The following is a 144,179-nucleotide window of genomic DNA, read 5'->3' as shown; positions in this document are numbered from 1 at the left end:
ATGCATGGTGGGTCATGGAGAGTGGTGGTGAGCACCCTTCAGACTGTGGAAGGGCACTCTCAGCCAATTCACATTCTCAGGGTATGTACTCCGGTGTATCAAGTGTTTACACGAGAACCGTTTTAGTTTTTATTTTCTGGAATGATGTTGTTGTCTTTAAGTCAGTAATAATGGTCAATCTTTTTCTTTTGATTTAAAAACTCAAAACTCACTGCTGGTTAACCATAACAAAATATTTATCTGACCATAAAAAACTGAAATCTAACTAGAGGTGCTTGTCACAAGTTGTTTTATGATGATTCAAAAAGTGATACACATGAAATGTAGACTATAAAAGGGTTAATTGATATGAATGGTTTATTGTGCCCACAACTTAATTTTACATGTAGACATAAAGAGTAAAATGCTTGATTAGAAACTAACACAACATTGGAAATCAATTATACTTCAATAAAAAAGAAAATTTTTAAGAATAAAGTGATTGAAGGACTCCTTAATTTCTTACTACTCCTAAAATATTGGCCTTGTTCAGAGAAAATATAAATACAAAATTCAATTAAAATGTTTGCTTATTCATTTACAGCCATGACTATGAACTACATTGCATAGTTAATTTACACATGTGCACCGAATACATGATGTTTTGTGAAGTCATCTTATACCATCAGCAAGAGTCAGTGTAATGAAATAACATCCTATGATTGAGATGGAGGCTGGGAAAACGAGAAAACCGTCATGTAGAGACACAGTTCTCTTCATAATCTCTTTACTATAATATTGACCAGTATACTATTAATTTTATGTGTAATTTTTCAGCCTCTGTTTCTAATATTATAATAAAGTTGTTGTAGTCATTCAATAACAATTATTGAGGCAATAAATTCACAGACATTATTTTAAAAAGCTGTATAAAAAATAGTCCTAAGCTTGAGTCGATAATGTCCTAAGGAGATATACTGTAACGGAACATGAGGACGGCTATAACAGACACTTGTGCGTCATGTCATGGAAACGTTAGGTCTGCATGGAAAATACTCTCTACAATACTTGTGTTTGGCAGTATTTTACACATAAAGAAAGTTACAGAGACTAAATATTGCCAACACAGTCTATCTATGGTTTATCTATTAGAAATTCCTAAAAATTTGAGTCAAAAAATTTTAATAAAGTGTTACAGTAAACTTGAAGTCTTTCTTGTATTCCCTTATCCCCCTTTCCCTGAAGATAAACCATCTAGAGAAATTGCATTAATTCTTTGCATGTTTTTGAAACTTTGACTACATATGTTTATATCTAGGAAAAACATGTGTCATAGCCTGGCATTTTAAAAAATGTTCACAACTTATTTTATCATTCAACACTATCCTTGAGAGATTAGTCTGCCACAAAGTCTATTCATTTTCACTGTTGAAACACATCTAGTTGTGTGAATATACCACATTTACTAATCAGTTTTCCAGTTGATGAATATTAAGTTGCTTCCAATTTTGTGCTATTATAAACAAGGCCATTATAAACATTCTTGCTTATTTCCTTGTCTATAGTTCTAAGAGTAAACCTATCTCTAGGGTATTGACTGAAGTGTGGAATTGCTGTGTCTTAAGAGATGCAAATTCTCAGTTTTACCAGAAAATGCAAATCAATCTCCAAATTTGTTGTAACAATTTTCACTTCCACCGAGTATGAAACTGTTTTTTCCTACATTTTAACAATATTGAGTATTGTCAGACTTTTAAATCTGTTGGCCATAATGCTGCTTATTTACTAATGAGATTGGGTGATATATTTATTAATCCTGTAGGGTTCTTCTCTTGTAAATTGTCAGTGTATGCTCTTTGCCCATTTTAAAATGTTATGTGGGAATTTTTTTATTTGCAGGGTTGGTTTGCTTTATATGTTTCTTAAGTCTATCTCAATATCAGAATTGAAAAATTGATAGCACATGTGAAGCAAATTGTACTCAAACCATTATCTGTAGAACAAGAGTAGGTTGTCAAAATCCCACCTATACTCGACCATTTAAGGTGAAATTGCACACACGTGCACACACACACACAGACGCTTTTTGGATCACATCTTAGTATGTAGGTGTCTCTATAGAAATAGGAAATTAGTTCATTTATACAAGCTGTAATACATATCAGATCTAAAAAGGAAACAAATACATCTGGATTTTCCATGTGAAAGAAACAGATTAATCATGAACAATAGTTAAGGAGGAGAGACTTTAGGTGATGGTTCTCTAGCATAGGGGTGTACAAACCCAGACAGAAATTTGCAATAATCGCTTTGGCCCTTGCTGCCCATCCATCTCTTTCTCTGCTTCTCTTTAGTTGAAGTCTTCTGGCATCTCATCTTTTCTGCGCTATGATGGTTCAGGTCTCTGGGTTGGGCCTTCGCATCCCACTCCAGTGGGCATTGAGATATATTGCTGTTAGGTGTCAAGAGAATAACAATGTGATTCACACTAGTGTGAGAGTTACTGATTACATTCCAAGATGGTTTATGTATAAGAGGTTGTCAACGACTAACTGGTCAAGTTTAAAAGAAGGACAGAATATGCATTAAAGAAAATGGTGATAAGGACTAAGCTAGTATCGTGTGTTTTAATTTCTAGCTCTTAGAGTACTTGTGAAAGAGATATAAATATACATGCTCTTTCCACAATGTAGGAGCAAATTCAAGACATATGTGGTAGGAGGTTGGCAGTGGGAATCTGTCTTCTGCCCATCAATTACATTACTAGGATGGGCTACACAAAAGTCCTCTTTCTTGCCTGATGCATGTTGGTACCACATGTCTTTCTGGTCCTCAAGCATAGAATCCATCTCACTCTCTCAAGTCACTAAATTTGCTCCTATTGTCTATCAGGATAAGAAGGAACAAAAATTTGATACAAACTTTGGAAATTGTATCGCTCATGCTGTACACCAATGACAAATTTACAAACTAGAAATTACTTAAAAGCAAAAGAATATTTTCAAAATATTAACCGTATCATATATGATCACAGATTGAAATAATAAGTAAATAAAATACACAATTTGAATTGTGTAGTGAGTTATATGTAAGAGTAAAAATGGCCAACTCAAATGTGGACAAAACTAAAGTTACTATTTCCTTGAAGCTCCCTTAAAAATTATTTTTGTGAGTTTACCAATGTCTCCTTTTTTTAATTAATTAATTAATTAATTTTATTGGTTGCATTGGGTCTTTTTTGCTGTGTGTGGGCTTTCTCTAGTTACAGAGAGTGGGGGCTACTCTTCGTTGTGGTGTGCGGGCTTCTCATCTAGGTGGCTTCCTTTGTTGCGGAGTATGGGCTCTAGGCTTGTGGGCTTCAGCAGTTGTGGCTCACGGGCCCTAGAGCTCAGGCTCAGTAGTTGCGGCACCGGGGCTTAATTGCTCTGTGGCATGTGGGATCTTCCTGGACCAGGGATCAAACCCGTGGCCCCTACACTGGGAGGCAGATTCTTAACCACTGCGCCACCAGGGAATTCCCCAATGTCTTCTTAAAGCTACTCAGTTTTATAAAACCTGAGTCAACTTGATTTAACAGAACTTTATTATGCGTTCTGTATGACATCCTGTGTTAGGCATTTTGGAGTAGAAAAAAGAGGGCACGTAGTTGTTCCCTTAAGTTGCTTGCAGCAATGCAGATGGGAAGGTGACATGAAGCAGGTGGTGGTGCAAAATGACATGGAGTACTTGGGACTGTAGTAAATTGGAAGCAGAGGCAACCATCCAACAGGATAAACAGCGAGCTACTCAGCTCCAGCTCGTTACTGCCATGCAAAAACATGGACACACAGTTGCCAGATAGTATTTTTTTCCCAGTAGCATTTTTATGTGAAATATGATTTTTAATCATTGACAACAATTTTTTCAGTTAAATGCTAAAATAATATAGCAAGTTGAGTATGGCATTATACACTGAAAAATTTAAAACTGCAACTGTAAAGTGTATGCCTGGAATATTCAGCTTATTTCAATGAGAATAATTGAACAATCCTCTTCTGAGCACTGCCATTCAGTTGAAAATGATCCATGATATCTAGATTACCAGGTCTGCTATGGATTGAATGTGTCTTCCCAAAATCCATATATTGAAACTCTAATCCTCCATGCTATGGTTTTGGAGGTGGGGTTTGGGGGAAGTAATTAGCTCACGTGGGAAGAGTCCCCATGCATGAAATTTTAGTATCCTTATAAAAGAGACACAAGAGAGATAATCCCTCAGCCATGTAAGGCTGCAGTGAGAACACAACCCTCTGAAAGCCACGAAGAGAGTTTTCACAAGGAACAGCACTGAAATCATGGACTTCTAGGCTCTAGAACTTTGAGAAATAAATTTCTGTTTTATCTGTCACTCAGTCTATAGTATTCTGTTATGGTAGCCCAGGCTGACTAAGACAAGATCCAAAATAAAATAACACAATTTTTTTTTCTATTTCCATCTTACTTTTTACTTACCAGAATTTGCCAAGCATGGCCATTCCTGCCTAGTGGCGCCATATTTTCTCACCTTCCCTCCCAATACATTGGCAACCCCTTCCCAGTCTCCTATGTGGCTCCATTATTCTGAATGATGTTCAGATATGGGTGTTACTTACCTTTGTATCTCCAATCTAGATTGCTCATCTGTGTCTCATGGCCATACCTCCTCTTAGATGTCTAACAGTATCTTATCCAGAATCTACTCTTGACTTTCCCATAATCTTATTTCTTCTTGAGTCACTTTCATTGCTACAAATGGTGTCAGTTACTTAATCTACTCACTTCCTCAAGGTATAAATTTAAGATTCATCCTTGATATTTTCCTCTCAAATATATATATTTCTCTATATATTTACTGTGACCACATGAGCCCTGTCCACCATCATCTTTCACCTTGAAAACCCAAAAAAGCTTCTCAACAAGCTTCCTTGAATGAATCATTGCTTATTCTCATAAAGCAACTGAAGATCTTTGAAAAATGTCTTATTATGTACTTCTCATTTTAAAATCTTTAATGGTTTTCTAGGACTTATGGGGAAAATTCTAAATTCTTACAATGGGCTACCGCCTCCAGGTGGTCTAGACTCTGCTACCTCTAACATCACAGCCTGTCTTGTTCAGTGCACTCTACCCGCATTTATTTCCTCCAGTCAACCAAGCTTCTTCCCATGTCCGAAATATAAACATGTGTACTAAAACATTTAGAAGGACTTTCTCTATCTAGCTGCTATAGGATTTCTATGTATCCCAAGCCTTCACCTAAGATATCCTAATCAATGTCAAGTTCAGGAAGCCCAGTGAAATGTTGGTGGGCCCCTCTATATGTTACCTTTAGCCGTCATCTAGAACATCCCTGAGAAACTAAGTTGTAAGTAGGGTTTTTCATTCATGTGAGTGACCTTTCTGATATCAGTGTTTTCCTATTTCATTTTGATACAAACTTATATTCTATTGTTGCCTTATTTTTTTAAAGAGCACTTGCCAACACAAAATCTACATTAATTCCCTCATTGCATATTCCATTTAGAAGATCACATTATCTCAAAATGGATCTAGGAGGACCAAAGAAAATCTAAATATATTCTATTTTTTCTGCAAATATTTATTGAATTCTTACCATAGGAGAGACGCTGTACTAAGTTACTGGGATATATTAATAAGAAAAAAATAGAAACCTCTCGTGAGCTTATGGACCAATGTGGGAAATAGCTATAAAGCAAATAATCACACATGTAATTGTTATTATTATAACCTGAGATAAGTATTAATGAGAAAAGGGTCAACATGTATTGAAAGAGCATGACAGGAAGTTGGCTTAGTTTAGGCAGTTTAGGAAAGCCTCCCTTGGAAATAATGTCTGAGTCAAGATATGAAAGATGAGTAGGAATTAATCAGATGGAAGGAGTTTAGAGAGATAGGAAGGAGGAGAGCTTTCCAAGGGTGGAAATAGTGTATGCAAAGGCCCTGAACCCAAAGAGTTTGGTGTGTTCAAGAAGCTAAATGAAGACCAGTGTGCCACAACCACCAGAAGTAAATGAAGATTTGGTGGAAGATGCTACTGGAGGAATAGACAGACATAGGAGGAATGGGGGCAGATCACCCGTACGTTGGTCTGGAGTTCAACGGAGAGCTACTTAAAAATTCTAAATATCTTGTGTTACAATTTTTCCTTCATCACATCAAAATTGTATAGAAAGAAAGGAAGGCAGAAATAGAAATATCTATGGGATATGCCCATTAAGTAATTTATGTTAAATCTTATACACATTAAATTTGAAATGTCTAAAGATTGAGTAACACAGATTTTTTAAATGCAGTATTTTGACTGAATTTTTTTTTAATCCTAGTGAGTAGATGTGGGCTGATTCCAAGGTGAATTCTCTAGCCAGCACCAGTCTGAACCAGCTGTCAACTCAGAAGCAAATGCAACCTGTTGTCATTATGTTATGTTTCACCTAGAAATCATTTAAGAAGAGTAAATTTGTTGCCAGACCACACTTAATGCATTCCTAATGTGCAGGGAAACCACGCACCTTCAGCCCTGCTAAGAGTCCTGTTTAGCTCAATCACAAAGGGCTTTTCAAACATAGACAAGTATAAATAATGAGCATGTGGAGGAAAATCAGAAAGTGCGTGAGAACTGATCATTATGAGAGCTATTCAGTCTATTCTTTTAATAATATATAAGAGGCTAAGTGAGCTCCCAGAGCTACAATACTTATATACTGTGTCTGTGCCAAGGGCCTCATCACTGATACAAATTTTGATAAAGCAGCCTGACTTTGGGAATTTAATCTATATCAATTAACAACAACAACAGCAAAATACATTGCTGCTATAAACATTCTTCATGTACACATATATATATACATAGATATATATACACACATGTACATATACATTCATATATAGGGATATAGGTACAAGAATACTTATAGCAACATTGTGAAGATAAAAACTGGCAACAACCTAAATTCCCATCAGGAAAAGAATGATTGCGTGAATTATGATAAAGCTAGACCATCAAATATTTACAATAGTGAAGCAGATCTGTGTGCTTACCTGGAAAGATGTCTGTAAAATAAGATAAATTAAGTGCAAACGAAATTGATGTATATAACACAATCTCAGTTTGGTAAATAAATAAAATATGTATATATACATAAATATTTAGTATAAAGATAAAACATGTTCAAGGATAACTATTTTATTAAATGAATTGGTCTTAATAAGATTCAGTCATGAAATAAAATCTTTCTTGACATTCCCTGTTGAACTCACTATGTTGACACTTTCTTTCCCAAACATGTGCATAATTTCAAGCAGGTCCCATGGCTTTTACAGTCTCTCTAAGATAATTTTTAGGAATCCTCTGACAATGGACTACTCCTATAAGTCAACAGGAAGAAAAGCAAACATGAAAGGCGATTTAAAAAATGGGCAAAATTCTAACTATACACTCTACTAAAGAGAATACCAAAATGGTCAATAAATATATCTAGTAAAGTGGAACATAGCTGTATTCCATGACCTAGCTATTCTCAGGTTTAGACCCATCAGAAATGTGTACATACATTTACCTAAGGACATATACTCAGATGTTCACAGCAGCACTCTATGCATTAGTCAAAAGCTGGAAACTATCCAAATACCCATCAACAGTAGAATAGATTTTTTTTTTAAGTTAGCTGGAACATAGTTTACGAACAGATAACTTTTGTAGGCAAGCCAGAGAGACTTGTCTTCCTCAAGTCAGTATTGCATTTATCTACTTCTCTATTTCCATGAAGTCTTGTCATGCTGTTACTACCTCCTGGATTCCCCACTGTTCCTCCAGCCAGAGGAACATCTACACAAACTTTAAAGCTAACTAAAATGTTATTCAGCCCACTAAATATTTTCTGATGCAGCAAAAGTTTTCTCATTATCTGAATTCCCATTATGTTTTATTTGTTTTACCACCCCCCCCCACACCCCACTGAGAGTATAAGAAAGCAGATACAAGTCATCCCAAAATGCACCATTAAAAATGCCGTGCTAGTAGACAGGACGTCCTTGAAGAGCAGAGATGAACTGCTTCCCTCCAGGCTGAAATGAGAGAAACACTCTTTTTTCTTACTTGAGCCATTGGTAAATGTGGTCAAAAAAATAACCTAGCAGGGACAGTATTCTAATATTAACCAATCCACTGGGATTGAGAGTCAAGAGGGTTTAATCTTCCTTTGTCACTGCTCCAAATGTCCAGCTTTTAAATGTCAGACAGCATTGCCTTCACTTTAAGTCACAAATACTGTCTTGCTTAACTCATTTATCTAGCTCTTTGAGTCTTCCTAAGGAAGACCCCATAATTAGGCTTAAATTGTTTCAGATAGAGTCCCCCTCCACCCCACTCAGCTCTAAAATATTTGTTTTGCAAAGCCTATACTGGAAATGTTTCTTACTTTAATATCTGATATCTATTTTATTGGTACCTCCATCCAAACTAAGGGATGAACAGTTCTGTTCTATCTTAATATTCTGTATTACATCTTCCAAATGTATGAAGACTTTGGTGTGAGTATGTATTTCATTGGCCATTACACAGAGTCCTGGACATGAAGCACATTCTATGTGTCAAGAACTATAGGAGGTAACAAGGATACCAATACCGTTAAAATCAGATTCCTATCCCACTGTTATTTTCAGGATTAAGGCAAAACAAATACCAGGATAATAATCTAACACTGAAGTATTGTTTTAAAAATATTTGACCTTAAAAAAATTAACACTATTTAACAATAACTTCTATCAGGAAAAAGCAGCAAAGAAGCACTAGCATAATTTTATTTGTTTGTTTTTCTTCTTCATTTGATACCTGCATTCATGCCCTGATCCTCATTTTCTTGGGTTAATGACCCAAGAAAATAAACTTCCTTTATAAACCCTCTATTTATAAAACTTTCTTTTTACTTTCTCTGAAGTTAGACTCAGCATTGTTTTAAGTACTTGAAAAAATTGGTTGGCATTTTTTTTTTCTTTTTAAGAACTTTTATTGAGATACAGTTAACAGACAATAAACAGCATATATTTAGAGTGTACAGCTTGGTATGCCAATCTCCCAGTTGATCCCCCCCAACCCTCCCTGCTTTCCCCACTTGGTGTCCATGTGTTTGTTCTCTACATCTGTGTCTCTATTTCTGCCTTGCATTTCCTCTTTCATAGTTGTTAGCATTTGCCTTATGTATTGAGATGCTCTTATATTGGGTGCATATATATTTATAATTGTTATCTCTTCGTCTTGGATTGACCCCTCGATCTTTATGTAGTGTCCTTTCTTGTCTCTTGTAACATTTTTTATTTTAAAGTCTATTTTATCTGATATGACTATTGCTACTCCAGCTTTCTTTTGATTTTCATTTGCATGGAATATCTTTTTCCACCCCCTCACGTTCCTTCTGTATGTGTCCCTAGGTCTGAAGTGGGTCTCTTGTAGACAGCATGTATATGGGTCTTGGTTTTGAATACATTCAGCCAGTCTATGTCTTTTGCTTGGTGCATTTAGTCCATTTACATTCAAGGTAATTATCAATATGTATGTTCCTATTACCATTTTCTTAATTGTTTTGTTTTTGTTTCTGTAGGTCCTTTTCTTCTCTTATGTTTCCCACTTAGAGAAGTTCCTTTAGCATTTGTAGTAGGGCTGGTTTGGTGGTGCGGAATTCTCTTAGCTGTTGCTTGTCTGTTAAGCTTTTGATTTCTCCATCAAATCTGAATGAGATCCTTGCTGGCTAGAGTATTCTTGGTTGTAGATTCTTCCCTGTCATCACTTGAAATATATCATGCCACTCCCTTTTGGCTTGCAGAGTTTCTGCTGAGAAATCAGCTGTTACCCTTACGCGAGTTCCCTTGTATGTTATTTGTCGTTTTTCCCTTATTGCTTTTAATAACAATTCTCTGTCTTTAATTTTTGTCAGTTTGACTACTATGTGTCTTGGCATGTTTCTCCTTGGATTTATCCTGCCTGGGACTCTCTGCACTTCCTGGACTTGGGTGGCTATTTCCTTTCCCATGTTAGGGAAGTTTTCAACTATAATCTCTTCCAATATTTTCTCAGGTCCTTTCTCTCTCTCATCTCCTTCTGGGACCCCTATAATGCGAATGTTGGCGCATTTAACATTGTCCCAGAGGTATCTTAGGCTGTCTTTAGTTCTTTTCATTCTTTTTTCCTTATTCTTTTCTGCATCAGTGATTTTCACCATTCTGTCTTCCAGCTCACTTATTTGCCCTTCTGCCCCAGTTAATCTGCTGTTGGTTCCTTCTAGTGTATTTTTCATTTCAGTTATTGTGTTGCATATCTCTGTTTGTTTGCTCTTTAATTCTTCTAGGTCTTTGGTAAACTTTTTGATCTTTGCATCCAGTCTTTTTTCAAAGTCTTGGATCATCTTCACCATCATTATTCTGAATTCTTTTTCTGGAAGGGTGCCTACCTCCTCTTCATTTAGTTGTTTTTCTGGGGTTTTATCCTGTCCCTTCATCTGGTACAAAGTCCTCTGCTTTTTCATTTTCTCTATCTTTCTGTGGCTGTGGTTTTCAGTTCCATAAGATGAAATACTGCTGATAAGGCTTGTCTGCTGTCTGCCATCTTGTGGAGGAAGCTATCTAGGAGGCTTGGGGGTGCTTCCTGATGGGAGGGACTGATGGTGGGTAGGGCTGGGTGGGCAGAGCTCAGTAAGACTTTAATCCAATTTGGTGGGCAGAGCTCAGTAAAACTTTAAACTGCTTGTCTGCTAATGGGTGGGGCTGTGTTCCCACCTTGTTGGTTGTTTGGCCTGAGGCTACTTAGCACTGGAGCTTACAGGCTCTTTGCTGGGTCTAATGGTGGACTCTGGGAGGGCTCACGCCAATGAGCACTTCCCAGAACCCCTGCTGCCAGTGCCCCTGTCTCCTTGGTGAGCCACAGCTGCCCCCACCTCTGCAGGCAACTCCCCAGCACCAGCAGGTAGATCTGTTTCAGTCTCCTATGGGGTCACTGCTCCTTCCCCTGGGTCCTGGTGAGCACACTATTTTTTGTGTGCCCTCCAAGAGTGGAGTCTCTGTTTCCCCCAGTCCTGTGGCGGAACTGCAATCAAACCCCACTGGCTTTCAAAGTCTGATTCTCTGGGGATTCCTCCTCCCGTGGCTGGCCTCCCAGGTTGGGAAGCCTGATGTGGGGCTCAGAACCCTCACTTTAGTGGGTGGACTTCTGCAGTATAGCTGTTCTCCTGTTTATGAGACACCCACCCAGCATTTATGGGGTTTGATTTTAACGCGATTGCTCCCCTCCTACCATCTCATTGTGGCTTCTCCTTTGTCTCTGGATGTGGATGTCTTTTTTGGTGAGTTCCAGTGTCTTTCTGTTGATGATTGTTCAGCAGTTAGTTGTAATTCTGGTGCTCTTGCAAGAGGGAGTGAGCTCACGTCCTCCTACTCCGCCATCTTAATCCTATCTCTGGTTGGCATTTTTAAACATGCTTCAGAGGTTTGAAAAGATCTAGTTTAATGAGGCATTATCAGAAGCCTGAAGGATTTTCTGACCCACAACATACTTCTGGAAGACAGTGTAGAGTCATGTAAAAAGAATTAGGGATATTCGGGTTACAGCAAAATTGACTAATTCTTTTAGTTCTGATACTTTGGCTAGTTTACTAAACTTCCAGAATTACAGCTTGCTCATCCTTAAAAAGATGATAATGCAACCTACTTTATGAAGTTGCTTGGTGGATTCAGAGATAAAATATACACACTTCTCAGCATCAAATACTGTTAGTTTTCTTTCTTATCTGCTTATCTGATAGTGTTACTGTTAAGACTCATTCTTTTATAAATATTTAAAATTTCTCTAGTTTAAAAACATTTTGAGTCTTAAAAATTACTTCAGTATTGTAATTATACTTTAAAATATTAAATAAAACAGTCCATGGATACCTAAATGTTTTATAAGCACTGGAATAGTAAGGCCTGGTAGACCTGGGCAGCTAGCAGATGGGCACAAAGGAAACAGGCCTTACCTTCCATGTTTGTGAATTTATGTGACTAATTAGAGCCTCGCGTGGGGTTGGTCATTTTACCAAAATCTATACTATATAAGAAGAAATAAATGCATACCTTAGATTGGAAAAAGATTCTCAAATGATTTTAAAAAGCCACCTCTTTTTTTTTTTAATCTTTTTGACAACTTGATTGGGGAAGTGGGGGTAGAAAATGCCCCTACTTAAGAAAGGTAAGCAAAGTATTGGCAGGCAGTGACTTTAAATTGCACATTAAACTAATCCAAGGCTATGCCTTAATAAAGGCTGGGGCTGGGAATTCTTATGGATTTTCTAGCTCATTGCCGGGACAACATCGAAAGGCAATAAATGTTCTATTACTTACACAGCTGCTAGTTTTCAGAAAATTAGTCACCAGTGACCTTTTACCCTTTGTCTTGCTCTCTTTCTCAGTAACTGTACCTGATCTGAATCAAATGCAGACCAGTCCACAGAGAAGTTTCTCAGATATCTGATAACCTGCTACACATCTAAATAACTGGGTTTTGGTATCAGCAATAACATCAATCTATTAGGGAAAAGTAAAGTTCTATACATTTATTTGACCTTGAAACACAAGCTACATTCCCAAGTTATTGTTTTAAGTAGATTAAATCTCATTTCCAACAAATAAATCTCAGGCCGAACAAGTCGACTATGAATATTACATTCAGCTGAAAGTCCTGGATCTGTATACACCTAACCAATAGCAGAGGATTCTTACAATTTTGGGTGAGGATTTGCTTATGTGCATCACTATGAGTATATGAGCCATGCGGGGAAAACCAGGAGGTGGAGGAGGCTGGCGTCTTAAGATTGGTAGTGGAAAGGGACAGAAAAGGAGAGAAGTTATGTGATTTGGGGACACCAGTCCCTATATTGAATTATATTGATTAGTTTTCCAGTTAGCAGGGAGAACTCCTCCTGACCCTATTTTCAGGGTCACTAGATCATAATGCAATCTCACGGAGAGACTAGTATCCCTCCCCATATTGCTTTCAAGGAAAGGATGGACCTGAAAATCGTCCATTTAAAGCTTTCTCTTTTTTCCTCCTTTTGCTGGACTCCACCTAACAAATGCACGTATAAATTACATATACAGTGCAATGGACCCAAGATAAGATATATAAATGGTTCCAACCTTTTGCTGAAAGGCTATTTTAGAAATTGAATCTTGTGAACAGCATTTCATCTGAATCAGGAAAATAAAATGATAATATCTGACAAACAGGTGGGTCTGCTCTAAGATGGACCCCTTATCAGAGAAACCTTAAAAGTGTATTAAAATATGGTTGAAGCATAACATTAAATATGAAAGACTTAGAGGAGAAATTTTTGTTTATTCATGTGTATTTTCATCTTAGACCAAACATGATTAAGGGGCAGACAAAATAATTATGTTTCTATGAATATTTCTGAAGCAAAAAATACTTGTTTTTCTAAAGGTGATGGAATAATTTCAAGACTTTCTAAGTCTCATAAAATTTTATTTATATGAAACAGACTGGAAAGTCTATAGTTTAAAGAGGTATTTACCATAATTCATGAGAAACTGACAGAGACACTTTGACATCATGTGGACAAAACAAATGACATTTTTCACATTTCAATTAATTGTATTGACACTGGACTATCATACCAACAATTGGTATTATGATATCTTTGACATATGATTACAGCTATTCGGTAGGGCCTGTTGATGCTTTGGAATCTGTTTCCTTACCTGCTATGCCTCTATGTCTTATCTGATTTGACTAAAGGAAGCTATCTCATCTTTGCACATTGATTTGTCTATAATGTGGTAATTCAAACTTCTGGCCCTGTGATGAAGGGGTGGGTCACCCTCACCCCACTTCTTCTCCCTTAGTCTTTATATGCATACTTCAGTTGTTAATCTACTTTTCATTTAGAGAGATCCTAGGCTACTAATATCACTCCATGAATCAAAACCTTCGGTTGACTCACTAGACCTTGCCAGTTCATATCACCTGGAAAATGCCATGCATCCAACTTCTTTGTATTAATTCAAGTCATTCTATAATGTACAAACATCAATAAAGTTTAAGAGGTGGAGATGTTGTTGAAAGAGGATACATAATAGAAGTGCTAGAACCACAAAAGTGCAGCATTATCAAATAATTTTCATCAACCAATAAGCAAGATTCAACCAGTTCTACCCACATCCCCAAGAAGTCTCCCAGGGCGAACCAATTCTCCATGTTACTATCTGCTCTCTTTGTCTCAAGCTGTCAGAATGGTCAATGAATGGAGAGACAGAGTGTTTTCCATTATTTAAATCCCCTTCATATCACTGCCCTTGACATTTTTCTCCCCAAAGTGCCCATGTATTTCCATCAATATACTTTTTCCCCATCAAACATGTAATGAGCCCAGACCCCCTGGGTATGAGATGAAAGCAGCTCACTGGCTGTGATTTTGTTAGTGTTAGTTTCTTAAGCACGTCATGCCCAGCAAAGCAAATGTGAGGCCTGACCTGAGGAGCTGGCTTTGCTGCTGCTGTTAGTTATGTGCCCACAGGAAACTATGTTGAAACTAGCCAAGGTGTCAGTTGAGACTTCTGTGGAGAATAAAGGGAGAGTTATGGAGAAAGAAAAAGAGCTTAGCAGTGCTCTTTTTAGCCCCATTTCTCACTGAAGGCCTAGAGTGTCTTGTTTTATTTATATGACTTTGGTTATGAGTAAGTTAGTAAAGAAAAGAGATTGAAGCCCAGATAGTGAATCTACAGGTACAATTTAGATCTTAGTTTGATATTTATATCTTGAGTCATGTATAGAGGTTTCTTTTGGGCAGAAAATTGTATGCCTGTCACTCATCCATGATACCATCGTAATTATAATATGAACTGTGCTGTCCTGTATGCTTCATTTTCTGTTTTTATATTATGTTTTATTTATAATATAATCATAATCAAGAATGAATAGAAATAATCTTGGCTGAGTGTCCTGAATAGTTTATTCGTTACTCAGACTAGTGGTGATTTAATAAAATAAAATTGGTACCTCTTAAACAGTTTTACTTCATGTTGCTAATCAAGAGGACGAGAGAAGACAAAATGTCATCATTTTGGCCAATATTCTGATGAAATTACCTTGTAATCATTATCTAAGGCTTTTAGAACTCAAATCTAGCTTTGTATAAATTCATATGCAAGTGTCTCTACATTTTCAACCTTCTATTGAACCTTCTTTAGTCCTCTTCATGGTTTGGCTGGAATAACTGCCTTTTATACGGCCTAAATTGTTGTTGTTTAGTGTATATATCACAACTTAAGAGAATTAACTAGTCAATTTGTTAAACAGAAAATCAAGAAAATTTAAAGGTAAAAGTCTACTAACTTGAATATGAAAAACCCTAAATAGTCTCAGCTATAATTAACTTATACCAATCAGTATTCTTTTTTTTCTTTTAATTTTATTTATTTATTTATTATTTTTGGGGGGGTACACCACGTTCAATCATCTGTTTTTATACACATATCCCCATATTCCCTCCCTCCCTCGAGTCCCCCCCACCCTCCCCGCCCCAGTCCTCTAAGGCATCTTCCATCCTCGAGTTGGACTCCCTTTGTTATACAGCAACTTCCCACTGGCTATCTATTTTCCAGTTGGTAGTATATATATGTCTGTGCTACTCTCTCGCTTCGTCTCAGCTTCCCCTTCACCCCCCACCCCCCCCCAAACCATACAATTAGAAGTAAAGCTGGGTAAATTGATGAAATTATTTGATTAGTTTACCCAATCAGCAGTCATTTCATAAGTATCTATATAGGTTAGATGCCATATAAAATGGGGGACACCAGAGGTAATGAGATATCAGTCTTTCCCTCGAGGAGCGCATAGTTTGCTTTGTATCTCTGACTTAGAATGTGATATGTTTGGGAACAATCAAAATGTATAAATCAAAATTTCCTACAGAACGGCGACAGATTCATTTAGTTCTTACGTTCATGAAACCATGTTCAACTAAGCATCTGGCCAGTTTCAAAAAATAAACTCTAGCTACTGAAAGTAGACAGGGATTTAGAGTAAGAACATGCTTCTACAATGCTGGAGGAATGGAATTTCCACAAGACCCCCAGGAAAGACTCCCAGAACCCCAGCACCAGGGGACCCTGCCTACAGTCTTCAAGAGGATGGGGCATGGGGCGGCTGTGGGAGAAATGTGCTCAGGAGGGCTCTGCCAGAGCTATTCTCCTGGGTTCGGGAAGTTCCGCCAGCCTAGCTACCAATGCCCCTGGACACCCACTGAGCTAATGACTAGACACTTGAACGCTCAAGCAAGGATACCCAGTCTCTCCCAGATCATGCTTGTTGGCAGCACCCACTGAAGCAGTGGGAATATCGTCCTTTAGTTCAGTCTTTACAATCTCATGCAAGTTCAACCTGGTGGGATCTAATTTTTAGCCTGAGTTCCACCTTTGAAGGACTCTAAATAGATACACTTCCCATCCTTCCCGGCTTTGGAATCTGGGGATATCCACCAGAAGAAGGTAGGGATGGTGTTGGCATGCCAGCACACCACATCTGCCACGAACTGCACCTATACTAAAATTCTCAACATTTTCTTCAAGGTCTGTTAGTTCATTAAAATGCCAAGATTCTCAGTGTCCATGTGTCCATGAGGTACAAGTATTTCTCAAACTTTGTATTCCCTGCACAGTAAATCACCGCCTCTACTGCTCTCTTCTGGGCTGTACACACACTTACTTCTTTCTAGAAAGCCAAACATCCCCCAGACTTTGCTTCCTCCAGGACCCTATGGACATCCCACTAGGGGGCCTGTGCTTACCTAGGTCACAGGACTTTATAGTCTATGAATAAATTGGCTTTTTATTGTGTGTTCCTCTGGCATGACTATAAGCTCATTGAGAGCATGAAATGAGCCTTGTGTTCAGAGTAACTAATTTATTGCCTGCTACGTATTGTACACAAACAAATGAGTGGCTAATTTTAAACATGACAATTTATTTTATTTTATGTAAATATTATTTTTTATTACTAGACCACCTTCATGTATGAATTTATTCTGCAAGCACTGATTAACAATCTGCTATGTGTAATGCATGGCAGATTGTGTGTGGTCTTGGAGATACTCAAACGGTAACTTTATACCTATATCTATCCCTGATTTTTAAATGGTACAAAAGAGTGTTTATTTCCCCGACCTTTTTATATGTTTTAACTTTCCCAGCATGCTGTATAACAAATCCTTTAAAAATAATCTAATTTGTTTGCAACAATTTAGCTTCTATGAAAGAAAAGAACTAGTAAGAGATATGCCAATGAAAAACTGTAAAACAGGAAAACTATAAAACATTGTGGTTCTAGCTCTCTTATTGATTTGCTTTTCAACCTTGAGCAAATCACTTTACATAACCATATCACTATTTCTCCATTTTCAGAGTTAGCCTAATTTAGTCTTTGTTGCTTATCTAATGGAAATCTCAAACTCCTTGAAATCTTAACAGAAAGGATAAAGAGAATAATAGAAATTTTCTCTGAATTCTTTAGAGAAATTTGCTGTGTAAATTCAAGATAGTATTGTGATTACATGGGCACCATGTGGCATAGTGTTTAAGGAGGCTACTTCAGACAGAATTCTACTCAGGATTCTACTCTGTCACAGACGAGCTGGAGACTTGATGGGATGGACTTGACCTCATATTTAAAACTACTAAAATACTAAAAAATAATATCTATCTCTGAGTTATTTCAAGTTTTAAATATATTATTTTGTGCTTTATTTTCATTGACTCCAAAAGTTGCATGAATGTAGATTAAAAGTTGCACAAAACAAGGCATAGGGACAAGCACACTCCCTTAGAAGGAAATATTAACCCACCATAGGCTATAGCATTTGGGTCCATAGAATCCCGTGGTATTTTACAAAATGTCTATTTTAGAAAAAAATGAATTGAAGGAGTCAATTTCCTCATTAGGATATTATTATTATCACAGTACGCTGTTTTTCCTAAGAAAGCAGCATTGGTCTTTTGCCCAGATTCCCTTTAGTTCTATGAAAATATCTCACACCTCACTCCCATAACGGCTTATATTGTTGCAATAAGGCACTCATATGACCCCTTAAAAACAATTGGCATGTACATATAATCCAAATTACAGGTTCATGTTTAGATGCAGAGTCTTAAAATAAAACTAGTGGATTAAATTTTATCGTGTATCATCCTATTAGTTGAAAACAGCCAGGTGTAGTGGAGTCTTATGTAGAAAACTCAAAGTAGCAGATACAAGGTGATTACAAATTTGACATTTGGGGGAGCATAATTACAATCTTTCCTTTATCATATTAGACATACTTAATTGTTTATGAGTTTCATTTTTCATAGTGTTTCTTTGCTCCTTTCATTTTGAGGCTTTTACACATACAGAACTTACATGACAGCTAAGTTTAAGATCTCAAATTGGAATGAGAGATGAAGTCAATAGCCTATTAAGAGTAGTCTTCAGGGTTGAAACTGTTTTATGTTGTGCATATTTGCATATTTAAAAATTTGTGAGGTAAACAAGCCCTGTTTAGTAATAAAAAGCTACCACAGACTTACTTAAGCAAATAACCATATGGATTATCTATTAAATGGTTCAAACAGAAAAGAATAACCATAACTGTTTGCTTTTAGTCTCCAATGAACTAAGTACAAAAATTGAGTAAATGTTTACAAACTTTTATGGCAATTCAACAGAGAAATTGTATGCCAGTTAAATCTAATGATTAAAAAGAAGTGACTTGAATTTTGTACATTTTGAGTTCTCTTTCTTTTTTTAAAAAATATTGAGAATAACTAACTTTCATGAATTGTATTTTACAAAAGTATAGTCTGGGGTGTACCAGAATAAAAACATACATACACATGTGCATATACTCTGCCTGATCCTTCACCTTTAAGCAGTGTGAAAAGTGCTACTCGCATTTATTTTCTTCAGTGGCCCTTTTAGACACGTAGAACAGAAACAATTACTCCTCACTCACATATAGAAAATACTTATCCCTAAGAGATTACATGACATCATTAAGGTCACAGAGCAAGCAAGTGTTAAAATCAAATACCAAGTTTTGTTATTCCACATCTTATGTTCTTACCCTTATAGCATACACCATCAGAGATAGTGATACCGTCTGCTAAAAATTTGCGTACCTAGATAGCCTAACCTTGCTTAGTTATTAACAATGTGGGGAGAAATATAAAGAAGTTACAAGACGGAAATCCAAAAAAGAGGGGATATATGTATAGCAGATTTATTTTGCTGTACAGTAGAAACTAACACAACATTGTAAAGCAATTATACTCCAATAAAAATTAACTTAAAAAGAGAAGTTGCCAGACAGCATCATCTATCTATTTATCATCTATCTATCTACTATCTATTTGAAGACAGATCTCAAAAGGAACATTTAAAAATTGTCTAAGTATAGGAGAGAAGGAAGCAAAGATCAAAGTCAAAATACTTTATGTGAGTATAAGGAAAAAGAAGAGGAGGGGAAATGTACATGTGTGTGGTGTGTGTGTGTGTGTGTGTGTGTGTGTGTGTGCATGTGTGTAAAATAAGTGGATAAAACAGGTATTAAACAAGAAGAAATATGAAATTGATATAATCAAATGTTGAGCCTTTATTTTAGTGACCATCAATTGAAAGTTGGTATGGCAATGAAATCCTGAAGTAAGATGTTAACTCCCCTGAATTGAGCTGCCTTGGTCTGGAGTCAGGGTTTCAATGTTACCATAGTTTCATAAAAAAAAAACTGCCTAGTTTATAACCAACAGTTGCACGGAGTAGCTTTGTTCTTTTCTGTGAGAAGAATTGTAAAGTTTGGGGTCATCTTGGGGTAAAATATTCCTTCTTAGGTGGTGTTCCTCCTTCCGTCTCTCAGGTAACTTAGATGACCCTCCGCTGAAGACTATTGGCACCTATACCACCTGGGGAACTTTGTCGATAGTCTGAAACAGAATTTTTTCCAGAAATTCTAAAAATCTCCAGAATTTTTCTGAGAAAACCCAGAGCCAGTAACTTGGACGTCTTTAATTAATGTTTGCAAGATGCTTTCAGTGCTGATGCTGACTAGGATTGTTAGGTAAGGAAATAAATAAAACTAAATTAGAATTAACTAGAAAAGTATAGTGGAAAGAAAAACCAAAAAAAAAGGTCCAATGCTTGCAAAGGGTTTAGAGGTCTAGCCACACTATTACTTCCTTGAAGCTGTCCTAGTAAAGCAATCTTGTAGATAACCCAGTATTTGAGATTGTCATTCTGAAGGCACTTTAGATTTAATTGTCAATCATTTGAAGAGAAATCTGCATGAGATGTGTTACAGACAGTGATGATGGCTGGTTAAGTCCGTGATAAGCTCCGCATTTGCAAACATGGAAAATAAATCTGAATGTCGTTTTACTTCCCAACATGTCAAATTTCCTGGCTGGAGAAACAGCTCTGGGGACTAATTAAGGCACTGCAACTACCTAGTGGCAGTGACCTCGACTTTGTGACATAGGGGCCCAAGAATTTTAAATGAATTACTAGCTGATGTCTTGTTAATAACCCTGATTTTAGTGACACTAGTGTACAGCATATATCAACTCCAACAGCCATTAACTTTTTTTCTTTTTTGCCACATTGCATAGCTTGCGAGGTCTTAGTTCCCTAAGCAGGGACTGAACCCAGGCCACAGCAGTGAAAGTGCAAAGTCCTAACCACTGACTTGCCAGGGAATTCCCACCATTACATTTTTTTATTTGATGTCATTTGAAAACATGCTACAGTTTTTTACTTAATGAAATAATCTAATTAAAACTTCTCATTTATAAAAACAAATTTTAAAACACTTTCCATTTAAAAAATCAAAAATATCTATGCAGAGTATTCTTTATTATCATTTAAAGTCATGTACTTGTTTTTCAAGAAAGTAGAATTATTTATTTAAAAATTGCCCATTAACTACTAGGTATATGGTTATATCTTTATTTTGCTTACAGTTTCTTAAAACTCAGAGAAGGTAAAATAATTATACTTCTTTCATTAGTAGGATATTTCTGATTTAAAGACTGTACTTAAGAATTGTGTTAATGCTTCTTTCACCCCAGTGACCCAAGCCTTTTAGTAAGTTCTGTCCTGATATTAGTTTTCCTAAGTCAGGAAACATTTTCCATATGTCACGAAGCATTATCCAAAGGGAGTTCATAGTCACAGAGCTCATGCTTTATCTTCGTCATCCTGGCTGAAACGAAAGCCTTCTCAGTGATAGCACCCATCTGAGAAAGCAGACAAAAGCATTTTTGGTACACTATTGTTCTTGGGTTAGCCGCTTCCTTGAACTAGAATCATTTCACAGCTTTATTAAAATTATTACGAAAGAACAGCTGAAAAAATAAACTAAGTTGTCTGAGTGAATCTTATTGTCATCAAAGAAAAATTATCTGTCCTAGAGCAACAGAGTACAATTTAACAGCTGAAATGAACATCTAGAAGTAAGCAGAGGCAGTTGAATTTGCTGAGGACCCCAGAAGTGTGTTACTTTCAGTAAACTTAAAAAGCAGCAGAGAAAGAAAAAAGAATGGAGAAATGTCAAAATTAGAAAATTATTAAAAATTATAAAAGAAAAGCCACTGTAAAAACTATTCTACACTTGATCTTAGCCACAAGACCAAGAAGCGATATAAAAACTATTCTAAAAGCATATTAATGAAGGCAAAAATAAAATAAAATAAATTACCTAAGACTAAAATAATTAGAATAGAAATCAAGATTGTATAATTATTAATGTATTCATATACATTAAAATGTAAGTGTGTTTAAAGACATTGAATCAGTAAATATAAAGGGAAAATCAGCTATTAGTTGCATAAGTTTTGGGTAGGGGCAGATTCTGACGAGCATTTAACTTTATCATTAGCAAAGGGAACAAATTTACATGGATATTATCTTTGAATTGCTATTTGAGAATTCAGTAGACATGAAATTTTGTGCCTGCCAAAAAATACTCAATAATGTCCTTGGTGTTGTTTTAGAATAATCTGAGATCATGACCACATCAATTTTTACATTAGAACTCTAAACAAGATTAGTTAAAATAGATGAATCAGATCTTACATAATTTAATATTTATTTTTCAAATCAGGAAATAAAGCTGTGATTAATAGGAAAATGAACAAATTCGGAAGAAATGCATTTGGCTTCATAATGGCTGAAAACAGAAAACAATAACATTCAAGATTTTTAAGTTGAAACTGTAGGGTAAATAATTTTTACAATGTGTGCATGCCATGAGTAATATTCATCATAGAATGATGATTGCTTAAAGGGGGCCTTTTAAACATAATTGTATATTATAACGCATTAGCAAAAGAGCATTTTCTTTTCTGCTCTTTACTCTTCCTGCTGTAGCTTAATCATGAACAAAATTCAGATAATGGAAATTGTTCTTGCCCATGGGGTTGTAAGCTAAGTAAAATAGAGGGTAAGAAATTTATCCCTTGAGTCCTCTAGATTAGAAGTGCAAATTTGATTAGCAAAACATATACCTGACAATATGTGTGTTAGGCTACTCTGAGTCAAACTAAATATTATCCTCAGGGACTGGCTGAGAGTTGGGCATTGGTTGAGGCTCAAAGAATATAAATTATGAATGGAAAGTCTTGAATGACACAGCCATTATATATATATATAATCTTAACTAGTTGAAGACTTTTAAACAGTCTCGCAGCAGCTGTTCTCAGGATAATAGGACTCTGAATGTTGACCAAAAAAAAGAAATTATTTTATCTTTGCTAATGAATGCCAAGAATTGGAAACAAAAGAACAACTAACAAGAATTGGAAAGTTCATTTACTCTTCATTAAAAACATTTTTTTAAGTTGCAACAAACTTGTAAAAAGACTATCATGTAATTCATGAACTTTCACCTCTCACATATAAAATCTATAAAGAGAACAATATTGTACCTCCCCAAATACATAACTCAAAATTTTTGATGAGTAGCAAAACCAAGATATTTGTAGATATTTTCCAGGTCTTAGTGTAATGGTCCAAAACATTTGACAAATTAAGCCCATGTTCAGAACAACACAAATTGTGTCTCAGACATACGTGAACTGGCAACGCAAAATAAGCCTGTTTCGCATCACATCCAAAACCTTAATTGGCTGCTTGTCTTTCATCAGCAGTAAAGTGTTAGTGTTTCATTTTGCCAATTATCAAGATAATTGGGCACTTTTAAAGACACAAAATGACAGCCTGAGAAGTATCTGAAAAATGTATTCAAAATGAACATCTATGAAGATTAATCTCTTTTTTGCACTCACTTTCTAAATCCAAAGAACAGTGTCTGCTTAAGAAACGTACCTAAATTCCCTGAAAGTCAGTGAAGGAGGTTCATGGCCAAAATCTGCTTTCTCCCAGTAAGAAATTTCTTTGGGAGACTATATGTTTCATTTTTAGAATTTGTAATAATATGTAGATGAAAATATACACATGTACAAAACTGTCTGAACTGAAGCATTTCACGCTAAACCTACACAAAATATTTAATGTCTTCTTCCTAAACAAGTGATTTAGAAGAACAGGCGAATGCCCTTATATTTTATATTGGGTATGCTATATTTTTCTACCTAGACTAGAAAAAACTTAATCAAAAGAAAACATAAAATTGAAGAGAATTAAAACAAATGCCAGATTTATTTTGCTAACAGGAACAACATACAGAGAAGAGAGACAGAGAAAAAAATTCTGCCTCTTTAAACTAATTTGTGATTAATCATATGTGGATTGTCTCACAGACGATAAAGCCAGACCCTTAGGAGAAGTACAGAAGAGCATGGAGGACGTTTTAGCAAGTAAATGACTACTTGTCACTAACCCTGAGTTGAAGACATACATTAGGATGGCCAACACATCCTGCTGGGCAGCACAGAAGCCGCTATATGTTGACCTGTATGGAATTGAGCTCCCTTTCTAAAATATTCTGTTATGTGCTGTGGTATAAATCCTGACAAGGTTTACTAATGTTGGTAACCGCTAATGGATTGGCATCCCTACCGGAAGGGATACAGGAATAATCTCTAAAGACTACAAAGCGATGAGAGGAAATGTGAAGGACTTAGGAGTAATGAATGTTCTAAATCATTTTTTTAATGAAAATGCTGTAACTTTGTTAAGAGAACTGGGGTTAAGTGATGTAAATGAACAATTACTTAATGCTGTAGAGAACTGATTTGCTGTTGGGTCATGCTTCACAATACCAACACAATTACCTTTTGATTGGCAGGTGCAGTGCATCTCATCATGATTGTGATGCATGTGGTTGTTGTGTGGTTTATCAATTTATTGCCTCTCAGGCCCAAATTCACCCTTTTTGATGCTCTGTGACAATACATCTGGGCCCATAAAAATACTTTTTCCATTGTCATCTGGCACTGAAGCTTTGTCAATGCAAGGTGCTGGAGGGTCATTTCAGGAAGTAAAGGTTTTGCTTTCCAGTTCTGGTTTGCTTTCTCTCCAGTCTCCTGCGGCGTGCTTGATTTCTTCAGCACCAGGATCCTGCAGCATTCCCAGCTCTCCAATGTCTGGCTCCAGCTGTGCATGTTAACCAGCAGCCTAGAAGCCAGGAGCTGCCCTTGGCATTCCGTCCTCACCTTGGAGGCTTTCGTAGCAGAATGCCTCAGATGAGACATCTTGCTGTGAATAGCTTTCGCCAGGACCCCAGATAGTGGATTTCTTGCAAGTTCCGCCAGCGTGGCATCACAGTGACTGCCCTGTCATCAGTGGGGATGGCTATGCTCTGTGCAGCATGGCGTGGACTGAAGCCCTGAAGAAGAGTCAGGGCATCTCCCTTGGGTACTCTATCTCAGCCTTGAGGGTAGTGGCTGTTCCTTGTAGCTGCGTATGTCTACAGTCTTTCAAGTTTTCTTCCGTTATTTCATACCAATACCTTGTTGCTCCAATCCCCTGTTATAGTTAAAAATTCTTAATATTAAACTTTCTTATTCTAATTACTGTAGAGTTTCTCTGTTTTGATTGCACCCAAACTGATTCCTGTGCCAACTAGTTGGCTATTAAAAGTCTTCAATATTCACCTGCTATACTGAGCAAACCTTTCACTGAGCATCTACTGTGTAACATATCCGTGTCAACTACAAGGGTGCATCTTGGATACAGACCCGATCCTGGCCCTCAACAAACTTAAACCCTACCTACAGAGACACAATGTAAACAGAATACTACAAGACAATTTGATAAGTTCTGGTGGAACTTAATGTGTATTGAATTGATAAGAAAGAGGACAAGATGATGGAGAATGGAAGGTTATATTCTGAACCATGTGGAAGGACGTACTACCTCTTCTAAATAGGTGTGTTCACTCTAGGTGGAATCAGAGGAGAAAGTTTCAGGGAGGCAAAACAAGAAACTCTTTTGAAATTATCAGAACTGTTGGAAGAAAACATGAGATGTCTGGGGCATGATGAGCTTTCTGGCACTGGAGCTGTTAAGAAGAGACCAGATAGCTATCCCACGGGGTTAACTTTGGGACTTAAATGATTTTCAAGGTGCCCATTAAATTTTTGATTCTATGATTATAAAGCCAAGTCAAAATTACTTAATCACACCATACCTGCTTTTTCTCCCGTGTTCCATAGCTTGCTTAATTGTATTTTATTCTTCGTTGACAATAATTATAAAAATAGTTTATTCTCAATTTCTTCTTAAACTATGTTTTACACATGGAATTATGTATAATTTCCTATTGATGAGATGCCACTCACGTCTATCCTCTAATTTCTTTTTTTTAATATTTATTTATTTACTTTATTTATTTGGTTGCAACAGGTCTTAGTTGCCGCAGGCAGGCTTCTTAGTTGTGGCACGTGAACTCTTGGTTGTGGCATGCATGTGGGATCTAGTTCCCTGACCAAGGATTGAACCCAGACCCCCTACGTTGGGAGTGTGGAGTCTTAACCACTGTGCCACCAGTGAAGTCCCTCCTCTAATTTCTTTATAATTTCTTGTCCAGCATCAGACACTTATTCTTCCACTTCTATGTTAATAATAATTACACAATAATTCCTCCATTTATTTTATGCTAAGAATTTTTTTTCCAATTAGTAACATATTCCATACTTTTCTCGTGTACCTCTGTGTGTTAAGGCTTACTGCGCTCCGTAACAAGCCATCCAAATTTTCAGTGGCTTCTAGTAATCTGTTACTAATAAATTCTTTTAGCCTTGACCCTAGAGATTATACTGTTATACCAACAGAAAAATAAAAAACATTCATTAGTTTTCTGACAAAACAGAAATATTGAAGTCTTAGAAAACTTCAAGTGTTTTCTCCTTTGCATCTTTTACATTTTGTTATGTCTTTTAGTTCTACTTATATTTTAGAATTTATAAACTATTAAAATTATTGTTTTGCTGAGATTATATTTAGTTATATTTACCCACGCTATTTATTTACCCTTTCTGGTGCTTCATTTTCTTTCACATTTCCACATTTCCACCGTGGGACCTGAGCATCCCTGCATGTTCCTGCTTGATAGGCCAAGAATGTAAGAGCCTGACTACGCTTTATCTGGGGCAGTTCCTTGGGTTGTGTTTGCAATGAGCAGTCTTTAGGACTGAGATACCATCTCCCCCTGGACAAAGATCAAAGTTATTTCTGCTTGCTGTCAGATCAGTGTTTGTCTCCTAAAGCACAAGGTGGCATTGCGTGGTTGGGTGTAGGTATCCTTGTGGGCCCCCCTGCATTACTCTGTGTACTTGGTGAGCATCAGGAACTGGTACAAACATGAAGTTCACATAGCGTGTTGGGCTGTGAGTAGTAAAGTTCTTTGTCTCTGACTCAAGGGTCTTCTGTCTTCTGCCAGCATCCATGAAACAGTAACGGGCTAGCTTGTGAGCTTCCAAGTAAGTAAAACCACTCTCCCAACATAGTTCTTCCCATTATAATTCGCTAGGCTTGTGCTCTGCTCTGTCTGATCTGCTTTTAAATTCTTACTTTATACAAATCAAAACCCTGAATTCTAACACTAGATCTTGTAGTTTTCAATTGAATTCTAGTTTATTATTTTTGTTTTCATACACTTTGATTCTCTACTGAAAAGTTTTCATGCTTTTACCTATTTTTTTTCTATATTTACCTCCATTTCTTCTAACCTGAATACCTAGGTCGTGTGAACCAGCTTTTAGTATTTGATTTTCTTCTGATTATTAATCATATTGTCTTCTCTCTTTGCATATTTACTTATTTTTTATGTTAGACTTTTTGTATTAAAGACCTATATAGACTTTGGATAATGTTATTGGCTACAAAGAAAGTTTGTAAGGCAGAGAGGGTAAAGATCTGATCACCATAATACGCAGAAGATATAAAACAAACAGACAAACAAAAACCTAAGGCAATTATAGAACAAATTGATAGAAGCAGAATATGCAGAACAAAATTTAGTAAAATTAGTCCCACTGAACTCTGCTCTGATCAAATCACTTTGAGAATATTCTGCTTAGCTTAGGCATCATGTCATACAAATTCGACCTAAGGTATGAAAACCCTATCATATTTGGTAACCACTTCTCCCACCCTAAACTATAGAGTAGGAAAACACAGTTTGAGGGGTGGTCAAGACACTCACAATTACAGATGCAGCCTCTTTATGGAGTGTCTTTAACTCTTATTTCTGCTGTGTATCAGGTTCTGAACAATCCTGGGTTTCAAGTTAGGAGAGTAGAAATCGCCATGATATTTTTTAGTCTGCAATTAATAAAAGGACAGTCCTCCTTGCCTGGGCTAATTCCAAAAACTCGAAACACCTGAACATATATTAATCATTTGTTATGGGCCTCAGTGAAATATAAAATTCTCTAAGGTTCTAGGTTGTACTAAATCTTTTAGAATATTCTATTTTCACTCCAAGAGGGAAATTAGTAACTAGAAAAAAACATCGCCAACCCATGAGAAGAGAGAATAGCAGATGAATATATACTCTTTTGGGGAACTACCATTGTAGTACGGTCTCCTCATGTATTTACAGTTAAAACCAAGATCCTCCAATAAAGAAAATAGTACACAATACTTTTTGAAAACTCTCTGTATTCACAATGCAGGCTTTCCTGTCACACCTCCACTCAGTAAACCTAGCTTAGGTGAATCCATCGTCCTTAGCCATGGAAAGAATGGATCCATTCAAGATCACCAGATACAATACAACCTCTTGTGATCTGTGTCTTTAAATGTACTCTCCAGGCGCCAATGGCCTGTAATGGTCAGAAATATTAAAAGATATTTCCATTTTAGCCCAAAGCTGGAGTTGCTGGTCATGGTATAAGGGGTTATGGATATAAATATAATGCATATTCCCTGAGTACTAGGAATTGTGCCAGACACTATATATATATACAAAAATACACACACTATATATATATAATTTTATATATATTTATATCTATATTTTATATCTGTATATTTATATATATTTATATATATATAATTTCCAATGAAGTAAGCTCAACACACAGAATAGGTATCACAACCCCGTATTACAGATGAACAGAGACAGAAAGAGGTTACGTGGAAGAACTGAAATCTGAACACAGATCTCCCTTAACTCAGATATCCATGCCCATTCCATACCATTATCGCACCTTTCTGTTTTGATCCATGATTACGGTTGCAGAGATTATTGAAAGATTATGGTGTATGTCTTGGTATCAGCTTAGAGATTTTGCATTGAACTTGTCATTCTTTAAGCATTGAGATATAGCAAATAGAATAGATGTCGTCAGGCATAATGTGCAAAGTAAGTATAATCCCCGCCCCCCAATGGTATGCTTATGTTTGGTGTTGCCCAGTGAAATCACTGACTGTGCCCTCCTCTGAGTCAGGAACACATTCCAAGATGTAAATCTTTTTTTTTTTATTTTTGTAAACCCCTGGTAAGAAAAGTTAGCCAAACTTTCTCTAACTGATAGCAAAATCTGCAGGATATTTTTTTATGAGGTAGATGTGAGTATTTTGCTTCTTATGGGTTATGCCCCCAAGCAATTGTCATTTTTTCCTCAATTTTCCCAATAGTGATTTCCAAAGATATAAAAAATATGAATCTTTAAGGCTGTCATTTGCTCCACATTGCCCTTGGCATAGAAGGCAACAGGGAACGTACATGAAAAAGCACCTAAGTGTGTGTTCAAGTTAGAAACTCTTAATCCTGGCCCATTAAGGAAAACTGAAGTGATTTAGGGGGGCTCAGATCAACACCTAAAGAACACACAACATGAGTGAAAGATTGAGGATTATATCATAAAAAATGGGAGCGGTAAACTAACAGTTTTCAGAAAAGAATCTTGGGGCAAACTTAAGAAATGATCAAAGGGAAGCGCTGCTAATGGCTTTAAAGCTTTTGGTAAATTAATGAGAATGACCTAGGTTAACCCATAAATTAGCTAAGTCAACTATCAATGTTATTTATGGGAGCAACACATTGCCAGAAAACAAAATTTAAGTATTGATGGAGAGGCCCATTTCTGTGTGTTCAAAATGCATTTGAGCTTTAAATATCTTCCTTATATATTTCACATTTCTTCTTCAATACCTATTTCTGCCATGCAAGTTGTAATCATCCATTCTCTCTGAATGCTCTTTATTTTTTAGCACAATATTCTATTTCAGGTATATTCCTATATGAGGCACATTTATTTTTCTTTTAAGCAATACGCACGTTGTGACATGATCTAGATAGATGAATCACAGCAAATATTTCCAGAATGTTATTAGTACTATTTCTAAGTTCAGGATATCGTTCTTAAAAGATAATGCCTACCTATGAGACCCCCCCCCAAAATAATAATGCCTAACCAGCTCCAAACCCAGCAAAATATAACAAAAAATATATATGCAAGTAAACATATAAATACAAATAAATTTATATTTTACTTTCACTTCAGAGTGATATTTCTAAACATCATTATATTATGTAGATTTGTTTAACATCACTGGTCATTTGTGATTACAAATTAGGCTTCTGATAATTTAAGAAAATTAAGCAGTGGTAGTCCTTTTCTATATTTCCAAGCATTTAAATCTCTTCAAAAATTCAAAACTTAAGTAAAGGCAATACATGCATTCATTTGGTGTAAACTAATAGTTTCAATCGAAGAATTAAATTATAAAATTCTTTCTGAGCTTACTGTCATTAATAAGGCATCAAAATACAGTATGCTGCCTCTGTTCAGTCTTATATTGCTGAAATTCATTTAATTATTTTTATCACTTATCCCCATTCAAATTCAGGAAAAAAATTTTTTGTTTATAGTACCACTACATTTAATGAGCAGTAGCTTAATGATATTTATATTTAAAACATCAAATTCCTTTCCTCTTTATTATTTCTTGATCCTTCAGTTCATACAATAGTTAGTTGACTTATTTAAAAAGAAAGATTTGAATATTGGGTATAGAAACAGTCATATTGTAAACACTTCCTGTTATCAACACTCAAGCTAAAGATGAGAAATGGGAGTAGACCTATTTTATTATAATTAGGCTAACCAAACTAATTCAAGTTGATCAATGGATGGAAATGAAGTCCACGTAAGTATTTAAATGAGGTGAAATTTAAATTTTTAATTAAACTTGTAAAAATTAGTTTGCCTTAAAAAGTTCTAAGATTCAGGCATATAGAACTTTGCTTGAAAGTTGGCGGGATCATAGCTATATCTCCTCCAATTATGACACAACTGTTAATAGATTACAAACATGAAATTAACTGTGAAGAGTCTTGGTGAAAATGCTCAACATAAATACATGTCTGGTGAACTAAAAAATATTTTAAATTTATTCACTAAACGTAAATCATCACTTCTTTGGTTGTATATTACACCATAGAAAGAGTGGTCAGAAGCAAAAGAAATGAGACGATCATGGAAAAAGGAATAAGAATCCTTTCAAAAATACTCTAATATAAAGCAGCTATGTATGAAACTAACCTTGGAGTACCAATCATCTTCAGTTGTGTGGCTTCAGGTTTCAGATTCCATTAATTTGAATGAGCATCAATCGGCTGAACAGAGAAGGCATTTACAATGGGGGGAGGTGCTTTTTCAAAATCAGAATATAAACGCTTGTTTGACAATCTGAAGTGTGATTCTCTCAGAGATAACCCATTTCAAACCAACAGTGACTACTCCTTCTAATTAGTTGCAGGCAGTTTTGCAAATTAAATTCCCGCCTCAAAAGTCAAAATTCCAGAAAGAAAATGCTTTCATTTTGCTAACTGCTGAGTGAGTTTTCAGGACAAGAAGCAGCAGGCAGATCTTAAATGGCATGCACCTGTGGTTGTGCAGCGTCTCTTAGTAGGGTTAGAATGTTTGTACTGAACATGCGAGTTTGTGCTGTCTTCCAAATACACAATCCTAGTAGATTCACTTCAAATTAAAGTCCATCTTGTTTCTCTTTTCAGTCATGTGCCTTCATGATTTGGACTTGAATTGGACATATGTGAAGTTATTTAAATTAAAAGTATAATCTAATACCCCAATACGAGATGTGATGCTATGAAGTACAGCATGCTAATCCCTTTTGTGATATTCACTCCCTTAGTGGCCTAAGGCAAAAATCTTTGTCTGGGTTTCAAAGACATATGAAAGTTCATGTAAACGTACAAATCACACACACCCTCACAAGCCCCTCTATCTCAATCAAAGGGAGAGACTTGCTTGAGATTCAGTTCACGTTTGAAAGAAAACTTAAAACTGGTGTCTCTATGCAAATAAAATTCTTGAAGGCTTCTTCCTACCTGAGAGTCTGCGATCCTTAGAAGTGGCTTTAGGCGATTCGGAGGAGGATTTTCAAGGAGAGACTGACCCCTGGAGGCAGACAGAGCTCCCTTTTGGCCAGATTTTGCTTTTGTAATTCTTGGAGTTATTCCGTAAAGGACTGACAGGAAGAGATGACATCCATGGCAAATTCCAGTAGGTATCTCACCTGCCTTTCCAATTTCTCCCTGAACACCCTCTAACTCATTTGTAGGAGAGCAAATAGAAGCATAAATGGTGGAATATAAAGACTTTTTGAAATCATACACCACTGGACCATAAAATCCATGAGGGTAGAAATTTGTTTTATTCCTATTTATATCCTCACCTCTTAGCAAATGGCTGACACATACTTAGCACTAAATAAAAGTTTGTGGAAAGATTAAATGAACAAATGAAGAAATATAGTCTAATTCCTTTATTTTAGAAAGATTAAGTAAATTGCAAGAAGTCCTATACCTAGCAGAAGATACGAATGCTCTCCATAGACGGAGCCCTGTGGAACAGATAGTAGCAAAAGAAAGTTACTTTATGCCAGCCCCCAAACACTGACCTCTATATGCCCATCTTTGGAATGACTTTGATAATTCTTTTCAAAAGGAATCCATAAACTTCACTGGCTTCATATGAACAAAGAAAGGAAAAAGGGGCAGAGAGAATTGCTTACTCTGTGTGACTCATAAGCTTTAGGCCAAAACACAGTAAGGATGAGAAAGCTTTAGTTTCTCCAAAATTACTCCCCTCCTACCCAAAGATGCAAATTAATCTAATTTAAGACACTGAGCATTATTAACTGACATTACTCTTGGTAAGGCCTGGTTGAAACATTTGATCAGTTACTTAAATGTTAAAGCTTATAAATGAATCATGTAAAAGATATTTTGGTGTGGGAAGAAATATGAAACGTGTAGTTTTGATTCTTAGATACTTGTCAAGGCACTGGCAAAGCAAAGGCAGGAATTTTTTTTCTTAATAATTCAATATATGATATTTCCAAAAGAAGGTAGATTGGAAAAATCCAATTCTTGTTGAAATTGCTCACCTTCTATTATATTTTAACACTCTTTTTAATTATACTGTGATTAGGGCTCTATTTTTCTTTGCTGCTTAATGTCTCTCATGGGCTTTTGGCCATTGGGTGCCCAAGTGTATCGGATATAGCATAAGAACAAAAAGCAAAAGGAATTGATGCAATCAGAAGATAGACTTTATAAACTCTATTATTTTATTAAGGTCAATCATGCTTTTCTCTTCATTTAAGTTGTACTCCCAGGAGCAGTGTTTAAATTCAGAAAAACACAGCTGCAAATATAAGCTAAACTTCTCCTCTTTCTTGCCCCGCAAATACATACATCTTTTTATATACTTCTAAATTCTTGCTTAGAACACTTAAGTTCTTCTCAAATTTCCTCAACTCTGTTTCTCTGCTACACAATCTAGAATTAGTCTACATTGGTGGCCACATTTGTTTCTGCTCGTTTTCAAAAATAAAGCTTATCTTTTGATTACAAAAGTAATTTTGTACTCCATGCATAAAACAAAGACAATCACATACAAAAAAACAATTTATAATTTGACTGCCAAATACAACCACCACTAACATTTTAGATGTTTCTTCTTAAGTTTAACAATTGAGTCTATACCATATATTTATTTTCACAGCCTGCTTGCTTTACTAAATAATGCAGCATTCTAATGTCATTAAAATTTTATTTTAATGTTTTCTTGCTTTTTGTTTGTTTTTGACTCCTTTGCTTTTCCATCTTCTTAAATCTTTAGCACTTTCAGAAATATACTTTTAATTTTTAGAAACTCTACTAGTCATTTTATTTTTAAAGAATATTTTTAAAAATTTATTTATTGAAATCAAGAAGGAATTGTATAATTTGAGACAATACTAATTTATCTGTACTCTTCCCATATCTTGTCACCACCTTCCTTCAGTTTCCAAGTTTGGGGGGGGGGGGGGGCGGGTGGCATTAGGAATAGGACTATCATTATTAACATTTTATTTTTCCATTATCCATTCTGTTTTTAGGCTTATATCTAAAAATTTTTAAACACTTTTAAGAATAAATATCTAATGAATATCTTGACTTAATCCCACTACTAATTTAACGCACATCATCATAACTCTTACTATAATATTTGCCACCCCCTCTCTTGATTCCTTAATTTTAACTCATTACCGACAATGTACCTTTCAGTTTTTCTCCTGTCTCATTTCTGGTAAGTCTGTTTGGGATTGAGATTTATTAATTTTGAAATTTTGCCTATTCAGTCTATAAAACTCAATTGTAACAAAAGACAGTTACGTTCAATTATGTATTAAGTCCCTCTTGTTCCAGGTACTTTTGTCTTTTTTTCCTCAACACTCTTCTCTTTAAAAAAATGTTCCCTTGTTATCTTATTGTGGTAAGAACACTTAACATAAGATCTACCTTCTGAAAAAATTAGGTATACAGTACATTGTTGTTGACCGTGGCTACAATGTACCCAGCATATCTCTAGAGCTTATTCATCATGATTAACTGAAACCTTATGCCCTCTGACTAGTAACTCCCCATTTTCCTGTCCCCTCTGCCTATGGCAATCACCATTCCACTCTTTGGTTCTATGAATTTGGTGTTGATTTTTTTTCCCCCAAAAGCAAGTCAGATACAATAATAGAAATCAATTCCCACTTATTTCTCTTTGAGGTCTTTATCCTTCAGGGGAACATATAACCCACTAAGATTGAACTAAGACTCTCAATCAGTAGAAATCTTGGTTTACATACAACAGAGATGTCATCATCCTCTCCTCATACTTGTCAAACTCCTGCTTCAACTTTTCCTTCCGTGATCCATTATTCAGTAGCTCTGAATTGAAAAGAAAAAAAAACAGTATTAGAAAAATCTAATGTCAAAGATTGAGAGGTCAGCCAAAACTTAGAAAAGCAGAAATCCTATTCTTTAATTTTTCTAGTAATACTTTTATATTGCTATTAAATTTTTAGTTTTCGTGTAATCCTACTTAGTTTCAGTAAACTTTTTTACAACATGGTGTTGTTTTTAGTTTTATCCAACTTTTCCTTTTGTTTTTTCTTTCCATATCAAAGAACCATAGATTCTTTTTTGTACATAGAGGATGACAATTTTATAAAATATTCCTACAGTCTGTGGCATTTCATTTTGTGAGGTCTTTTCCTTCTCTTAGTCTTCTAATCGGCCATGCCTTATTTTTATCATGGTGTATTATTTCTTTTTTACTTATTCTAAAACTAGAGGAAATCTCATTAATGAGAACATTAAATTCAAATACACATAAATGTGTTAGTCAATCAAGTATGGAATCTTATCCACATTCATTCTCTGTGCATGTTTAATATTTTTAGATCTAAAGCTGGAAATAAAGCAGAAACACACAACTCCTATTCCAAATTTGACCTTGGTAGGCACGTATCTTGTGAAGTTATGATATCCTGAGATGACAGTTTCTTGTATCCTACTTCCTAGAACTCAGGTTGACAACAAATCTTTGGTATTCCATCTAACTTTCTACCTATAGAACATTTACTCACAGAGAATACACTAACAGGGATGTGTAGGGTTGAAGAATAAGGAAATAGAGGAACAGAGGCAGTATAGAAGATGCCTCTAGAGTTTTCAAGTTAGTTTAGAACCTGTTTTTCAGAAATAGGAAATAGTGGGTGACAAATATTTCCATTCACTTTCAGGTAATAGGGATTGTTTTTATTCTGTGGTGCATCATGACTGGTGTTTTTCAGTTTGTTCTATCAACTCTGCTGCTAGTAGAAACTCTTCCCAGATTCTGGCACTAGAATAATATTCAGTGCTAATTTTCAGTGTCATTTTGAGTTCACTAATTTTGTTGCTTCTTAAGTATTAGAGAGGGAATTAGAAAAGATTATCAAGGGCTACTAATATCCCAGACTAGAATCTATAATTAAGTTTTGTTAGGTGTATCTTCAATCAAATGGATGAGTCTTTTTAATCTGCTGAGTTGTGGCAATGGAAACAATCTCAATTCAATTTAATTCAGTTCAATTCTGTTTATGTAGTAATTATTGTATTTCTATTATTGGAGACAGAATCTAAATTGACATAATTGAAAAAGGAAATATATTCGCTCATATAAAAGTTCATGAGTAGAATTGTCTTCATGTATGGATAATTCACAAGTTCAAACAATATTTTCAGTTCTTAAGCTTTTTCCATTTCCCAGAATCTCAGATCTACTTTACTGTGTTGATTTCACTTCAAGCAAAATTTTCTAAGTGGCATCCAGAAACTCTAAACTTAAGTTCTTCTAGTTTATCAACCATGACAGAAGAAGAATTTTTACCTCTCATATTATTGACCTCTCTGGGTCATGTATCCATCTGTGACACAATCGCTGAGGTCAAGGCAATGTGGAAATTTGATTGACCAGATCTGAGTCAATCAGGCGTCTGAACTGGAAACTAAATATTGAACTGGCCCCACCCCAAAGATATGGAATTTGGGGTATGGAGATAATATTGGAAAGGAAAATCAAAATGGGGTTTCCCAGATAACACAATTTTCCAAATGTTTGTGGACTTTCTCTCTACTTGCATTCATCCAATTGCATAAACTAGTAACTAAGACAGAGATCTTGCAGTATCATAATTCTTGAATCTAGATCCTAGCAGTGTGAGGGTCTCAGTGTCTAAGGTCTGAGCCCTTTCTGCTTGTCCCTAGCCTCAGACCATGTACAACCACAGCATGAAATGTGTTGGTAATTAATTTGCCCCTTTACACGAGGCTGTATTTCAATATATGTCTCTTTACAATAGTGCCAATGGTTTCCTTTGATTGGAAGGGGAAATACATTGTAGGAAAATGTGGGGGGGGCTTTCTCCAAGTCCCAGTATAATTTCACACTTTTATTCCCATCTTCCCAACTTTGTTGAAACTAACTAAAGCCTGGGACTCATTTTTTAATTTTTTGATCATCCAAGCATCAATATTACCAGGCTCTAAGCCATAAAGATATATTTATTTACAGAGAGAAGGGGCCTCGGAATTTTTTCTACCAGTTCCCTAAATTCTAACCTTAGTTGTCTTACTATCTGTGTTCCATGGTAAAGACATTACCATTTGACCACATGACCAAAATAGTGACCATCACTGCCTTCCCCTGTGTACGTTAAGTCAATGAATTCCACATTATATGCCTCCTTGTTTTATCATCCCATGAACTGAGAGTAGGGGGGAGTTCATTCCCCAAAGCAAAAAACCTGAAATACTGTTACTTAAAGAAGATGGCTGTACTTGCAATGAACAAAAATGATGGATTTCTAGTTGTTTCAAAAGTAGGCTTAGCAGAGGAAACAAAGCGAAGATTACCAGGAAATGAGAGAGTTCCCTGTTCCATATCTACTAATGAGACATCTCTCATCACTTCTGTGGACTGAGAATCAGAACCAGTTACGAAGTCCAAGGAACAAAAGGCAAAAGCTGTGGCAAAAGGATAAGAAAACATGTCATCCCAGGCACTTAAATTGGCAGATGCCCAATATGGACTTGTCTATGCATATATGCGTGACTTGAGAGCTCAGTCATATACAGGAAATAAGTAGGTTAAGTTTGGTTAAAACATGGAATATCAAGTGGTAGAAGAATTAGAAATGCAGCTGGAAAAGTAGGTAGTCGTCATACTGTGAAGGATTTTTGATTCCCAGGTGAGATTTTTTTTCCCCTAATTTGGTGGAAAATAGAAGACCTTTGAAAGTTTGTGAGTAAGGGACTTAATATGATCAGAATTGCATTTAGAAAAGTGACTCTAGCAGTGTGTGTGAAATAGACTGAAGCTAGAGGAAACAGAGAGTGAAAGAATTCATAAGTATACCATTACAACAGTTCAAGTGATAAACAGGAAACATAAGGAGATGGGAAAGAAGAGAGAAGAAAAGATGAAGGATAAAGTTTATGAACTCTCCCTGCTGTCCAGCATAAGACACTGGGTTCTTCTCTACCTCCCACCCTTTCTTCTCTCCTTTTTTTTCTCCCTTCCTTCCTTCTTCTTGTCTCCCTTTCTCTTCTCTTTATCCTAATTTTTTGACATAATTGAACTGATTAAAATTTCACTTTTATCTGTGTAAATGAGGATGTTGGGATTTGTTCAGACAGCCTACTCTTGTCTGAAACTATACAGCCAACAGGGTCCCCACATTCCCACAAACATAATTAAAGAATTCTCTAGGCCCACACTGACTATTTAATGTTGAACAAGCTATTTTACTTCTTTCTATTTTGTCATTAAAAAAAAAAGCTGACATATGAGATCATCTTTCAACATTTACAACTTGGGAACTCTATTCATCTGAATAGCTTTTGGTATTAAATAACACTCTAGATCACTGGTCAGACACATCAAATTTATGTCCACTGTTAAAGGTGTATCCTTCAATTTTTACTTTGAATAATAATAATTTTTACATGTTCTATAAGCTGTTCTAAATACTTTAATATTTTACCACAGAGAATTTAAAATGTATACAATAGTAGAAAAATAATAAAAAGGAACCCCTATATACCCATCACTTAGCTTTATAATATCACAGCAAATATGTTCTTTTAAGTAGAATTCCTACCTTTTTCTACCACCCCTAATTTTGAAAAAAATCAGTTATACTTTTGCTTTTGCATTAGCGACAATAAGTAAAAAGGCATGTAACTTTCTCCCATATATTACATTTGAAGACTTTCTCATAGAGGGTGCATTAAATGTCATGTTTATTTTACTTATTGCTGAAAACAAACTCAATTTTTTCAAAATATTCATATATTTTTAATAGTTTCACTAGGCTAAAAGCAGTCTGGAATTTTTCCTTTGATTATTCACCTGCAATGATCCAAATTATTATAGTTTTGGGGTAAATCTGAGAGTTTTGTCCTTTTAGAGAGCGATAATTGTGTCATGAGCAAAATAGTTGGACAACTGCAAAATGGCAATTACCCGGTAAATTATAATCAATAAGTGCTTATTTAATAAAGTATTTTTCCAAAGAGTAGAGCCCCATGTGAACCAACAGTCAAGAATTCTATGTGACCTCCCTTTGTGCTGTGACTTGCTTTGTGAATTGGAAAAATCAGTTAACCTCTTGGTGCTTCAGTTCAGTCGTCTATGAACTGAGAAGAGTAACATTTGCCACCTAACTCAGCAGTACCTTATGAAGATTAATGAGCTTCAGAGTTCATAAAATGTCTTTTCTTCTTGGATTGAAGGTCTCTCGAAGAGTGCTAAATATCACTGCTATATTTTTTCTTACAGATCTAGTACATTATCCTTTGAAAGACCCATGATATTACAAAATATGTGATAAGATACTTCTAGTAGCTATCCCTCATTTATCATGTTATCTGAGGGGTAAGAAGAGTTTCAACATCACTGCCATTGAACTGTATTCGTATAACTCCTTTTACTTGTGTCTGAAAAATTTATGACCCAGTAACACACGCATGTTAGAGTTTTTCCGCCTTCAACTTAAAATATCTTAGTTCTAATTAGTTTGTCAAACTTCTATCATCTCTTTACATAGTTTTATGAGTTGAATATTAAAAAGAAAACAGTTTCTCCACTGAATAAATGCTACTGTTCTTTATTGCCACATTGAAGGAATAACGCTTAGGTCTTGACGGAAACCACAAAAGTAACATGATTTGAAAGAAGGAGAAAATTCATCCTGTCACTCTGCATTTTCTGAAACAGTTTTGCCAAAGGTTTGCTTGAGATAAAGAACATTTTTAATAGCACAAATTTGGTAGGATTCTGAATTTTAGATGCAATGCTACAAATCCTGTGTTTTATGGATTTCATTAATTTTATACTATTTTATATATTATTTTAAAATTTGAGTGAGGAAAAAAATCAGGTAATTTTAATGCTGTTAAAGTTTATTTTGGAATTTTAGAAAGAAAGGTGTCAACGTATAAGCTATGGAATCAACATTTCTTAAATTATAGTTCATCATTTTAAGTACTAAACTCCTATTACACTTTACATTAGGACAGTAAGTGTAAAAACACATCTCACACATTTATCCTATTTTATTTCAGAAGTATAATAAAAGAAAAACTAAAATGGAAAAATACAAAATACATACATCTTACTCTTTTTATTTCTCCCCTAACAGGAGAAAGAAACTCTATAAAAAGAAAAGTATATTCATGTTTTTTCCTGACTATGGCAACCAGAGAAATTATCTATTGTATTTTTAGTCTAAAATAAATACAAGTTTTAGTTCACATCATCTTAAAAATTAAAAGAAAAAAATGCAAAATAATTTTAGAAGTTTTGGGGCATCACTCATCCAAGGACTGTCACTAGTGGGGGATTCATTTTTGGGGGCTCCCAAAATCAAAGTAAATATATGAAGGTAAAGCTGAGAGATTTTGAAGATTATCTACTATAGTCAACATGTTCTTCTTTGCTCTTTCCTAAAAATACAAACCATTTTTCCAGGGGGCAGCCAGCCTACGTCCCAAGTCTGAATAGACACATCTAGAACAGCCATGTACATTTTCTTGCTCCTTCAAGGAAAGAAAGTGTGAGAAGTTTGTCTGTTCAAATAATCCAAGTATTATAACTGTGAATGGATGGCCAGCTAGCCAAAGAGTTAAAGCAGGCATCCTTAATTCAGAACAAGTCTTTTCTAAAGTGTAGAATTTATGTTTCATTTTCTTTCTCCCCTTAAGGAAATGAGATGCTGTGGCTCCCAGGTACCAGTTCTTAGACCAGGGATGGCTTTGAGCAAGTCTTCATAAGTTGAGGACAAAATGAGGAAAATAAGACAAGATTCTTATGTATATTGTGGTAAAGTTGTCGACTATTCTGTCTTGTGAAAAACCTTTTAGTCCAAGAATCTGCTTTCCTAATTTTTTGCTGTAATAAAGTGACTCTTTTCTAAAACAGTAGTGATATGGGACACATTTTTTAAAAAATAATGTCCTTAACCTTGGCAAAATAAGTTAGCAACTACATTGTTCCTGGTTCTTTCCCAGTCCCACTTTTTAAAATGAGAAAGTTCTGACCTCTAAAATCTGAAAGTCTAAGACTCTTTGGTTTTAAATATCTTTATAATACTTTTACACAACAGAAGAAATCAAGGTTCATGATATCATCATATATATAAAACAGAGAAGTTTTACTGCTATCTAGAATTTATTAACATGAAAAATAATAAATGGTATTTAATTGTAATATTGCTAAAGAGGATTTTTTTTCCACTTTTTTTTTATTGGAATATAATTCTTTACACTCTTGTACCAGTTTTTGAGGTACACCAAAGTCAATCATCTGTATTTATACACATATCCCCATATTCCCTCCCTCCCGTGACTCCCCCCCACCCTCCACTTCCCAGCCCTCTAAGGCATCACCCATCATTGAGTTGATCTCCCTTTGTTATACAGCAACTTCCCACTGGCTATTTTACAGTTGGTAGTATATATATGTCTATGCTACTCTCTCACTTCGTCCCAGCTTCCCCTTCACCCCCTGCCCCCCCCAACCTCATGTCCTCCAGTCCATTCTCTGCATCTGCATCCTTATTCTTGTCTTGTCACTGGGTTCATCAGTACCATTTTTTTTTAGATTCCGTGTATATGAGTTAGCATACAATAAAGAGGATTTTTAAATGAGCAAAATTGGCAGGTGATACCTAAATTTGGTGACTCTTTTTTTCTAAATGAATTATGATTGCTTTTAATCATATATAACTTGTGACTGATATGACAACTTTCTTTAAAAACACGTGATGAACCTAGACTATGTCATACAGAGTGAAGTAAATCAGAAAGAGAAAAACAAATACCATACGCTAATGCATATATATGGAATCTAGACAAATGGTACTGATGAACCTAGTGGCAGGGCAGGAATAGAGATGCAGACAGAGAGAATGGATTTGAGGACACCAGGGAGGGAGGAGGGCGGGGAAGCTGGGACGTAGTGAGAGGTAGCAGACATATACACATTACCAAATGTAAAGTAGATAGCTAGTGGGAAGATGCTACAGAGCACAGGGAGATCAGCTTGATGCTTTGTGAAGACCTAAAGGCGTGGGATAGGGAGGTTGGGAGGGAGGCTCTAGAGGGAGGGGATATGGAAATATATGTATACATACAGTTGATTCATTCTGTTGTACAGCAGAAACTAACACGATACTGTAAAGCAATTATACTCCAATAAAGATAGAAAGAATACATGAGGTAAAAAAGATTGTTTTGGGGCAATATATAAATGCTATGTTGTAAATTAATCAGATATTACTCCCAACAAGGCAAACCAACCCAGACAGTCCATCAACGTCATCTGACTACTGTCATTCAAGGAGCCCAAACCAAAGACTCTTCAATAGCCGACTAGAATATTCGCCAAACATTGAGATGCTCTCTTTGGAACGCGACATTTCAAAATGAAGTTTACTGGGTTTTACGACAATTCTGTGTTTGGTAAAGGAGGAGAAATTTCTGTGGCTTATAGAAAAATTTTGGAATATCTTCTAAGTACTTAATAAATACCTATTGGAATGTGGGCAAGTCTCTAATTTTGTTGTACCTCCTGATTTCAAGGTTTTTTCTGATTTCTTTCACGTCTTAGTAAGTCACCATGCATCAGATAAAACCTCATGAAGTATCAATATTTTCATAGGAAAAAGAACCCAGTGCAAGTGGTCACAGTTTTCTGGCTAATTACTATGTTGACCATTGTCTGCCCAGAGGAGCTGTTAATATCCACCACTAAGCAGATAAAGCAGAGCCCTTACTGATCTCTGAATGACAGTTTTATGAGGCCACATTTTTTGAAATCTGAATTAAATCTATGAGCTTGATTTTCCCTGTGTATGTAAAGAAAGCTTGGTTACATTGTGGAATCTTTGCTGGGACTAACTTTATCTGCATATTTTTGGTCTCTGCAGACCAAAAATGTTAGTGCTGGAAAATTCCTGGACAGTGGTTTTAGAGGTACATGGCTGTAAAAGAGAAGTATTTCCTTCTTTTTACTGCTTGACTTAGCAAAATAAACTCATTTTAGTTTTATAAAATGCAGGCAAGAATTCAATTGTAAAGGACCCATATTTTTACTTTAAACAATTTAATCTTTTGCCTGTACATAACCTTTTAGTATTATCTTTTAATAAAGAGAATAGGCTACATAATGGTACTCTTGGCATTGCAAAGGGGCTTTGAAAGTATCATTTTAAACCCAATATATATTGCATGCTAAGTATATGGACAGGAAGTTTGGTTTGAAGGGTAATTATATCAGACTACCAATCAGAGGACTGAAAGTGCTGTCCTTCTTCTTTCGCTGATGTCATTGTTTTTCCAAGTTTATTGTGCTATCCCAAGACGTCTCACCTGTGACAGAGGGCTACTTAGAAATAAAGTGGGGGTGGGGTGGGGAGGGGAAGGGGAAAGAGGGAAGGAAGGAAGGAAGAGAGGGAGGGAGGGGGGAGAGAGAGAGAGAGAGGCTTTAGAATATTTCTTACATAGCAACAGATTTCACATTTTCCCCAGTGTTTAATAATGTACAAATTCATTGGGAGGTCTGATCTCAAAATAATAACCAAATATGAGGGAAATGGGCCTATTAAATAAATCTGTGCTTATGTAGTGTTCCTACAGTAAGACTGAAAAAATATTAACCTATAAGAATATTCCTTTCATCTAGGGAGTCCACTGTATATTTTCCTTTTTTGGTCAGTCAGTTTAATTTCAAATTGTGTATTTAGTGTTGGAGGAAAAATATTTTTTGGTGAGCAATAAATCGATTCCATCAAGGCACTGGCATCAGGTACTTAACAGTCAAAGGGGCTCGTTTTCCGACACAAACACAAGGTCATTGTGCTATCTTGTCTTCTAAAGTAATTCTGACTCAGATGGCCCAGTTTCCTTGTAGAGGGTACTAATGGGGCTATGTCTTTCCCATGCAGGCTTTCTGACTAATTTGACTCAGTTAGTTTTGCCACTGCATTTTGGTGAGAATTTTGGTTCCATTTTGATAAAGCAGCTAAGAAAGAGCTATATTTCCAATGTCAAGTCTCAAGGAAGAAATTTTTGCTCTCTCTTCCTCGAAGGACACTCGTAGAATACTGCCCAAGGATATGTAAAGTCTTGTTCCGCACAAGACCTAGAATGTTGTGTAATTTCTGACCCTCTATGTCACACTCTCAAGCAGGACTGGGACTACATCATCGCCCCAGACATATGTTCAGGGAAAGATGCAATTCACAGCAGACTTGAAGATCCTCAGATGACTTTATTCTTTTGTCTTTTTATCATAAATCAAAGGATAAAAAGTAAAAGTAAAGGTTTGATAATGTATACTGGTCCATGATTACTGGGGGTATTGGTTTGCTAAAACTGCCATAACAAGTACTACAAACTGGATGGCTTAAACAACCAAACTTTATTGTCTCATAATACTGAGGGTAGAAGTTTGAGACCAAGGTGTTGGCAGGGTTGGTTCTTTCTGAGGGAGGGGGAATCTGTTTCATGCTTCTCCCCTAGCCTTTGGTGACTTGCTGGCAGTCTTTGGTGTTCCTTGGCTTGTGGACACATCACGTGATCTCTGCTTTCACGTTCACAAAGTGTTCTCCTTTTGTGGGTAGCTGTGTCCAAATTCCCCTTCTCTTATTAAGGACACAATCATATTGGATTATGCCCTATTCTAATGACCTCATCTTAACTAGATCATCTGCAAAAACCCCTATATTCAAATAAGGTCACCTTCACCTGAACTGCGGGTTGTGACTTCAACATCTTTTGTGGGGACACAGTTCAACCCATAACACTGGGTTTACCCAGTTTGACATCTGCATTTCAATCGTGTTACACCCTAAGAAGATGCACAGATTTGAATACGGGATTTTCCTATAAGGATTATATTATATAAAAAAAGAAGAGGACAAAGAGAGGCTAGAGAAAGTATCTAAAATAAAATCAACTTAGTTTTGAATATTCATCTCCTTTTATGTTAAATACATGCCTTTTAAACATGTCCCTAATGTCATTATTTAGTTCTTACCCTTCTTACCTAATGAATTTTTCTAATAACACATAATCCAAATTTTAAAAAGCTAAGTTTTGGCCAAATTTTGGTGGCTTTTCAATCTGATCCATTTTAATAATCAAGGACATCCTAGGCAATGTATGTTTGTTTCTCTATTAGACTTATATATATACATTCACAAGGACAAATGCAGAGCAGAGGAACGCCTCAATGCAAATAACACATTAGACGTTTGGTTCTTAGATAAACGGGCCAGGACTGTACTGAATCCACTGGTTTTCTTTCCAATCACTCTTTGCCATATCAACCGATTTCTCCACTATTGATTGAATCAGCTGTGCAGACAATCTGATTTTTGTCATTAAGACAGCTGAAAACACCAGATTGACTCTTTTTGATCTGTTTCGTATAAACACAATTATTGTCAGAGTGTTCTCAAATCCTCCATTTGACTGCAGAACAAATGGAACTTTATTTTTTTTTTCTCACATTTTACTAGCAGCAAAAAATAAAGTGTACTCGACAATCAATTTGCCTAATAGTAGTAAAAGTTTGTCAACAATTTTAGAAATTAAACCTAAGAGCCTAAAAAACCTCGAGATAGTCTAACCTGACTGTGTCTGGAACGAAAATGATTTAGAATTAATGAGATAATGTCTGGAAAATACATTGTTTCTTTGAAAAAGAAAAAAAAGCAGCATTGGCTTTGGCATAAAGGAATACAGGAATATATAAACCTCAGACATTCCAATGACCCATGTGTTGCCTCCAATTTTCAGTCTAGCAGAGTGGTGAACAGGGTGTTCTTGTTCTATTGTGTTTACATTTATTCAGTTAAAGTATATCTCTAAGTGAAGACCAATGATAGTACTGGGTACTTAGCACCTTTCCTAGCTCTCCAAGTGGCCTGCAAATATCATCTCATTACTCTTCAAAACTATCCAGGCAAGAAAGCATACATCTTGTCTCAAAAACAATTCTTGAAAACAAGAATTTATATCTTCCAATAAGAGTGTATGCTATACCTATATGAACTTAAAATTCTCCCCTTAGTTCTTATTTTGGAGATCTAGTCAGTGAGCGAGCAATTAAAAAACCATCTAAACAAGCCAGGAAGCAACCGCCTGTCAAGAAGGTATTTATGGACGACTCTCCGACATGTTTGTTTTACAAATTAACATTAAACCTTCAAATAACAATAGCTTGGTGTGAATCTCTGGGAAGCAAACATGAAGCTCTAAGTGTTCCATTGTATTAAGGGCTCTTTTTTATTTACATAATGATATACTATGTTTATCTTATTAGCACAGTAAAAATATTAGTAGCCACCCATAAATAGAGCTCTGATAAAAAGCTGCTTCATTTCACAGTCACTAATCTATGTTAATACCATTTGGTCAAGGTCCTGTAATAGCTGTTAGGATTTCAACCCCTATAGGTCAGAGAAAGAAGATGGGAAAATCCTTAATAAAATGTTGTTAGAAGCTACAGGTGGGAAATAAAGAAGCTCTTGGTGACCTATAATCTTATTCCCTCATAAAGTCACCAAGAGAGCACAGCAGCTTCTGCAGTTGAAATTAGACAACACACTAGTGGCTTTTCAATCTCAACTTTTACAGTTCAATGTTATCATTTTCAGTGAAGAACAAATGAAGGATACAGCAGCTCTGCCCAAGATGTTCTCTCTGAGTTTAATCAGCCCACTCAACCACATGAGTAACTCTGCCTTAACAGTATTTTTTTTATTCCCATTTATAAACAATGTAGGCTTCTTGCTGCTCTGTTCATAAACAAACAGATTCTCAACATGTTCTATTTGGGTTTTATCTTTTTTTTTTTATGCCAAATACATCTGGGGAAAATAATTTTCTTTAAAATATTTCATACTAAGTCAGATCAACTCAATAATGGAGTTGATGTGAGATCATAAAATCTACCCTAGGCATAAGCTCTTGCAGGGTGCTGAGTTCTCCCAATATATGAGCCCACCATACTGGCGCTCTGTGTAAAAAAAAGCTGAGAAAAGGGCCACAGGCAAGAGTTTGACCAAATAAGAGTGCTGGTGATAATTGTGCCCCTTTAGCAGATGCCTCCATGAGCTCCTGCCCAAAGAGTAGCAGGCTTTCACTTTGTCCTGTCTTTACAGCCATTGGTGATGTGAAAAACTGCTACATGTCTGCTATGTATAACTGGATCTTGAGGGGTAAGTAGCTTAATGCTTCATTTTCCTCAGAGGAGTATGTGACTCATATTTTCCTTGGCCCTAAAGGGAAAAAGAATGCTTGCTAGGGGATCACCATTGACATATTGTTCTTTCTTTCATTAAATTAACAATTTATGTTTTTATTCTTTGATTCAGGAAGAATATTTAGTAAAATATAAAATAATAGGGCTGAAAAGAAAAAAAATGTTCTTGGAATAGCTAGGAAAGGGTAGATAGCAATTTTCTATGCTTTATTTTTTTCTATGTTTATAACAAGCATCTCTGGAATTATTCCATCATATCAAAGTTACATTTCAAAAATGCTTAATTAATACTGGAATACCTTTTTAAAAATCGGTTCAGACTATCGACTTTAAAATTGCTGCTATACAATAAGATAAAATAAGTTCCTGGTGTTCTGGATAACACAGTTTTGTTTTGTTTTGTTTTTTTCACATGGATTCATTATTTTTTTTCCGAAAAGTTAACCATACAGCGAAGTAGAATTTAATATTGTCATTCAAGGAAGATTAAATTTATAGATTTAATTTGTTATTAAACATTTGCATACTATTAAAGTTTGGATTTAACATAAGCTTAAGGTTTGTCATATGCAATTTCCATTTATTTACAACGTATAGGACAACTTGTTTAAGAAAGGTTGGCTCTGTGAGCAGTTTACTTGACAAGTTATGTCAAATATTTGCTTTCTGAAATCCCAGGAATTGGCTGAGTATAATTGTACTTCATGTTGGCAAAAAATAAATAAATATGGGACTAAGAAAGTCCTATCATTAATTTGTCAAAAACAAGAGTTGTCATTTCTGAAAATTTAATGTCACCGAAGCTCTATTTCCAATAGCAAAGGAGCACTATTGCTAATAGACTTCAGAGCTTGAAATAAATAAATCTTTGGAATCCTGTTGCATCTCTTGGGGTGTGACATTTGACAGTCTTTTATAGCACAGAACGAAACAAGTTTGTGAGCTGGAATTCAATTGTGGTGTATTGATTCCTTGCATCAGTCATTATTCCCTGCTGATTGACAGCTGAAAATTGGTTACGTTAAGTATTTCATATGTTATATTGGCTGACATTTGCTTGCCAGCTCCTGTGTCAATATTGTTGTAAAGATCTCCAGCTTTATGAGATAGCAATAGACACTGACTGTGGCTTTTGTGTGATGTTCCAGTGTTTTTCCTGACATAATTTAAGACATATTAAAAACCAGCAGCATCTTCCCTCTTGAGAAGCTTAATGCCAATATTATTGTCTTCCAGGGGAAGATCATGTATGCTCATAATCGGGTGCTAATTTCCACCCGTCCGCTCATGTTTAGGCATTAGGCACTATAACTGTAAAACTGAGCCTTCTTGATTGATTCATGTCAAGCCTCATCTCGGCTCCTGCAGGGGAAGTCATCCAGCTGACCCTTTTTACACTAAAAGAAGAGATTTGTGTTCCTTTCTTTCACCTGGAACCATCAAATTGACTGAATAATCTGTAATACATTAGTGCTGACATTTGTTAGGGGAGAATTAAACAAGACACAGTAATCATTCCCTAGAATAAAAATGGTGTTTGATTTCCAGCAGAGTTCTATTAAAGCAATGACAGAATCAGTCTCTTCCAAGGCGGAAAATCGTGAATATTCTCTGCATTAATTAATCAAGTTAACACATTAATTGCTTGTAAGACCTAGTTCTTCAATATGATGTTAAAGTGTATGGAGGCTCTTATTAATGGGCAATATGTATTTGTAATCGAGGTGAGCTTCTTGCGGAAAAAGAATTCTTATTGTCTTTTTACTTTTGCTGGTCTGAGAAGTAAAAGGTGTATTATTCCCTGGAATATCTAGAATTCATCCACAAATGACCTATTGTCTATGCTTCAACTCACTCGGGAAATAAGATGAAAAGATTGAGCTACGTACCCAAGTACTAAATTTGATTCCTGTTTTTCATTATGTCACTAAAGTTTGCAATGTCTTTGAATTTAGATCAAGAAATGTCCTTACAGCTCTCTCCTCCTGTTCTAAAGCACGCAGGAATCATCGTCATGAGCTTCACTTGAAAGTCCTCCTGAACAACTGTATTTCCTAGTCATTGGTCTTCATTCCCAGCACCTGCCGTCAACCACGGCTGCCACCATGAACGGGGTCATATTACACTCATTAGAGGTCACAAGTGTGTGCTCTGTCAGACCCACAGTGTTTGATATCTAACTTGTGTAGGACTCATTTTCAAGATGATTCGTTTGTAAGTGATTATGTATATTTTCCACGATGAGTTCACACTTCTCAGAAGTACCACTCAGAAAAGGACCTTTTCCGCTTTGATGATATTTGTTGAAGTAGTTGTCAAGTTTGTTAATTGGGGTCATTTCAAAGTGCTCAGCGGCCTGTACTCTAGATACTCCACGCTACGTGGAGCAATGTGGAGAAGAGAACTGAGCAGCCTTTGCAAAAACTAATACAGAGAATACAAAATTCTCCTCTTCCTTGAAATATTGGAAAGGCCTCTAGAAACTTGTTAAAGTGAAATAGATGATGATCCACAAATTAGTGGGAAACACCTATCTATTTCTACAAAAAATAAACTCAGTCTAAGGGAAATAAAAGAAATTGGTTTCACGTCATTTGATTTGGCAAATTTAGTCGTTTTGTTGTCTTGCAGATAACATATTTCTGTCCAAGAACTTTTGTGAACAAGCATAAAACATATAGCCTATGCCAAGCACCTTGTCAGGAATTAAACCTACTAACGTGAAGATGTGAGGTTTGTTCTCACGAGGTCCAGTCTCCTGGGAGAGATGGAAGGACATGCTTACAATAAAATAGCTTAAGTGCTGGAAGACAAATCTGTACAAACGGCTCTTTTAACACATTGTTGATGACTTGACTAGTTTGCACTCCAATTTTATAAATAATAGCACATGCATTCCTATTTTAGAATCACTGTGTACCTTACAGAAGAAAACTATAATGCAGAAGAGAGCGATATATAATTTATGGAATCAGAATCAAATATTTGACAGTTTATCTAGTGTCCGTGAACCTATTTGTTGACAAAAGCACTTGCTCTAAATGGAGAACACCTCGCCTCTGCATTTCCAGGCCCATAAATGCACTTTTGAGGGAACTCCGAGAAGCTCTTCAACGGCCAATTACCCTCTCACCTGCAAAGCCTGGGGAGCCCTGAGGAGCTTCAAAGACAATACATGTTTTCACTGAAATTACAAACCTGATCAAGGTCAGGCTAATCTCTTATCAGTAACTGTAGAATAAAGCAAAAGAACACTAAACATGGAATGAGACACCAAATTGTTCTGACCTGAAGAAAAAGCCTGGACTACCTAATTTCTGATGTTATTTCTAAACCTAAAAATCCAATGATAATTTCTTCTATAATATTTAAAATGGTATAAATAAATCTATATGGAAAAGACGGGTATAAATGCAGTTAAAAACATTTTTGTAATAAGGAAATTTGTGATTCCTTCATGAATATATGAGTAAGTGAAACACGAGTGACTTGTTTGCCCAACACTCTCAGGTATCAAAGGCACAAAGTAAATAAGACCCAGTCCCTGTCTTGTGTGTTGTGTGGGCAACAGGAGGAGAGCAAGAGAGGAAATCAAGTCCTACAGCTTGATAAACCCTGCAAAGGAAACATTTACAAATTGCTATGGTGCTATGGCAGCCAGAGGAAACAGCAATTAATTGCATGGGGGACAGACAACCAGAGGGGTCAGAGAACCCGAGGTGACATGTTAGCTGGTAGACAGTAAAGAATGTGTGGGTCTTTCAAGGTGGCCAAAGTGGGAATGAATGGGCACTCTAAGGTAGTTGGTATTGGTCAGGGTCCCTTTGCTGAGAACATACTCTCTCTAAATAGCCTGAGCAAGAAGGAATTTAATATAAGGTGTTATTTAAGTTATAAATCTCTAGGAGGACTGAGGAAAGCCTTTCAATTGGGCTTTCTGAAATGACGTCCAGAGTCAGACCAAGAGCCAGGCCACAAAGGAACTGCTGTTTGTTCCTCCAATCAGGAACTGCCTGGCCAAGAGCTCCCTGTCACTGCCCCTGTGAAGGAAATAATCATAAGCCACGAGACCAGGAAACCACTGATGGCAGGGAAGCTCCACAAGAGCAGAGAGCAGAAGGTGCTCTGTTCATGGACACCCCATGGGCCAGGAAGAGTGTCTGGCATTGGATAGGTGCTCAATAAGTATTTGTTGAGTGAATTGAATAGGTGAACGGCTATCTCTACCAGCTCCAGGACCAGGCCATGCCTAATATGACTCATTCCAACCAGTGGATTCCTGGAGCCTGACTCTCCATACCCACCAGCTTGACGAGACACTAATGCATGGCTAATGTTTCTCCAAAAATCAAATGCCTTTCTGATACTGCTTGTATGCAGACACAATTGGTATTTCAGAAGCACTGCCTCTGCCTCACTTTGGCTTTCAGTCGCAGGTGATTGCATTGGTTTGGAGGACCTAGTCACATCCAGGACCTACCATAAAGGGAGCCTAGCAAATATGACATTTAGCTTTTCCTCCAATACAGAACAGCATGACAAGGGAGGTCAACAGTCCAGTCCTTTGTCCCCTAACTTCCATATATACCCTTCTTATCATACACAAGCTCAGCAGCAACAAGGAAAATAACCACATTCTCCATCCATCACACAAGTACCAGGAACAGAAATGAAATTGCCCCACCCCCTCTTAAAGGGTGGACACAAAGTTCTATTACTGCATTTATCTCTGATAAGTTCTTTTTTTTTACTAATTGAGTCCTGCCTTATTACCTTGTAATATGTACTGAATAAATAAACTTAGCAGCCATAGTCATACACTACATAAAAGAGGGGGGAAAGAGGAGGAATAAGTGCGCTTCAAAAATTCAGTCACATAAAATGTGGGGTCATATGAAATCTATGAATCGACTGGTGTGAACCTGCATTGCAACTTAGATAGGGGTTCACCTCTGCAAACCAAATATATTCTGGCCCCTCTCTGTTAGGAACCCCCTGGTAGTAGACGTATCTTCTGCCTTAAATATCAATGGGCAGAATGTGTGCCACGTCCCTGACTGTGATTTTTAGGATGTTGGTAGGGATTCTAGCCATCCTGATATAGTGTGTTGGGCCAGAGGACACGGGATATAGAGGGACTCACCCTCCACCCCTAAGCTCCCTGAGATGGAGCTGCTGGCTACTCCTTCACTGGGCCTCACCTTTCCACCCCTGTGTCTCACCCCTCCACACACACAGAAGAAAAGAACTCTCTCCACTCCATTTGAAAGCAGGGACTGGGTGGAAGGTGCAAGTCCGTAGGCAATCTTATTACATCTGGAATACTGTTATTGCAAGGAGCTTTGTGCGTGTGTGTTTTCTGTATAAATGTATACACTGTGGATACTGACAACAGTCCTTATTTATGTAAATGGCAATGAATTCAGAGCTGGAATATGATAAATCCTTTCTTCTAGTACCCAGTCCACGTTCCCTTTGCTCTCAGCCATAACACCCAGCTGGTCACTGTCCTTTCCAGGGAAGAGTAACACACACTGTCCTTCCTGAAGAATCTGCCTGCAGAGGTTGATATGGCATAGTCCAAGGGTACTAGCCAGTACCCCGAGGCTCCCTGGGATGGAGATGGTGTATTCCCTGCCTGTGATGTGCAGCAGTAATCTGATTAAGAAAATTCTTCGATTTTCCTTGTCACTAATCTTCCACCTGACCTCCTGGCCAAAATATTAGGCAGTGAAGAGTCTCTGGCCACGTCTCCTTCTAGAGAACTGTTGCTAAAGGTTCTGCCTGCTAAGAAGATTTACCCTTAGAGCCCAATTCTGAATACAGCTATAGTTCTGGAACCATCTACTGCTAGTTGGGGAAAGCATATCATCCTGCATGATCTGTGAACTGGAAGACTGCTTTTATGGGATTCTCCACGAGGCCAGAGGTAGAAGGGAAGGGAAGGATGGCAATGCGGCAAAAATAGGTACCACGTGAGTATAACACCTTCCCCGGCAACTTATTTGTGATTTTTAGAAAGTACTTGAGGTTGATCTTGTACAAAGTATATCAACTTGATGATGGACTATTACTGTTTATTTCCAACCCCATGGCTTTGTGATAAGAACACCTGGTAAATGATGAGGAGCCCAGGACACATGGTCACTCAGTGTCCCAGGTGTTCAATATATTCCAGTAGGCTGCCAGCAGAACAATTCTGACCACAAAAAGCTTTGCTCCAAAATCTGAGAAGCCTGGGCTGTGACTACCTAGCACTGCCAGAGTCTTCATGTACTCATCTAATCTTCAAGCATCATTATACATGCTGCACTGCACAAGCCCAATGGAGAAAGCTGCTTCCACTGCAGCCTGGACAAGCTGAAGAGTCTTTTCTTCTCTGGGACAGGCTCAAAGTTGGCAGCCTCAAGGAATACTCAGTGAATGGATTATAAAAACACCCACAAGTATGGTTTACATTGCCTCTAAATCTAAAGAAGCCCAACAAGCATTATGCCTTTTTCTCCGATGCTAGTTAATGTAAAGTCTGGCAAAGGTTCTTTTACATTTGAGGAGATTACTTTACATACTGCACACAACTGGATCTCTACAAGCGTCACTGGATTTTTGCAGCACGCAACTCTCACCCTCTTGCATGCGTCTCATGTAGACACATAGATCGTAGTTATTTCCTGCCCATCAGCTCCTATCAGCCCACGGACATCAACAGAATGGGCCTGCATAATACCCTACGCAATGGTGAGGCGACTGCGGTCCCTGCAGAGTAAATTATGACAAATAACCAGACAAGTGACACACTGGAGTAACGCAGTAGAGTTATACTACTGTCACTGAGAGAGGAAAACCAATTGCTTTGGCATTCACTGCTTCTTGGGACAGAGAACCTGACCTTGCCAGATAATTGTTCCATGGCTGGTGCTGGAGATTGGGTTGATGTGCTTCAATGAAGAGACAAGTTCTGGAGTAGCTGTTGACATTGGACTTAACACATGACTAACTTTGTCATCATCCATGGCTTAGCAGAGAGAATAACAATGAACAAATGCCCTGATAGAACATGCAGACCTGGGCTAGGAGCTAAAGAAACTGATGATCTGGGAGTAGAAGGGAGACTTCAAGAGTTGACCCTCTTTCTGTCCCTGCTCCTCCTCACCACTTTCTAACACAGTGTCAGTCACAATTAGGTGAGTGACTGAGATTGGAGACCTTGAAAGGGATTTCAGAAAAACTGATGTTTGTTATTAGCTGGGGTATTTATGAGATATTCAAGCAAAGCATGGGCAGTGTCCTAGCATGGGTTGCAGTATTAGATACTGAGGGTTTTTTGAATCCTTATAATGTCCCTTTTCCAATTTGGGGGTCTGACTCTTTCCCATTAAATGCTCTAAAATTTACAAGAACCTCGGGGAGGTTTGGAATATAACCTAAGTTGCAATTCAGCAACTTAAGAGTCAGACTGGACAGTCTATTTAGGCAATTTTAACTAGAGACAATAAAGTGATGGTCCTTTTAGGACATCTGAGGATGATCATGGTCTTTTGATGTCATCTCAATCTGAGAATTTAAAATGCTGCATTTTAATTTATTCTTTAAACTCAACAGAATATTTAGAAGCAGATGCCCTAAGTCATCATTTTTCCATGATGGTCGATTGAAGCAGTCACGTGATGTGCGATGCCAGACGTTCCATGTGCCCTTCTCTCCAGGCATCTCAGATGACAATTGTACTAACTACTTTATCTGCATAACATGGGTAACCCGCCTCTCTTCTAACTGAGATTCAAACCCAACCAGGCACTGTTTTAGTATTTTAGAACTTTTGCTTTCATTGAAAATATTTATGTCTACATTCAGCAAAATTAATTACATTAAAGAATTTTAGGCACTGGTGTTTTCTTTAGGTGTTTATTATTCTATTTTAATTGATGGCATATTTGTCTGCCAAAACGAGTTTGTTTGTAATCATGAGGTGTGATCAATTACATTATACCCCTGAGTGAAGACTTTATAAAGAGGAGATTTCCTCAATATTCAGAGTGACATGGGAGTGGGATGGAGAAAAGAAACATAGTCGGCAAAGAGATAAATTACTTCTTCAAGGCTTTACCTCCATCAATGTCCTCTCATTCTCCTTTTCAGAGATTGTACTCCTGAAAGTGATTTTAAAGCCCATCTTGTCTAGCTCTTTAGTTTACAGCAAAAGAATCTGAGGTTGCACCCACACCCCAATTAAACACTTCATTATATACTGTCTTATTCTCTAATTGCCTCTTGCCTGTATTACATTTCTAACAAGACTATAAGCTCTTTGATAGCAGAGGTGATTATCTTCTTTTTTGTATCTCTCTCACAGCTCTTAATACTTGTTGATTAAATGATTGATTTAATCAAGGGTGCTCTCTTTTTATCCCTTATGCTTCCAAGATCACTGGTCAGGTCACAGATTGAAGCACTCATGGCAGAAGATATTGTTAGTATGAGAATTCTAGGTCCTTTGGATATAGTGTACCTGGTTAATAAGGTAACTACATAAAGTCAAATGACTCAATAATTAATGGAATAAAAATCAAGAGGAAGGATTACAGAAGGAATTTGTAAATTCAAATAAGCATTAACTTTCCAAGATGGTGATTGTGATACAAATGGACCTTAAACTAGAAAGTTTAAAAATCCACTTATTATCCAAATAGAAAATGTGTGCTTCCAAGCATAGGCATATACAGGAAAACACATGAGAAGTCCAGCCTGATTTGCACACTTTCTGTCAATTACTGCACACGAAATCAGTAGCTTAAGATTAGTCAGGGTATACTTATGTCTTAGGTATTTACCAGGAAGACATAGAAGTATAAAATGATATCTCTTCAAAACTGTGAGAACTTCTATTTGATAAATGAAAACACTGAGGCATAGAGTATCTAAATTCTTTAATATTTTATCCAAATGTGCACATTGATTAAATAAATTTAGAATCAATCTAAGTTGGTCATTTTAATGCTTTTCCATTCCATTATCATGTAGCTGTGCTGTGTTTGATGGAGATGTTTTTATAAACACTGAACAAGGTTTCAAATCGTCACCCTCAATTATATTATTGGTAATTACATAAATGTTAATTTCATTTATCAGTTTGTGATGTGCTTGAAGATAAAGATTCTGTCATTCTTTTAAATTTTCATTATGTTGGGTATAAAGAGTTACACACAGTAATTGGTCAATAAATGCTTGCTAATTAAAAGAAAAAATATTAGATCACCTCTACTTAATAAGTGTGTCTTTATTGACAGAATTTCATCATCCTCAACACAAACTTGTGCTATCTAGTTACTGTAGTACTTGGTTGCAGCTCTGAGTAAATGACACAAATCGTTCCCTCAAGGTAAAAAAAAGACAGCAATAGCACACAGCTCCTTATACAATTTATTTTACAAGACTCATTCTAATCTTTCTTGCAAAAACTCTTCTAAATTCTAAGACAAATAAAATTATAGTTAATTAGATGCTTAACTGCTGTTTATTATATTTGTATATTACTTTTGGGTCAAATTTAAATGCAGGAGAATTATGTCTATGTGTGGGGAATAAACTTTCAGAACAATGGGATCTCTTGTATAAGCAATATAGACTGTTTTTTTAAACACTTTTATTTGGGAAAACCAGCACGTAATTTTACTATTTAGTGTATTATGTGTGGATTATGGGAAGATGGTGGAGGTGGTGGCAGCAGTTTGGGGATCTTCCTGACTCCCATGTGAAAACAGAAAGATTAACTAAAGAGTAAAACTGACAGCACTCGGACAATATTTACGAAAAACGAGGTGACAAAGTACCTCCCTCAAAACAAAAGTGTGAAAGAACGAACCATCAACAGTTCCAAGATCCGTTGTTAGCAGTGTCTGTGAAGGAGAAAGCAGAGGAAGTCAAGAGGGTGCCGGGCAGACCTGGAGCAGGAGAGCCCCAAAGATCCAACAAACAGTTAATAACTGGAAATAAATGGACAGCATGGTGGGCCACTGAAACTGAAACGGAGTGGGGTTTGTCCTCTTTGATCCTGCTAAGTGCAAGGGGTCCAGTCCGAAGGAGCTGTCGCAGTTTGCCCCCGCGAATTTTGAAACTGACCCCCCAGGGCTTCCTTACAGGAGAAGGCATCACATTTAAGAGAAAGCGCCAAGAGTGGAATCAAAACTGAGCAGAAAAGAAAAGCAAAGACAAAGCAACGAAAGGATCCAGGAAAAAGTGAGGTAAGAGAATAGAACCAGGACATCTTAAAAAAAAAAAAAAAATCTGCCAGATATTTTAATACGGCATAAAAACAGCAGAAGAGGAAGCTCTGTAGAGTTAGAAAAGCTTTGGGAACCTATCAGGAAAATGAAATTAATGTAAAACGGAAAAACAGTAGAATATTGAGGTCAAATCTCATACAAAGGTATTATTTAAAAATTTAAAAAATGAGTATCAGGAACAGAGTAATAATTCCTACAGTCAATGAAAAAGAACCGGATTTTTTTTTTTACAAAAAGGTCAAAATTGCAATATACTATTTCAAAAGGAGCTAAAAGAAATTGTTTTGGCTATCTATTGACAGGTAACAAATTATCCTAAAATATAGTGGCTCAAAACAATCATTTTACATTGCCCATGATTTCATGGGTCAGGGATTTGGGAAAAGATTGTCTGGACAGTTTGTCTCTGATCCGTGTGGCATCAGCTAGAGCAACTGGGGCTATAGGATGCAGTTCCAAGACAGCTTCTTCATTCACACACACATCCAGCACCTTAATGTTCTTTGGTGCTGTTTCCTAAAGGAATCTCATCCTTAAGATCCTGTCTACGTGGCTTAAATTTTTCACAGGTCTCAGGATCGTACAACATCTTACGTAATGGTTTGGGGCTCAAACAAGGCAGGAAGGGAAAGTAGACCTTACCATCACTCCTAGAATCAACTAGAGGAGTGTCAAAGAACTTGTAGCCATCTTTAGTGCACTGCAGACATTAAGAAAATAGTAAAAGAGATGAAAGTATGGTATAGATCAGCATTAAATAAACCTCACAAATGAGGTAATAAAACTGCAAATATAGTTAGAAATAAATGAGAAAAAAGTCCCTTAAGGAATAAAAAATAAACAAGAAGGAACACAGAAACATATTTTAAGAAAAACAAACAATGCCTTATGAGAAATATATAGGGGGAAAGTAGAAATTTTTAAGTTTCTTAAAAAAGAAGTGACATTCAACGTCTTTTTATGTCCCTATTGACCATCTGTATGTCTTCTTTGGAAAAATGTCTACTCAGCTCCTCTGCTGATTTAAAAAAAAATTTTGTTGTTCTTGTTAGGTTGTGTGGGTTCTTTATGTATCTTGTATATTAACCCCTATTGGATATATGATTTGCAAATATCTTCTCCCTTTTGATAGGTTGTCTTTTCATTTTGTTGATGGCTTCCTTCACTATGCAGAAGCTTTTTAGTTTAATATAGTTTAATTAAACTTTTTAGTTTAGTCCCATTTAGTTTTGCCTTTGTTTCTCTAGCCTGAGAGAATGCTGAGACCAACGTCAAAGAGCATACTGTACATGTTTTCTTCTAAAAGTTTTATGGCTTCCGGTCTCACATCCAAGTTTTTAATCAATTTTGAGTTGATTTGTGTGTGTGGTGTGAGATAGTGGTGTAATTTAACTTTTTTCATGTGGTTGTCTATACTCCCAACATCATTTAGTGAAGAGACTATCATTTCTTCATTGTATGTTCTTTGCTCCTTTATCATATATTTATTGTCCATAAATGTGTGGATTTATTTCTGGGCTTTCAGTTCTGTTCCATTGACCTATGCATCTGTTTTGATGCCAATATCGTGCTGTTAAATCAAAAATCACCTCATACCAATTAGAATGGCTAGAGACAAGAAATAAGTGTTGGAGAGGATGTGGAGAAAAGGGAACCCTCAGACACTGTTGGTAGGAATATAAATTGATGCAGCCACTATGGAAAACAGTATGGAGATTCCTCAAAAAATTAAGAATAGAACCACCATGTAATCCAGACATTTCACTTCTGGGTATTTATCTGAAGAACACGAAAACATTAATTCAAAAAGATATTGCACCCATATATTAATTGCAGCATTATTTACCATTGCCAAGATATGGAAGCAACCTAAATGCATGGATAAAAAACGATGTGATATAGTGGAATACTATTCAGTCATAAAAAGATGAAATCTTGCCATGTGCAGCAACATAGATGGACCCTGAGGATATTAAGCTAAGTGAAATAGGTCAGATGGAGAAAGACAAATATATGATTTTGCTCATACATGGAACATAAAAAAACAAACAGGCAAAGAAACCAAATGAACAAACCAAACCAAACAAAAACAAACACATAGATACAGAGAATAGAGTAAATGTTACCAGAGGGCAGATGGAAAGGAGGATGAAATGTCAACTGTATGGTAAGAGATGGAAACTAAATATTTGATGGTGAGCACACTGCAGTGTATACAGGAGTTGAACTATAATTTTGTACACATGAAACTTACATAATGTTACAAACCAGTTACCTCAGGAAAAAAAAAAAAACACAGTAGTTTCACCTCCCCCAAATATACTATGCTCTACCTATCCATCCCTCCCACCAACCACTAGAATGTAAACACTGATCTTTTACTGCCTCCATAGTTTTGTCTTTGTCTGAATGTCATGTAGTTGAAATCACACAGTATGTAGCTTCCTCAGGTTAGCTTCTTTCACTTAGCAATGTGCATTTAAGGTTCTTCCACCTATCTTAATGGCTTCGTCTTTCTGGTGCTGAGTAATATTCCATTGTCCTGATGCACCACAGCTTATTTATTCATTTACCTGCTGAAGGACATCTTGGCTGCTTTCAAAGCCTGACAATTATGGATGAAGCTGTTATAAACATCCACACAGGTTTTTGTGTGGACACAAATTTTAAACTCCTTTGAGTTTAAAAAGAATGTGATTACTGGATCATATAGTAACAGCATTTTCAGTTTTGTAAGAAAATGTCAAACTATGTTCCAAGGTGACTGCAACACTTTGCATTCCTACCAGCAGCAAATGAGCCTTCCTGTTGCTCCACATCCTCACCAGCATTTGATGTTGTCAGTGTTCTGTATTTTGGTCATTCTAGTAGGTGTGTAGTGGTACCTCATTGTTCTTTTCATTAGCATTTCCCTCATGGCATGCAATGTAGAGCATCATCAAACACTTGACAGCAATGCCTTATGCCTGAAGAAAATAGAGTCATATATAAGATGCTCAAGGAAAGATAACGTGAGTTAAATATTTTATATTATCAAAATTTACTTTCAGTCAGAAGGCAGAGACAAACTACTATCAATATGCAAGAATTCAGGGAATAGTTTCTTGTAAGTTCTTCTCAAGGAGTCTACTAAAAAATGTGCTACAGACAACCAAAATGTCTAGAGACACATAGAGCTAAATACTGATGGTGGGCCTCAGCTACGTAGTTACTTGTATAACTAACACTAGCTGAGAACTAAAAGGCAGAAATTATAGAGCGTAATGGCTATATAATCTGTCAATACTGATTGAAAACAAACATACAAAAATAATAGGAGAGAAAGGGTAGAGCGTATGCAAAAATTTTAACCCTTTACAGTAATCATAATTGATGGTGCTGGCATTAACATAATTATTCTGGAATTGTTGTATGTGCAAATAGTTATGGGATATTTTAGTTATAGAAGTTCTTGGTATAGATAAAAGGAAGTAAAGATATAATTAAATATTTTAAATAAAATCTCTGAAGTCCTCAATTTAAATTAGAAATATAATATAACTCAGAAGATAGTCTTTAAACATATCACTATAAAGAAACATAAATATATATTTACTATTCTGTTCGCTGAAAAGGTCTAGAAACAATGAAAAATCCAGTAGCAATGAACATTTCTAAATTGTGTCTAAATCGCATGATTCATTCAAAGAAACCAGAACTTTTAGAGACATGATTGATTATACCTCTGGAACACAAAATACACAAGATGAGTGTGGAATATTTTGCATAACAGATAGCAAGGCAAGTATCAAAGTTTACTAAATTCTTGTCAAATGGATTCAAGAGCCAAGTTGAAGAGGTGCTCACTGGCCAAAGATAAAATATTCTGAGCTCAATATGGATAAGGATTACAATGGAGTGAAACTCATTAAATATGTTAAAAATAAAAACAAGCTGGTAACCTTCTGAGTATGATAGGCAAGCGATTATCTTTAAAACAGAATAAATTAATTGAAAAAAAGCCCATTTCTTATATTAATTTTTCTATATGAATTGTATCACTGGTTAACCAGATAGTGGGTGAGAGGAAGCTTCTCATTATGGAATTATTCTGGCTGACAGAATTAGAAAACAATCATTTTTAAACCTGCAATAAATTAATGAACCAGGCATTGAGCAGCAACAAATTACTATACTAAAAAAAAAAACAGACCAGAAAACAAGATATTATATGTCTCTTTATGGAAGACAATACCACTATCCACAGTTTTGCCATCTAACATGAATCTATGTCTCTGGATGTCATTTTTCAGGAAATAAAGAGGACAGAGGAAAAGTAATATGGAACTTCACCATGAGCAGGCATCCAGGAAATTTAGACTTAAAAAAAAAACACTTAATCTTATTTAATTAACAGAAGCAGAGAGCCAAGCAATAAATTGAAATTATTTCTTCTGTATCTTGCACTGGTCAGAACTCATATGGAGTCCAGGGTTATGGGGAAGGGTGTTTATGAAACATGAACAAACAAAAACTTTCCAAATCATTAATACCTGAAAAGATTTTATGTCTGAAATTAGGAGAAAATAAAATTGTTTATCTTGGAGAAGAGAAGAATTAAGGAAAACAAAATAATTGTTTTCAAGTACACATAATCTGTCATGTAGATAAGAAATTAGAATTCTTTGAGTAATTCCAAGGGCAGGGACAGAATTGAGGTTGCAGAGATACCAGCTATGGAATCTTTGGCAAACTGGTCTCCTGAACACTCATGGTCTCCGCTTTCACAGATACAAAATTTGGAAATTGATCTCATAGATCTCAATGTGTGAGGCTAGCACAGGAGAAAAATGTGTAGGCTACACTTAGACAGATTTCTATAACTATGATTCTAAGCATTTTCTACCAGTTAAAACCTGTAGGTCATCTTGTGAGGTGGTAAGTTCCATTACTGGAAATATTTACCCAGAAATTATTATGAGGAACTTATATTTGCTGGATGTGGACACCAAACTGCCTTTAAGATCTTCTCCAGGTCTGGAGCTGTGACTGTGGGTAAGGTTTCTGCCTCTGTGGAAGGACGAGGTGCCTGTGAAGTTGCTAATGAACTTGCGCTGGCCGACACCAGTGTGCCAAGCAGGCTGCAGGACCAGGGAGGAGAGAGGTGGCATATTTGAGTTTCCACTGTGCTTACAACAGGTGCCACACTTGTGTTTGCAAAGTCATAAAAAGTCATTAGTGTTCTGCTTCACAAGTGGTTGATATGCTATTCGATAGAAATCAATGGTGGCAAATGCAGGAAGAGAGGGTGCCAGTCAGTGAGGACCGAGGTTTTGTTCAGACTCAAGGAGTCACTGAGTAGCTTTTAGAATAGTGTGCAATACATAAAAAGAATTCAAATTCAATTAATATTAGTAGTAGTAGTATTGGCAGTAATTATATGCATTATAGTTTGATAATGCATATCACAATTATTGAGCGTGATTTTTTTTTGGTTGTTGTTAGACCTGGGTTCAAAGTTCTACTTGAGCAAACAGTTAACTTCTCTGAGACTCAGTTTACTCTTTTGTAAAATAAGAAATAATAATAATAATCCCAAGTTCAAATTATGTGTAAGAGTATAAAATATACAGTGAATATAAAGTTCCCAGCACTATACCTTATGTGCCAGAGGCAGATAGCTGTCTGCTTCATATATCCATAGTGTGAAACTGTCTCTGGGAGGCAGCTATCAGCCAGGAGCACTAGTTTAGGGATGCCTCACATCCAATGAGATCCTGGCACTAGATCTTGCAACACGGCAAGAGCAGACATGGTAAAGGCTTTTAAGAAAACTAGTGTCCTTCTTCATTCTCTCCGTCCCCTTTCCCTGGCTAGGTGCAGAGCAGTAAGAGATCCTAGCCTAGAGAATTATTGGAGCCTTTAGTTTTTAGGAGCTTGAAAGCCTGCATAAACACAAAAAGCCACCCACTAACCAGGCACCTGTATATCGAACTGCGATGTGAGAAAAAATAAATCCCTATTGTGTTATGTGCTTGAAATCTCAAATATTGTTTGTTACAGCAGCTAATATTATTCTTAATATCCATCAATGATAGTAATTAGTCAATACATTATAATATTTGTTTTAATCATCATGTCTGAAAGACTGTCTGGGAAATATTAGGTTTTTAATGAATAGTAGACATTATTCTTTTAGTTATCTCAGTGAAAGAGTGATGTAGAGAAATATGTGAATTATGCCCAATATCCTGTTCCAAAGTCAAAGCTAATAATACTAAAATGCATTGCTTTTACTATTCATATATTAACTTTATTGAAATAACTTACAATAAAATGGATTCATATCTTTACTTTCTGTTTAGTGTCTTCCAGATCTACTTTTCAGAGTGAAGACATAATAGTTTCCCAATTTCTCATTGATCAAATGTCCCTTCTTTACTTCATATAATAGTAATTCAAGTTCTCCTTGTATAGAATACACATGTAGGGCAAGTGAGTGTTTTGGTTTAAGTATCATTTCATTTTTATTTATGATTAAAACCACAAAAATAATGCTTAAAATATATTTATAAATTACACTTGGATGAGTGGGCACCCTTTGTAAACTGTATAAAACTAAGTCCTAGACAGCAATATAGACAGAAAATAGAAATGAATGCAAAGATGGTTTGTAGTGAGGTACGACTGAGGGGGTGACAGCAGAGTCTAGGAGAACATGGATCACACTGAAGCTTTAAGCAAGGCATTAGGCCATACCTATGCCTCCAAAAATATATATTTAAGAAGCATATTTCTCAATCAGAAAAACAGTACGTTCACTATAGATGTGACTACAGATGTCAAATCCCATCTTCTTAAGCTAGTTACTCAGAGTGAATGCTGAGGCCAATTTACCTTAATTAAGAAAAGTAAGATGATAACAGAATAAAAAGATTTTAATACACTAAAATATTAATAAACTCACATAATAAAACCATATAATATTTATCACATTGTTTTTTAAGAAGTTAATGATCAGTTAAAGAAGTCAGAAGACCTAGTGTATATATACTGAATTTCTAATTGTTTAAACATCTCTCATTAAGTACTGAATGGCTAAAATTTGAAGCATTAAGTTGCCACTGAATAACTGACATGTGATAGAGTTTCTATATATTTTCACATATGATTAGTACTCATGTAAAATACATTAACATGTTAGTCATAAAATTGTAATATGGTTGGGCCATTTTGATGTCCTACTCCAATTTGGGGGTTTTTTAATTTATTTTTGTGAAGCTTACCTACGGGAGATTGAGCAAAATCAAACAACAACTTGATCTGTTGAAGAATTAAGTGGACTTTTGTTCTGTTAGTTCATGATGTGTAGTCTAAGAACAAATCAAACAATACACGAGTAACTCTTGTAACTAAGAAAGCACAGTATCAAGCTATGAACCCTGCTTAGAAATATTGTGAAATGGATGCTTTAAATCCATGTTAAAAATACCAATAATAGGGACTTCCCTGGTGGTCCAGTGGTTGAGGATCCACCGTCTAATGCAGGGGACAAGAGTTCGATCCCTGGTCAGGGGACTAGATCCCACATGCATGCCCCAACTAAGAGTTCTCATGCCACAACTAAGGAGCCCACTGGCCGCAACTAAGACCAGGTGCAACCCAATAAAATAAATAAACATTTTTTAAAAAATAACAATAATAGTATCTCTGTGAGTCTGTTTTCTCTCTTACCAACCACTTGCTTTTTCAGTTAGTATATTTGCCACCATATATTACAGATTGCAGCAACTTTCAATATTAGAATTATTATATGTGTTTGTGGATGAACATCATGTCTTTTGTTACAATACATCGATTCATTGGCTCAAAACTGTAATTTGCCTTTTCGCTGAGAAATTGGTATTTGACAATGCATATTTATTTTTTACCTTACACAAAAACTTTCCTGGGAATTTAAAATAAAAATAAACATGCATGTGTGCATAAAATTAAATGTATCCTGCAAACAATTTGTGATTTTACTGAAGAAGAACAGAAATTATGTTTTGGCCTTTTTTCATAATACTCTTTACTATAAGATTTAGCTTTTTAAATGATTGATTTTAGCCAATCAACTTAGAAATTCTCTCTATTTATTGATACTGTTGAAATGAGTAGTGAAATGATTGGGACTGACATATATGCATTATATGTATAAAATAGATGACTAATAAGAAAAAAAAGGAAATTGTACACAAAAAAAAGGCATGCTTATTTATATGCACTGTAATTAGTAAGCATAGAATTGCTGAGAATTGGTACTGCATCAGAGGTGATAAAGAAATTAAGCAGATTCAGGTCTGACTCTTTCAGATTTAAAATTTTACCACATTAGCCTGTGTGGTAAGTCCATCTAAAAGTCAAAGCTTTCTTATATTGTCAGAGTGGAAGAAAGTCTCTTACACGTAATAGGTATACATTTGTTGAGCGAATAAATCCATCACTTAGGAAGCTTATCTGTTCAGAACCTAACTCAGTAAGCACATCCTCAGAAAAACAAAAAAGAATGATAATAAAATAGACTTTTCTATGTAACTTTTATTACTCTTTAGTAAAATCTTAACATGTAAATGATGGATACTTTTATTCCTTAATTTCTCTTTTGTTTTTGTGCTTTGACATAGAGGGCTTTGAATCATTCGCACATTCTCAACGAATGAATCTATGGCATGGTATTTTCTTCATCAGCTCACAAAGCAAAGCATATTATCTGGCATTTCATTCTTACTCCTGAGAAAAGCCCAGAAAATTGACACAACTGCAGGGTGCTGATCACACTTTGTTCTTATAAGAAGAGAAATACGCTATTTGTTTTTACATTTTCCGAGTTGTCCTGGGAGCAAAACTGCCTCCAGCTACATATGGGCTTAGTTGCCCACGTCCATCTTACGGGTGTCACCTGCTAAGGTGAGGAGTCTGGAATAACCCAGACACATTATGTATGGGTGGCCTTTTGTTTACAGCAGACAAAGCCAAAATCCTCGGGATTACTTGAAGATATCGTATAACACACAAGATGGAGTTACTATTATTCTCCTCTAAGACATATAGTGTTTCCCTTGGGCAGAGGAAAGGATGTACAGCCAATCACATGAAGACAGAACCCATTAAAGATTTATGCAAGCCTGAATTACTTGGCTTTAAACTATTTTCTTTTTTCCTCCTTTCTTTTTCTCCTTTTTCCTTTAATAAGAGGGACATTTCTTCCTGAACAGCAAAGCCAATGTAGATAGTATCACTGGTAATCCTAGGCTTAAGCACAGAGCTTCTAAATGGCTTGAATTAGGCTGGAAGATGGGGCTGTTTGATTTCCCTTCCTTTTTGTTTCTGTTTTCAAGGCTCTGTCACCAAATGTCCCACTAAACTAGCATTTATGTGGACCTGGGGCCTCTGTGTGTGTTTCCTTTTAAGCATAGTCAATGAAACAGCTTTGAAGCTGTTGAACTGTGTAAATGTTATATTAACATTTTCTCTCGCAATTATAGACATTTACATGGTTTTGTTGAAATAGCGCTTTCAGAGGGAGGAAAAAAATACCAGAAGTGAAGGTACACAATGAAATGAAAAAGCAGCAGTGTGCTCTATTTATTTAGTTTCTGAAATAAATCATTTCGACTTTTAATTTACACTTCTCTAAGATGGTGGTTAAGAATAGACAAACAAAGGATACTGCGAGAAATAATTTCATTTTGTTCCTTTGTTACATTAGATCATTTAATTTCCACTTGGTTTGCATATGGAGATTTGGCCAATGTACCCCGTTCTTTAAATTTGCTAACTAATAACAAGGACTCAGGAAGCTCATTCTAAAGACCTAAGACTCATGGGTGATGATTCAAAAATTATGAGACTACAAGTAGTTGTCCAGTTATAAGAAGAAAGGCAAATAGAGTAAATTAGACATTAATCCAGAGCATTCCCAACTATCCATGCCCCTATTTAACAGAAACCATAATGTGCTTTCAAATTGAAAAGTGATTTGAATCATCCCAAAACTACCACATGTGTGATCTTTTCGCTGTACACAGTCTGATGAACAGGTTAGGAAAGGGAAGATATCATCACTTAGACTCTAAGGAAAAATTTAGTAGTCTAATTTTGGTCCCTTTCTGCATACAGAGCAATCACCTATGGATGCAGGGTGAGTAAAATTCACAGTCAAATTATCTCCTTTCACATTGGTACTACTAAATGTGTTTTCTCTAAAGATCAATAATTGTAATCTTCACACTGTACCATAGGATTCTTCGCTATTGCTAGTCTTCTGTTCAATGATAGACTTGTTTTATTGTGCATAAAAATACATATATTCCTTGTCTTTGCACCAAAGCAAAGCAAAGAGCCTGTCTGTGATGGAACCGTTGCTCAGCAACTGTGATCTCTCCACTGCTCTGACCGCTGCTCTCTCCAGCAGGGCAGATATGCAAGATGGACAGATTCATTGATCCTCAACACAGTCTTAGACTGTGTTACATGCATTTCAGAAGCTGATAGCAGTAATCTTGTATAAGTCTCTGTCTATACATCATTGATCTTTAACAGTCAAACTTTGAAAAGTACCCTGTTACAAAAGGACTTTCTGTAATTTTCACATCTAATTGATTTTCAGCTTTAAAAATTATGTTCTGGAGAATCTACATTGGTTGATGTTCATGTGATCTCTAAACACAGATAAGATTATGTTAAAATACTCACACAAATATTTTTCCATAATATTGTTTTTCATATCATCCTACTCGATAATCCAAGTGCTAGCTTCCACCATTGGTAATATGCCTGTTCTCCTTTAAGAAACGATCTTAATCTCAATGAAAAACTCGGTGTTTGGGCATTATATGAAAAAGTTGAATCACAGTTTATGGCAAAAGATGCTCTTGGAATCCAATTCATTATCAGATAAGGAAGCTGAGAATGATTAAATGCATGTCTGTAAAAGAGTCAAAACTAGAGTCATATATGTTGAGATATTGACCATACAAAATGTTTTTTTGATGTGCATCTTCAAAAAACAAAATTTCAGATTGAGCATATTTTAAATTTAAACTTGTCTTAAAAACAATAATATTAACCCCATTAATTAATTATAATTTAATGTAATGTCAATGTATATGATTAGTGTTCATATTTTCAAAAGGAAGAATAGAATGATCGAGTGAACTCATTTTAATCTGATAAAGTAACTTTGTCCAGTTCTGATCTTTTTCAAAAATTTTTTTCTACTTCACTGCTTACCGGGAAAAGCATTGCTTTGTCCAGCAAATTAATCTATCTGGAGACATATTCAATTATTTCTTTAAATAAAAAAATCATAAAATTTGACCTTGAGACATTAACAGGTTCAAATTTTCTTTATTCATTTGCAGAAGTGGTTCCAGAGTTTCTGATTACTTTTTCTTTGTAGATAACGTGCCGCTTAATGTTAAACTTAGGTATCTTTTAAACACCTGAAATTTGAAAAAGCAAACTCAAGCAACTAAAGGAAAAGTTGACAGTATAAAACCTGTTTGAAACAAGGAATGGTGTTTTATTGAGGGAAAATTCATAAAGTGATAAAGATCCGTCAGAGTGAAAACATTTTCCAAGTTGATCCATCAATAATCTGAGAAAAGACCCAAATTTAAGGATCCTTATTTGATCAAGGAAATGAATTTCATCAGGACACACCTATCTGAGCACACCAAACATCTGAAAAGGAAACAGAAACCAGAATGTAAGCAGAAACGTCCGATAAGAATCCAAAAGAAATTCACAAATCTACGCATTTACAAGTTTTTTCCATCTAGTTTCATTGAGATACAATTGACATTCAGCATGGGGTACGTTTAAGGTGTACAGCATAATGACAACTTACATACCTCATGAAATGCTTATCACAACACATTTAGTGAATACCCATCATCTTTTATAGATACAAAATTAAAGAGGAAGAAACTATTTTTTCGTTGTGATGAGAACTCTTAGGACTTACTCTCTTAACAATTTTCATATATAACATACAGCAGTGTTAATTATATTAATTGTGCTGTATATTACATCCCTAGTACTTATTTATAACTAACAGCTTGTACATTTTGAGCATCTTCATCCAATTCTCCCTCCCCTACCCCCACCTCTGGTAACCACAAATATGACCTCTTTTTATCTCCATACATCACACAATGATCGCCACGATTAGTCCACTTACCCTCTGTCACCACACAAAGATATGACATTATTATTGACTATTCCCCACACTGCACATTTCATCCTTGTAACTCATTTATTTTGTATAAAAATTTTTTTCTATTTATACAAGAATTTCACATTTCTCTTCAGAGTCTGTTTACTCTTATGTTACATTCAATTCTAATAAGCTTAGTGATATCAGTTGCAAGAAATAAAAAAGGTAAAGAGTTGCTATATATTACTAGTGGCACTGAATGTCAATTGATTGTCAGCAGAAGGCAAAAAAAAAATTTAAATAGATAAATTAATTAAAGACAATACACAAATTGCTTCGACAAGATTGATTAACTGTGAAGACTGTGAAAAGTAGTTGAATTCTGGGTACATTTTGAAGGTTGGGCCCTTGGGGTTTCTTGACAGATTGGATCTGTGATGTGAGAGAAAAATAGAGTCAAGAATGACTTCCGCAGTTCTTTTATGCTGACCCTTGGAAGAAGAGAGTTAAAGCCAAATGACATAGAGAAGGAAAAATTGTGTGACGTCGCCAAGGAGAGAGAGTAGATAAAGAAGAGAGGGAAGGTCAAGGAGTAAGTCCAAATATTCACGTGTTCTTTACAACCATGACTTTGTCTGGATCATCGAAAAATATTAAATGATATTTGTTATTTGATGTATGTATAAATGATATACAGGTTTTCTCACTATGTTTGCACTTACATGAATGCAACTATCTGATTTTAGGAAATAGAGAAATACAGATAAAGATAAACTTTAAATAACGCCGACTATTCTGCCTGACAGTCTACTAAATGAGTCTATATCCAAGGGTAAAGGTTAGATGAAAGAGATAAATTTGCCATTCCTTCAATCCGTTACATTTGTCCTGCCTCTTGTGTCTCTTGCAGTGTGGGTTTCTCATGATGTGCATTTCAGTTTTTCGTTTGTTTTTTGTATAACATAAACTTTAAATAAAAGTATTTTTGTGTAACATGAACTCTAAATACACCGAGAAGCCACTTCAAACTTATGGCTTGACATTTGGAAGAGATAGTAAATTACTCGTCAATAGAAATATATATTTTGCCACATATACTGCTCTTTATGTTCAACGTAATGGACTTTCAAGAATAATTTTGATCATATTAATTTTTGCCTTATAACTTTTTACCTTACAAACAAATCCAATACAAAATGAGGCTCTATGGTACATGTTTTTAAAATAAGGACATAAGTTAACATTTTAAATAAAATTATATAACAGTAGGTTCCAGCTTTCAAAGTTTTGGTGCTACAATGAGAAAAACTTCAGCTATTCTGAATTTAAAAAAGCCAAGTCCTGAATTTAAAATTATTTGGTTTTAACAACATGTTCATCATTATGATGAACATGTATCAGTTCTCTAACCTTTGGAATATGAGTCAGAAGTACGTAGGATGCTGCTATCAGAATTCCATTTTTCTTTACCCCATATTTTGTTTTTTCCCTAAGCTTTTATTTTCTAATTTCTCCTGTGGCTGCAAATTTGTGGAAGTGTTTTCTACCACTTCTCTCCCTCTCTCTCTCTCTCTTTTTCAATCTATTAACATTTTCAGTGGTCATCTTTCTCTTCAGTCCAATACTATGTGATCACAAATTTCTTGTATTTTGAAAATAGACAATTATATGTCAATAAGAAAAAGACAGAAAGACAGAAATACAATCATCACTATATTGTGGGAGTTTGTACATCAGGCTTGGTAATGACAATTTACTTCATAAAATTTTTGAAGGATAAAATTCATTTTAACCCAATCCAAACAAAATTTATCGAGAACAGATTGTGGCCAAGAAATTTATTAGCTTTCACAAAAAAAAAAACAAAAAAATTTTGGAAAAGACGTTTATCTTGTCTTCTTAAGGTTCAAGATCAAAGACAGAAATGTACAGACATGACTATGTTACAAGGCAAAGACCAAATCTGAAAAATACTAAGAAACGTTTGATTTATAGTGAAAGCATTAATCTGTGAATATGTGGTATGCTAGGGTGACAAATACCATATTCAGACAATAACGTGTACTGTTTTTCCAAAAGTCAAACACAGAAAAAAAAAAATGTGCAGACTATTTTTAAATAACTGAAATACTTTTCCTTATTACTTTTTGTATATTGAGATCCATGGTAGGGAGGGTAATTCTGTTCTCAGGATTTAAATAACAAATGAGAAAAAGTAGCACCCATCTGGGCATTCCTGAAGAGCAGCAAAACTGAAGCAGCTTTCAAATCCTTCCCTTGAACTAGAAAGGAGGTTGCAGACCATGTTACCAGGCTAGCCAGTTCACAATCAGTACCAGCATGCACGCCCAGGTGATGAGAAAGCAGGAAATGTTCACAAAAGGCAACTTTTTCAGATACTTCCACCAAACAATCCTCCTAACCTCACCACCACTTCGGAATCTTGGCTCCAAACATTTTCAACTACTATTGCTCCCCACAATTATGCAATGTTTCCATGACTACTGTCATATACTTATTTCTTTGTGTAGAATTATTTTTCTACCTTCCTCCACAGTAGATACCTGTTGTGCTTGTTTTTTTGGTCTTTTTATTTTGGGAGGCCTTTTTTTTTCCCCCTGTCCAGCATCTGTTCCTCTCTGAAAACAAACTTCAATTTGCCTTTGGGAAACAATGCCTCTCTCTCTTCATTCATGTGGCTCAAATGTGGTTAATCCAGGCCTCCACATACACACCACCCAAACGCTAAGCCTGAGCATGTGCTCCCAGCTTCATACTCCTTTCCTCTGGTGAGTGGGTAAAAACTAGATATGCATGCAATTTACACCAACAAGCAACAAGCTCAGAGCTTTTACTAGGTGCACTGAAAAGAAAACATAATCTTACCTCTGGGGTTGTGATCTGCTACGATGGAAGTGTGGGCTGCCGGAGTCCATTTTGCTCCATAAGACAGAGTTTGCCTGAACAATTAAGCCAATAGAAAAAAGAAAACGAAGAGAAAGAAAACAAAGGTATGGAAAATGACAGATTCTTGATTTATTATTTGGTTGAAAGTGAGTTTTACCCTTGGCTTTGTCATTCATGTGAGTCAACACAGTCCCCTTCTTATTTAACCAGGGTTTATTTCAAGTTTCTGCCACTTGTTACCAATTTATTAGTCTGTTCTAAATTTAAATCCCCTCACAAGCAAAGGCTCTACAAGCTGAAGAAATCTCTCCTGACTCCTTATTCTAGTTTAGAAGACTGTGCCCCCACATATCCCTGAGGAGCTTTATCCTTTCACTCAGCACACGCTAGCATCATCACTGATGTAATTCTTTGTCTTTCCAGCTTTTGCTGTAAGCTCCAAAAGGGTGGAGAAGTAGTGTTATTTGTGTTTCTTTTATCCTAGATACATATTAAGGAATCAATAAACACTGGTTGATTAAATGACTGAAATGAAGGGGTCATGGAAAGAGGCATCAAAAATATCTTGGGTATGAGGTTATCATGTAGAAATCCAGAATGTGACATTGAGAAGCACATGAAATTGCTGAGGAGTTTTAATAAGTTGATGGGATGTGTAGTATATTAGCTGAGAGAGATTGCCTAAGCCTGTAGAATTCATCATCAGGGATAGTTTCATGGAGGTTATTGAATAAGAAACTAAAGTTGGTCAGCTAGAAGATCAAGATTTAGAGAATATAAAGAAATAGTGTAATTTTTAAAAGACTGCAACTATGAATATTACTGAACCAAATTTGGGTCAGTCTGCCTGATGCGCAGCAAAGCCAATCTATGGACATCAGATTGTGGTGAAGGGGAGATCAGAGTCTATTGCAGGGCCAAGCAAAGAGAATGGGCAGCTCATGCTCAAAAGACCCAAACTCCTCAATGGCTTTTAGGGAAGGGATTTTATTGACAGTGGGAGGGAGAGGGCCACAGGTTGTGTGATCAGCTCCTGCACAATTAATGGTGAGGTAGGTAACAGGGTGATGCCTTGGGAACCTCAACCATCAACCTTCTGGTTCTAACCCATCTGGGATCTGTGTGTTGGTGGTCAGCATGCAGTTAACTTCTTCCATCTGCTGGGGATTTTAGTATCTGCAAAACAATTCAAAGATATGACTTGGGATAATATCTCTAGCCCCTGAGGAGGAACTAAAAGTGTTTGAATTTGTTTTATGGCTAAACTATTATTATCTTGTCTTGTTGAGTGCTTTGTTTCTACATTTTCTCACTTCTCTGGTTAAATCTGCTCTTTGGAACTTGGGGGAAGTCCTAGGAGGCTAAAACTTTTCTACAAACAAGTGGCAAGTCTGGGACACTGTTGAGGGTTGTGGTGGTGTCTGTCCCTGGGAAGGCCCCGCAGGGTCCTGCTGGGTTTCATAAATCAAAGAACAATAGATATAAAAACTTTTAACTCTCCAATTTACAAAGTCCAACTTCTATCTGTAATCAGTCCATACAGTAACAGAAAGTAATTGATACTCAAATGGGAGGGCTAGTGCCCATAGGAACTTTGCTTTCCCTCCTGCTATCTCATTTACTCAGGATTTTTATCCTCTACTCTTCCTTAATTTCTCATTTCTCCCCAAAATGCTCAAAGGCCTCCAGTCCCAAGTTCATACTTGTCTGGGTGGATTGCTTTTGTGGCAGAAGTCATGATAAAAAAAAAAAAAAAAATCACCCCCCGCCCCCCCCCCCCCCCCCACCAGGCAACTTCTCATTTCTTTTCATCCTCATAGTTTCCTGTTTACAAGTGAAGTTGATCACCTTCTCAACTGTTTACGGGTCATTTGCATTTTCTTTTCTGTAAAATGCTCCATCATTTCTTTTGCCCATTTTTCTGTTTGTTTATACATATTTGTTATTCTTATCTATTCATGCCATTGTTTAAATTTCCAGGATACTAAACCTTATGGGATTTGAGTGTTGCAAGTATCTTCTCTCCATTTGTGATTTGTGTGGCTTGCTCACCCCTCACCCCTGCCACCACCATTACTTTTGTTACTGAGCCCAAGCTCACTCTGCTAACTGCACAACAGGGCAATGAATCAGAGATAAGGAGTTGAGGCAAGGAATACAACTTTATTCAGAAAGCCAGTAGACTGAGAAGATGGCAGACTAGTGTCTCCAAAAAACCAGCCTCTTGGGGTCTGAATGCGGTTTCTTTTATAGAATCAGAGAGGGAGAGGCAGCTGGGAAGTAAAGTAAAAGGGCCATCAGTCTTGCAAAACATCTCTGGGAATGACTAGCCTCAGTGAGGGGATGGGTTAATTTCTTATTTTCTGCAGCCTTTCACAGGTGGGCAGGATTCTCTGAGGCAGGCCACCATTATGTATGAGTATAATAACAAGAGCAATCAAAAGCAAAGGTTAAAGTCAAAGAAACAGATCCAACATGGAGTTTGATTTAGCTCTTCTCTGTAACACTTTATATCATTTTTTAATGAAAAGAAGCCAAATTCATAGAGTTGAATTTACCACTTTTCTTTTATGATTTATGACTTCCTATAAAGTCATAAAGTCCTTCTCTATTGTCAAGATCACAAAAATATTTTCCCATATTATTTCTAAAAGTTTTATAGCTTATTCTTTCATCTGGCACTGATCTATGTATATGGTGTGAGGTAGAGTCCAATTTCTTTTCATGCAAATGAAGGCTAAATATGGCTAATAAGCAAATCAGTTGTTCCAGCACCATTTATTGAGCTGTCCATCCTTTCTCCAAGGTTCTGCAGTGTCAGCCTCATCATTTACCACATTTTCAGGTAGTAGACTTTCTATTTTGTTCTTTTTATAGACTTGTCTTTCCAGGCACTCACACCATATTTTCTTAGTTTCCAGAGCTTTATAATAATTTTTGATATCAGATAAGACAGTTCCTATCCCACCCAACCTTGGTCTCCTATTTTAATTATTCTTGTCCCATCACTTTTTCATATAAATGAGGAATTCAATTTACCAAATACTATAAACAAATATACAAATATTAAAATTGTTATTATTAATGAATTGATGCTATAACTTAGGGAAGTCATGTAGGGAAGACATGACAACTACAATTTTGAGACTTACGTTTTAAGAATATGGTCTCTCCTCATTACTTAGATATTATTTACATCTAATTTACTTAGATATTATTACTTTTGATAAGTTTTTATGATTTTCTCAAAAAGTTTTCCATACTTCTTTGAGATTTTTTTCTTAAGTATTCTATTCATTTTGATACTATTATGAATAGTACATTAATACATTTTATAATCCTTTGTGGTTTATGTATTAAAATAGCTTTTTGTATACTGCTTTGTATAAAGCATTGATACCAAGCAGGACCCTGTGGGGCTCCTGGGCACAAAAGCCTTTCTCTGTCCCCCATTTCTCGATTACAGGAAATAGGCTTCATTCAGCCTCCATAACCTTCCCTGAGTTCCAATGGGCAGGTTCAAACAGTTGTTAATTAGGGAAGGGAGGAGATGCAGAGATAAGAGAGGAATAGTCAAGAAATAATAGTTGTACTATTGCCTTGGGGCAGGGTCTTGGTTCCCCCTCAAGGGATATACATAACAATATCTTTGAACAGTTTTACAGATCAAAAGTGTGAAAAGTTGAAGGTATGGTGCCCACAAGCAAGTAGACTCCAGACCTGTTGGAACCAGAAGGTGGATGATGCTGATTCACACTTACCTCACCACCAACCAGCCAGAAGTATGTACACAAGCTGATCACACCCTCTTTGAACCATTACTATAAAATTTCTCACTACCCCTTCCAGGTTGGGGCACACAGTTTTGAGGGCATTAGCCCACTGTGGCCCTCTTTGCTTGGCAAAGCAATAAAGCTATTGTTTTCTACTCTACCCAAAACTCTGTCTCCGAGAATTAATTTGGTGTCTGGGTACAGAGGCAAGATTCAGCTTCAGCATGTTTGCTATTGATATTCTTCAAGTTTTCAGTATTGACCTTTTTGTTTTTACCTATACAATTTTTAAATTTTTAATTATTTCATGCCTTCTTAAACTAAGACTTTTAGTAAAATGCTGAACTGAAGGGCTGATAACAGTCATTCTTGTCCTGTTGCTCTATTAAGAGGAGTACATTCAGTCTTTCCAATTGATCTTTCTGCTTGTTACAGCTTTTCTTTTGTATATCCTACTCATAGGGATGAGGACATTTCCTTGCATCGTTCGCTAAGTTTCTTTGCTTTGAAATCATAGATGTTTGATTTTATTATTAAACAATTGGTCTTCAATGACAACAAGAAATTTTTCTCACTTTAAACAGCTATTATAGTGCATTATGATTGGAAATGTTTCTATTGTTAAACCATACTTGTATCCCTGGAGTAACTCCAAGTTGGTCATGATATATTATCGTTTTTACATAATGCTGGACTCTATTTGTTGTTTTATTTAGAATTTTTTCATCTGTTCCCAAGTGACTATAGTTTCTAATTTTCCTTGTTTATGTTATCCATATCAGTATCAAGGTTAGACTAAGTTGACAAAGAGATTAAGGAATGTTTCCATTTTTCTGTAATCTGAAATATTTTGTCTCAGACTGGATTAATTTAATTATGGAATATTTGGTAGAATCTATTGGTGAAATTATCTGAATCTGAATGCTCTTTATGGAAAGATTTTATGCAGGTCTATTTCCCAAGTGAGTTTTGATAAATTATATTTTTCTAGGAATTTAACCATTTTACTTTTTTACATTTTACTTACACAAAGCTGTCCTAGTAAAAACAATGATAATGATAATAATATGCTTATATAATTATATATAATAAAAATAATAAAATGTTTATACAGCATTTACTACTTGCTATGTTGCTCTGCTTACCATATATTTCTTTTTTTTTTTAAATCTTTATTGGAGTATAATTGCTTTACAGTATTGTGTCAGTTTTTGCTGTACAACAAAGTGAATCAGCCACATGTATACATATATCCTATATCCCCTCCCTCTTGAGCCTCCTTCCCAACCTCCCTACCCCACCCCTTTAGGTCTTCACAAAGCACCAAGCTGATCGCCCTGTGCTCTGTAGTAGCTTCCAATGTTCATTGCAGCATTATTTACAATAGCCAGGACATGGCAGCAAGCTAAATGTCCATCGACAGATGAATAGGTAAAGAAGATGTGGCACATATGTACAATGGAATATTACTCAGCCATAAAAAGGAACGAAATTGAGTTATTTGTAGTGAGGTAGATGAACCTAGCATCTGTCATACAGAGTGAAGTAAGCCAGAAAGAGAAAAACAAATACCGTATGCTAATGCATATATATGGAAACTAGAAAAATGGTACTGATGAACCTAGTGGCAGGGTAGGAATAGAGATGCAGAAGTAGATAACGGACTTAAGGACACCGGGGGGGGGGAAGCTGGGACGTAGTGAGAGAGTAGCATTGACATACACACTACGAAATGTAAAATAGATGGCTAGTAGGAAGCTACTACCATATATTTCTTTTTTAATCCTGACACCATTCATTGAGATAGATCCTATTATTTCACATTTTTGTAGATGGTGTAAGTAAAGCAAAGAAAGACTAATAAACTTGACTATGATCATATGTTAATGAATTGTGAAACTTGGATTTAAATGCACTCAATCTGACTATGGAATCTGGATTTGTTACCACATAAACTACATGGCTCTTTACATCTACAGCTGTGGTTATGTTCCCTTTTCCTTTCCTAAAGTCACTTATTTACATCTTTATTCTTCATGTCTTGATCAATCTTACCAGAAGTTTGTCAACTTTAGTACTTTTTTCAAGCTTCTACACTTGTTTTTTTTTCAGCCTTTTCATTGTATATTAGCTTTCAGTAATTTGTTTTATTTGTTTCATCCTTATAATTTATTTCCTCCTAATTTATTTGGCTGAGGTGATTCTGTTGTTTTTCTGTTTCTAAGTCTTAAGATGGCTCCTTAGTACATTAAAGTTAAGGCTTTCTCTCTTTCTGTTTTATGGATTCATGGTATATATATACATATTTTTTTTTGAGTACTTCACCTGTGTGCCATAAGTTTTGAAAAGTAGGCTTTTTATTACTATTCCATTCTAAAAATGTTTCATTTCCAATATGAGTATTCTTTCATCTATAAGTTGTTTTAAAGTATGTTTCTAAATTTCTAAACATGGCTTGTTTCTATTTGGCTTTGTTTATGGTTTTTTTGTTGTTGTTGTTTAATTTTAACTTAACTGCTTTGTGTTTAGAGAATATGATTGCCATGTTATTTGAGTCTTACTTTATAGCCTATTATGTGTTCAAAACTTAGTACAGTATGTATTTGAAAGTAATATGTGCTTCGTAGTTATTGAATGAAAATTTTTGTGTAAGTTACTTAAAGCTAACTGTGTTGATTAAAGCTTCTACAGTGTTATTGATATTTTTGCCTGCTTGATCTGGGTTTGATTGTTTTTAAAATCTTCCACTATGATTGTGGATTGTGTGTTTTTCTTTGTAGTGCTGTCATTTTTGCTTTATTTAAGACTGTTCTTCATTGCATAGAAGATTAAAACTTTTATATCACCCTGGTAAATTGACCTTTTTATCATTATTCTTGACTCTCTTTACCATTAGAAATGCTTACATAAAATCTATCTTGTAATAATTATCATTACATAAGCTTTCTAGAAGTTATGTACTCCATTATTCTTCTTTTAGAAGTTTCAATAGACAGCAAAATTTTAATTAAACTCATTCAGGTTTAAAGTTAATCAGTTTAGGACTTCCTTGGTGGCACAATGGTTAAGAATGTGCCTGCCAATGCAGGGGACACGGGTTCAAGCCCTGATCTGGGAAGATCTCACATGCCACAGAGCAACTAAGCCCATGCACCACAACTACTGAGCCTGCACTCTAAAGCCTGTGAGCCACAACTATTGAGCCCACATGCCACAGCTACAGAAGCCTGTGTGCCTAGAGCCCGTGCTCCACAAGAGAAGCCACCGCAATGTGAAGCTCTGGCAACACAACAAAGAGTAGTCCCACTAGCCACAACTAGAGAAAGCCTGCGTGCAGCAACGATGACCCAACTCAGCCAATAAATAAATAAATAAATTTATAAAGTTAATCAGTTTATTCACCTCTCTTGTAAACAAACATCTCCTCGCTATGTATATTCACTACTATCTTGTAATTTAATTAATTTTAAGCTACAGTTAATATCATTATTAGTTTAAAAAATCAAAATGTATTTACATTAACATTTTTATCACCTTTTTTTTCTTTATTTGTTCTTGCTTTTCAGACTATCATCTGGGAACATTAAAGATGCATTACATATATCATTAAATATTTCCTTTAACGAGATATTGTCAGTTATAAACTTTCAATTTTGTTTATTCAAAAATATCTTTGAGTCGTTCTTGTCCTGTCTAAAGAGATGTTTGTTATGTATTGTATTCTAGATTGACAGTTGTGTCTCTCACCATGGTAAAGATATCAATCCACTTTTCTGGCTTCCATGTTATTACTATAGTTAATTCTCAGTGTAAATTTTCTTTATTTCTCCTAGTTGATTTAGATTTTATATTCTTGATTCAGGTATCTAAGTGGGGGAGGACCAAGAATGCCTATCTAATTTCAGAAATACAGGCTATGTGTATGGAAAGACCAGTTATTCCCATTTCTTCTCTAATCCAAGGTTTCTCTATCTTGGCACTATTGACATTTTGAATTAGGTAATTGTTTGTTGTTGAAGACCTCCTGCGCACTGAAGGGTATTTAGCAACGTCTCTAGCCTCTACTCACTAGATGCCAGGAGCACACCTCTTCCACTCCCCGAGATGGGAAGGATGACAATATCTCCAGACATTGCCAAATGTCCCCTTGGTGAGAGGGAAGGAAGGGCAGCAAAATTTCCTCTAGTTGAGAACTGCTGCTCTAATCCAAAAAGACCTTGTAGTTAGTTTTTAGGAATGATTCCTTCTAAATGTTCACATTAAGTTGATTTTCCAGCTTAATTTACAAAATTGTGAATTTTTATATTTTTGTGCCTTTATAGATATTAGAGAAATTAAGGAGTGGTTATATAAAATCAAATAGTGAAAGGCTATTTTAAATCAAAACACCAAAAATTTTTAATGATTTTTAAATTTAAAGTTACTGATATTGTTGTCACTGAATTTCATATGTACCCAATAGTAAATGCTCAAAGGCTGGTCTAGACAACAGAAAATGAGATCTAGCAAGGCAGATTTAGAGCTTGTAGTTTTGTTCTTTCCTAGTACTTTTCAGTCACTACAAAAACTGTAATAGCTCACAGGCTTTTAATAAAGTTCAACAGATTGTGTTTTCCTCTCTGAATCCCATTTAAATACATGTTTCCAAGTAGAATGCTAGAATTAGTGTCATGGAGTTTAATGACCCACTCTTTTTCTAATAAACATAAGACTAAAGTCTTGCCTCCCTAAAAAGCAATGAGTGATTTTATGACATTTTCTCAACTTCTCGAGTATTTTACGCATCCGTGAATGCTGCCTTCACTTTCAGGGAAGAGCATGACACCCACAGCAACTTGCGAAGAGACACCCCGCCTGTATGATGGCAGCTGTGAATTAGAGTAAATTCTTTAGACAAATGCAGCTGTTTACTCTGAAAAACTGTTACCTGGATATTGATTAACAAAGTGTTACCTGGCTGATTCCTGTACACTGGGACAAATGAAGAGATAAAAATGATTTCTAAATGACAGATCCTTAATATATGAATAATTGTTTTCTCTGAAGTACTTGAAAATGATTAAAGATAGTACCTTTTCTTACAAAGCTTAAACATTTCTCTGAAATCTTAAACTCAAACAAACTTGGAAGGACGTGTGTGTGTATCTATATATCTATATCTATATCTATATCATCTATATCATCACCGTCATTTTACAAACAAAGGAACTAAATTCCTATATTGAGCAGCAGAAATTATACTAGATCACATGTTCTCATTTCCTCATTAGCTGTCTACCTCACCACGTCTTCCTTGTAGTATTTATTCACTTAGCAAAAGTTTTGTATAAATGCACAAAAAATGTAAATTTCATTATCATTTTTGTCCATGTTACCTTAAATTCCTTTTTGGTAGTGACAAAATTTTTTTACAATTTTCTTATATGCCTAAATATGTAAAGGCAAAATAAAAACATATTCAGTAATAAGCAGCATTTATACCAAGATTAATAAATAGCTACAGTTTTCTACAGATCAATCCCCTAAATCTCTGTTTAAAAATGTTTTACAACATCTCATTGTTTAAAATAAAACAGATTTTTTTTCAACTAGCTTTTAAGATTCACCAAGATATATCTCTTATTCACCTCCGGAATCTTATCTCCCGATGCTCACCTTGTACATTTCAATAAAAATACACAACTATTTACATCTGGTATTTTTCCTTTGTCTTTCCTCAATTGAGTTGTTATTTTTCCTGTCTGTTTCTAAATTTTGTTCATCATTCAAAGCTAAGCTCAGATATTATCTCTATCTTTAGGCTTTTTCTAACCCTTCTAGATAGAAAAGAATCCCTTCCCTCAGCTGAATTCCCTAATACTTTATATGCCATATCATTTTGCATAGTTATTTACAGATGTTTTTCCTCACTTGCAAGATTGCAAAGTGTTGAAGGATAGGGGCTGTGTTTAATTAAATTTCCTATCATCTGAAGGGCAAATAGTGAGTCCTTAACAAATACTCATTGGTGAAATAAGAAAAGAAATGGATGGAAACATAAATGGTTTACCTTAATGATAATATGACAAAACCTCCAAATCTAACCTAGCATCTAGAGATGCTAAGGAAATACTAATATCATGGTTTACTGCACAGGATTCTTTTAGATTCTTAGAAACAGTAACTCCAAATTCAGTAATTTGCAATACCTATGACTTTCAAATCAGAGCTGTTGACTGAAACTTCACCAACACAACTGAGTTTTCCAGTTAGTAGACACTTTTTTTTTCACAGTTAAGTGCAGCCTTACCAGCTGTTATGCCTGATCCTGCCATCATTTCTGCACGAAACAACATCTTCCACCAGTCCCCTGCTCCTCAGCTGTGTCACTCAAAAACAATATTTGCTCCTCATTAAAAATCTGCAAAGCCAACTGACAGTCAACCCACCACATAAGCAGCCCAAACCAAACTGGGGAGGAGAGACAACGAAATCCGATCTTGGATACTCACATCACTAAGGGCTGTGCTGCTGCATTCCACACAAGCTGTGAGCACTGCAGAAGCCCTGCTGGGAGCCCTGTTGGAAGGCCATGATGGCAATCAAACCATGTGGTCAGGAGGACATGTGCTGCTGTTACTAGGTCGTTGCAAAGTAAATAAACCACACACTTAATCGGTTGCAGCTTAGGGAGACCATGCAACTGAAGAGGCACTTGTGCCACCTAACGCATGTAAATTGGACCCATGGTTCTGGTCTATCTCCAAGGAATAAGAGAGGTTTTATAACCAGATGGGGCTCTAAACAAAGAAACTGGCCAGGGATGCTGGGTTATTGGCCCTTGCAATGGTCTGCTGTGACACAGAAAGACCCAGGACAAGAAGTTAAAGCAATCCAGATACTTTGAGAAGTGAGGATGATTTGTTATATTCAAAGCCCCAGGCAAACTCATGAATTCTGTGATTCTGCATCTCTTTCACCCACATCCTAGAGATCTGATTAAATCTGATGCCCTTTAATGCTCAGGGCTCTGAACTACTGGTTATTCAAAAAAAAAAAAACAAAAAAACAAAAAAAACTATCAGCAATGCCAAAATGAATTTTTAAAACACCTCTTTTTTTGGATACATTTCCTTAATAATATATATTTCTTTAGTCATATGATTCACACCATGATTTTTGGCAATGCTCAGAAATTATCAGTCTCCTGATAGGTTCAAACTCCACATGTATTCCAAAGTACGGCATACTCCTCTGCTAAATACAACCAATCTGACCTTCTTTACTAAAAATACAGGAGAATAAATCAGAAATTTCCCTTCTTACAAAATACTTAGACCGTGAGAAATTTGTACATTTGCAAAGACCTTTTGTGTAGTTAAATAGCAAAGACATAAGAAATTCAATTGCAGACAGTTATTTTATGAGATTAGAGGTTGCACTGAAGGAAAAAAAAAAAAAAAGGAATGAAGCCAAGCAAGTAATGAAATCTTTTGTTATACTGTAACAGCCATCTAAACATTTGTATTATATTTTGATTAGAAATGTATCTTGGGAACAGTCACTAGGATCTGGTACATGCACAATGTTCTCAGGGACAGTTAAGAGCCACCCAAAGGATGCTCAGACTGCTAAGTATCAAGATCATTTTATCCAGCTGATCAAACAACCATGAATGTGCCAGATTAACTGTAGTGTGAGAATGGAAATGGGAGACAGGGGAACACTGTACACGTCGGGTCAGTCTGGACCATTAGCCCCCAGGACATGCCCAGGACTGCTAAGCTGTCCTTTTAGGACAACATCTTCCCATTCACACCCTCCTATAAAGCGACTGGAGAGAGAGGACAACTTTCCAGAGTAAAAAGTAAGAGAATGAAAGTAGATTTCAAATGAATATATATTCAGAAATAAACACAGGAGAGAACAGAGAGGAAGCATAAATGGACAGACATCTCAAATATAACATATTCTAGCACAGGTTGCAGGTAATATTTGATGGGTGCATTTCCTATGAGGCAGTAACTATTTCTTCAAGAGTATACAGAGCAGAAAAAGTTTGAACATGTATACAAATACGTTAAAACCAGTGGGTATTTAACAGTTTGATTTAAAATACTGAAAACAGAGGTAAGATGGCTAAAAGGATTTTATCCATTTGTATACCTAACATATTTATAATCGTAAAGATATATTTGCAGATGGTAATTTCTGAAGTAATTTGCAAAATGCTATTGGCATATTTTTATGGTTATATGTCTACATTATTATTAAATAATAATATTTAACATGCAAGTAATATATAATATATAAGTAAATTTGTACTTTACCTTCATAATACAGCTATGCATGTACAAAATTATAGTTTACCTTCATGTTTTCTTTGACCTTTGTTCCAGTGTATATTTATATACACACATATACACACATACACAGATGTTTATATAATACAAACAGAATTATTTAAATCACTTTCTTGTATAATAATATGAATTGTCATATTAAAGATAATTTTAATTGAATTACTTATACCTGTAATATGTGTATATTTTACATATAGCATACATTGAAATTTTTAAGAAATATTAATTCACATAGGTTATATAATAAATTATACAATTAGTCATAACCGTCAATCTACTTATGCTGTCCTAACTAAACAAAAAAATCCAAATATTCCTTAATAATCATGCTAACTTTGGTTAACTACAACCTCCCCCAAAGCAAGTGACCAACTATATTAAGAGTTAGAAACTACATTCCAGTGTTCTCTCCCACAGACAGACTAATTCTTTATTTTAGAAGATAAACCAAACAACATATTTATTAATGTGAAGAATTCATATTTTTGCTTTATTTTGCAATGAAGCAAAAATAAAATTTTATGTGCATTACCTCTATTTTAGCATTACTGTAATCATTTCACTGCTAATATGATAATACAATCTTAAATTCAAATGAGCTAAATTTTCTAGTTAATTAAAAAGACCTTAAGATTTTTTTAAACCAATGAGAAAAAGGAGAAAGGATGGGAGTCACTGCTCCTCTCAAACAAAAATGAATTATGTAAACACAGATTACATAGTGTGGGGGAAATACAGGAAAGATCTCTCTGACTTTTCTCAGCTTACCAGGTCTGCATCTCTTCCATCAACAGCTGTGTGCACAAAGCACCTTACAAATCATAATATGATAACAGACTAAATGTCATTTGTGATTCATAATTTTGTGTTTTATTTTTTGTCTGATATCATCCTTTCTCAGGCATGTGTGTGTGTGTGTGTGTTTTCATATAGGCATATACACTGCAAATACATATTACCTGTATATATTATATGTGAGGGAAAGCTAGTTGTGTCAGTCACCAAACTAATATTAATGAACATTACTAAAAATTGGGGAAAATATGTGTGTGTGTGTGTGTGTGTGTGTGTGTGTGTGTGTGTGTGTGTGTGTGTGTGTGTGTGCAGTTTGGGAGGGTAGCAAATGGGAGAGCATAGGTTTTGATTTAATTTCTATGCTGAAAGGATTTTGTAGGATAATTCTTTGCATGGAAAAATCACACCTAGCACCTTAGTCTGATACTAGGTGTCATGAATAAGACGAATAAGATTTTTTGCTAGCTGTTTCAATCCCCTATTCCTACACACATATATACATGCATATGTTTGCTAATTTAAGGAAGAAAGAAGGGAAAATGAGTTTGTACTAGTTCCACCATCTGCAAGTCACTAGTGAGGAGCAGAATGTTTTCATCAGTCATTATGGGTTAGATCTCAATGATTAAAAACCCCAGAGCTTCTCAAGGGTATAATTTCCTGGTTCTCCACCTGCACACTTCCCCATGGACCTCATCACCCTTGACTCTAACCAAATTCTGGAAAAGCAAGTTAATTCTAATTGAGAAGCAGAGTTTAACAATACATGCAAAAAGAAATTAGTTATGTTGATAACCAGATAAAACTAGCATAGAATTTTGTCAAAAAAAATATCAGGAGGAAATGTTTCCTTGACTTGACTTCTATCATCTATTACTAACTGAATGCAAAAATAATTATATTGTAAAAAATAAAGATATTTTCTTGGGGTTTCACATCAGATATCATCATAGGATCAACAGCAGCATTCCAGTGGCCTGAGAAGCTCAATTCCACTTTTGAAGGCTTTGAAGTCAATAAAACCCCAAATGATGTGGGCCAATCACATATCCTCTAGTTATTTAAACCCTTGAGCATTTCAAAGGGAATTTAATCTATATGGTCTCATTCATTTACACCTTACCCATCAAAATGGTGTTTGCAAGAGTCACCCATTACAAAATACTTCTATATAAAAATGCTTTAACCTATACTTTTCAAAAAATAGAACGTCATTTCAAAATGAAGCAACTCTCCTCTTCCTCTAAAATTCACGATTAGTTCAAAACTCAGAATATTTCGAGTTTTAAAGGGTGCTGAATTTTCACTGAAGCACTGTATCTTTCCCAGTCACAGCCAGATCACAGAGCTTTCTCTCTTGGTGGCTGTGATTCTGAGATGCCTCCATAATTACAAACAGTGCCCTGCAGTTGTTCTGAGACAAAACAGCCCTCTATGCTTAAGGAACTGATAAAACAATGCATTGAAATGATCTTCCTAGACTTTTTATTTTCTCTTCAATGAATAGTGTTAACTTAAAAAATAAATAGAATAGCATGTGGTCCCACTGGAATTTTAAAAACAAATATAAATAAAGAGCTAAAACTCTTGCTCAAAACCAATCTAGAAACATGAACATCAGTAGTTGATTTTATTCAAGGTTCTATTGTAGGGATTTCTTTTACTGTTGTCTTACTATACAGAATTTTGTGTTTTTGTCTATGTTATCTACATAACATTTTATAACATAAAATGATAAATATATTTGCAGTTTAAAGACAGTTTAGAACAGGGTCTAATTGCAAAATGATATTTTATTTGGTGATCATTTGAGAGTTCCAATTTTTACATACTTGAGGTTACACAATATCTTGTGATATACTGGTCACTGTATGGGCCGTGTGTGGAACAAAATTGAAAAAATAAATATTCTGGAGTTCTAGATACAACCCAAATCTTGTCTAACTGAGACTAATCTTTCTCCATCTTGATACAACTAAGGTAATATTAATATACAAGAAATGACATAAAATTTCACCATTAATCGTTGCTCCAGAAAAAGTATAGTGGTGACAATAAGACAACAGAATGCTTCCCGACTACTTGGGGTGGAATCCCAGCTTTGTCACTTAATTGCTGAGAGACTTTGGTCAAGTCACTTAAATTCTTTAGGTTTCTGTTTCCATATCTATAAAAACAGAGATAACAATATTTATGTTTCAGGGTTGTTGTAGGAATAAAATAGGTTAATATATACAAATTACTTAGAACTGCAGCAATACAAATGTTAGCTCTTTTAACATTTAACAGAAAAAAATATCAGTTAAGGTTGTGTTCAACATTTGAGAATTGTTTTCTTTCCCTGTGCCTTCTTGTATGCATATTCTGAAATAATATAGTAATATGGAATGGCTGTTTTAAATTCAAAAAAATTTACTACTTACTTAATGTGCCTTAATAAGTAAGGTTTTATCATCTAAAATGGAATATAAATAAATAGGTAAAAAGTAAATAAAGCTAGTTATATGGCATCCACTATCCAGTCTTATTTGGTTGGCTCTGGAACCTCTAATTCCAGCACTGGCCACTCATCTCCACTTTAAGCCCTGATCTCTAATTTTTTTTTTTTTTTTGGTCTATTTAGATGTCCAGTAGTTGCCTCCAGCACTGCATATTGTCACTGAACCTCATTTTCATCTTTTCCAGGTTTGATCCACCACCCAGTCATCTGAGTTCTCTTCATGTTGGTATGGCGCTTCTTGTCTTTTGGGCTTTGATGATTTCTTTCCTTTTTTCATTTAAAATATCTCCCTTTGTATTTCTCGCCTTCCTCTGTGGTCTAGACATCCCCTTTACCTTGATTAAATAAATATCCTCTTAATTCTCTCTCTGCCACCCAATTCTCTCTTTCAAATTAGTCTGCCCGCCACAACCAGACTGACCTGTCTTAACACTGTCTTCCTCATGCTACCACAACTCTCTCGTCTTCAACCTTAGACCCAAAGTCTCTTGACTGGTTTTCAATCCCTGCATTTTCTGACTTCAATGGACTCATTCAGTATGTTTATGCCTTTACATTTAGACAAGTTCCTTCTGAAAGTGGAGCACATCCTGATCACTCCTACATCTCTGTGTTTGTTTAATCTTCTCCATCATGAATCCCTCTCCTTTCTTTTCCACACATTTGTGTCTTAAGTATCTGTTAACATACATATAAAGTTTTACTCTCTCCAAAAATTATCTATTCTGATCACACAGATTTCCCCCTTCTAGGAATTACTATGGCACTCAGCATCAGTACCCAAGAATTTAACATTTCACTTCGTGATTAGTTACTTCACCCACAAATTCCAAACTGATTGCATATTTCTTGAGGTCTAGGACAATGTACACATTGTCCATCAAAGCCCTAGGCACAAAATACACAAACAAGAAACATTTATTATAAGATTAATTGATTAGTGATTAAAATAGTAGAGAATTTTAGAAATAACTTTGTAAATGCTAGCTCTTAACTTTCATACCTGTGAACCAAAATTAGTAAACTACCCTCTGTCTACCGGTCCTTCATTCAGTCTTACCAAGCCCCTCTCATATACTCAGATTTATTCTTCCTTTACTCCAGCTTATTTTCTCTACCACCACCAGCTTAGGCTTTCTAAACCAGTGATTCTGCATTAGTTCTCCCACATGATCTCAATGAACCGCTCTCCTTCCTTTCCTTTATTATTGTAACAGATTCACAAAAATATAACAAGTTACAACTGTGAGAAATCAAACACTAAATTTGGCTCTCTAAATGGTTATTCTGAAGTCAAGCAGAGTTCAAGTGGTTATCAAAGGGGAAACTAAATGACTGATTCAAAAGAAAATTAGTCTTGATGCCCCACTAATGTTCAAACATTTTTATAGTTTTATAGTGTTATATGTGTTAAGAAAGTTATTGCAATGTTAGTTACTTCATTTATTACACATATATTAGGTCTATGGATACAAAGAATAATGATCAAATATTTTTAAAAACAAAGTAAATTGATTTATGTTTAGGTTTATATATGATATTCAAATTTTTGATATTCAAAATTCCCCTGAATCTGGCCCCACCTTTTCCTTCTCAATTCATGTACCATTTCAACCTAAGCAAAAGTTCTTTATCTTTTCTGTTTGTTTGTTTGTTTGTTTTTTCAGTCTGGTCTCCTCACTGCTTCTTGAGCTCAAGGCTACTATTTCCCCATTTGGAATGTCCTTTCACCCAGGAATATTTACCCCAGTTCACATTTACAGTTCTAGCCCCGTCTAGTCTCTTTCTGGCTATTCATCTTCTCTCTTCTTTAATTTCTAGAGAAATTTTTTAAAAAACTACCAATTTAGAATTGCATGCCTGCCTTTTAGTTTATGTTTCAAACATACACCTCTTTTCTCTGCATCTAGAATAAAAGCATGTATAGGGAACTTCTATTAACTCTTTTATTTTTCATTAAACAATTCACTCCCTAACATGGGCACAATATACTGAATAACTTTTTTTGAGTAACAAAACAATAAATAATTTTGTATGTTTTAATAACTTTCATAAAAGCAACTTAACACTATGCAAGAAACTTATTCAAGATTTGTACTCCAAGAAGTTGCTAATTATTCTTGTTGACTATATGTTCACCATATCTAGGCACTCTTCTAACTCTTTCATAGATTAACTAATATAATTCTCATAACTTCTAAAACAGGTATTATTATCTCAGTTTTACAGAGTAGAAAAATGAAGCTAAGAGGGCCTAAGTAATTTGCTCTGAATTCCACAAAACTGGAGCTCTAAGTACAGCCACAACAAACACCTACTTAAATCTGCTATCTACCAGGAATTCTATTAGGTGGCTTATTTTATTTTTCTAAGTCACACTCACCAGTAAGTATTATCACGTTATATTTATAGACAAGAAGTTGATAATCAATGTGACTTTTAAAAAGTCATACCACAAAAATCTTCTGATATAAGGTCAGTAAATACTCTTCTTATTAGTACACCTCTGATATTATATTTAATATTATTCTTTTATTTGTTTTGCTTGGGAGTCAAATCATATTTATGATTATTGGTATATTTAATTATATAGAATCAGTTGAAATTAAAATCTTCTAAGGGTGGCAGGGCAGGATAATCTAGTAGGCTGACATAGCACATGCTTAGGACCTCCAGAAAAACAAGGGTTTCTGAAAATATTATGAAGTGTGTTATTTCAAAAAAGCTGTGGAGTGGGTCTAGTGGAAATAGTTTATTGGACATTCTTATAATTAGTCTATATTTTAGTATCTGTATACTTACATCAGCTGCTTCAATTCTTTAACCTTCCCCCTGTCTACGCTCTGTGCTCTGTGACTTTGCAGATTCTCCTGCTGAAGGATAGAGTATATTTTCCTGTTTCTTGGCTTCCAGTTGGCTCACAAGATTTGCTTTGGTCAACAGAACAAGACAGACCTGATGTTACGTCAGCTCTGAGCCTAGGCCTTGAGAGTCTTCACATATTTCATTTCTCTTTCCAAGATCCCTGCCATCAACTTACATACAAGCTAGCCTGGGCTAGCTTGCTGGCTCCGGAAGTAGTGTGAGAAATACACGGAGCCTAGCGAAACTGCTCGCACAGAGACCAGTCTAGATCATCTGAGCTCCGGCCAGAGCCTCAAAGCTCTTGAGCAAGGTCGGCTGAGATTAGTGGAGTCACGCAGCTGTGCCAGGTGCAGAGCAGCTGATCCCAACTCTCCAGATAAACACCTAAATAAGTGCTGACTATTGTAGATGGCTGAAAATTTGTGGTAGTTTGCTACACATCATTATTATGGTCAATAGTATTGTTTCTGTTGGAAAGCACAAATAGGGTGTGGATGTAGCACTATAACATTTCATGGGTTGCACCTACATGGAATCACAATCTGATGCCTTCGGTTGGTAAATCAGCTTGGTCTCCAGTGTAAAATCAGAAGGCTTCTTTAAAAAATGTGTTTGCTTGTGTGTGTGTTTTGTTGGTTTTGTGTTATTTGGGGGAGAAAAAAAAATTTTTCTTTTACTTAGTTGACAAAATTAGACAAGACAGCAAATTGAGGTAAGGATGGAAGTATGTGAGAGTTGTTATTCTGAGTGCCATCTGTCTTTCTACAGCCTTTAGGTTAGATGTCCTGTTCTTGTGAAGGTTTCTCGCCTTCTCAAATCTGGGTTTATCATCCTCTTAAGTATTTTCAGAGTACTTTTTTACCTCAGAGTCGCCATTATGCCTCTTTACTTGTCTTTGTCTAAACTACTATAGCTCTGAGGAAAAGGACACATTTTTATTGTTTCCTGTTGTATCTCCAACATTAAGTATAGTTCCAGTCCCATGGGTGGCCCTCAATAAACACTTTTTAATGTAAAGCAATATGGACTTTCATTTTTAAAATATTTATTCTCTCATTTGCTAATAAATTTTAACTAATTTTAGACATTTTAATTTCAGGTCTGACAATTTTTTTCCTTTCTAAAGTGGTCATGTTTTGTTCTTATTATAAGAGTAAATAGACTGATGGTAACAAAGTTACAAAATATGGATGTTTAAATAAAAATAGTAAAAGTCTCTCTTCCATACTCTCAGTCTTTTCCCTAGACAAAACTATGTTGAACCATTCCTAGTTTTTTCTTCTTTGATGTTTTTTTAAATAATTCAAAGAAGTATGCTTATACCTTAATTTCTAAAAACATACATTTAGATATTATCAGTAGTTTCACCTCAATAGAAAATATTGATATTACCTTACACCACTATATCCTTTCTCCTAAAAAAAAAGTATACAGATACTTTTTACTTCTTTCGTTTCTTATTTTAGTATGCATTACCTTAAATAATGTATTCAAACCTTGATTTCTTGATCCATCATTACAGATAATACTTCCTGACTCCCAGTATGTAAGATATAAATGATAGGTTGCAGCAGGTCTAGAAAATAAATGTGCCATATGTGTTAAAGGAGAAAATCAGAGGCTCTGAAATAAAGGTCCCCAGAAAAAAAGGGGATCCCAATTAGCATCTAGTATAATTAAGAAGGTCTGTGTTCACAATGACAAGATAAAGCTAAATCTGCTTTGTATAAACAGGAGAAAAGAAAGATAATTAGAAATTCAAGGGAGGAAAAAAAATATATAATAACACCACGGGCCAAATATAAGCTAAACAAAGATGTCATGTGTCTTAGCAGTCAGTGGGTTACATTTCCTATTCAAGGGGCCTAATCAAATAAACAATTTTCTGACATAAATATAATTTTTATATTATTATATTTTAAACTTTTTAATTTATTTTCAGTTATCAGAATCATCCTATAGACTTGAAGGAAAGCAATTCTAGTTACAACAGAAGATCTAATCACAATAAAAGGTCATGCTATAACAGAAAGTGAAGGAGGTAGAAATGAGAATAGGAAAGGTAGAGAAGAGGAGGTCCAAATAAATAATTACTTTTAGAAGAGAGAAGTTCTAGAGGAGAGTCATTAAATTAAAATAAAAATAATGATAACCACATGTTTTAATATTTCTGAAATGATATAATTTCCTTAAAAATTATTTAAATTGATTGTAAACAGATTCAACTTTCATGTTCGTAAATTAATTCCATGTATGGAAATTAATAATTTTTGGTTAACCAGAAAATCTTCATAGTTTTATGCCATTGTGAAACAAATTTTTCCAGGGAAACTGGATTTCCTAGGTTACACTAGGAATTCCAACTTAAAAATATCCTACATGTCATTTCACAATACCAGCACTACTAATAGTATTCATATGTTCACATATATATTCATATATATGTGCATAAATACATATGTGTACATTACCATGTAGTCTGAATATCAATGAAATAGAGTAAAGAGCAAACAACTACCATGTGAAACAAACTAAGATCTTGCCACTCAAAGATTATTTTTTAAAGTAGGTAAGATCTTATTGTCAATTTTATAATTAGAAAATTTTAATAAACTGCAATAGTTGATATTTGATAACTTGCCTAGCAGATGAGATAAATTTAAATAATCAAAGAGTTTATAAAACCATCGTTGTGCACTGATGTTCACGTGATAATCACCTGATTATCATGAGGCTGGATGCCTGGGACCACCCAACTATTACTCTTGTCAGACAGGAACAGGTGCCTGTGGACCTGATACAGTTTCAGTATCACTTGTAAAATCATTTTTTATGAAAATTTAAATTCTTTTAATAGCACTGTTTTTAAGAGCATACATTCCTTTCACGAAGATTAAAGTTTGGAAATTAATCCATTAAAATTAATTTTAAATCTGAAGCTTAAGCAGCATGATATAGTGAAAAGTACAGTAGCTGACGTGAGAATCCCAGGTGTCTGTACTCTGATTTCTAGACTTTAGTAATCTCATCTCTAAAACAAAGCATTGATTCAATAGTCTCTAAGATCTCTTGAAAAATCAAACATCCCATTGTATTTAAAGAATGTCTCATCTTTGAACGTCTAAGGAACATAGTTCCTTGTTCAATATTTTCTTTGTTCCCTACGACCTTACAGGAATTAAAAAGTAACTTCTCTCTAGAAAAAGAAAAATTGAACATCTTAATATTAAATGAACTTGAAACATTATTTCAAACTATGGATTATATGATTTGGAGTAATAACAGTTAAGAAATTACATAATTCTAGGAAATTACTCCAAAAGATACATATTTTACATATTCTACTTTGTTTTCTAGCAGTCATTCATAAACTTAGTTTCTTGTCACGTTATAGGTGTTTTTGACTTTAACAGTGGCTTAATAACGTTTATGAGTATTTATCATCATTCTTTGAGGCAGGTACCTCTCGAGCAATGTAAACTCAAATAGAGAACTGATAAAAACCAGGAATGTTTTATAAGGAAAGTCCTCCCTTTTTGCAGAAATGAATCTCCAAAGAGAAATAAAAGATTTTAAGAGTCACACAGCATGTGAACAGAATGTTTTCTTCTGATCTCAACTTTAGTACATGCATTACTAGGAGAACGTACATTCAAATTGCATGATCCCAGGAGAAAAGGTTTTCAGAAACCATTCGGTAATCTCTTCCTTTTTACATTGAAAACAAAAAGACATGAGTCTGAGAAAAACTTAAGTTTTAAGAGCTCCAACGCAATTGAAATTTTTTGTAGAAATTTTCTTATTTATAAATATTTTATTTTATAAAGAAAATAAAATTGATGCAACAAGAATAGATTTAAAACAAAGTCTACTGGATTTTTTTTTAACAGCAGCTTTATTGAGATAAAATTCATATACCATAAAATTCACTGTTTTAAAGTATGCAGTTCAGTGGTCCTATTGGATTTTAACAGGCACTGGTAAACTGAACTATTATACTCAGATTTAATAATGCTACAAATATAAACAAAAGCAAGAAGGAAAATAGAATCCCGGATGAAGAGGATGTGTGGTAAGGAGATTCCTAGATATTGATAAAAGTTTTATATTCATAGAAGAAATGGACAGTTACAGATAAAGGGGTTAAATATCTCAAAACCAAAAATAAAATAAGATACTTACGATGCAACAGCAAAGACAAATAACTTTATATAAAAAACTATCCCAATTTTGTAAATTATAAAAAAATTGAATTGAAAAATGCATTTATTAACAAGAGCTATCTCTGAGCTCTAAGAATATAAATGGTGTTAGATTTTTTTTCTTCCTACTTTTATATATTTTCTACATTTATTTAGCTTTTTTTTAATAATCAGAAATAAACATTGTTAAAATTGCACAGTTCATGTCAATCTTGCATATGAAAACAAAACAAAAACTATCTGCTTGGCTTTCTTTTGCCTTCTACTCTCCAATGCCAAACTTTTCCAAAAGAAAAAAAAAAAGAGTTACATAGTAAATCATAATTTTGCCTTGTTCAAAAGCTGTCATGGCTTTTTCTGCCTTTAGAAAGAAATTCAAAGGACACAGCCTTCACAATCTGACGCCATCATTTACATTCTTTTTTTAAGAAATTTATTGAGATGTAATTGACACAATAAACTGCATATATTTGAAGTGTACAATTTGAATTTTTTTTCTTATTAGTAATGTATATATGGCAATCCCAATCTCTGATGCCATTTTCTGTTTGCAAATTTATCTCCCAATTGTTCTCCAATGAGTCAGTTCTTGAGTCTAGTCAATTTGATGATTGTCCTCTGAACAGACCAAATAAACTCTTTAATGTAAATATTTGTTCAGGAAGCCCTCCCACTTATTCTTTCTAAACCAATTATCCAGGTTCTATCCTCACTTTTGCTTCAAGATCAAATCTCATCTCGTCCCTCCCTCTCTGAGTATGTCCATAGAACATCCTCTCTTCTCTAAATCTCTGTAGCATTTGTTTTTGTAACTCTTCTTTCAGCACTAAATTATATATAACTTTGTACTGTTGTAGCCTCCATGTTTAACGTGTTTGTTTTTCTTCCATTAGACTATACACAATTGAAAGGTTTGACTTCATCGTTTTCATTACTAAAAGGTGTATATCCATGTAGAGATGCCTATTAAGAACTTATTGATTTAACTAATGAGTGCATAAAGGAAAGCTTGAGTTCATTATTTTAAAAGTATCATAACTGGTACTTGGGCAGAAAAGAGAAAGTCATACCAAGGAAGACAAGAACGGTATGTCCGGGAAGATGTTAATGGACTAGTAAAGCCTTTGGCAATTAAATACATATATGACAGTAAGAACTATATACAAAAAATAATCTGCCATTGCAAGTCCAAAGACTGGATTTAAAATCAAATTTTTTTCCTTGGAATCGGTAGGAGTTGGGAGAAGCAGAAGAAGGGGACATGGTGGTAAGGACTACTAACCAAAGTCGAAGCAGAGCTCAATTCCATGCTGTCCTTCAAGCAAAGTAAGATAATCAATTAATAGAGATCAATTAGACCATTAATAGAGGTGCTACAAGAAGACTGGGAGAGTGAAGGAGGTTCAATAATAATGGTAAGATCTCTAATCACAGGGAGACGTGGCGCTGGAGCAGAAGACTGTTACTGAGAACTTGTATTTGATGCAGAAATCCAATTATGGGGACCATGGCAGCAAGGTCAGAATACTGAGTAAGAAATTCAATACCCTCCTAAACTAGAGACAAAATTTACTCCAAAGGTTAGGTTGCAGCTCAGCCTACAGTTGGGAATAAGTAGAGCGAGTTGCCATGACACAAGTAGAAAAATATGAAACCTATCAGAGGATGCTTCCATCTGCCAAATTTTAAAAGGACAGACTCATCTTGATTCTGCAATCAGTAGTTAATATTTATATTTTTCCTCTTGCCTCACTCCCTGATAACTGAATTTTGAGTAGGGTGATGTAATGACTGAAACAGTTGAAATGGATTCTTTTTGAGAAGTGTCCTGAAAGAGTTTCCTGTAGACTTTTCCTAGATCCTGGGATTTCCCCAGATTCCTATTCTTCCTAAGATAGACTATTTGCTTTTGCTCTGATTCTGTAAGTTATTCACATCCTTTTAATGCATTCCTTTTTGTGAAGGTAATTAGAATTGGACATATTTGAACCAATATCTCTAACTCATGTGTAATCTTAAAACCCAATGTCAAATAATGCCCATTCATAGCAGTGTTTAGAATTGTATGTATTATATTGGACTTCCTAGGTGGCACAGTGGGTAAGAATCCGCCTGCCAATGCAGGGGACACGGGTTCGAGACCTGCCCCAGGAAGATACCACATGCTGTGGAGCAACTAAGCCCGTGCGTCAAAACTATTGAGCCTGTGTGCTCTAGAGCCCATGAGCCACAACTATTGAGCCCATGTGCCGCATCTACTGAAGCCCACGCACCTAGAGCCCGTGCTCTGCAACAAGAAAGGCCACCGCAGTGAGAAGCCCATGTACCACAACGAAGAGTAGCCCCCACTCACCGCAACTAGAGAAAGCCTGTGTGCAGCAATGAAGACCCAACACAACCAATAAAATAAATAAATAAATAAATAATTTATTAAAAAAAAAGAATTGTATGCATTATAGCATGTGAGACTAGAAAATACCACTAATTTCATCAAGTACTGTTTCTAATTGTGTGTGCAAGGAAAGCAGCAAACATTGAATTAAGTACCAGTTATCCTTAAATAGTGATATATCTCTTTTATTATATAAGCTCCTTTTGTATCTGTCCCTTAGTGCTTAAAAAAGTAACTGGCACATACTGAAACTTCAATAAATGTTTATTGAATGAGTGTGTTTCTTCTGGGAATACTTCATCTGTCCATTCAATTCAATCACAATTTATGTTCCTGAGAATTTAAGTGATATTTTGCTTTATTTTTTATAAATTTATTTATTTATTGGCTGCATTGGGTCTTCCTTGCTGTACACGGGCTTTCTCTAGTTGCGGCAAGCGGGAGCTACTCTTCGTTGTGGTGCACAGGCTTCTCATTGCAGTGGCTCCTCTTGTTGCAGAGCACGGGCTCTAGGTGCGTGGGCTTCAGTAGTTGTGGCACATGGGCTCAATAGTTGTGGCTTGCGGGCTCTACAGAGCAGGCTTAGTAGTTGTGGTGCACAGGCTTAGCTGCTCTGCAGCATGTGGGATCTTCCTGGACCAGGGCTTGAATCTATGTCCCCTGCATTGACAGGCGGATTCTTAACCACTGCACCACCAGGGAAGTCCCTACGTCTACTTTTAAAAGGGACTTTTACCTTAAAAAGTGCCACCCATCCATAGAAGAATTAAGGATATCAAAGCAAAATGTTAACCGTATTAAAAAAGGAAATGTATAAGTGAAGTGCTGAGGATCATTTTAAAGCTAATTATCAAAATGGTTAGACTGCCAGTTAGAAACTTTGACCCCATGTTTATACATGCTTGCTTACCTGAAAAGTGCTAGGAAGTCCCAGTGAAGTGGGTCTTACACGCTCCATGTGCACATCCTGCATACAAACTCACTCACCCTCCTGCCTTTGGTTCCTCAGTTGAAGAACAGGGAACTGTTAGCAGCAGCACTCTGGCTGATATTAATTGCCAGGCCCAGGGAAAGAGGCAATTTATCAGATAACTGGGTCCCAGGCCATACAGGGCCTTAGAGATTAAAATGATCACCTTGAATTGCACTCAGAAGCTAAAAGGCAATCAGCGCAGACGGCAGAGCACAGGTGTAACATGCTTCATGTAGCCAATCTAGTTAAGCAAGCGGCCCGCAGCATTTTCAGGGCCTGAGGCTTCCGAGTGGTCTCTTAAGTGTTGTGCCACACAAGGCTTGGAGCTTGAATTGAATACAAATTTTTCACGTGTTTGAGAATTTCTCCTGGAAGAAATGATTTTTAAAGAGAAAACAAATGAAAACCCCTACAAAATAGGCTCCAGAGAGTTTGCTAAAATCAAAGGGCACCAGTAAAATAAAACGTGCTATGAAAATGATGAGCAAGAGAGTTTTAAAACATTATGTCCAACACATCTGTAAGTTCTTATAACATTCATACTCCTTCCCTTCCCAAACTGGAAAACCACTGGAGACATTAAGTGTGCAGACGATGTCCACCCGGAGTTCATCTCACTTTTTAACGTGGGAAATACTGTTTACTATCACAATTGGAGTCAGAGCTGAACAAACTCATTTAATGATGGAAGCATGTGGAAAGGCTCCCACAAGGGCACAGGGTCCTTCTAATATCCAGGGGTCAGTGTAAGAAGCACATTGGATAAACACAAGAGAATGGCTCGTGGTTTAAGTATCAGGTTCGACATTTTGAGACTCCTTTGGACATTTGGCTTAAATCCCCTTGTGGTTAGCAGGGCCTTTCAGTGGTAGATAAACTCAATTTCTGCAATGAACTGTGCTTTTCCTTTTATGATCTCTTATCTGCCTCTCTGTTCTACTTTGGTGGAACACAAAAGTCCCATATGCACCTGTATATCTAGGTTATTAACAGCAGTGGGAGGACATGCCGAGGTCCTTACTGATCTGCCTTCAAGTTGAAACCCACCGATAAGTGTGCTGCAGGACAGGTTTCTATTTCTAGAAATTAGAAGTAGAAAGTTTTATTCTAAATACTCAAAACCATCAACATAAACGATCTTACTGAAATATAACTCATTTTCCCAGTACTACTTAATATTAAAAGGCATCGAATCACTGTGTTGTATACCTGAAACTAATGTAATATTTTAAGTCAACTATACTTCACTTAAAAAAAGAGGGGGGAAGAAAATCAAATCATAAAATGCATACAGATATTAAATAGATGCTCCTGGTTATTTCTAGAAAATGCAAACTGCAACTTAAATATATAATTAATGAAAGCAATAGCAAAGTAAGTATCTACTATTAGAAGGAACTTCTTTCACACAGTTTTTAAATGATGGAAAGTGTCATCAAAAACCACAATACCAGAGAAAGATACAAAACAAAATGCCTAACATAGAAAGTGCTGGTGGCTGGAGCATGTAAATCTTTGCCAAGAAAAATTCTTAAAGTAATTATTAACACTTCTGAAAGAAACTGTCATGAAACATTAGACTAAGAACCACAGATTTTGCCAATTATCATTACATGTGATAATTTCCAAGTTATTCAGAAATGACTAAGGAAGATTCATTTTTTGAATCATCTTTCTCAGGAACACACTGACATTGTCCTTCATTGTATTCAAATTTCAAACTCAATTAATTTAATCTAATCATTAGAATCCTTCAAGTATAGTTTAAATCAAAACGAAGTCATCTAATGTTTGTTCATTTTCTTTCATTGCACCATTAGATTGGTCTTTGATTTCTTACCAGCTTTAGAGCCAAGTGTACTCTTTCCTTAACTTATATTTATCTAGAAGATTTATCTATTTGTCTAGAAGACTTGAACTATTTTATAATGCTTTCTTGACAAATGCTTGAACCTGGAAAAAAAATTTACGTAGGCTTTGTCTCACTGACTAACAAAAGCCAGCAGAAATAAATGAAAATATTAAGGTCCCTGACTTGTTTAGTAATCTTTAGTAAGGAAAAGATTATGTACACTGAGAAATTAACTTTGTAGTAGGATACATATAGCATTCCTAGCTACTCAGTCACTGATGTCAATTTTTACTAATGTAATACTGTGTGGGTTAATACATTACAATTGATAAAAGTATAAATGTCTTAATACACTGATTCTCAGGGTGTGGGTAACTGTGTTAATATAGTGAAGCCCTACTGGATGGATATACATATGCATTATACATATAAGTATACACACACACACACACACACACGCATATTTTTTTCTTCTTAAACGTTCCTAGCCACATAGCCAAATTTTAGCCCTATTTCTCTTGATCTTCTCAAGAAGATTAAGCCCAGCCCCTCTTCCTTATCTCTCTATAGCCAGAATAGAATAGTCAGGTGTTATAAGAAAAGCTAGAGCAATGTTGTCTAGTAGTACTTTCTGTAATGCCAAAAATGTTCTATAATCTGTGGCATCCAATATGTTAGCCATGAGTCATGTGTAGCTTTTAAGTACCTGAAAGATGGCTAGTGGGACTGAGAAACTGAGCTTTTATTTTTATCTAACTTTAATTTCTTTAAATTTAAATTTCAAAAGTCTCATTTGGCTCACAGCTTGCCTGTGTAAATAACTTTTTATGAAAATACAGTCATTTTCATTTGTTTGCATACTGTCTATAAGCTACATTTACGCTGAACAGCAGAGTAAAATAATTTCTATGGATACTGTATGACTCACAAAGTCAAAAATATTTATTATCTGATCCTTTATGGAAAAAGTTTTCTGATGTTGCTCTAGAGGATTCTTTTTGGTTTTGGACTGGTCAGTGGTTTTGAGTTCCCTGATTGAGTTTTATGTGCTCTCTGAAATGGCAGAGAACTTCAACCTTCCCTGACTTGACAGTTTGATTATAGTTGCAGAGATTTCTTGATGTCCTTCAGATTCTAAAGAAATATGTGCCAGGCTTATTTTGTCCTTTATAACCTGTGATGCACACCAACCTGAAGGTTTTCCAGGGTGAAATGGGAGGATTTGGGTCATTAGAGAACATTGACTAACTAAGAAAAGGAAAGATCTCTCCTATTCATCTATGAATCTCTATTGAGCACATAGGAGGTGCTCTAGAACTATTTGTTGAATGAATGAATGAAAGAAGTGTATGGATGAATCAAAGAAATGAATCTCACTACTCAAAAATATTAATAAGCTAACATTTGTGCTTTCTTCTACTACTGGAATGTTGCTGTCACATTTGCCACTGATTGAATAAGAAATCAAGAGGCTTATGTGTAACTACCACATTGTCAAAAATAGATTCAAATCAAGACAATATGGTACTGGCACAAAAACAGAAATATAGATCAATGGAACAGAGATAAACTATGGTCAACTAACCTATGACAAAGGAGGCAAGGATATACAATGGAGAAAAGGCAGCCTCTTCAATAAGTGGTGCTGGGAAAACTGGACAGCTACACAGAAAAGAATGAAATTAGGACACTCCCTAACACCATACACAAAAATAAACTCAAAATGGATTAAAGTCCTAAACGTAAGGCCAGACAATATAAAACTCCTAGAGGAAAACATAGGAAAAACACTCTTTGACATAAATCACAGCAAGATCTTTTTTGACTCACCTCCCAGAGTAATGGAAATAAAAACAAAAATAAATAAGTGGGACCTAATGAAACTTCAAAGCTTCTGCACAGCAAAGGAAACGATAAGCAAGACAAAAAGACAACCCTCAGAATGGGAGAAAATATTTGCAAATGAATCAACAGACAAAGGATTCTTCTCCAAAATATATAAACAGTTCATGCAGTGCAATATCCAAAAAAAAAAAAAAAAAAACCCAATCCAAAAAATGGGCAGAAGACCTAAAAAGGCATTTCTCCAAAGAAGACATGCAGATAGCCAAGAGGCACATGAAAAACTGCTCAACATCACTAATTATTAGAGAAATACAAGTTAAAACTACAATGAGGTCACCTCACACCAGTTAGAATGGGCATCATCAGAAAATCTACAAACAGTAAATGCTGGAGAGGGTATGGAGAAAAGGGAACCCTCTTATACTGTTGGTGGGAATGTAAATTGATACAGCCACTATGGAGAACAGTATGGCGGTTCCTTGAAAAAATAAAAATAGAACTACCATATGACCCAGCAAATGCCACTGCTGGGCATATACCCAGAGAAAACCATAGTTTGAAAAGACACATGCACCCCAGTGTTCATTGTAGCACTATTTACAATAGCCAGGTCATGGGAAGCAACCTAAACGTCCATTGACAGATGAATGGATAAGGAAGATGTGGTACATATATACAATGGAATATTACTCAGCTTTAAAAAGCAATGAAACTGGGACATTTGTAGAGACATGGATGGACCTAGAGACTGTCATACAGAGTGAAGTGTGTCAGAAAGAGAAAAACAAATATCGTATACTAACGCATATATGCGGGATCTAGAATACTGGTACGGATCAACCAGTTTGCAAGGCAAAATATAGACACAGATGTAAAGAACAAACATATGGACACCAAAGTGGGGGCAGGGATGAATTGGGAGTTTGGGATTGCCATATATACATTACTAATAAGAAAATATCAAATTGTACACTTTAAATATATGCAATTTATTGTGTCCATTGTATCTCAATAAAAGTTCTTAAAAAATAAAAGTAAATAAATAAATATATGCAGTCTATTGTATGTCAATTATATCTCAATAAAAGTTCTTAAAAAATAAAAAAATAGACTCAAATTATTTTCTTCTTTAAAATAAGTTGCAATGAGAAAATGTAAAACTCTCAAAAAGTTTATATTACTAGCATCTATAATCAAATATTCTACATGAAGAAATTAATTTCCTGGTTAAATTTGGGCAACAGGTGTCATTATGATGCATTTTGGGAAAAAAAGAAATCTCTTTTCTTCTTTCTCTACTGTTTTGATTGGTTTATCATCTCCTGCTCCATTCACAACCATTTCATACACTTCATTATCTTCATTTCTTCCAGGAGAAGCTAGTAAATAGTATACCTGCAATATGATTTAAAATTATATATGGGAATTTTTCTAAGTTATAACTAATTACAAGAAACAGGCTTTGACAGCTTTCTTGAAAATCAGCGGCTTCTCATATATGCATACCCAAATCCCAATGATAGAATTTATCGCTAAAAAATGCAAACCAAATGTTCTACTTGACAAACATTTTTCCGTCAAATAAGCTTTTGGTCATTATCTTGTGATAACGAGAAAGTATATTTTAGGTGGACTTTTACTCTTGGTTCCCTCTACATTATACACTGATCTAAGCCTTTGAGATCGGATTCATTCTCTCCCATGTATTGGGAACACAGTTTCCCCTTTCTTTATCCAGCAAAATTCTAAGCATCTTTTAAGATTGGATTAGGCATTGCCTTCTTTAAGAACTGAGACAGGACTGAGTGCACCTTCTAGGTGCTCCCACAGCACCCACTCATCTTTCATTCACTAAACTTACTTCTTTACTGTATTGAGACGATCTCTTCATGTGTCTCTCTCTCTCCAACTAGATTTCAAGCTGCTTCTAAGTTCCTTGAAGGTGAAGATTCAATTCTAGTGGTTACTGATTAAATATTAAACAGAATCTGTTCAACACAGAGGCAGAAATCCATCCAAAAATCATTGAACGATTACGTAAATCAGTTTTTAGTAGGCAGGTCTCCAAATAACTGGGATTCATGTGAATGATAATAGACAGGAATGTGTGACATATTTTTAAAACTGAAATTTTTTTAGTAATTTTCTGAAAAGGAGCCCTAGAGTCATGATCCAATGTTTAAAAGTGTGTATTTTAAAAATCTATTTTATGTAGATAACTTTGGAACACAATTGTTAACTTACTAGAACTGTATTGTAAACTTACTGACAAATAAATTTTGGGTTTACTTCAGTTTTATTTCCACTTTATTGACTTTATCTCCATGCAACATTTCACCCTAATACCTATTTCCTCTTTTAAGATTTCCTTTCTCTTTATTTCTGTCACTATTTTGATATTTATTTCTCCTTTTAAAAAGTTTTCTTCCTTTTTAACTCATTTTGTATTTAGATGTCTTTTCTCTTCTACCAATTCCCTATCCTAAAAAATAAAAACACACATTCTGTATAGAGTTTCTCAAATTCAGTCCCAGCTACATTCATAATTGTTTGCGAGGCATCTCCACTAGGTTGTCCTGCCAACATCTAAAAATGCAACACTATCTAAAATGCAGCAAGACCGAAACCACACTTTTCTTCTGTACATCTACCTTCCTCCCCCAACCCTACTCTAAAGATCTTCCCATCTCAAATTCAATTTTTTGATTAATCGTACTACCTCAGTTTGAACCTTGAACCATCGGCCTTCCCTCCACCCCCTGCTCCTCTAACATCAGAAACACACACACACACACACACACACACACACACAACTAACTTACTGAGCACTTAATATGGTCTAGGCCATGTGTTAACAGCTTTACACATATGGGTTTATTTATCATTCACCACCAGCCCATACAATAAATATTTATCTTGTCTCCATTTTACATATTAGAAAATTGAGGTTTGCCGAGGCCACACAGCGGCACAAATATTCAATATTTGTACTTCCAACATTTATGGGTCACATCACTGACTATTCAGAGATGCTGAGAGAGGTTCCCCCACTTATGATCACAGGCTCAAGATGGGCAGACGAGGCTGTGAATGGTAACATAAAAAGGGGTAATGTGATTATATCTGTGAGATATTAACTTTTCAGTGAGGGGAGTGGAGAAGTCTGGAAGAGGCTCAGGGCTCAGGACGCTGGCTGGCTACTTTTCCTGGCTACTTTGGTGAGAGTCTTGGAGAGAAGCTGAGAACGTCAGGAGGCTGGGGCCGCAGTATCCTTCTTGTTTCCCTCGGCCCTCTCATGTCCTGAGAATTTCAAATCAGGACCAGAAGTGTGCTCTGGTGGCCCTCCCTTTACGTCAGCAGAGATACTGGGAAGGCTGCGTGGGACTGCTGAATAATCACCTTTCTAAATGCCCCTTCAAGCAACTGCTCTTCATCTGCTGATCAGAGTTCCATCCTTTTAGGCAGAAGACAGATGTTAGATTTCACTTTCTTTTGTCCTTACCTTCATGTGCACTTACTATATGGGGAAAGGGATATGAGTGACATGCCTATCCTGACAATCTTCTTCTGCAGTGTAAACAAAAGGAAGACAGTCTACGACAGAGTCTCTTCAGGGGCAGTTCTGCAGGCACACACATCATCATGACTTAACTCCATCTTTCCAGTCTTACCCTAAAGTCTGCTAATTACCAAATGTGCCCAAGTGTTAACTATCTCTGGACACCATCCAACTGTATTTCCCGTGCCTGAACTACCTTTCCATTGCACACATCCCTAGGTAAATTCCATCGATTCTTTGAGGTTTATTTCAAAAATCTTCTCCTCTCATGAACTTTACTTGACTTTTCATTTACAACAGTTGTGTACCTGCTGTATAACAATATTTTCTGCCTTTCATTGTAGTCATCTCAATCCATGTCTAATCTCTCCTACTAATCACCTGTTCCTTGAGGAACTTTCATAGAGTACAAAGATTCTGAGGAAAAACTACCAATTAAATTCCATGAAATCACAGCTTCGAAGTAATGTACAACTATTACCTTTCTGAAATAGAATAGTATAGTGCTATAGTCTGCATTTGATTAAGATAGCACTCTGGATGTTCTGTAGGAGAATTTTTCCCATTTTGGGAAAAATTGAGGCTTTTTTTTTTTTTTTACTCTTTCAGCCCTGCTTCCTCTTCCATCCACTGTTTTTCCTTCTATTTCCCATTGCCCATCCCCTTCTCTCTTTCTCAACCCTGGAATTCATGGTGTACAATGTAAGCTTAAAGATTAATCGCAATAGAGTTTTGGAGGTATACACTACAGAGCCAGAAAGATAAACTTGTTAACTATTCCACTGCCCTACCAAGAAAATAAAATACTTCTGCTTCAATCTGCACATTCAGCCACCATGAACATACAGTGTTACCTTATAAAAATAGTGCAAGACAAAATTCATTCCATACTTTCAGAGTTCTTATGGATTCCCTTTGGACATATGTACTAAATGTATTTTAGATGAATTTAGAGGTAGAGCAGCCTTGTTCAGTTTTGACAGGAAGAATATCAAATTTAAGATTGCCAAAGTGTTCTTAGACAGCTGTTCTATATAATATAGGAAGGTGCACCACAACTGTCAAGTGACTTTGCAATTTGCCTATTATTGGGTGTCATCTCTAAGGAATAGCCTTAGGATTCTTTTTGAAAAATAATTCTAATAAAAATCCATAGAAATTTTGTAACAGAAAAATCCTAGGCTGGCAAGGAACCCTGGATATTTAACATTGCATTGGGAGTATAAATAAACCACAGTGGTAACACATGAGAATGAAAATTCATGTGCAACTACCATATAGATATTTGGAATTTGAGTTTTAAGTTTATATTTTCTTTATGCAGACTGGGTACAAGAACTGGACTCAAACAGGCATGGGTTCAAGCTATGACTCAGGCAATTCTTTGCCAAATAACCTTAGACAATTCGCTTAAGTTCCTCAGCTAAAGTTTCCTTATCTGTAAAACAGATAATAGCCAATGATAGGATGGAATATGATAATACATGAAAAATGTTTAGCGCAGTATTTGGTGCTAACCATTCCCTCGGAAGTGGAGATATTAATCAACTTTCCCCCCTTTTTTTCCCAAATACTGCAAATTTTAGTTGCAAATTCTCTTAGAAAACTATGGTATATATAACATTTGTGAAGTAGTTTATAATCCTTTAAAATTTACCATACAACTTCAAAGGGTTATTATTCCACTGCTTTGTGAAAATATTAAACCCAATTCTGATACATTAAAGTCAGCTCTATGACTGCCTAGTGAGTATAGTGACTGCTATGATAGTAAGTTGGAAGCTGAATAAAATAATATTAGCTTAAATACAGTGTCCTTAGAGAAAAGACAAGAGCTTATATATCAATATGTAGCCCATTATAACACTGGCCCATGAGTTTTATGAAGCAGCTTTTTGTTGCGGGATATTTTATCAGTAGAAAACAGCCTGTGCTCTCAAGCCATTTAAAATCTAGCTGGAAAGTTAAAACGGAGAGCACACACAAAAGCAAAACAAAAAACAAAAGTCAACCTGGCTCATGGCATAAATGGAGAGGCAAGCTGAGGAGAAGTTTAGGTAAAGTTTTCTGCTAGGAATGTTTTGTGTGGAACTTTGATAATTAATTGGAAAGGACAGAGGAAAGAATGGAAATGAGTAAAAAGATCACATGGGCGATCATGTCAAGATCTTTACTAAAGATGAATGTCGATGTGTGGATCATGGAGATTCTGCAGCCTGAGCTAAGAGCAAACCTATCCCCCTGGTGTGTACTATTCTTTTAGGAATTTGTGTTACACAATGTGAATCAAATCAGAATTTAAGAATTTCAAGGAGAAAATATTTCTGATGTTCAGATTTTTCCAGCTTTCATAATAGTATGTTCCCCCTTACAGGTGTGGTTAAAAACAAACAAAAGAGATAAACTCCTTAATTAGATATTCATCAATTTTAGGAAGTATCTTAGTATGAGAAAAATTACATGAAAGATGTAATGGTTAGCAAAATGCTGCAGATGAATTCAAGGGAAACAAAGGGGAGATGGGGGGAAAGAGAGAGAGACAGAGAGGGAAAATAGCTAATAAATGTATAAATGATAATTAGGTGGGGAGTGTTTGCTATCATTCATAAATTAAGTACCTAATGTTATACAAGGCATTTTAGTTGTATTCCTGAAAAATAAAATTTTACATGACTGATTTGAAAACTATTTTCTATAATAGAATGCTATGTCACGGGCCATTATTTACAAGTGAAAAAATTATCGCTAAGTCAAATAGAAAATGTCAGAGATTTTCATATAATGTTAAGAAAAAGGCTATGTATTTCAAGCAAAACAAGTTTTGTTAAATTCTAAGAGTTGGTCCAAGAAATAAGCAAACAAAAAGTATTGAGGCTAAAAATATTAAAAAGAAACATTTTCCTTTCCTTTTTTAAGAAAATTTTTAAAAAATGAAAATAATGTGTATGAAAGTGGACAGATACTTCATTTAGTGAAAATCTGGGGATAAAGGCAACATGTATGTAAACTAACCAGATGTTTATGATTATCTCCTAGTTAACATCGCCCAGCTGGCTAAGGATGATTTTTATGGAGAGGGAATGTTGTAGAATGCCACATGTTTATATAAATCATGAGTACGGCAGTCATGATCCTGGGGCAAAAGAGCTACACATCCCATTTGGGGTAACCTCTTCAAATCACACCATATAACATAAGAACAGCCATTACTCCCCAACACAGTATCTGTTTCCAGTTTCCTCCAACATTCTGATGGGTGTCATTACGTGTCAGCCTGCATTCTGTTTTCTTATGTTGTAACACATTTTGTGGGGTTTTGTGCCAGGTGAAGTCCATTACAATATTTTGCATTAGTATCACTGGGTTGGGAAAACGTATAGGACAGTTATTTTAAATAATTTTCTTTTTTGGCAATAGGTTGTTGACTTACTCTTTAGATCTTGGTTTGTATCAAGGTTTATACTTCAACTTTAAAAAGTTATCTTTAATGTAGTTTAGCTAGAGCTTCACTTTTTCCTCCATTTCAAAATATAAAAATGCATATTTTATGCATTTAAATATTTAAATTAAGAAAGAGAGAGATGAAGAGAGGGAGAGGGAGGGAGGGAAGGGAGGAAAGAGGAAAGGGATGGAGGAAATATGGGACAGAGGAAGGGTAGAGAAGGAAAAAGGAGGACAAAAAATGATTACCATTTTTTTATGCTTTAACTAATGGTAATCATGTTGAGTTTTCCCCTAATATTGTATCACAAGAATTTTACTATGTTGTTCAAAACTCCTTAAAATCATTTTAATGATTGTAAAATAGTTCATCCAATAAAGTAGGTTAAAACTAAAAAAATCTGAATGAATTATACATTTTATTTTCTTGGTATATTAGTTGTGACATATGTACCAGAGTGATGTAAAATATTATCAATATGATCAGGAGAAACTGAGTGCAGGTTATATGGGAACTCTCTACTATCTTTACAGCTTTTCTGTATACCTAAAACAACTCCAAAATAAGTTTATTAAAAATTACTTAACTATTTTTAAAATTAGGCATTTAATTTTTTCCTAAAGAGTCATTATGAGCATGCATATTTTTAGTGTTTTTATCATTTCCTATTGGACTATTTTTTGATGTTTACTTATTACATCAAAGTATGAATATTCTAAATATCTCCACCGATTATTTTAGAAAAAAGTTGTATGAATTTAGATTTAACCAACAATGTATAAGAATTTCCTCCATTCTATATTTTTCCCCAACAATTTATTATAAAAATTTTCAAGCATACAACAAAGTTAAAAGAATTTTACAGTGAACACCATATATCCATCCCTTAGATTCTACCATGTTACTGCATTTGTTAGAACCACCCCTTCACCTATCTATTAATTTGTCTCATTTTAATGCATTTCAAATACATTGCAAACCTCTGTTCACTTGCCAATGAATACTTCAGTGTGCATATCATCACTCAGGCTTTAATATTTGCTTAAAGTATTTTCATATAAAGTTTACAATGAAATGCACAAATCTTAATCATGGGAGCTTGACAAATGTATATACTTGGGTAATCAAAACCCCTCTAAAAATATAGAGAATTGTCATCACTCTCAAAACTTTCCTTGTGCTTCTTCCCAGTCAACCCCCACTCCTTCATCCTTTACTCTGAGGCAATTACTGTTCTGATTTTTCCATCACAGATTAGTTTTGCCTGTTCTGGATCTTAATATAAATGAATTCATACAATATGTAGTCTTTATGTAAGACTTTCACTCTGTGTAATATTTTGGAGTTTCATCTAGGCTGTTACCAGTGTGTTCCTTTTTATTGAGTAAATATTCCATTGCATGAATATACCACTGTGTCTTTATCCATTTTCCCTATGATCAACAAGTAGGCTATTTCTAGCTTGGGCTATAATAAACAAAGCCACTATCAATATTGAACACATTTTCATATCTTTTGTGACCACTGATAAGTTTATTTTGTGAGCATCTGTTCAAATATTTTGTTCATGTTTAATTGGGCTATTTGGCATTTCAATTTTTGAATATTAGGAATTCATTATGTCTTAATACCAGTCATTTGTCAGATATATATCTTGAGAATATTTTCTCTCTATCTAAAGCTAGTCTATTCATTTTCTTAACAGTGACTTTTGATGAGCAAAAGTTCTTAATTTTGGTGAAGTCTAAGTTACTGATTTTTCTTTTATGTTTATTGCCTCTCTGCACTAATAAAACATTGCCTATCAACTGGTACCAAAGATAGTCTCTTACATTTTTCTCTAAAAGTTTAACACTTTGAGCTTTTATATTTAAATCTATAATCACTCACAGATTTATTTTGCATGTTATAAAGTAAGGAATGGGGGAGTTTTTCCTATATAGATATTTATTCCTCTGTTTATTTTCTTCTTTTGCTATTCTTTTTCTATCTTCTTAAGGTGTAACCTCAGGCCTTTCAGACTTTCTTATTTACTAATAAATCTAGAGCTTTCAATTTTCCTATAAGTACTGCTTTAGCTGTACAAATTTTGATTTGTTGAATTTTTATTATTCATTTTATATTATTTTCTAATTTACCTTGTGATTGTCTTTTGATCCTTAGATGGTTTGGAAGTTTGTTGTTTAATTTCCAAATATTTAGTGTTTCCTAGATATCTTATTGCTATTGATTTATAATTTTATTCCATTGTGGTCAGACACTATGCTCTGCCTGGTTTTATTATAAATTTATTGAGATTTGTTTTATGGCTCAATGCATGTTCTAACTTGCTGACTGTACCACACGCAAGTGAAAAGAATGTGTATTCTGAGTGTAGCCAGCTATAAATATAAATAGATCTTGGTGATTGATAGTATTTTACTGATCTTTTATGTATTCACTGATTAAGGTCCTACTCTTCTCTCAATTGCTGAGAAAGAGGTGTTAAAAAATGTCTTCAACCATGACTGTGAAATTGACTACTCCATTTACTTCTGTCAGTTTTTGATTTACATATTTTGAGGTTCTATTATTAGGTGCATACACATTTGTAATTGCTCTGTCTTCCTAATGGGTTAACAGATTTATCATTATAAGATATTGCTATTTATCTCTGGTAATGCTTTTATTTTGAAATCTATTTTATCTTATATTAATATAGCCTCTCCAGACTTCCTATGTTTACTCTTTATATAACTTTTTCCATCCACTTTTTTGAGATCTGTGACTTTATATTTGAAGTTCATCTCGGTAGACAGTCTGGAGTTGGGCTCGTTTTTTCAATCACTCTAACAATCTTTGCATTTTTAGCAGCATATTTATTCCATTAACATTTAGTTTAATTATTGACATGATTGAACTTAGGGCTACCATTGAATTTTTTTTTTCTGTCTATTATCTTTGTTTTTTTTGTTCCCTTGTTTCTCCTTCCAGGCTTTTTTTTTCTTTTTTTTGAGTATTTAAATATTTTTTAGACTATATTTTTTAGAATTTATCTTTTGGCTTTTTAACTACCTGCTTGCATTACTTTTATTGTTGTTTTGTTATTGTTGATCTGGGGATTTTAATATGAATCTTTAATTTTTCATGTTCTACCTAGAATTGATATTGTACCACTTATGTAAAATGTAGAAAACTTGTAATCAGGGAACCCATTTACCTCCCATCCTTTCTGCTATATTTCTCACATATGTACATGTAGAGATTATAAATCTCACAAGGCACCATTGCAATTTTTGCTTTGAATAGTCCTCTGAATTTTAATAAAATTGAGAATAAAAACTGTATTTTATATTTACCCGAATATATATCATATCTAATGCTTTTCATTGCCTCTTGAAGATCCACAATTTTACATAAATTTCAAAATTTTGATTTTTATTAGGCTGCATTCATTTAGATATGCAAAAATCATCTCCAAATATTGATATTTTGTTTCTTTCTCTCTAATACTTTATTTCCTATATCTGTATTATCTTTACTGAGATGTCTAGAAATTCAAGTAAAAATAGTATTATCAGGCATATCTGCTTAGTTTTTTATTCTTATTTTGATTACCTATGCCACATAAAAAAAATCATCCTAAAACGTGTTGGCTTGAAACAACAATTTTATAAATATTCACGATTCTTGGATTTGACTGGACAATTCTGCTTCACATTGAGTCTGCTGGAGCTCTGGATGGCTGGACTCTCTAAAATGGCCTCATTCAGAAGGTTGACAGATGCTTGAGAAACCACCTGGAGCTATTGGCTGAGGGTCTTATTTCTTGATTTTACCCTCTTCACATGACTTCTTAATCTTTCTCATAGCATGGTAGCTAGATTCCAAGAAAGAGCATTTCATGAGGCTGGAAGTGAAAACAGTACTCTTAAGTACTGGGCTCAGAAGTTCCAGATAAACACTGGCTGAATCCAAAATCAGCCACAAAAGCAGCTGAGCCTTAAGAGAAGGGGAATGAAGCTTTGACTCCATGTGAAGAGCAATCATTATGTAAGGAATTGGAAAAGAATTTTAGGGAGCGATGGTTGGAGACTAAGTACCACACCCTCTTAGTCTTGTTCCACTGAGTATGATGTTGATATACAATAGTCATTTATTCCTAAAGTGCTTTAAAGAAGTGCTATAATGAATTTTATCATATGTTGCTATAAAGTCAATTTTGAGATCATAGTATTAAAACAGCTTTGGATTGCTTAAGGGTGAGTTTTAATAAATGTTCAAGGAGCCATTAATTGCCATTTTATACAAACTGTTACAAAAATACAAACAGGACAAATGTTACCCAGCATTTGTAAAATCATAACAGTAATTAAGGATATCTTGTTTTATAGGGTTGAAATGCTTTATCATTAAAAAAAAACAACAACAACACAAAAGCCTGAGGCAAAAAGTTTGATGAATTTGATTAAAGCAAATTAAGATGTCTTCTAAAAAATGGATGACAAATAAAATTAATACACAAATAACAGATCGGGGGAGAAGAAATTTGCAATATTTAAAATTAACAAAGAACTCTTATTTAGAATTCACAAATCAATAAGAAGATAATAGCCCTACTGGTAAAATGGAAAGTAAATGAATAGTTAATTTCTAGAGAAAGTGAAAAGTCTAAAAGCCCTGAAAAAGATATCAGTGGCATTGTAAGCTGGTGCAATCATTTTGAAGTGCAATTTAGATGGTAGAGTTTAGTCAAATTAAGAATTCATAGATAGATAATCCAAATTCTGCTCCTGGGATAACATCCTAAAGAACCTGTCACAGAAGTCTGTAATAGGGACATTTATCAAGGTGTTCTTTACAGCAAGGTTGCTGTAGCAGAGAGACAGATGCAAGTTAGATATTCATCAGTGGAAAGCAAAATGTGGTGAATCACTGTGTCACAGAGCAGTTAGATGCAATGGATGAAATATATATGAAATAACATTGAAAGATTTATTGCGCATATCATTTACATGCTGTAAAATATATGAAACAAAATAATAGCAATATTAGTAAAAAGATACACTACAAACATAATAGAATGTTGCTGCTACAGGAGAAAAGAATAAGAATAGAAGGGAATAAAAAAATAAGTAAAAGAAGAAAAGACTTTCACAACGAAATTATTGCCTGCCATATATTTTAGAGTATGTAATATTGCTTACTTTCCTTTTTCATTCTATGGATTAAAAACAAGCAAATGACTAAGTTATAGCTACAAATTTGCATGCAGTAATTTCCCAAGAAGAAACAAAAGTCAAAATTAGTGTATATATTTAATAGATTAGCATCTGTTAACGACATAAATAATAATAATTTGTCTTCCTCTTTTGTAATGTTTTAATGCAATCAGCTGTCTGATATAATTGGTTGTCGCTAAGGCAAAAGGAGTCAAACAATTCTGTTCCTCAAAGAACACATTTGGTCGAGATACTAAAAAAAAGTTATCGTGTCAGTACAAGATGTCCAGTCGTTATTACAGAGTTTACATCAGAAAGCACAATGCAGGTAACTAGCAAACTAAAGTGAATTCAGCCATGATTAGATTTAACCATTATCTTTGTCAACAACAAATTGGCACTTGCCACTGGCACTTGCCAACTACCTATACAAGCTTAAATCATGTGCTGCTGCAGCTGCTGATTTTCAACATCCCCTGAAAGGAGTTCAGGGTGAAGAGCTGAAATGAGGCACTCTGTGCTCTGGGACAAATTGGCAGAACAAGGTCTTCAGGTAGATATTTTCAGAAGCCGATTTTATGAGCCCAGTTCTTGTATCTCCTCATATCTATAAAAGCACTAAAATCCTTCATGCTGATGACTGCTCCTTGTGACTAGCAGAAACCTTCTGCAAAAAAATATGTTCTCAATGGCATGTACTTCCCCTTCACCAAAATCACATATATACTGACCTTCCCCCGCTACCTCTTTGGAACAGTTTCTCAGAGCTATCTGAAATGCTGTATCCCAGGCTGCAGTCCTCATTTTGCCCCAAATAAAACTTAACTCACGACCGTCACATTGTGCATTTTTTTAAGTCAACATTATTATCCTCTTTAATGCAAAGTACATTGAGGAAAAAAAAATTTATTTCCAAATATGCTCTTCTTTTCTACTCAAGGATGTTGTGATTCTAAAAGGAAGAATTACATAAAAGTTCTCAAGTCATTTGGAAAGAATATTCTACGAAAGGGAAAAACAGAATAAGTATTAGTATATTATTTCTTACCTAAAAGAATCTCTATCAATTCAGATTGCTCTCGACATCACTTATTTGGAGTCATGACACTGTAGAGTAGAGCACCTCCAGTCAAAATATGTAAATTCCAAAGATAGTGTGCACAGCTTCGCATTTCTTGTCTTTAAGTAGTATAAGAACACAGTTCTGAAATTGTCTGTTGTAATTGTGATTCTGAAATAATTATAGTCTGATTGAGTCATTAAAAAGGTCTGCTTCCTTTGTGTGAGTTACAAAGTTACAAAGGAAGACTTACCAAGATATTCTTAGTCTGAGCACTAACTTCCTTGCATTTCTCAGGTCTTGAGTTGGGGGGAAACTACCGTGCATACTAATCTTAAAGGGAAAAAAATGAATTACAATATATTCAATTTTGTCCTTTCAAAAAGTCATTATCCACTGAAGTAGAGAACAGACTTGAGGACATGGAGGGTAAGGGGAGGATGAGACATATGAGAGAGTAGCATTGACATATATACACTACCAATTGTAAAATAGATGGCTAGTGGGAAGCTGCTGTATAGCACAGGGAGATCAGCTTGGTGCTTTGTGATGATCTAGAGGGGTGGGATGGGGAGGTGGGAGGGAGGCTCAAGAGGGAGGGGATATGGGGATATGTGTATAAATATAGCTGATTCACTTTATTGTACAGTAGAAAGTAACACAACATTGTAAAGCAATTATACTCCAGTAAAGATGTATTTTAAAAAATCCACTAGATTCCTAACTTTTCATAGCTGCTATAGCCTCTAATGGCATGTGTCAGTTGATTCATTGTTTTGATTCTGACAAAATATAGAATATTTATAAAAATACATTAGCAAGTATTTCCTTCTAATTTTTCAACATGAAATAGATAATCATTTTTTTTCCAGGATACAAACAAGAGTCATACTTGTTGAGGGGTGGGAAGAAGCTATTTATGGCAGGGGGTTAGATTTTAAAATATGTATTATTTTTTCAATATCAGGGTTTACACCTGTTCTAGGAGAGTATTCCTTAGAGATTTTGAGTATTAAATGGTGAAATGTCATCCTATTGTTTACCTCACATAAGGAATGACTTTGTTTTGGTGACAGCAGTAGATGGTAAAACAAATAGAAAAATAATTAATTTGAATTTCATTTTTGACAAATAATCTTAAACCTCTGATGCAAAGAAAGTGCCTGAATTCTCAAATGGCCCAAGAAAATATGGTTGATTTATACATGGAGCTCTCAAAAGTAGATTTAAATACTAGTATTTCATGAATATACCAATATGTATGTGATGGTTACAAAGACTCCCTTTGGAAAAATGTGTGTGAGAAGAAGGGGTTGAAAACTTTTAAATACATATGTCAATTTAGGGACTCTGCGCCAAAGAAATGACAAAATGGTTACACAAGAGTCACTGTGAAGTGAATCACATAGCAAGAGTATTCACAAAGGCATAGTATGAGAATATCATGAAAATAGAAAATGAGAGAGAACGCCTAGTCTTTGGTACTGAAAAGAACCATTAAATGCAAAGCGAGCCTATTCCTAATTGGAGCAGTTTCACATATTTTACCACAAAGGAAACCTAACATCCCTATATGGAGTAACTAAGATTTGCGAAGTCCCATTATATTCCTTTGCAGTGGTCTGCAGCATTTGAAAGAAGAGAACTTGCAAAGTCAGAGATGCGGTTCTCCCACTAAAAATGAGCTCTCCCACTAAAAAAGCTCGTAACTTACAAACCTAGTGCCAATGCACTAGTTTAAATTAATTTCTGCCAACGCCCCCTGCCATTACTGTTGTTTAACTTCCTTTTCTACTGCATCAGCATCATTTTCATGCCATTTAATAACTTCAGATTCTTCCTTAAAACCTAATTATATAGCACAATCTGAACAAGACCCACGAATCAACAGAGACCACTTGTCGCTTTTTCTAAAGGAAGATTTAAAGGGCTAATTTTACTTTAAGTAACTGACTTTTTTCCCCTGAATTTTAGAAAGGAGAATTCTCTGTACTGCAAGAGTGGCAAAACTATAGGCACAGCATTGACAACATTGAAACTTTTTCCTATCATACTCTAATTTGCTAAATGTGCATATACTGTCTATATTGTGATAAATTAAAAAGGATTAAAATAAACTTTGGTCCACTAAAGGAAAAATTTTATATTTTAATGCTTTCAGAATTTGAATATAGTTGAAATCCATTTACCTTGAAATCCATTTCACGTATTAATAAAAAATGTTAATCCCTTGAGTTACAAACCTATTCCTGATTATCATCCAAATAGTGAATAAACATGATTTACTGGAAAAAAGTTCCATCCTTCTATCAAAAAATGTCAAGGTAACAGGTAGTTATAGGTACAATAAAAACCCAGTCCTCACTTTGTATGGTTCCAACATGCGTGAATTTCAGTTATCACAGTTTAGCTAAATAACACCAGTTGTTCTACAACACAGCTCAAATTTCAATTACCCCAGTGTATTAACTTTGAGTAACTGTAAAAAGTATAAGTTTCACTCCTCGCTCTTCAGTATACAAATCACTATTTAATAGCAGATACCCATCACAGTCAGTGAGCAATTAAATCACTTTTTTTCAAGTCTGCCAGGGCCGGGTCACTGTGTATCTGTTTTCAATTCACACACAGACAGCAAAGTGTGTGCCTAGGCTGCCTCCTTGTCTCTCAGTGACAAACCCACATGCCATTTTACAAAAATGGATAATCAAAAGAAGGAATTGGTTAATAAAGATGAACAAACACACATGCCATTTTATAAAAATGGGTAATCAAAAGAAGGAATTGGTTAATAAAGATAAAAGTATAGCAAGGAAAAAAAAACCTGATAATGCTGGAAATGAAATTTGAATCAAGTAGACACAGAGGTATAAAAGAAATAGCTGGCTGTGTGAATGCTGGCATTGATGCCATGCAAGAGACTCTAGTTGAGCAGCCAAAAGGATTTAGTAAAGGCTAATGTATTGACATACATAAGAAAAGTGGTTGTGAGGACAATGTCCCAGAGGAAATATTACTCTCAAAAACTTCCCATTAATGCAACCCCCAGAGATATTTCATGGCATTGAAAGTGCAAAGGATAAAATGCTGGAAGCTGATCCAGACTTAGAAAGGAATATGACAGTTCACCAAGGCATAGAAAGATGCTTGGTCCACACAGTAACTTATATGATGAAAAGGCAAGCAGTGTTCAATGTATTCTTAATAATTTTTTTAACAGACATAAAACAGTTTAATTCTCATTTATTCTAATGCTCTGAATTATAGTATACTAAAGAAATGTTAGTTTTATTGTTTTTTACTTCCCTATACATTTATAAATGACAGTAAGATAAATTTTAATTTTTTCACAAAATTTTTAAAGATATGCAGCAATTTTAATTTTTTCTCATTGATTAGTAAAAATCACTTTATAACGTTTTAGGATGCACAATCACTTTTACAGTCTGTGCTAGGATACAAAGTGAGAGCAACTTGTATTTTATATAGTGTTTTATCATTTTCAAAATAAATTTAAAAATAAGAATTTAATTTATACTCTCTAAAGTTCAGAGAGAAAACTGAGTATCTCTATGTTATAGTTGGTGCAACTAGGGCCCTTGAACCTTAGTTACAGATCCAATATAAACCCACTGGTAAGAACTAGAACTAGACACCATTCTGAGCCCCCACAACCATGAAAGTGTTTATTTGTTTTATAATCTATTCATATTCATTTGAATATATACTATGTGCTTAGGACAGTGCTAGCCGCTTAGCCCAGCAGGGAACATGGCAAATCAAGTTTTCTTTTCCTCATGAACCTTGTTGTCATCTGCACATTGCTATTCCTTCCTTTCCCTTAGAAAAAATTAAATTCTGTAGAAAAAATTGTAATGGTGAGAAAATAGCACGTTACACTAGTCATTTTGTTCAACACAATCTACTTACATTTTTTCAACTTAAGCTTTGAGTCAAGATTTCTCTCAGGTCAAAAGATAATAACTCATCTGAGAATAATGTCATATATGCTTAACCAGGAGTACACAACTTTTATTATCTTGTTGTGTGGATGTTCCTAAGGTATGATGGGCCACACACTTTCATTTGTGTTAAAGATAAATGTATTCTGATATTGACCTTGAATGTAAGGCTCAGGAATGTTCCAAAATGAATGATAAATCTTTGTGAACATAAAACATCTAGTGCTATATACTGTATTTCATTTCGTCTTGACATTACTAATTAAATGACCTATAATTGCTAATTCTTTCTATGTAAGAAATAAAATATTTAACCGAAATTTCAATAATCAAGATTAAGGCGCTTTTAACAGATTATAAAGCTGCTTTGAGGACAACTTCTACCTAAGAATAAACACTCAAAACAAAAATAGGGAATCAGACTTCCCATGGGTCTCCAATCTCTGCATCACAGAAACTCCCTCATTGCAGAAGAGTGTACAAAGTCTGTACTGGGGCCATCAGAGGATGGGTATTGGGTTAGGCATTTTTTTCTATTAATCAAAGTATAATTTTTTTCAGGAAAAAACATAATTATCATAGTTTCAACTTTTGATTGACTGTAGCAATCATATATAGTGAGTATTTGCATTTCCACTCTTGTAGCCACTGTGTGTGTGTATTTGTGTGTACTTTTTTTTTTTTAAATTAATTGGCTGTGTTGGGTCTTTGCTGCTGAGTGCATGCTCTCTCTAGTTGTGGCAAACAGGGGCTACTCTTCATTGCGGTGCCCAGGCTTCTCATTGCAGTGGCTTCTCTTGTTGTGGAGCATGGGCTTTAGGTGTGCAGGTTTCAGTAGTTGTGGCACGTGGGTTCAGTAGTTGTGGCACACGGGCTTAGTTGCTCCGTGGCATGTGGGATCTTCCTGGACCAGGGATTGAACTCGTGTCCCCTGCATTGGCAAGTGGATTCTTAACCACTGTGGCACCAGGGAAGTCCTGTGTGTGCACTTCTAATTTTAGGGAGGATTCATTGACTTCTTGTTATAGTAGTTAAGGTTTTAAAACTTTTACCTCATCATCACTTCTGCTTTTCTCTATCTTGCCAATGTGCTTATTTCATAATTAAAAAAATTTTTTTAACTATCACTACTGCCTATGGCAGAGCCAAGTAACATACCATGAATTACAGTTTCTTTCTCCTGCAATTATTTTTCAGAGTTTTTTTCATTTACTTGGTTTTCTAGATATCTGCTTTTCCCATATACTCCAAAACCCATCATATTTCTTACAATAATTTCTCGAAGACTCAATTATACATCAGATAATGTATCAACTTATGTGTGTGTTTTAATCTAGATGTCCTCCCCATCCCAGGCTCTCTTTCTGCTCTAACCTAAGTGGCTGCCTCTACACGCCCACTGCTCTGAGGCTTCTGTGAGCAATCCTTGGCCACTATCCTGATTTCAGGATCCTTTAGCCTCATTTCTTCATTCTTCCCATCTTTTCCAGAGTCTCTGTTAATCAGACTTGGGCCACAGGAATTGATCCTCTAAGTTTTCTTTAATAGCTCGTTTCCTAATTTTTATATCTGTGTCTTTTTGTTCTACTTTCTAGGATAGTTCTTCTACCTTATCTTCTGGACCTTCTATTTATTTCTTCTTAATTTCAATTTTTATATTTTTAATTTCTAAGACTTCTTTTTTGGGCAGGGGAAGGGTGCTTTATTCTTTTTCTTATAGCTTCCTGGGTTTTCCTCCTATTAGTACAACTCTTGTCTTTTATCCGGTTGCTTATTTTTACAATTTAATTTTTATATTGTCCTTTCTCCTTTCTGCAATGTCTCTGTTTATCCCCCCCCCCCCCCGCCGCCCCCATTTGTTTCAGTCTCTTTGTTTAGAAGGCTTTCCTTAAATATCTCCAGATTTGGTCTCTTGTCTGTAATTAAGTGAAGCTGACTGAAATTCTCTGTAAGGGAGAAAGGGCAGTTGTTGACCCAGGCCCTTCTCTGTACATTGTTCGATGGTTAGGTCTACACCGGGGTCCCCCAACCTCAATCTGTCTAGATATTGTCTCTCAGGAGCTCCATTCCTTTTTGCCTCACGGAATATATGCCTGGATGCTGTCCTGGGAACAAGGCAGGGAGAGAGCAGACTAGAGATTCTGATTAGTCAGCATTCAAGCTTTCATCTAATCCCCTGGTGTCAGCTCTGTGCCTCACCCCTGCCTTCAGCCATACCTTGTCCCAAATTCTCAGAGAATAAAGGTCTGGCTTGCTGTGTGTGGATGTGTGGGTAGGTCAATATGAGCGGAGAAAGGGAACTGAAGGCCCTGCTGTCTGTAGACTTTAACCTGATTGCTTATTTCTAGTTCAATGCCTCTTTCTAGTCAGACATCACTTAGGCTGGAACTCCCTTTGCTCTCGAGTCAATTGCAATTCTTGAATCATCTCTACATTTTCACAAAATTTCTTAAAATTTATGTTATATTCTACCATTCCTTTGTTAATGATGGTTAATAAACGTTTTCACCTAATTTGGTGAGTTTAGGTGGTATTTTAGGAAGGAGAAAAGATAAATACATATCTTCAATCCATATCTTTTGTAGGGGAAAAATGAAGGCACAATCCAACAAGAATAAAATTCTTTCCATCCTCAGCCCCAAGAAGAGTTGAGGAAATTAGGTCTAACAATTACATTTGGGAACATTATATTATAAATCAGTCAGTACTAAGTATGGGGCTTCTTATTTACCCCTGATTTGTTTCACAATATTTCTTCTGCAATATTGAAGATGAGCTGAATTGGCCTCACATTTCATTCTGGAAAAGCAGGGATGTTTTAAGTATTAGCTGATGTCAAAAAAGAATAAGACAAAATTATGTTTTATTTTACTAATTATAGGCAAATTAAACTATATTTTAATATGCAGTATTTTGAAAGTTTTTATTTTCTGAAACTATAGGAAATATTATCATTTGCTATTTAATGTGCTATGTGTAAGAAATAGACTTTAATACAACATTATATTTATATACAGACAGTTGTTTTTCAAAATTATGGTAACTGAAATATTTTGAACCCAGATGAATCTTCGTAAGTTTTAAGAGCTTATAAATTTTAATTTTTATAATTAATAAAAAGTTTTCATATGCTTTAACGCTTCTGAATGAAATAAGCAATTTACCATTTATATCAAATACCAATTTGGTCTGAATCATAGGAATCATACAGTGTGGATCTGTCAGAGACCTAAGAAGGTCATCTGGCCTACACAGCAGGTTTCTTTTCATTGAAGAAAAATAATATTTGTGCCCATTTTTATAGGTGAGGTAACATACTTGTGATATAGTTTCTGCCATTACTATGGCAGGAACATTGTCCCCTGCTCCCCTAGCCCAGTGCTCTTAAGTTTAGAAGGGAAACTCTGTTATCAGTATGACTAGAAGAAGTATCCCAACTGAAATAAATACAAGTTAGACAGTATTGTTAGAGTCCTTGAGAACAAGAGGATCTGGACCACTGTTTGTTCACCATGACTAAATCAGCCTTCCGACACCCCCTCTCCCAGTTAACACTACTCACAGGTTAGTTACTCCTTTGCACATCTCTTCACACTTCCTCCCAAAAGCCCAGACCCTGAAAGAACTATCTTCCCCTTCCTTTCTAATGTGTAACTCACACAGCCACAGTCAGTTTGTGATATTTCAATTGCTGGTTTTCAAAGATGTGGGCAAATATCAACTGGTTTGGAACTGAGATACCACAATCACTTCATCCTTGGTTTACAGCACACTTTAACCTCAGGTGCCATGAGGCAAAAGGTTAATGCATCGACCTGCTACCACGTGTAGCCCCCTTGCCGTGATATTCGTGGGTTTTTGCCCTCGCTTGGTACCTATTTCAATATACTTTACAGCTAGTAGGTAAATATGACATTCAGATTTGATTCTCAAGAGCCCTAAAAACTACTGAGATAGTACTATCTCAAATGCTAGATGTTAAGGATATTTTCCTTTTTAAGGATTATCTTTAAAAAATTCTTTTTTTTCCCCCTTTCTGTAATAAAATCAAAGAACATTGCTTTTGGTATATCTAGGTAGGTAGAAACAAATTAGGTATCATTATGTTTAGACTTTCTTTTTATAAAATTACTTAAATATTACATCTCATGGACAAAATATTTTATTATGATAGTAAATAACTGTGTGTTTGAAGAGGGTGGGGAAATGGAAATAAAATAACCTCAGGAATGGAAATTATACACTCAGCCTTTATGTAATTTTAGTATATGGTGCATAATATGTTTTTACGTGTCCATTTAACATAATCACATATTCTTAATCGTCTTGTGCTTTTGTTCTCATATTTTATTTATTGTATTTTTCTTATTCACATGACTTTACTTAACATATTAACTCAGAAATATAAGTATTGTTATAGCCCGCAATATACCCATACTTGGAAAACCAAAAAAGGAAGAAAATACTAATTAAAGACCAATGGAATCGCTGGTGAAATGACATGAGACTAGAGCAAACAGCGTGACTTCATTTGCTAATTGACTAGTTAAATCCATACTTATGGGAAAGGTTTACCAAAATGTGTATTTAAACTGGCAGGTGATGTTTCTACCACAATAATGCCATCATCCTAATTCTTTCAGATTGATGGGAAAACTAGGGGCTACTTTTCCTTCCCAGGGTGTGGCAAGCTGTGAAGCTTTAAGCTGATTAAAAAACAAAAACATCTCTTTTAAATCTAGGGATTGTGTCTTCAACAAGTATGGAGCTAATGTTTCTCCATAGTGAGACAAGCTTGGAAGTAAGAAAACAGAAGATTTTGAACACTGCTATTGCCTTCCTACTTTATATTCGTTCTGTTATTAATTGTTGATTGTTTAAAATTTACGGTTAAACTTTAAACATTCAGTATCTTCTTAGTTTTTCTTTTTTATTCTTTTTAAATCAGTACATTGGTAGTGAATGATCCAAGTCTTATACCTGGTCACTCTTTTTTCTTTTACTTTCAATCTTATGAGGAAACTGAGAGCCCAGAACCATCTCTACACTAATTGTGTTCTCTTAAGCATGATACAGAATCATCCTTCAGTGTTTTAGAAAGAATGGAGCTAGCTACCTGGGAAAACATTCACTGTGGTATGTAATGCTTTAATCTATGAATCGTTCACTAAATTTTTTGTAAAACCTTAAAAAATGTTGACATATCATCAAGCTATTTGCCAAATGATAACAAAGGGAGAAATAAAAGGGAACATCTCAGGAGAAAGAATGAAGGAAAGAATCAACTAAAAGAGAGCAAGTTTCTACGCAATAATTACTCAGTTTCATGTGGTATGAATTTTGATGACGTAAATAGATGAAAGTAAGGGATACAAAAACTTTTAGGTAAACTTTTTCTGTTAGTTGAGAGAGAGAGGGAACTAGTAATATTCAAGACAAAAATATTTATTCATTTAATCATTTATGTATTCCCTTCTTGTTTCACAAATCATTTCAGACAGAACACTTAAAGCTAGATATGGGAAACTTGATCCAAAACCAGAAGTTTTCTTTTTCCTTATCATTGGCTGGGATCAGTTATGAAATGCCAGCCAACATGTTCGATATCAATGGTAGGATATATTTCACAAATGTCTTAAATCTCGCACCAAACACATTACTGGACAGGAAATGAGTGCTTTGGTTGAGCAGGTCCAGAGGAAAATACTATAAATTATACACTTGCACATCAATTAAGAGCAGTTAGAGGTTATTTGTTTAAATGGCTTCCATACCACTAGGTTTTGAATGATGGGGGTTGTTTGGATTTATCAGTGATTCTCAATCACCTGCCCCTTAATTACAAACTGCTCTCCAAACCTATAGTTATGAGTATTAAAGTGAATGTTCTGTCATCTGAATCATAGTGCGGACTTGTTTGGGTCATCAGGTTAAAAGGGAATTCTTTCTATAGACTCCAGGGACTAATGTTGGTGATCACTTTCTCTACTTACTATTGTTATGTTGAATAAGTTGAGACATAGTACGTAGCTTTTCATTGAATGGCTGAAGTTAATTTAAAATAGATACCCCTATTGATGGCAGAAGCAAAACTGACCTTATTACTCTTGGCCTTTCCTGAATCACTTTTCTGGATTATTATTGTTATGGTATATAATTACTTGGGCAACACATTTGGAATAAAACAACTCTATTTATCATGCTAACTTTTGAAAGATTTTATTAATCCAAGAGCATAGTACATAAAACAGTTCTTATTCCTCAAGAGTTAGAAGCATAAAGTGTGTCACACTGCTGAGGAAAATTCTTGCTAGGATTTCCAGGACTTACCATCAGAGCTTTAAGAGAAAATATGTGATAGTGAGTTGACACAGGAATGTGAAATGATTTGGGAAACTTGTCTCGATTTGCAGAAAAATCCAGATGTTATATAGAATACAAACCAAAACATCCCCACCTTCTCCATCCTGCGCCTGTCCCCACCCAAGAGACATTGAAAACTGTGCATCTTTATTCTAAGAAAGATTGAAAACTAGCCTCTGCGCGCGTGTGTGTGTGTGGTATGTGTATTTGAAATTTGGTCACATAGCATCTTTAATTTAATAATATTTCTTTTGATTCCTGTGATTCTGCTTCTTATGCTAATGAAATCAATGTGTGATATAAAGAAACCACTCATCAACAAAATTTTTTAACAGAGTGAACAAATTTATCCAGTAATCTCATGTCTTTCTCTATCTTGCCACTACCACAAATGCTTTAGATTTCTATTCACAAACACAAAAGGATTAAAATCACAGTATGTCACACATATATTTTATTAAAATACCAAAATTAAATCTATTCGTTTTGTAATTCTATGGATATATTGTGTGATAATCATTGTTTCTAAATCTGTTTTAAATTATTACCCTCTCATAGAAATTGTGCTCTAGAGGACACAGAGGAGCATGCAGCAGGATAGTAAAAAAGTGAGATTTTGTGATGAAAACCAAATAAAACTCTACATGGAAAAGCAGACTTTTTCTCTAACAGAAGGAGGAAATAACAAAACACTGCAGTTGCATTCAACATAAGGGTTGTCTCAAGGAAATCCTTTAGGAGATTATTATGCCTTAATTTTGAATTTTACTTCAGAAAATTTAGAACCACTAGCTATAAGGGGATAGTTAATTGACTCTAAAATTTTTCCCTCTTCCTTTTTTAATAATATATTTTGGGAAAAAAAAGATAAACACAGATAAGATATAAGCTTTTTGAAAAAAAATTTCCAAGTAAAACAACGGTTCAAGTAAAATATACCACTGAGAAGGACAAGATAGCAAAAAGAAGTTCCCAGATATTCTGTAAAGTTCTTTTTCACACATTTAAAAGTATGCCAGATAAAGAAGAATGTGTTTATAAAATATTAAAAAGTAAGAGAAATACCATGAAACAATAAATATTGTATATAATATTTTTTCTTTTCAAGATTGAAAATCTGCTAGATTTCTTCCACTAAATATTTCTTATCAACCTGACATATTTCCACGTTAATTACATCTAATTCAACAGTATATATTTGAGCTTAGGGAAAATCTTCTACTGGAAACTTCAGGTGACTGAAAAGTGAACAAATTTCAGAAAGAGAGTCTCTTAGCTATTCCCAATTCCCAATGCAGTGGCCTCCTGAACTTCTTTTATAGTAACATCCTTTTTAAGCAGTAAGATTCTGAAGCATTTTCCCAAATATATAACTTCAGCATCAGAATGGAATAGTATACATATCAAGTAAAATGTACTTTTCATAATTTATTATTTCCTTTTTTAGAGATATATTTGTGGTAAGTACACTTACTTTCTACTAATATCTTACTCATGATTTTTTTTCTGTAGGTCCAGCTTCAAAATTCTTGAATTTCCTTTAGAGTAAAAGACCTTTGGGTACGGCTAGAACTTTATGCCCAAATCAGTTTACTAATATAGAATTAAATACTGGTTTTCTCAGACACATATTTTGTGTTTAGAAAGTCATAAATCTTCTAATGTATAATGGATATGGTTTCAATGTAGATTTATAATTTTAGTATTCAAAAACAGGTATGCAATAACATGTTAATTTGGATCTACATTCAAAGAAAAATAAACTTTAAAATTTCAAACCTATATCAAATATAATGTTTTTATTTGAAAATAAACTCTTCTAGAAAATATTCAATGGTGCTAGATTTCAAACTAAAATATAAACTTTTATAAGAGAATACTCACTTTACATTAGCTACTGTACTGAACTATAAGGTTACATCAGGAAAAATATGAGCAAGAATATTTCTAACCCTTTTGGTTATAGCTAAATGTTTCAAAATGCTTCAGTCATGAGTTGGAACATTATACAAAGTGAGAACATATTTTTTTATTTAAATTTATTTCTTAAAATTAAATAATTTGGAAATCGTTGAGAAGAGATATTTAATACTCTACAAGCATATTTTTTAAAATAAAATAGAATAAAAGATGTATTCCCTTAAAATTTGTTATCACTGTAATAATTCTATTTGATTGGGGGGTTGGTTTTCTTATTCTGACTCTACATTGACTCAAGTCATCTTTAAAATGTTAGATCCAATTTGCAAATCATAACTCTAATTTGTTTCCCCTTCTATTATTGATCCTGGCACCCAGAAGCTTCATCACACCACTCGTAACACCCATTCCTTCTTCTACCATCATATATACTTATAGATTTTTTTCCTATGATGGGAGATAAAAATAATAGGACTTAGTTTAATGCCCTATGGCATTAAGATTTTAAAATATTTACCCTGGTAAGTAGCACTGTATATCCCCTCTTAAATTAGAAAAATTGTATCCAGCATAGAGTGTGGTATTAGAGGGAAAGAAAAAAAGAGAGAGAGTGACTTATTAATATGATAACAAGTAATTATTAACTGTACTCTTTGGCATCCTAATTTATCTGGAGTCTTGTAAGTTTTTCTCTGTGGTTGCCAAGGAGAACTAGAGTGAAACCAAAGACAGCTTGAACCCCCAATCCATTTCAAGGATTAGAGCACTTACTAGTACGTTAATAAAGGAGAGAAGTATTAGGCATGTATGAACACATAAAAATTGATTTAAGTATCTCCATTCATGTCTATAAGAAAAAAAAAAGGTAGAAGAATAAAAGAAAGAACTACACAAAGACTGTGCTAAGAAACCTCTGGATTCAGTGTTAGAACTAGAAATATTTTGCTTTTGTCTGCGTTTTGAGTGAATGGAACTAAATCAAAAAATAAAAGGCTACATTTGAAATTTTCCTTTTATAATAACATGCACAAAACTTGCCAGTAGAAAAATAGGTTTTACAAGACCTTAAGACTAAAGAGAAATTACTCAAATGCTTTTTAATTCCAGAATATCAAAATTTCTCCAAATAATTAGTATAAAAATAAGGCAAAATTATTTCTTTACAGTATAGTTAATTAATGTCATTAATTGCTACCTGTTCTATCTCAATTAATGATGTGCTCTGTTGAAGAAATAAGAGGAAAAAACACACTTTTCATTTTTAGGAATTTAACATTTATTTGGGTAAGCAACTCATGCCTGTGAAAAAGCCTAAGATTCAATTAAAAGAAAAATGTAAATATTTAGAAATTAGCCTCATGCTACCTGTTAAGGAACAGATATTAAATGATCTAAGATTCTTATACTACTTATAAGTCTCAATTTTTACAGTAGGTGTGTTTTTAAAATACTTGTGTAAATTTAATTTAAGTTGAACAATATTTTCAAAGCAGGAAATGAGATTCAGCAACCCAAAACACTCAAGTTAGTCTTTCTAAAATGTGAAAATTCTTTACAAAGGAAATAATTATCCATGAATTACATGGTTTTTAAATTTGGATTTTTATCAGTTTCTTAATATACATACAATTAAAAGTAAATAGGTTATATATTTAATTTGCATGTGCTTGAAAAATAAAATAAAACTATTTTATTACTGTAAGTTTAAAGTATGATTGTATTTATTCATTTGATATATTCTCTTAAAAATATGTAATAAATTGTTGATAAAACCATAAATTTAATAACACGATTTTGACTTTTCACACTCTAAAGGCTTTCTTTAATCTGTATCTTTAGTTTTCTTGTCTAAACACACATGTGAATCAGCTTTTATTTGTAAATGTAATTGCCAACACTGCATGCTCATAAGTAATAAATAATAATATTTATTTTGATATCTAATTATTGTGTATTGTGGATTATTAGTTATATAATATAGTACTTACCAATTACCCTAGTACCAACTCTGGGTTATTGGCAGTAAAATTGATTACAGTTCCAATTTAGCAAGGTTTAAAAGTTTTTGTCCCGAAGAGGATAAATGAAAACATGAAGCCTAACTAAAAGTCCCTATAGACTAATTCTAGGATGTGTATTTTGCCAGCAAGTTTTAACCATATAAGAGATAAAATACAGTACCTCCTTTTCCTATCTAGATAATGCCAGTTCTCCTACATACCTTCTGACTGGTTTTCAGAGTTGATGTGTTAATTACACCAATAGTTCTCCAGAGTCTACCACTAACGTGTATTGACAGAGATGATCAAAACCCATATAGGTTTCCCACAAGGGAAGGGGGTGACTCAGCTCTATAAATACAGAGTTTGGGACGTGGAAGATCTTCTAACACAGCAATTCTCAAAATGTAACGTGCATCCTAATTATCTGGAGAACTGGCAAAATTGTGGATTCTGATTCAGTAGGTCTGAGGTGGGGCTTAAGATTCTGCACTTTTAACAAGTTCCCAGGTAACACAGAAGTTAATGGTGGATTGACTGCATTTTGTGTATAATCATTTTATTTTACAATTGAGAAAAACTGAGAAAACTGAGTCCTGGATAGGCTGTTTCAGAAATGGGCTTGGTACTTAGATAAATATTTGTCTAACATAACAAAAAAAATTATATCCTGTAGTGATCCTGCTAGAAGATCCTGAATAGCAATCATGTGTTGAACATATTTTCATCAGAGACAACACCTACCAGAAGGTTTTATCTGTAGTGGAGTTTATGGAATAAATATCCCCGAAGGAATTAAACATCAGAAACATTGCCTTTGATTTCATGTCACTAAGTATCTACAATCTATCTCTATCCAAGAGGCTTCTCATCCAGTTCTTCAGACCATTAATGGCACCTTATCCACACAGATGCAGGACAGAAACTTGGAAGTCATCCATTACATGGCCCTGTCCTAAGACATCTAATAGATGAAAGTTGCAGGATACAAGATTAATACATAGAAATCTGCCACTTTCCTATATACAAATAATGAAATATCAGAAAGGGAATGTAAAGAAAAAATCCCAACTAAAATCACATAATAAAGAATAAAATACCTAGGAATAAACTTAAATAAGAAGGTGGAGAATCTATACTTTGAAAACTTTAAAACACTGATGAAGGAAATTAAAGATGATACCAAAAAATGGAAAGATACCCCATGATCTTGGATTGGAATAATTAATATTGTTAAAATGTTCATACTACCCAACATAATCTACAGATTTAGTGCAATCCCTATCAAAATCTCCGTGACACTTTTCACAAAACCAGAATAAATAATCCTAAAATTTATATGGAACCACAAAAGACCTCAAATTGCCAAAGTAATCTTGAGAAACAAAGAACACTCCCTGACTTCAGACAATATTACAAAGCCACTGTAATCAAAAGAGCATGACACTGGCACAAGAGCAAACACCTAGGTCAATGGAACAGACGAGCCCAGAAATAAACCCATGCAACCTATGATCAATTAATATATGACAAAGGAGGCAAGAATATACAATGGAGAAAAGACAGTCTCTTCAATATGTAGTGCTGGCAAACTGCACAGCTACAAAATGGATTAAAGACCTAACTGTAAGACCTCAAATCATAAAACTCCTAGAAAACAACATAGGCAGAAGACTCTTTGACATAAATCACTTTTTTTTTTGGATGAGTCTCCTAAGTCAAAAGAAACAAGAGCAAAAATAAACAAATTAGACCTATTTAAACTTAAAAGCTTTGACATAGAAAAAGGAAACCATCAACAAAACACGAAGACAACCTAAGGAATGGGAGAAATATTTGCAAATAGTATGACCAACAAGGGGTTAATACCCAAAATATATAAACAGTTCATACAACTCAATATAAAAATAGCAACAACAACAACAACAAAACCCAATAAAAAAATGGTCAGAAGACCTGGTCAGGAATTTTTCCAAAGAAGACACAGATGGCTAACAGGCCCATGAAAAGATGCTTAACATTATTAGGGAAGTACAAATTAAATGCAAATCAATTCAATGAGATATCACCTCACACCTGTCAGAATGGCTATCATCAAAAAGTCTACAAATAACAAATGTTGAGGAGGATGTGGAGAAAAGAGAACCCTTGCACACTGTTGGTGGGAATGTAAGTTGGTGCAGCCACTGTGGAAAACAGTATAGAGGTTCCTCAAAAAGCTGAAAATAGAACTACCATATGACCCAGCAATTCCACTCCTGGGTATATAGCCAGAAAAAGAATGAAAACACTAATTCAGAAAGATACATGCACCCCAAGCTTCATAGCAGCAGTATTTGCAATAGCCAAGATATGGAAGCTATCCCAGTGTTATCAACAGATGAATGTATAAAGAAATGTAATATTTATCTATCCTTCTATCTACCTATAATATATATAACAAAATATTACTCAGCCATAAAGAAGAATGAGATTTTGCCATTTGCAGCCATGTGGATGGACCTAGAAAATGTTATGCTGAGTGAAATAAATCAGACAGAGAAAAACAAATACTATATGTTATCACTTGTATGTGCAATCCAAAAGATAACACAAGTGAATGTATATAGCAAAACAGAAACAGATTCAGGGATATAGAAAACAAACTAGTGGTCACTAGAGAGGAAAGAGAAGGGGGGAAGGGCATGTTAGGGGTATGGGATTAAGAGATACAAACTACTAGGTACAAAATAGATAAACAACAAGGATATATTGTATAGCACAGAGAAATACAGTCATTATCTTGTAATAACTTTTAATGGAATATAAAGTGTATAAATACTGAATCACTATGCTGTACACCTGAAACTAGTATAACATTGTAAACCAACCATAATGGAAGGAAGGAAGGAAGGAAGGGAGGGAGGAAGGAGAGTAAGAAAAAAAGAAGGAAGGAAGGGAGAAAGAAGAAAGAAAAAGAAAAAATAACCCTCATGAAGGGCAGTGCCATAGCCATCATCAGCAAACACTTGATGAACTACTCAGGTGACATCCACCGATAAGAAGAGTGGTGTACACACCGCACAGGGCTCGGGAAGCATGTCCTCATCTGACTTTGCTACCTGGCAGTTTGAGCCACGTCTTTCTTTTCAGAACCCGCTCCTCCCTTGGCCACTCTGCCTCTGCGCTTCTTATATTCATGCAACTACCCCTTCTTATAACTCTTTTATGCCAATTAATAAAGGCACAAAAGGATTTCTCCTTTTAGAAATCGTGAATAGTGCGTGGTATGCATTATATTCACAACTAGGTGTTAGGAAACTGGTTTAACTCAACTTCTACTTAGCAGGAAAAGAATTTGGCCCGTTTTTAATATGTGGATCACTCATCTAAAATTGTTGCTTAATAATACCTAATTTTTTTTTCCTTAAATGACATACTGCCTTTTGCATGCATGTGAAAAGTGGATATTTACATATACTCTGTGCTTGTCTAAAGATTTTGTATCTATACCAATCTGACTGTGCCACTGCTAGGACTGTGAGTCAGTGTTAGAGAGGGAAAAAAAATACTAAATTCAAACCTAGGAGAGGCAAGATGCATAGCTTTGGCCTAGAATTAAAAGTAAAGTTGTGTGAGGGAAAAAAATAGCGTGTCTCCGTTTCATTTCTGTCAATCCCTCAGACGACCTTGCCCATGTAAAAAGAAATGAGCCCTTGTCGGAACATGTGCCTGAAATTATTCCAAGATATTGAGATTATGGAACTGCAATTAAAAATAACTTCCGTCTCAAGATGAGCTAAAGTTATTCTGTTCCCTTTCCTACAGTATGTCTCATGAAACTAGCTGATGGCATTTCACTACGTCTTGTGCCTACTTCTACTAGCTGTGTTATTCTATACCCTAGATCTACATTAATAGGAGAAAACAGTCACTTCCTTGCCTACTTTGTGGACATTTTTGTCTCTTAGACCAACTGTCTTTCAAAACTGTCACAACATGACTGGAATTTCAGAGCTGAGCTGGCTACAACCTCTGAAGCCAGAGTACCAGGATGCAGATTTTGAATTTAGTTCATACAGAACTTGGGCAAGTTTATGCCTCTTTCTAAGTATCCACATAGAATTACTGTAATAATCTAAAAATTGAATACAACTAAAGCATTTACATCAGTTGAGAATTTGGTGTGGTTTTTTTTGGGGGGGGTTGTTTTTTTTTTTTATTATTAGTTTATTGGCCGTGTTGGGTCTTTTTTTGCTGTGCACGGGCTTTCTTTACTTGCGGTGAGTAGGGGCTACTCTTCATTGCGGTGCATGGGCTCCTCATTGCTGTGGCTTCTTTTGTTGAGGAGCATGGGCTGTAGGCACGTAGGTTTCAGTAGTTGCAGCATATGGGCTCAATAGTTGTGGCTCACAGGCTCTAAAGAGCAGGCTCAATAGTTGTGGCTAACAGGCTTAGTTGCTCCACAGCATGTGGGATCTTCATGGAGCAGGGATAGAACCCATGTCCCCTGCACTGGCAGGCAGATTCTCAACCACTGCACCACCTAGGAAGCCTGAAAATATGGTGTGTTTTAAGTAAAAGTTATTACTTTTTAAAAATGTGTGTCTACTGTATCTCTTACAATGTTTAAAAACTATAGTAAAATATACCGTAGTACTATCCTCACACTATAATTCTAGCAGTTCACATGTGTAAAGACTGAAATTAAGTGTGTTACCCCCAAGACTGAACAAGTCACCTTAAAAATTTCACGAGAAAAATTTGGCAAATGGCTATGAGCAATATTTATTTTTAAGAAAAGTAAACTTTTTCTTATTTTCTAGATGTCCAGTATCATAGACATAGACCTGAAGTGAGGTGGCATTACTCTTCAGCTCACAACCTGAGTCCAAAATCTGCTCTCCCTCTTCTGAGTAGGGGGAAAGAGAAGCACACAAAATAGAAGGGAAATTGAGAGGAATCTAAGAACACAGAAATGAGGAAAACAAATGGCATGATATTTAATATTTTATATTAAATTATATATAAAAATTATAATATAAATTTAATATAATATATTTTATATTAAATTTATATTAATATTTAATAATTTAGTATTTACTCCAAAAGTCAACTATTTCCAATATATCCATAAGCCCTAAATCAGGTTTTATCTGTTACATCTTTACTCAAGCTTGAAATTACTTAGGCAGCAGCATTTCAGATATCAAGACTGACACGTAAATAAATCCTCACAAAAAAGTATTATGATTATCAATTCTTTTTATTATTCTTAAGATGGGAAACCTAATTAATTGCTGCTTTGGTTTCTACTTGTGCTTATTCTGCAAAATGAACTCTTCTTAGCTAATATTTCAAATGAGCCCACACAGATTTCCTGAATTAAATAACCGGTACACCAGCATTGGTGCTTATATTTCAGGAACACCTCTTTTTAAACATTTCTTTTCATTACTAGCTACTTTCAGTAACTATTCACTTTTGGTAATAGAAGATAGATGATACCATCGTGTTAAATTGAGAGTAAATTTTAGCTAATTTTTCCTTTGCTATAAAATTAGATATTATATCAAATCCTTTTGATCCATGCTTCAGGAATTCAAAAGGTCTTTGACATTTAAGAAAATATTCAAACAACTTCTAAACAAATGCAATTATCTTTACTAATACAGGACATCTGAATCGCAAGCTAAAACTGTTCTTCTTAGTACTTGGAAGATAAATATTAAATTATATAATTCCATATTATACATTTTGTTATATTTTGTATAAAGAAGCAAGGTATAATGATAATGATAGCAAATTGTTGAGCACTCAGATATTAGGCAGTGTTTTCATATAATGCTGACATCATCACTATGAGGAAATACGATTATTAACCCCACTCTACAGCAAGAAGTAATCAGTCAACACCCTCAGCCAGCCAGCGAAGGAATAAGATTAAACTCACACTCTAACTCTCTTAAGCATTAGAAGTTAATTTACACTGTAGGCAAGTAGCAATGATTGCATCTGAGATGGTACATTCTACTCTACAGCCTCATGATTGGTTGTTTACAGGCTCTATTGGGGTCAGAGGTGAAAGAGACACCCTGAGGTAGAGCATGGTCCTAGGTGAGCTTTTACAAGTGATATCTCCTGTGACTCCACAGTTTTCTCTTTCACTCCCTTTACTCTCCTGTGAATAATTTCCTCTCAATAATATCACATGACTTATGCAATAAAAAGAACCCATTGCTGACTTCCTCTTGAAAAGGGTCCATCTCACATTTCATTCTCCTCCAACCTCCACCCTTGCCCTGGGGATGAACTGGATTTAAAAGTTTAGGTACACTCTGCTCCAGACTTTAGAAGTTTTCTTTCTTTTACTTGTTGCTCCCCCCCCACCCTGCCCCCGGCTCAGATTAATTTTTCCTTGTTGCTTCTTTGACTCAATCAAAACTACTGGTGTTAAGCCTTTTAACGCCAAAATTAGAGAGGTTGGGAGGATGTGACAAGGATAGTATTTTGTCTACACATTGAGCTAAAGAGGAATCTTGTGACTCATAGGTGGTCTGGTAAAGTTTACCTGGAAATCACACAGGAGTTGGTATCAAAGCCTGGTCAGAAATCAAGAGAGATTTTGTCTGATCTGCCCTGTGCACACATTCCCTGAGGGTCATTTGGAAGTGACTGAAGCCGCTGCAGAATGTGGGTCAAAGATTCATGCACAGTCCTGGGATCTTGACTATCGGCTTCTCTTTTTCACCATGTAGTCACCATAACTGGTAATCATATAATATGAACTATTTTCTTGGAATAGCTTAATGTGTGATCTCATTTTTATATTTTCTGTAGACTGAATTAGCAGAATACCACATGATCTGTTTCACTGCTCAAGAGCTTCAAGATTCAAATATGAACTCTAATCTCAGTCACTGTATGCCACCTTAAATTTTATACAACCTGTATACCGTATTTACTTTCAGCTTTTTCTGCTCTAGAAAGTAAGGTACACAAAAACAGCTTTTATGTCCAATCATACTCTGATAGGGAGTTATTGGGTGTTTGAAAAATTTATAAAGAATTATTTTCTATTAAGGAATTTACAATGTAATAATAAAGCAAAGATATATACATTGTTAAAAATACTAACTAGCACAAGTATTAGATACCCATACCAAAAAATTATTTATATTGTACACAATGGGCAGTCAGATGTATGCTAAAAAATTAGAGTGATAGTCTACTATGGAAGACATTGATGTGAAGACCTTATAGATAAGACTTGGTCTTGCCTTGCAGTAAACAGGAGGATTTAATGACAGTCAGAGATAAAAGGCATGCTAATTAGAAAAGGGAACCCTCCTGCACTGCTGGTGGGACTGTAAAGTGATACAGATGCTATGGAAAACAGTATGGAGGTTCCTCAAAAAACTAAATTAGAGCTACCATATGACCCAGCAATCCCACGACTGGGCATATACCTGGAGAAAACCATAATTCAAAAAGCTGCATGTACCACAATGTTCATTGCAGCATTATTTACAATCGCCAGGACATAGAAGCAACCTAAATGTCCATTGACAAATGAATGGATAAAGATGATGTGGCACATATATACAATGGAATATTACTCAGCCATAAAAAGGAATGAAATTGAGTTATTTGTAGTGAGATGGATGGACCTAAAATCTGTCATACAGAGTAAAGTAAGTCAGAAAGAGAGAAACAAATACCATATGCTAACACATATATATGGAATCTAGAAAAATGGTACTGATGAACCCAGTGACAGGGCAATAAAGATGTAGATGTAGAGAATGGATTGAGGACATGGTGGGGGGCGGGGAGGGAGGAGAAGCTGAGACAAAGTTAAAGAGTAGCATTAAAATTTATACACTATCAAATGTAAAATAGATAACTAGTGGGAAGCAACTGCATAACACAGGGAGATCAGCTTGGTGATTGATGATGACCTAGACGGGTAGGACAGGGAGGGTGGGAGAGAGGCTCAAAAGGGAGGGGATATGGGGACATATGTATAAATACAGCTGATTCACTTTGTTGTCTATAGCGGAAACTGGCACAACAGTGTAAAGCTATTATACTCCAATAAAGATCGAAAGAAAAAAAAAAGAAATATAGGCATAATCATTAGTCATTAATACTAGAATAATTCAACTCAGTTGTTCATAATTTGGTTTATTTTATAAACATTTAGGCTTTACCATGCCTCAGAACCTCTGCAGTCATTCCCCCGGCAGCAATTCTCTTACTCTTGATTTTCCCAGCAATGTTCCTTCTCAGTCTTCATGTCTCAGCTTATCATTTTCTTCTCTCCAGACGTCACTCTCTATCACAGTAAAGTATTTTTTTTGGTAATATATATGGATGTCTAAAATACGCATTTATTTTCTTTTTATTTGTCTTTCTGTCCTACTTGGAGCTTTTATTTACCTCTGTATCTCCAGTGACTTAACCAAATAGTAAATATTCAGTAATTGTGAGATGAATGAATGAGTCACAATGACTGTTAAATTACATGCCATTGTTGGGAAGGCAAAAATGTCCAAAGTTGAGGTAAGGTAGAGAGTACGTAGCACTTGCAGAACTACCAAAGTATTTGACTCACAGTAGATATTCCTGAACTCTCAATCCAACTGATACTCAGCAAATGTTCATTGAACTCAGATAAATTAGTCTCAGATGATCCCGGACAGATCAGAGAGCACTAATGGAAGAGTAATATAGAAAAATATAAGTCGTAATCAGATTCAAAGGGGCCTTAAATGTTAGGCAAGGGAGTTTGTGATAACCAGTGACGATGAAGACTAGCAAGAGGTTTTGGATCAGTAGGGTGTTCCAGTAAAAGTAGTTTTGGGAATGAACATATTGAGGAATTTGAGTCACATGGTATGGTTTACCATAGAGAAAGAGCAACTAAGAGAGGAAGATCATTTAGGGACCTATAAAAATAAACCAGTTATATCATGATAGAGTCCCTCTAGAATGATACAAAGGAATCAATACATAGAGAATAATTGCAAGGACTTTATACCTAGTTCACGATGGGAAACAGAAGACTAAGTCAGAAATGGCATAGGATCTGAGCTTGGATGATAGAGGAACTGAACTAGTGGAAATTCAGGAAATAAAATGAATAAGATTTCAAGAGACAATGATATACAGGTACAAATGTATAGGCAGATAGCAATAAATACCTGGAAATATGGTTTGAGATTAGAATAAGAGATATAGACTAGCATTTTCCAAAGTATATTCCATGTGATGTTATGAGGTACTGAGGAAGATATAAAAAGAGAAAATTGTCATGACCATATAAGTATAGATTTGAGAAGCATGAGGGAAAAATTTCCTTACGCCAGAATAGCTGTCTTTAATATCCTGTGTGCACTACAAATCTCAGTAGAGTGGATTCATACCTATAAAGTTTCCCAAATGTATTTGACCAGCATTTGTTTATTACAAAATATCTGCCAGGACTCTATTCCACAGAAAAATATAAGTGGGGAACATATAGATCATTGTTTAATTTGCTAGGGCTGCCATAACAAAATACTACAGATAGGGTGGGTTAAACAACAGAAATGTATTTTCTCATAGTTCTGAAGGCTGAAAGTCCAAGATCAAGGTGTTGGCAACTTTGGAGTCTTCTGAGGTCTCTCTCCTTGGCTTGCAGGTGGCTGCCTTCTCACTGTGTTCTCATTCTGTCATTCCTCTGTGCATGTATAACCCCTGGGTCACTTTGTGGGTCCTTTCCTGCTTTTTTTTTAAATGGACCCCAGTCAGATTGGATTAGGGCTATCCTAATGGTCTCGTGTTAACTTCATCACCTCCAAATTCAGTAACATTCTGAGGTACTGGTGGGTAGGGCTTCAAAAAACGAATCTGGGGGGAGACAAAACACCCCATTACATTCCTCAATACAATGAGTGTGGGTGGAAGTCTCCAAAGAATTAAAGTCAGAAGAAATTGGGTCCAAAGACTGACATAGGAAAGACCCATAACTAAAATAAAGCAAGAAGAAGAGCCATGGGAAGAAGGAAACAAGACAGGTCAGAAAGGTAGAAGGACTGCCAGGATATTAAAGCATCAGAGGGATTAGATGTTTCCTAAGCAATGGCAATGTGTTCAAAAGGTGTAAAGAGCAAAGAGAAAGAGAATTCAGAAGAGGTAAACTCAATTTGACAACTCAGGAGTGTCGATGGCCTTTGGATACAGATGAGGTAGATTGGAGATACAAGAGATTAGGAAATAATAGTGTATTTAATTTAAAGAAATTAAATACCATGTTTCAAAAACTTGGCATTAAATGGAAGGAAATACCTTGTAGGATAGAGTTATCACATGTAGATCGAACCATATGAAACTGTCACTTTGTAGATCAAAAGAGAGTCAATTATCAGCAATTTCATAGGATTCAGTCTAAAAATTGATCTGTTATTTCTTAAGGAGGAAGATATGGCATAAATAAGACAGGAGTAAGAAATATTTTGAAAGGAGATACTAAAAAAGGAGTATATAATTGAAAACTTTGGGAAGGAACTGGGAAAATAGTGGCAAAAAAAAAAATACTGATGAAGCATCTTTCAGAACGAAAATATTTTTAAGTAAAAGGGAAGTTTGAAAAAGGATAATGGAGAATCCATAAGCAGATGGGCCCAATTTTTGAGCTGCCAGAGGAAAATTTAAGATGAAAGTCTATACATTTCATGTGTTCAACAAATTTCTGCAAATATTTCTTTAGTTGGACTCATTATTATCCTAATATTTTGTTCTTTGAGAGCTGATATTTAAACTCATGACATCTTATCTAGTAGAATATGACCTATAGTTTGAGATTAAAAGATATGATTTCAACTCTATCACCTTTTCTTGTAAAGACAATGATGCAATTGTAATATTAGAAATACAGGCATTTTTCAACATCCCACATAATGCAGAGCCTATGTGATTAGCCAATTAACTTTTATCTATCTGCTTGCATATCTGAGAAGTATTCTACAAATTTATATAGTATTTAATTGTGATCTCAACTAGTATAGAGAGAAAAAAATCTGAAAAAATGCTGTTCCAGTTGATATAAAGGGAAGATAAGACAAATAACTGGGTTACTGTCTAAGCTTTTTACAAGTCACTAACTGTGTGAAATTCTACTGAAATAGCAAACTTATTTATATAAACTTGAAGTGAAAAACCATAGGTTTTTACCACCCCTCACCAACGTGGGGAAGGGAACTCTGATATTTGTAACATCTTTTCACTATTGTTTTTTCCAAGCTGGTTTAGAAATACAAAGTATGGCCACAGAAGGGAAAGAAAAAAGAAAAAAAAAAAAGAAAAAAGAAAAGCATGTCCTTAAGCATATATTTAATTGGACAGTTTTTGAGGGAAAATAATATTTTAAGTTAAACAAAAATACATTATGCAGTATAATACAAAATGTATATAAATTTAATGATAAAAACTTTAAAATATTTATATGCAGCAAACTCTGTTTGGCTATGCCTGCAGAACCCATCTCTGTAAGGAGTAAGATAGGTTTCCACATATCTATTCTCTTCTGTCATTGGCCTTTCTTTTCTGGAATAATTTGAGAACTTACAAGTGAAAAAGGCTTGTCGTTTATCAGAACATTCAACTTACTGTCAAGGAGTGATATTGGCACTAAGTGGAAAGCTGTTCGTGGTGTACAAGAAAAGTATGTCATTTAAAAAGGTTATTCATGTGAACAGATTATTAACTTTGGTTACCTGATACAAAACTTCTGTAGCCAGACGTGTATAGACGAGGGTTTTAAAAAATGAGCCTCTAGTGTTTGTTTGCAGAATGAGCTCCTCAATAAGATATACAGTCAATCAAACCCACTTATCTAGAAAAAATTAATTAATTATAGTACCTGACATTAAAATCTAAAATCAATTAAAGCTGGAGAACCAGCTATAGATGAAATGGCAGGTGAAATAACCATCTGAATACCCAGTTCAAAGTTTTGGTAGTAGAGCCAATAATTTAAAAACAAATCAACAAAAAAACAAATTTTGTGTGTTTCGAAATTTCTCCCCTTAATAAATGTTTTGTTCTTTTATATTTCCATGGTATCTTTCTTCCAGGACACTCAGGCAATACCCTAAATAGAAAATTATTTCAATATTCTTCAAAAAGTATATTCAAGTAGACGGGTACCGAGAACCACTTCTGTTTTATAGATGAGAAAATTATGTTCAAGTGATTTGAAATTAACATTAGATTTCTCTTTCCCAATTACAGATTTCTTAGTTTTATTCCAAGTTTTCAACAATCTGTTGGTTATCATAAATCAGATTTTGCACATATATCCTATATGATAAATTATGAGTAGACATTATAGAAATTAAACTATCTTTTCCTATGTTTTGATGAGTACATTTTCTAGAGTATATATTAGAGATTTCTGATTTAATGACAGATAGAAAATATGTGTTCAGCAGAGATAAGTTGGATGCTCATCAAACTTACTTCCTTTTCTTCACAAGATACAGCCAAATTACACTTCCACCCTTCACTTGAATTTAGTCATAGCATGTGGACAGATGTGATATGTAACTCCTCGGTCTGGAGTTACCTCCACCCTATCCTGTATGGTCTCTCTTTCTCTAATATGAAGAGGATCCAGGAGGCTGCCGAGGTCCTAGGGTGGGGATGGTGGTGCATCAAGTTGAAAGGTGGCTGGATTCCCAAGTCAGCACATGATGGAAAGTAAACCCTTGCAACCCTCCCCCCCACCCACAGACTGTGATGTGGGTAGGAATCGACCTTTATTGTGTTAAGCCTATGAGATTTGCAATTTGTTTATTATAAATTTAGACTCCCCCAAAGAGTAAATTGTGTTTATCTTCTACTGCCTCCAAAAAACATATTGAAATAACAGTACATGAAAAAGGAAAGACATAAACCAAAAGGATAAAGAAAATGAGAGAGATGACTATAGGCAGATAAAGACTCAATTCATTATTCTGAAGCTGAAAAGTAGACCTAGGAGAGGTAACTTACATAAGCAGAGTAGACTAAGCTGCAATTTAAATAGATGGGAATAATAATGAGAAGTTGAGCCAATCTACCTTGAACTCGCAAAAGCCTTAGTTCTTGGAAGAACTAAATAATATAAAAAGCCAGGGTTAGGTAGGAGTTCCAAAGAGGAGGTTGGTAGAAAGCCTTAATTAAGAGAAGTTAGATGGTAGATCTCTGTACCCATTGTTATTAATGTTCTAAATCTTGGAAAGTACTATGACCTTACTTGCTGGAAAAACTGAACTAGAGACATACAGGGAACAGTGCAGAGGAGTCAGATACTAGAATAAAAGCAATGGGATTAAATAAAATCTGCATATGAGTTTTTAGGCGTTTTACATCCCTTATTCCCTGTTGCTCCTAGAACACATATCTAGCTGTATACTTCTAATACAAGAGAGTGGTGAAACCAAATTATTAAAAACCTACATAAATACTAATTTTCGGCATCTTTCATGAGGATTACCAGGACTTTGAGGAAATTCTTCAGGGTCAAACACAAAGACTAAAACAAATGAAAAACAAAATAATTTACATGAAACAAAGATAATGCAGGTAGCAAACAAAAATCAATCATTATCATCATAGTTAATATTGTCAGATAAGTAGGAGAAGATACTGAATCTATGACCCAGAAATAGAATGCTAGGGACAAAGTTAATCAGAGAACAAAAGAGAGCCCCTCATATTACAAACAGAAATTAAGAGTAGGGATATGCGAGTTACAAACTTTTGGGTGTAAGATAGGTTCAAGAATGTATTGTACAAGACAGGGCACATAGCCAAGATTTTGTAAGAAGTATAAGTGGAAAGTAACATTTAAAAAACAGTATAAAGTTTTTTTAAATTCTTAATAGAATTTTTCAAATTATAAAGTGAAGTTAAGAAAATCTAGGAAGTTGAACAAAATAAAAAGATGGAGGTTGGAGGGGAAAGATACAAAAACTGATCAAGTCAGAAAAGCCATTATACTAACCAATAGAAATTTCAGAAATTAAAGTGAAAATCAAAATGCAAAAATTACAAAAGAAAATGCAAAAAAAAAAAGGATAAAATTGAAAATTGTTAGTTTCTAGATTAGATATTCCCACTAAATGGCTTCAGATTCCAAAGGAGCAAAGTGATTTTTAAACCTAGAATTTTACATTGGCTGTGGTGGTTTTAAAACATGATTTTTAAGATCTTGGGTTTGCCAGTGCCACGAGGGAGCTAAGCCTCCCGGAGAGGTCACGTGCAGGCACAACAGTCTGTGATCTCAGCTGAACCCAACCTAGTGCCAACTCTGTAAATGAAGCCGCTCCAAATGAGGCCAGCATGGCCATTTGACTCTGTCCCAGCCACTTAAGTCTTCCCAGCCCAAGCCCTAGACATCGTGGAGCTAAGACACCCTCTCTCTGTGCCCTGCCCAAATTCCTGCCCCACAAAATTTGTGAATATAATAAAATGGTTATGTTACATCAGTAGATTTCAGGATGTTGTGTTATACAGCAATATATAAGTAGAACACCATCTGGACTATCAACTGAAGGATGACATTTTCAGACAAGGCAGAGATTCAGAATACGTA

Source organism: Hippopotamus amphibius, chromosome 13 (assembly GCF_030028045.1).
Source record: "Hippopotamus amphibius kiboko isolate mHipAmp2 chromosome 13, mHipAmp2.hap2, whole genome shotgun sequence".
Classification (NCBI taxonomy): Eukaryota; Metazoa; Chordata; class Mammalia; order Artiodactyla; family Hippopotamidae; genus Hippopotamus; species Hippopotamus amphibius.
This window is presented reverse-complemented; position numbering follows the sequence as displayed.